Consider the following 144,179-nt stretch of genomic DNA (forward strand, 5'->3'; position numbering starts at 1 on the left):
TGTAGATTTTCTTCCAGTGACGAAAAACCCTGAAGTTTTTTTTTGAAGAAATTCTATTTAGGTATATTTTTTTATAACTTAAGTAGCATGTACCAGCAACTTCGTTCGCGTCGAATTAATCATTTGTAATGGTGATGATAAAGCAAAGCAAGAATTTCCAACATACACACACATACAACATTTTTTTTAACATACAAACTGGATAAAATTTTCTCACATTTATGTCAGCATGAGAAAAAACAATATGGCGATATTATTATATAACTTGGTAATATTTGAGGGGTAGTTTCATCTCGTTGGAATTTGAGTTTCGAAAAATCCGTTTGCCAAAAATAAGCTTTTTACGTCAAGCAGTTTAAGCAGAATCGTGGTTAAGAAATTACCCAACTTTTTGGAACACCCTGTATGATTTATTAAAAAATTTCAAAATATGTAAAAAAACAAAATAAATTACGCTTTTCCAAGCGTTTTCCTGAAAGACTAACGGTTTTTTAAATAACAAATATTGTAATATTTGAGGGGCGTTTTCACCCTCTTGGAATTTGAGAATCGAGAAACCCCTCCTTATCGAACCTCTACACCCCACAGTCAATCCGTTTGTCAAAAATCAGCTTTAATCGTCAAGCAGTTTAAGCAGAATCGTGATTACTCAATGGTCATATTTTATGAAACACCCTGTATAAATTTATAAAAAATCTTAAAATATGTAAAACAACAGAATAAAATATACGTGTTTAAGAGTTTTTCCGAAAAACTCACCGGTTTTTAAATAAAAAATATTTTAATATTTGAGGGATAGTTTCACCCCCTTAGAATTCGAGTTTCGAAAAATCCCTTCTTATCGAACCTCTACATCTTAAAGTCAATCTGTTTTCCAAAAATCAGCTTTTTACGTCAAGCGCTTTAAGCAGGATCGTGATTAATCAATGACCAGATTTTTCGAAACACCCTGTATACATTTTTAAAAAATCTTAAAATATGTAGAAAGACAAAATAAAATACACGTGTTTAAGCGTTTTTTCGGAAACTTGTCCGTTTTTTAAATAAAAAATATTGTAATATTTGAGGGGTGGTTTCACCCCCTTCGAACTGGAATTTCGAAAAATCCCTTCTTATCAAACCTCTACACACTAGAATCGACCTGTATGCCAAAATTGAGCTTCTTACGTTGAGTGGTTTGAGCAGGATCGTGATTAATCAGTGTGTCAGTCACTTAAAGGATTTTATATATTAGTATAGATTAGTTTAAATATTATATATTGGTATAGATTATGTTCAAGTAACGTCAGACATATCACAACCACATAAATTTTATCAAATAAAAAAACCTACTGATACCAAATCATAAAAATGAAAATATCTAGGAAAATCTTTAATTGAACCTTAATAATATTTTGAATAGACAAGAGTTCTCCATTAAATATGGAATCATATACTAGGTGTTCCATTTGAAACAAAAGAGTAATTTGCTCCGTGATTTGCTTAGGATCATCATTCATCATTCATTACCCATTACTCGCTGACGAGTATTTGACACGCATCAGAAGATAGTTACGCAAGGCGTTTTCTTTGATATTATCTTTCTTCTGCACTCCGGACATTCAAGAATCTCATTGCTTTTTTGCTTTTTGTTTGTCGTTGCTAACCGAGTTTACAATTCTCCTCCATTGCGTTCTGTTATGCGCTGATTCCTCCCACTGATTCTACATGCTTCTCCCCTTTGAGTTTTCATGGAAAATATCCTTGTATCTCTTGTGTTCTCAACCCGGCTTCCTCTTACCGTCTACAAGCTCACCGTAAAAAAGAGATTTAAGTAGGCGGTTTTCTTGCATCCTGCATACGTAACCAGCCCATATCTTACGATCAATTTTCTTTATTCAGTCAGTTTTCCGGATACGTTTTTCTATAACGCTGTATATCAGGTTTCGACATAAAGTAGAAAATAAAAATTCTTTGTCTCCGACTTGAGTAATAAACAAAAAATATGGAAAAAAGGGTTCTCCAAAGTGTCATTTACCCGGTTTATTGTCCACAGTTCCCGAAAAATTATATTAAACATCTGGTTTTAAGATCAAGGGGTGACGAGACGACGTTCCTCACGATTTTTATAGTTCTTCCCTTCGGCGACTGGTGTATTTTAAATGCAAATCACCCTTTCTTTATCAATTTTATTAACTTGGGCGATCGACGAGCGACTGGCAATCCCGAGGCAACGCCGAGCTCATCCTCCTCCTCCTCTGCTTCTGTCTCTGACAGACATTGTGTTCTCTCGCTGCCTTTCTATTCCGCACCGAGATTTCCTATCAGCGGCCACACTTAAAAATGAATTACAATTACCCTTAAGCACCCTTTTTCCGAATAAACTCGTGTCCCTACACAAAACACTCGCTCACTCGTCGCTTGTTTGGCGTCACGATCCTATCGATTTTGGGATGACAAGAGCAGAGAGATCGGGAGGTTTGGATGAGGATGATGTCTTCTGTTCGGATTTTTGAAGATTTTTGTTGATCGGGAACTGATAAAAGATATGCTAATTATAAACCACAACCTTGAGCTATAATTCGATAATAGAATAAAGTTTTTTCTTCTCCAAACAACATTACAAAATGTAACAATTGAAAGAAGAAATTAGGCGAATAATTCCTCTCGATTAACCCTGTATATTATGACAAATACTAAAATTTATAAAAAACTGAGTTTACGAATAAAAGGCGATATAATTATACAGGGTTGTTCACCACATACGACACGGAGTATTGTAGCTAAACGATTAGATTTTTACAAATTGTAAGTTTTGGGTTCGTTGAAGGACTATTAAATTGTGTCCCAAATAAATAAAAAATATCAAAGTTGTATTTTTTTAAATGGAACACCCTGTATGTTATTACATTTTTAGTTTCTACGATTAAAATAAAGGTAAATTTGATAAAGGTTTATTACACTTAAACCTTACCGTTTTTGAAATATTTTCAATTTTGTGAAATTGCAGTCAAAATTTTAAGGCTTCATTTCTCCAAGGGTATCAAAGTTTTTAATACTAAATATTTACTGAAGTTTATTTATTTATCAGTTATTGTGTTGCAATAATAAAAATTACACTACCTTGTACAGAGTGTCTAAAATTTTATTTTACATAATTACTAGCTTTAAACGGCAATAACTTGTAAAATTTAAATTGAACACCCTGTATATTTTATGAGAATCAGATGCACAATTTAATTGTCTATCAAATTGTATTATACCATTTTTTACCTATAGCTTCAAGTTTCCGTATAAAATGCATTTTTATGTAATTTTTAATTCATTTATCAATATACCCATGGAATACTGACATTTTAGATTATTTTTAAAGATGTACCACTGTTTAAATATTTGTTAAAGAGGACCAATTAATATGATTCCAGTATTCAAACTACATTAATTGACTGTTTGCGTTGATTAATAATAATTGCTCCAAAAACTAAAAAACTGAATTTTTATGTGTATTGGACAGTGTGGTAAAAAGTAAAAAGTAACACCTTAAAAATGATATTTCATTTTTTGACAAATGCTTATTTGTAACAACAGAGACATTCATTTTTATAACTTATTATTATATTGATTTCTGATTCAAATCCACATTTATTTAGAATAATTTATTCACGAATATAATTAAGTATGTAATTAATTAGTATTTGGGCGGAAATAATGGTGGTATATTTAATAAATGGTATACTCTTTTATGAAGATTTAAATAGTTTTCTTTTTGCATACAAATGGGCTAGTAATATTATCATTTTGCTAAAAACGATAATATTACTAGCCTGTACATTTTGTACATTTGTTGCTTTAAAAACAATCTAAAATGTCAATATTCCATGGGTATATGATAAATGAGATCTAAATTATAAGAAAATGCATTTTCTACGAAAGTTTGAAGGGAGGGGTAAAAAGTGGCATAATACAATTTGATAGACAATTAAATTATGCATCCGATTCTCCTAAAATATACAGGGCCTTCTATTTAAATTAAACAAGTTATTGCCGTTTAAAGCTAGTAATTATTTAAAATAAAATTTTAGACACTCTGTATAAGGTAGTATAATTTTTATTATTGCAATACAATAACTAATCAATAAATAAACTTCAGTAAATATTTAGTATTAAAAACTTTGAAGGGTATCAAAGTTGAATGAAGCCTTAAAATTTTTACTGCAATTTCACAAAATTGAAAATATTTCAAAAACGGTAAGGTTTAAGTGTGATAAACCTTAATAAAATTTACCTTTATTTCAATCGTAGAATCTAAAAATAGAATAATATACAGGGTGTTACAATTAAAAAAATACAACTATAGCATTTTTTACTTATTTGGGACACTCTGTATCTCGTAAAATTGTTTCTAAATTGTAGCTCTAATAGTCCTTCAACGAACCTAAAACTTAAAATTTGTAAAAATCTAATCGTTTAGCTACAATACTCCGTGTCGTATGTGGTGAACAACCCTGTATAGAGCTTGCTAAAAAATTCATAAAAATAGGTCTAAAAATAACAAAAATATAACATTTTAAATTTGATCAAAAAACTCCCTACAATATTCAAACAAATACCGTTAAACCTACAGAACCAACTTTCGTTTAATTTCAATCAAAGACTACCCTTTTTTCTTTTTTTATCAGACTATAAACGATTGTCTATATATCTTTTCAAAAGAATAAACAACGATCAAAACCCGAATTCAAACGTCATCAGCGTATCATATCTCGATATTTTTTTCATAAACCTCTGCGTGTATAACTTCTTTTATTATTACTTGCTTCCATTCATCATTAAGTGCATACGATTTATTCAAATTGAACTAAATAATAAGCGAAGGAAGAGGAAAAAAGCAGATCTGAGCATTGAGATGCGCCGATGCGTCAGTAATGTTGTTTGGACGAAGCGATAGAAATCAAAACACACACCATTGAGGTATAAACACTGATTCCGATCAGGTAATATTTCATTGTGGGGCTTTTTTCAGTTCGATGGGAAAGACAGATACGGATATGCGTGAATAGGAGAATCGGAAGGCATTGATATTTTGCTTATTTTTTTAGTACTTTATGTTAAAAGTCTACCTATAGATTTGAAGACCCATTATATACAACTTCTTTTTGTAGTTTGATCTTTAAAAGAATTTTTATATGTATGAATATAAAAAAAAATGTTAATATACAATAGCACAGATATATACAGGGTGGTCCAAATTGTATTACGGAAACTTCGGCAGCATATTCTGCATATTAAAATAAGTAAAAAAGTTCGTATAAATGTATGTCCTAAAATACTTAGTTTCGGAGATACAGGGTGTAGAAGTTTCATTTTTATTTCGATTTTTTCTAAATAATTTCTGAAGTATCATTTTGACATGAAAAAATTGATTCTGATGTCAATATGACTCCATTTATAGGGGGCGCCACCTACATGTGTTTTAACCTTTGAATAAGAAGACTAAGGAAGGAGCATATCAAAAATCTTAGGTACACCGCGATGGGCCTCAAATATGGCCGACTTAAATTCCGGTTTATCAGTGTCGTTCTAATTTTATTTAAAAAATGTAAAACTATGATGTAGGGTAGATGTGGGGTAGACTCAATAATTTGTTGTTTATTTTACGTTGTGAATAAATGTTGGTAGTTATTAAAATTGTTATAAAAATATATAATTCTAATAAAAATAGATAAGTTATAATAAGTATTTATTAACACAAACATCCGATACGCTACTGAAGCAGGTAAGTCAAATTAGCGTATCTAAATTCTTTGACATCTAATCTTTGACAGTAATAAATAAAAGCTAAAATGCAAGAAAAATATATAATTTAGTTAATTTAAGTGAATTTCATAAATGATCGGTTTACTACACGTAAGTATATTATATAGTCACTTACTAGCGAAAAGTTGTTCCATTATTTCACTCAGTTTTTGCCGAGATTTTACCGCACGCTACACAACCAACTATTTTAGAGTCTTTTTCGATAAATCGCGATAGTGTCACTGTTAATTTAAGTTCTGCCACAATTTCCATCTAGATTTACTACCTTTATTCAACTATCAGTATTAGAATAAATAACAAATAACATAAAATAAGCTCCGTAAAGACTGACAAATCCACAAAATTTCAAATCAAATTCAAATGTGTCAAATGAATCATCAAACAGAACTGTCAAGGATCCCCACCCTAGAGTAATTTTTCCGCCCACCATGCATGAATACATGGATAGCATTATGCTCCTTCCTTAGACTTCTTATTCAAAGGTTTTAACTGTTTTGAAGAATAATAACTTTTCGTCCGTACCTGTATAAAACTACTAAGTAAAAAATATACATTTCCATGACTTTTTATGGAAATAGTCAATACATGTCATTATTGACAAGAAATAAGCACACGTTGTTGAGTTATTTGACTGAAATAATAAATTTTTATTTTTTTTAAATTAATCATAAATTTTTCTGCGAAAAAATGATGATTAAACAGTTGCTGTTGAACTTTTTGCACAAAAAGATTTCAAATTTAAGATTTCAGTCTAATAACTATTTGGTCAACATGTCAATGATGACGGATATTGATAATTTCAATTCCAAATATCTCAAGAACCATACTCGTAGCGATTTTTACCAAGTGACCTTTTTTATGGTTTTATATAATACCATCCTCAAGAGTATAACAACATACAGCTGTGAAGTGTGGCCAATTAAGGAAACAACAAAACGACTGCTGGAAGCTACAGAGATGGATTTTTGGAGAGCAGCAGGCAAATCAAGACTAGAACGAATAACTAATGAACGCAGGAGACAGATTATGGAAGTTAAACATACAATAGTGGACGAGATAAAGAACAGACAACTCATTTGGTACGGGCATGTCCAAAGAATGGCATTAATAAGAATCCCAAAGCAAATTATAAACTGGAAATCTGCAGGAAGAAGAAAACCGGGTAGACCGAGAAGAAGTTGGCAGGAAGGGATTGACAAGTTTATGGAGGAAAGAGCTCTCGGAGACGGTGCATGGAGAGACAGACAGGCATGGAGAGATGGCATCGGAAGACGTAGAATGTAAACCACCAAAGCTACATACACTATTTTCTTTTGACACCATGTATATTACCCATTTTTTTTCTCTAATTATCACTTATTATTATTCTAATTATTATCATCATCACCTTGTATATTAGGTATTTTATCGTCCACCGAAAAGATTAATAATTCACGAGCGACGAAATCGCGTGTGAATTAATTTCGGGAGACGATAATGTAATTTTATCGTCGTGTATAAAACAATATTTTGTCCATAGCGAGTTACGTTTTAAAAAATATTCAGAAATTATTATTTCAAGGAATTTATTACGAGTAGAAAAAATATTGTGCTGGGTTGGCGTTGGTTTCTAGGTAATTTGACAAATAAATAAAGCTGTCTCTAGTTGTCAGTTTTGAGTCAATATTTTTTAATTCTCTTTAGTGTCGATTGCTGATTGAATTGGAGCCAGAAATGGCTCAAAACGAAATAAGTAAAATTCCAATAGATATTCAGGCTGAGGCGACAAACGCCATATCCAAACTACCTCCATTTAAATCCCGAATAACTTATGAAAAAGAATACAAACATTTTCAAAAATGGAAGCAATTAAAAAATGTGCGAGAAGAAATAAAGTTTTTAACCTATCCTCGCTGTTAAAGTATCATTTAATCTACCCTTGCGGTTAAAGTACTATTTTATCTACTATTTTTGATAGATATAAGGCAATTTTAACAGTTGCTATGCAAAAAAGTACCGTATGATCGAGAAAAAACGGCGTCAGCGTTGCCTATGAAATGAAGATCGCTGTCATTTTATATGTAAATTTATATGGGAAATGTCATCGATCGTCATTTCCCAGCCAACTGGACACCGTTCTTTTTTCGATCATACGGTATATTTTACTACATTTATATTTCATATTTAAAATAAATATCCGAGATTTTCAAACCCGGCGTAATATTTCACGAAATATTGATTTATTTATTCAAATATATATGGAAATTATTAATATAAAATAATATATAACCTAAAAACGAGAGTACTCCATCAAAAATTGCCGTATAGTTTCAATATCTCGCCCGCAATATTTATTTAAATCCGGATTTGAAAACAATTAAAACTAATATTTGGGGATTGCGGGAAATTTTTCGATAAAGCGCTAACTCTAGGGCCAATTTCAAAAATGTCCACTCTAGTCGATAGCCATAGAAAAAATGTCATTTTGCAAACAATATTGGATCGGATTTTAAAAATTTGCATTTTCGATTTAAACGGTGTTTTGATAGAGTTCAGATTGTTTAATTGCATTAGATTTAACTTTATTTAGGTTATTTAATGATAATATTTTTTATTGTCCTGTCATTTGCGCTCATGGTTTGGTTGTTGTGCTGTTCAATACCATTTTTAGTCCAACCTTTTTTCTAAAGTCGTCATTAACCGGACATCGGACTTTAACCGTAACATATACATGTGAGTAATGTTTGTATAAGTAGTGGCTGTTGGATTAAAATGTATTTAACACGTTGTTTCTGGCATCATATTGTAACTCTGTATATGTAGTTTGCAATGCCATCCTTTGTTGGAAATCTTAAAAATGGACTAAATGCATTTAGTAAGTCTGATCCTCGTATGTTTTCCTATCCTTAAGAAAACATGAAAATGTAATAGACGATCATTGTTTAAAACATCTTTTTCTTTCATTTTGATCTACAAAAAACGGAATACCGAACAACAAAAGGATATGATATACAAAATACCATGCGAATATGAGAACCATTTAGGTACTTATTACCAAACCGTTTTAAATAAAATTTCAAAAGGCATTTTGACATTTTACCCTGTTTTAATATCTTCAAATACTTCCTGTGGAAATTCTTATAATAAAAATAAACAGAGAATATCCACATCCCATTCGCCTTCGCTTGTTACGCACCCGATGAAATATTTTTCGCCACTATTTTCTCGCCACAGAGAATGACAGACTTGTGGCGAGCAGGGAAACCCCGGATTCTTCAGATGTTCCTTCCCTCCTCGCATACCTCACATATTTCTCTTCGTCCCTCTCTCTTATTCGTTCGTTTTTAATAGTTCTATCCCTCTTTCAGCTTTCGTGGCGTCCAAATTAAATTATACTATCTATGCATAGACATTAAAAGATATAGATTATTACACTAGTCCGAAAAAGTAGCAAAAGAAGCGTTCGGCATTTAACGTTTTATGTAAAACTGGCTAGGTAGTTTTACACAAATGAAAAAGGAAATTAAAGTTAAAGGATTATACTATATCCGTATTGTAGCACATTTTTAGACAAGTTCTTTATTTTTAAGATTTTGACGGTCAAACATCGACAAAATAAAGACATAATTTAAAATTCCATTACAATACAGAAATATATTGAAGTTTTGTGATTACAGTGATATATAATTTATATGGTTTTGGAACAAATTGCTAGCTCATTTATGGCAAATGCTGAAGCTCTGCAAACCTTACTCAAGCCTTAACCAAAGCACGTGTGTTAAGAATTTTGGGTGTGACTTAACACGACAGGATCGGGCTAAACCTTAAGCGGCGGCTACACGACAGCGACTTGCCTGCACGGTATAGTTTGCGCAAACTAGAAGGAACACTGTGCGGTGTCCACACGATGCAAGTAAGAGAGTACATTCATCATTATTTTTATTCTGAATTTGTGGTTCCGTTTGTGGAAATGTCAAGTGACGAATTATTGTATTTTATTGCTTATTGTTAAAGAAAAAACAGCAAAATAAACGGTATAGATCGAAGTGGAGTAAAAACTGACTTAAATATAAAACCATTTTCTTGTACGCATCATTTTTTCTGTTTCTATCGGAATAATCTTTCAATTTTATTTTATCTTCCATAGACATGGCAACGATCAATATATTTCAATAAAACTCGTCACAAACTCCTTATTGGAATAAGTACGAATATCAGACATTGATAACTAATAACACAAAACCCACAAAAGTTACAAAACTGTACCTTGAACTCGCTGATACCATCTACGACAAGTATGATATCACCGCACAAACTGGTTTGCGCAAACTAAAATCTTTAGCAGCGCGACGTTTACGCAGGCCGCGCTTGTTAGTTTGTGCGTGCTACCGTTTTACCGTCTACACACAGCGAGTTCCCGATACAAACAGGTTTGCGCAGGTAAGCTCGTGGTAAAGCTTGTACGTGTAGCCGGCCCTTTAGGCAGATTTCTGAAATGTAATATATATTTCCTTCTGCCACACACCCGCTTTACCCGACCCCTGAGAGCGACCCAAACAGTACAGCATAATAGACTCTTAACAGTTTCCATCAGTTTGTCATCAGATGTGTCGATTCCTTTTCTAATGCAGGAATATATATGGATAACATTATACTCTTTCCTTAACCTTTTTATTCAAAGGTCTCAACGAATTAAAGAGTAGACTGCACGTTTTTGCACAAGTATCTATATGAGAGATACTTTAAGAAGATAGCCATCCTGCAAGGTAATACCTAAACTATTTCTGTTAATTTTTGAATGTTGTTTGTCAAAATCGTTTAACTTCTTTCGCTTGGCGTACTTTATCTACTATTTATAGAAAATGCGAATCATAACATAGCATGTTATGATGAAAAAAAAACTATTAGATGAGCTTGATTTATGGACATATTTATTAAAACTATGCAACAAGGAAGAAGCAAATACGATAAGACGTATTTTTTCTAATACTGTATGATACTGGTCAATAGAAAATGCTTTGATAGCTACACGTGTTGTTTTACTATGTAAAATGTGCACGTGTGTGGTGTGACCTTAATTATTGTATATTTGTCTGATGATGCTCTTATTAGCGAAACACGTAAATGCGTGGAGACCGAGACTTTGAGTTTTTTTGCTTTGTCTTTTGTATTTATAAACCAGGTCTTTTTGGGCCTATTTTAAACTACAGAATAAGCATTATAGCCTTAAGAATGTAGTGTTGTAGAAACACTATACTCTAATAATAAATTAACTGTATATACTATACTCTATTTAAACATCCTAGGTATTTCATCTATGGGTTTTAATATCCATGGGTCTATTACGACGATACAGTGAGATCCAATAATAAACTTGTGACTCTGCATAGAGATATGTATATTATATCGACAGAGGAAGTCGGAGATGACAATGCGAACCTGTTAAATCTCGCAGATAGGTTTTAATTAATTTCTGCATATATATTAACCGATTTAGATTAAACTTGTAGACCGTACACACACACATGATGGAAAATTGGAATTTGCAATACTATTTGGAAATTTGAAAACATAGAAACCTACAAAAACCTATCACAATATAACTTTGAGTTTTATTTTGAATTTTATCGGCAGTTTCTTAGGACTAAGTATATTTTCAGGCAAAAAATAGTCTTTATAATATACTTATACTTTTTAAGGGGTTTGGTCCGATAGTTTTGTTGTTTTTCCTTAGTAATATGTTTATAAGCTATTTTGTTCTTCATTTAGAATAAAATATCTTTTAAAATTTATCCCAACATAAAGTATAAATACTTTATTTTAAAATTACGAACTATTTAAATTAAAAAAGGTAGATTTCTTTTGTACTTTTTTTTAATATTTTGAATTTCTTCTCGCTCTCTTTTGTTCTTATTTCTGTTAAAAAATTGCTAATTTTAATTTGTCTATCTGTCTCTTTATTGTCCGTCATATTAGCAGAAGTTATAGAGGAAGAACTATATCTTTAAGAAAAATCTGTTTTTTACCACAGGAAGAGGAATATATAGATACAAAATAAAGAGTTATTTTTTGTAAATACCACTTCGTTGAATCTAAATGTAAACAAAAACAAAACAAGACAAATTTGTTTTACTAAGTACAAAATCACTGACAAAAGCTGGTTTCTGTTTGAATTCAGTGCGGCTGAAGGAAATATATATTATATTTCAGAAATCTGCTTAAGGCTTAGCCTGATCCTGTCGTGTGTCGTGTTAAGCCACACCCAAAATTCCAAACACACGTGCTTTGATTAAGGTTTGCAAAGCTTCAGCATTTACCATAAAATAGCGAGCAATTTGTTACAAAACCATATTAATTATATATCACTGTAATCACAAAACTTCAATCTATTTCCGTATTGTAACGGAATTTTAAATTTGGGTTTATTTTCGAGAAAATTTAGTCCAAACATAAAGAATATTTTGTTGATGTTTAACCATCAAAATCTTAAAAATAAAGAAGTTGTTTAAAAATGTGCTACAATACGGATATAGTATAATTTTTTATCTTTAATTTCCTTCTTCATATGTGTAAAAATATCTAGCCAGTTTTACATAAAACTTTAAATGCCGAACGCTTATTTTGCTACTTGTTTGGACTAGTTGAATTGACTCTTAAATTAAAACTGTGTGTCCTGGCGCATTCACCATTAAGCTTTATGAAATTATTGGTTGCATATATTGTTTTAAAAATAATTTTGTCAAAAAACTGAGGATTTTAAACATCCATATAATCATCTATTGTCTGTTTATATTTAAAACATGTTTTTAAATGTTTATACCGTTTTTCTAATAGCAGTTCTATATTTGTTTTACAACTATTACCAAATGTAGAAATAAAATATTACAAATCGTCTGTAAATGCCATTTTAGGCTTGAAAGTAATCAGTACATTTGAAATACTTATTAAATAAAATATATTTGACAAACTCGCATATATTTTGATGCTTTTTTCTTTATTTTATTGAAAAGAGTGGAAAAAATCATTATATCAATCAAGGTTGGAATAAAACACAAATCAATATTTTTCAATTTTATTTAATGAGTGCTTAAAACTTTTTTTTGGTCATAAATGAAACAGCACGATCTAGAGATACACCAAATTTCTTTTTTTATTATACAGAAGAGGCACGGAAAACTTAACAATCAATACATATTTTTTTACATGATGATAATAATAATAATAATAAAGCTACACACCTAAAGGTAATATGTATTATATAAAGGATATTGTCATATGATGACATGTTTTAGGTGTAAATGTCACGTTTACAGGTAAATTTAACAATTATATTCACAATTACTTCGATTCATTTATAGTGAGTGTATTTGAAGAAGGCATATATATTTAAAAAAATAATATATAAACAAAAATAACATATATACTATATAAACAGAATATCCTAAATATGTTTTGCAGCCTTTTTGGGGGAAATAGTCAAGTTCTTGTCAGAAAAATAATATAATTATTATTAGGGTGTGTCAAAAAAATTGACCATGTTTTTTTTCACTTTATATATTATACTTACTTATATTAAAATCATAGATTATACAGATTATAAACTTTGTTTTTTCTTTGTTGTTTTTCCTGGTTCCAATTTTCGGAATCGGGCACTAATTAGGTTACTAGTTTGCGCACATAGCACGCCCACTTATGACCTCTAAAATTGTGCACAGCGCCTGACCGGCACAGTTATTGAGAGATATGGGAAAACCGAATAGCGTCATGCAGTATTTACGTGTACCTTATCATGGTTCCGATATGCGCGAGTCAATTTTTAACGCAACACCCGCTAATAACGTTACTGCCTGACGTAATTTGCGGATCAATTACACCAAGCGCTATTTCTAAATAACGTTTAAAAATTGCTAAAATGGGCATGTGCGGGTATTTGACAACCGGGGCCGGCCGGCGAGATCTTTTATTTTACGTTATGTTTGAATTGTTTTGAATTACTACTTTAGTTTTATTAGATAATTTGATATTTAAGTAGCTGGGATTAGTTTTAATTAAATAAATATGGCCCAAAATATGGATTCCACCTCTCCCAATATTAAAGAATCTATAAAGAGGCTTAGGTTTACAGCAGATGACGACTTAGCCCTTCTTAGAGAGTTTGTTGCTTGTTGCCCTAAACCCACTGGCAGACGTTGAACAATAAAGCACTTAAGCCCTTTAGTTTTAAAATACCTAGTAAACAAAACAATTTCAAAGTTAGGTTAAGTTCGCGACGCGAACAGAATTCTTTCCGATCCGATAACTATAAATGAAGAGAGTTAATACCACCTCACGTAAAGGAAATAACACCGGGCCTAATTAACGTCCATGCACGCTATTCGGTTTAGCGATATCTCTCTATTACGCTGTTTATTGTTATTTTACGCGAGTTTATTTTTGCATCGTCATAAAAAACAATTTTCGTACCACGAATTAGGGATAAGATTTTTATCTGTATACATATAGTATACCTAATCGGTGTTAAAATTAAGAGCTCATACTTGCAGAGAATTTATTTGAGGTGTCTGTGCCAACCTTATTTGCAGTGTATAAAGTGAAAAAGATAGTCGATTTTTTTTGAAGATTTCAACAGACTACATACATATTTGCTTTTGTCATTTTAATGACAGACCCAACTGTCACTGTCAAGTATCCTCCAGTTGAATAAACTACAGTTCTTTCAATCCCCATCTTGTTCTTTTGACTTTCCTGACAGTATCATTATCTGACAAGACTTGACCTTAACTGAACATAAGAAACAGTACACAAAACGCACTACGCGCGAACTAAAACCTAACCTAAAACTAACAACAGTATGTACAAAAACGTATATTGTATTATATCATCGTTTATAATTTTGTTAAAAACCCTTTGTTTTTTAACCTAAACTCTACAGAGTATTTAATACTATTTAAATATAAATAATATATTGCAACATTATAAGGTAACTCTTGTAATCGTCCATAACGAGGAAAAGTAAACGAAATAAATGATTATTTTGCCTTTTTTTACGTTATAATATAACACGAAAAGCAATGATTATCATTCTAGAAGACGCGTTTTTTTGTTTGTTCTCTTTTAGCAAAAAATTAGTATATTTCTTCTTAATAACAATAATTAATAACCTAGTTATTTTTTCTAATTATGTTTAAGTTTTTTTTATTACATATTAATTGTTTAGTAATAAATTCAGTGTTGCTCAACAACGGGTATAACAATGACTAATATTAATTTATGTTGTGTGGTTTGAAATCACGTCAATAATAGAGAAAAGATATGGTAGTTTAGATGGTGGAAAATGGCGAACTTGATGCTTTTCTTATGTTAAAGCACATGAGGAAGGGCACATTCAGGGGTCTCCAATAACATATACCACACGATATTTTTGGGTTAAATCGAAAGTAGATAAAACAAAATATTTCGTGTATACAGGGTTATTCAAGTGTACAAGTGTCTTATAGTAGAAATTTATGGAGAATTACTGTTTAGTTACTATTTTAAGTATAGTCTATAAAATGAATAACTTGACCGTTATTTTTTACCAACATGGCAAATATAAAATCCCTCTATCAAAAAAGTTACTGATATTCTTTAAATTGAGTGCCTGAACGAATCAGATAGGCAGCTCTTTTTACTTTCGTGAAATAGAAAAGGAAAGTAATAAAACAAGTGACAGGCGTTCCTCTTCTTGCAAAAATCAACTCGAAATGTCATAATTGTCAAAAGTAAAATGTCATCAGCTTTTGACATTTCTAAATATCAGACCAATGCCGTCTCTAATAGAACAGCCTCGCAGCGAGATTTATGACGTCACGCTAGTTAAATACTACGGATTAATAAATATGTTGTAGAATACATAGAAAACATAATTATTAATCGTATTTTTGGTTTATATTTTAAAAATGACATAGTTTACATGAAATATACAGAATACACAGATAATAAATACAATATATATACCTATTTATAGCAATAAATACTTTGACAAATAAACTATGAACCATACAAATGCAGCAAATGTTTTACAATATACAAATAATGAATAGGTACATAAGATAATGGGTAAAATGTAAAATATATTTTAAATTTTGGGGTTTGAAAATCGATCTAATTTAACAAAAAGCATTCAATATCTACTAATAGTGATGTATTGTTATTAATGTTCGAAAAAATATATTTGCAAATAATACAATATCATAGAAAAAAAAGCGTCATCGATGGCTATGTAATAAAGATCGCTGTCATTTTATATGTAAAATTATTCTAAAATTTTTGATTTTCTTGGGATTTAGGTTCGGGAAAAACGCTGATTAAGTTTTCATTTGGGTTTTCATTACTTTTATTTGGTTTAAAAAAAAAACGTTTCGGCTAACATTATAGCCTTCATCAGTGTTGTGTCATATGAAAAATATAGTGTCGAATATAATTCAAAAAATTACGTATAAAATATTCACACCATACACCACATAATGTTTACTGCAATTAATAAACTAATATAAACTTGTCAAAAGATGACCACATATTTTTAAAAATTATTATTCTTAACACTAAAACTATCTACATTGACTATTATTATTATTATAGAGTACGATTTCAGCCATATTGTAAAACATTTGCTGCATCTGTATGGTTCATAGTTTATTTGCCAAAGTATTTATTACTATAAATAGGTATATATATTGTATTTATTAACTGTATATTATGAATATTTCATGTAAACTATATCATTTTTAAAATACAAATCAAAAATACGAGGAATAATTATGTTTTCCATATATTCTACAACATATTTATTAATCCATAGTATCTAACTGGCATGACGTCATAAATCTCGCTCTGTGGCTGTTCTATTAGAGACGACATTGCGTCAGTATGGCCGCAAGTTGCTAACCTAATAAAATTAGCACTAGAAAAGCCCGCGGGAACTGTCAAATTCAAAGTTATTCGTTTCACAGACTATAGCTATAATCACACTATCTTTTTTAAATCCCCCTGTATATTCTTACATCTTAGTGTACGGCCACACTGAAACGCCATTAATGCGACACAAAAGCGTTTAGCATTTAAAGCTATCTACAGGGTTATTTTCTTCATTTGACACGGAGTCCTGTAGCCACACGATTAGATTTTTAAAAATTGTTAGTGATGAGATCTTTGGAGGACTACAAAGCTACAACTTGAAATTAATGAGTGTCTGAAGTAAATAAAAAAAAATATCAAAGTTGTATTTTTTTAAAACAGAACACCCTGTATATTATTACATTTTTTGTATCTACGATTAAAATAAAGGTAAATTTAATAAAGGTTTACCGCACTTTTTTTGACATATTTACAAATTTTAATTTCAATATTTCATGAGTAATTGATAAATGAGGTCTCTATTATAAGAAAATGCATTTTCTACGAAAACTTGAAGAGATAGGTAAAAACTGATATTATACAGGGTTGTTCACCACATACGACACGGAGTATTGTAGCTAAATGATGAGATCTTTACAAATTGTAAGTTTTGGGTTCGATGAAGGACTATTAGAGGTACAATTTAAAAATAATTTTACATGATACAGAGTGTCCCAAATAAGTAAAAAATATCTAAGTTGTATTTTTTTAAATGGAACACCCTGTATATTATTACATTTTTAGTTTCTACGATTAAAATAAAGGTAAATTTGATTAAGGTTAATGATACTTAAACCTTACCGTTTTTGAAATATTTTCAATTTTGTGAAATTGCAGTAAACATTTTAAGGCTTCATTTCTCCAAGGGTATCAAAGTTTTTAATACTAAATATTTACTGAAGTTTATTTATTGATCAGTTATTGTGTTGCAATAATAAAAATAATACAACCTTATACAGAGTGTCTAAAAATTTATTTTAAATAATTATTAGCTTCAAACGGCAATAACTTGTTTAATTTAAATGGAACGCCCTGTATATTTTAGGAGAATCAGATGCACAATTTAATTGTCTATCAAGTTGTGTTATGCCATTTTTTACCTGTCCCTTCAAGTTTTCGTAGAAAATGCATTTTCTTATAAATTAGACCTCATTTATCAATATACCCGTGGAATATTGCATTTGAGATTGTTTTTAAAGATGTACCAAATTTTTAAAGAGTACAGATACTAATATCGTCGATATAATTCGTTTATTTCATTAAAAAAATAAAAAAAAACTGTTTAAATATTTGTTAAAGAGGACCAATTAATATATGATTCCAGTATTCAAACTACATGAACTGACTGTTTGCGTTGATTAATAATAATTGCTCCAAATACTAAAAAACTGAATTTTATATGGGTATTAGACAGTGTGATAAAAAGTAACACCTTAAAAATGATATTTCATTTTTTAATAAATGTTTATTTATAACAACAGAGACTTTAATTGTGATAACTTATTATTATATTGATTTCTGACTCAAATCCACATTTATTTAGAATAATTTATTAACACAACACAATTAACTATGTAATTAATTAGTATATGGGCGGAAATAATGGTGTTATATTTAATTAATGGTATACTCTTTTATAAAGATTTAAATAGTTTTCTTTTTGCATACAAATGGGCTAGTAATATTATCGTTTTGCTAAAAACGATAATATTACTAGCCTGTACATTTTGTACATTTGTTGCTTTAAAAACAATCTCAAATGTCAATATTCCATGGGTATATCTATAAATGAGGTCTAAATTATAAGAAAATGCTTTTTCTACGAAAACTTGTAGGGATAGGTAAAAAATGGTATAATACAATTTGATAGACAATTAAATTGTGCTTCTGATTCTCCTAAAATATACAGGACATTCTATTTAAATTAAAGAAGTTATTGGCGTTTAAAGCTAGAAATTATTTAAAATAAATTTTTAGACACTCTGTATAAGGTAGTATTATTTTTATTATTGCAACACAATAACTGATCAATAAATAAACTTCATTAAATATTTAGTATTAAACACTCTGATACCCTTGGAGAAACCAAGCCTTAAAATTTTTACTGCAATTTCACAAAATTGAAAATATTTCAAAAACGGTAAGGTTTAAGTATAATAAACCTTAATCAAATTTACCATTATTTTAATCGTAGAAATTAAAAATGTAATAATATACAGGGTGTTCCTTTTAAAAAAATACAACTTTGATATTTTTTACTTATTTGGGATACTCTGTATCTTGTAAAATTATTTTTAAATTGTACCTCTAATAGTCCTACATCGAACCCAAAACTTGAAATTTGTAAAAATATAATCGTTTAGCTACAATACTCCGTGTCGTATGTGGTGAACAACCCTGTATAATTTGATGGACAATTAAATTGGGCATCTGACTAAAGTAAAATATACAGGGTGTTTACCCTTTTAAATCATTAGTTACCATTTAAATTAAACAAGTTATTACCGTTTAAAGCTAGTAATTATTTAATATAAATTTTAGACACTCTGTATAAGGTAGTATAATTTTTATTATTGCAACACAAAATTCAGTAAATAGAAATACTTCAGTACAATATTTGGTTTTAAAAACTTAAATATGCTTAGAGAAATGAAGCATTAAAATTATTACTGTATTTTGACAAAAACCTAAATATTTTAAAAACGGTAATGTTTACGTGTGATAAACCTTAATCAAACTTACCTTTATTTTAATCGTGGAAACTAAAAATGTAATAATATACAGGGTGTTTCATTTAAAAAAATTATAGCTTTGATATTTTTTATTTATTTGGGACACTGTATCTTATAAAATATTTTTAAATTGTAGCTTTAATAGTTTTTCAACGAACCCAAAACTTACAACTTGTAAAAATCTAATCATCTGGCTACAGTATTCGTGTCGAATGAGGTGAATAACCCTGTATGAATTTTTTTGAATGTTTCAGTAATTTTATTATCATTCCTAAAATATCGTGTAGTTTGTCATAAACCTTGATAAAAATCAGCTCTATAGGGCATTTATTTGAATTCTAGTCGCAGAAAACACGTAAATTACATTAAATCACAATAACATCTAGAAAAAAGTAAAAACAAGGTCAAAATAATTTTTAAAATAAAACATACTAAAGTGACTTTTAGTTCTTTATGTGTTTAATTTTTTTATTAATTCTCGTTAACAACCGATTTGTTTATGTCTATAAATCCCTGATTTTCCCGCAAGATAGGAACAGCAGCGAGCCTACTAATAATTGACACATCAAAATGAAATGAAAACGTAATAAGAAATAAAATAAAAACCAAACCGAGAGAACATACGCGTCACGAAAAATCACTAAGACAGGATATCCATCCCCCAATTTCAATAAAAAATATAACACAGACGAAGCTAGAGTCCTATCCTCACGCTAAATCTAACCTTAGTACGGTTTAATCCGGCGTTTTAAGTGGTTGAAACCGCACATGCGTGATAACTGAAGTTTCCCTCTGACGTTAACTTGACGTTCTTTAAAATGAAATGGGTGCCAAGTTATTTAAAGAACATGTCAAAGATCTTGTCCTGACTGAAACACGTAAAATTAATTGAAATGAAAAACAAAATTTGAACACTTTAAACAACAATGGTGAATAAATAAAAAGAAAGACCAAAAACCAATCTTATTGCATGTTTTTAGAGGACTCTGATTCGTCCGTTGCGAGTAGTGACAACATGGGGTCTACTGGCAGCACCGCTTGTTAGAAACAATGCAATATTTAAGTAATAAAGTCATTCTCAAATTTACAAGATTCTTGGTCATTATTATTATTAATTTAATAAGCTAAATAACTTTAAAAATAAAAAATAAAAATTAAGTTTTTCAAAAAGTTGTATTTTATTTTAATAAAAGTATTTATAAAATACGTATTTTATATCTAGTATTTCAAATACCTTTTTCAAAAGCATTTTGTAACTGATATCTGAAATACTTTGCTTAGAAGCATTTTGTAAATTGTATTTCAGATACTTTTTAATGAGGTATCTAGGTATAGTAGTATATCTAGCCAGGAAGTGGAAAATACTTAAAAATTAAAGTACTCGTCAAAATACCCTGCATTTTATACAGGGTGGTCAGAAGTGTATTCCTGAAACTTTGGCAGCATATTCTGGAGATAAAAATAAGTAAAAAAGTTCGTATAAACGTATGTCCTAAAATGCTTAAGTTTCGGAGATACAGGGTGTAGAAGTTTCATTTTTATTTCGATTTTTTCCCAATAATTTCTGAAGTAACGTCAATACTGGGATGAAAGTTTGTATCTGGAAGTTTTTTGACGTGAGAAATTTGATTATGGTGTCAATATGACTTATAATATGTAGAGGGCGCCACCTACATATTTTTAGCAGGTTTGAAAAGTAATAACTTTTCGTCCGTATCTGTATAAAACTATTAAGTAAAAAAATATACATTTACGTTTTTTTATGTAAGAAAGGTCTCTTGGTAAACGTTGCTACAATTAATGGTTCTCGAGATTTTGGAGTTGAAATTATCAATACCTGTCATCATTGACATAAATTAAACATGTTGACTAATTAGTTATTAGTTATTAGACTGAAATCATAAATTTTAATTGTTTTTGTGCCAAAAGCTGAACAGAAACTGTTTTATCGTCATTTATCCGAAGAAAAATTTACGATTAATTTAAAAAAAATTAAAAAGTTCGCAAATTTATCATTTCAGTTAAATAATTTTGACTATTTCCATTCTAAATATCTTGAGAACGGTTGCTCCTAGAGATTTTTATCAAGAGACATTTTTTACGTAAAAAATTACGAAATATTTTTTCACTCAGTAGTTTTATACGGGTACGACTCTTCAAAACAGTTAAAACACATGTAGGTCGAGCGCTCTACAAACAGGAGTCATATTGACATCAAAATCAAATTTCTCATGTCAAAAAACTCCCAGACATCAATTTTCATCCAAATTTTGACGTTCAGAAATTATTTGGAAAAAATCGAAATAAAAATCAGACTCCTACATCCTGTACCTTCAAAACTAAGCATTTTAAGGCATACATTTATAGGAACTCTTTTACTTATTTTATCTAAAGAATATGCTGCCGAAGTTTCCAGAAAACATTTCGGACCACCCTGTATATGCTTTTTACGTTGCGTTGGTTAGAACCCGAAGTATCAATACCATTGCACACACATTTTCAACCACTTAAAACCGCACAGACCTACCCTTTATTACATTTTAATCGCCGACCTCGATCAGCGCTTCGCCACCTCGATCTTGCTCAAACTGAGCGCCATCTCTAGTTCCTCCTCCTCCCGCTTCCGGCGCTCGCGTCGCTCCCGTTCCGCCTCCAAGCTCTCCCGCGCCGCCCACGCCATCTGCTGGTCCTCCGTCGGAAGCGCGGCCAGATCGATCGGCGCAGACGCGCGACCGCTACTGAACGATAAACTACCCGCGTCCTTCGGTAGAGGGACCGATTGGCGACCGCCCAGCTCGAAAGCGCCGAATGGATCGAATTTAGCCTCAGATCTCGACGAATAAGGCTGGAAAGTTGTGGCATTAGGGTCAAGTTTCGAGGAATTACCATTCTTATCATCGTCGTCGTCTTCGAAGGTGATGTTAAAAGGATCCTCGTAACGATAGTCCTTGAAAGGGTCATCGGAGAAATCCAGGCCTTTGGTGGGAGGGGCAGGCTTGACAGGTGGAAGGTTGGCGGTTGATCGTGTTGTTGGTGGTGGTGGCGGCGCTGGCGGGAACTGAAGATACGTTTAAAGTTATTAAGGCTGTAAAAAGGAAGCGAGAGAAAACCGGGTGTTAGTAGGTTGGATTCTGTGTCCTCCGGGGCTGCACCTAAATGATTGATTAGTTTTTCTAAAGCTAAAGAAAGAATAAAAAAATAGCGTACAGATCGTTTTACAGTTTGCAAGTTCTATCATGAAATAATTGTGTAAATAGAAATTTATATATACACCCACTAGAGAAAGGAAGTTCTTTTCTGCTAATGTTATTTGACTTTTCTGGTGATAGATTTGTTATTTAACTTTTCTGGGGATAGTGAGTACTCATGGATTTCCCATCAAAAAATTAGAATTTATTAATCTTATTTTTATTTTAATTTCACTAATTGTGATTAATAAAATTGCGTTTACCACAATAAAGGAGACTGAATTCGACAAAATATCAAGAGATAACTTTTAATTGGCATTAAACGGCCGACACAATTTTGATATCAAAAGAACTCAGTGGCGCACGTTTTTTTTTTGAAAAATATTCCAGTGATAACCCATATGTGCACGTCCATGATGAATTTATTGATACTTTTGTTGCATTAAAATATGTAGCACTTATAGTAACTTTTACTTTCAAAATTTCGTTCGAATCACTAAAAGTACTTGAAAGAAAGTTATAATAAATCGAAAGATTATTAAGATTTTAACACCCTGTAGCCACGAAACAAAGCAGAATCGGACCTATGTTGACAAGAAAAATAAAAAAATCTTATTTTTACGTGAGGAATCTCCCCACGAGAGATGGCAAATGTTTTTTGAAACACCCTATATACACACACTGGACAAGGAAAGTTCTTTTCTGTAAATTTTATTTGACTTTTCTGGTGATAGGTTTGCAGATCGTGAGTTTGAAATATAAAAAATCACTATTATTGCATGTTATAGAACTTGCAAAATATAAAACGATTATTGGCAAAAAACTGCTTGTGATACTTGCTGCTGTGACTGTCTATCATGCGAAACCAGTGGGCTAACTAAATAAAATATAAAGAAAACATTAAAATAATCATAAAAAATAAGTACATGTAAATAACGAAATTTCGGGAATGCTACAAAGGAATTTTGGAATTGTTAAAGCAGAATTTAGAGAAATATACACGTTTTTTGTAAAATTTGTTTAGTAGTATATTTATCATAAACACATTTAAAAAATATTATCAGAAATGTCGTTTAAATATTAAAAACTAAATATATTAGTGTAAAAAATCATCAAAATATCAATCAGTAATAAATAGAAATGTTTATACTTTCTTTAATGTGCTTACAAAATTACGAAAATATAAATATTTTGTTAATACTTTAATCAAAAGGTAATGGTGTAGAGAGGTGTTTTGGAACATACCTTGGGATGATCCCAGTCTGAGAACCAGGACTTGAATAAAGGACAGGACATGGAATTTGAAATGATATCCAGGAGGTAACTACGGTGCAAACACTAATAAAAATACTCATGCTGGTCTACTCCAAAGAAATAATTACAGACAGAAACTGATAATCTATTATTAACCGGATAATTTGATATTTTTACCTTCGTTCAGTGTGGATCATTTATTTATTAGACTGTATTAAAATTTTTAAATAAACTCTTTTATTTTTCGTTTAGAGGTCATCGGTTCATTCATCATAATTTTTGCGTTGTTAAAATCCACTCTGTGTCCTGTGTCCCACGAATGCTGACAAATTTTAGTTTTGCGAAAATTGCCATTTTTTAATAATCTTTATTGAATTCGAACATTTAACGGTCTAGATGTTTCACCAATATAAAATTTATCACATTCGTCACAATTTATTCTTCGAAAGCTGATTTAAGGCTCAAAATTTAAGTCTTTTTGCAAATGATTTGGTGATTTAAATCTTTATTCCGAAATAGAAAAAGATTTAAGTTTTTTTTAGAACAGACTTAAGTCATTAAAAGGATTTAAGTCTGAAAAAAGAGAAAAACAAAACTCAATTTGTGGGGTTATTTGGCAACGTTAACGTTTGACAGATGACGTGTTACATAAACGGTTCAAAATCTAAAATGACAGTACCTGGCCAACAAATTTTGTCGGTTATTTTTCACAAACTGTGCATGATCAGTATAACGTTTAGCGTTTTACGTCATTTACCAAATAGGCGACCTAAAAACTCTCTATTATGGCAACGATATGCGGTATTAACGGAGACGTTATTTTGGCAGCTATGAAAGTTAAAGTGTCATAATAAGCGTTTGTGCGCTATTAACGTTACTGCATCCCCGTATTTAGGTAGAGAAAACGCCGCGCCGCGCCGTGCGGTAATTTGACAGTTTCGGAACGTTATTTTATCAGTTGAGATACTGTATTTTGTATTTTTTATAAAAATTGAGATAACTCTTTATTGGGTTAACTTGTACTCTTTTTTAGACACACTTTCTTTTAGACACTAATTAAAACTCCTGATATATTTAATAGCTATTTTTTTTATAGAAATAAAAAAAAATTATGAATATAAACGCTCTTTTGATTGACAAAATGAGAAAACTAGGTTAAGTCTAAATTTTTAAAAATGTTGGCATAATCGTCAAAATCAATCAACGCTATATTGTGTTGCCATAACTCGTTGCCACTGTTCGACAGACACAAATGTCAAAATAACGTCAGCGCTAACAGCGGAATTGCGGCAGTATTGGACTTTGCCATATCTCTCTAGTGATCAAAACACATCACCACTCATCACTTTTTAATAGACATGTTACATACAAAATTGGTTAAATTTTATAGAAAAAAATATTTTTGTGTTTGTAGTTCTGAAAATTAACCATTTTATTTTATGTGGTTTCTGTCTCATTTGTATCTACAATTTTACTTTTTTCTTCAGATAAAAAAACGAGATTTGGTACGTTAGTATAAGACATAAATTAGGATTGGTTGACGTATTCAATTGTTTTCTGTCACTTCCTGTTTCACCGGAAATGACTACAACTTTTGATTTTTAAACGGCACCCTCGGTATTTTTTTACTTTATTCGATAGAAAATGACATTCTAAATAGAATGACATATCATATGTGAACTTTTGAAATTTTTGCTTAAACTAAAACTGAATTTTAAATTCCAATCTAAAGTGCCATGGCGGTGTTAAAAACGTTAATTTTTAATCAAGGAGCCTTGGAAAAATATATTTGATCGTTTAATATTATTCGTGTCTTGTCCTGGCCGGTTAAACGATGCCTAAATCGTATTTTTAATCATATCTCAATTTTTTCAAATGGAACGAGAGTGGCTCATTAGCGTATTTGAAAAAATCATTTTTTTACAAATAATTTGGTACCACACACATGGTATTTCGAGTCAAATTGCCGTTATGAATCGCATGTTACTATTTCAAATAAACCATATTAGAAAATGTCAAAGTTGACATATGATATGTCATTCTATTCAGTGTGTAATTTTCTATTGAATAAAGCAACAAAACACCGAGGGTACCATTTAAAAATAAAAAGTTGTAGTCATCTCCGGTGAAACAGGAAGCGACAAAAAACAACTGAATACGTCAATCAATCTTAATTTATGTCATATATTAATATAAGAAATCTCGATTTTTATTTGAAAAAATAAAAAAGTTATAGAGGTGACCCACTTTTGAGACGCACCCGGTATATGTACGAAAAATAAATTGATATAAAAATCAGAAAATCGATAATTATGTACCGTAAATTTATAAAGCTACATATTTGAATATTAAAAATTAGTAATATTATATCAAAATCAAACACTTTCTGTCTGCAATTTTACTCTAAGTACCATACAAAGAACATAATACGATTATTTAACGCCTGATCAGGCGACCAACCAATCAACATTAACTACTTTTTACCTTCGAATCGAAGTTGGCGAAGTCAGCGAATCCATCCCCACCTTCACCTCCGAACGGATCGCTACCGAACGCGTCCTGTTGCTTTTTTACAGGGGCTGGAGGCTGCGAGGGTCTCGGAGGTGCCGGTCGCGGGGGCGGCTGCTTGCTCTTTTTGGGCGGCAGCGCGGGGCTGGGACTGGAAGGCCGAGGAGGCGGCGCTCCGCCGCTGCCGGTGGTGATCTGTTCGGCGCGGGTGGGGGCGTGTAGGACCGCGAAGGGGTCGCAGCCGAACGGGTCCTTGTCCGGCTGAAGAACAAGGGTAAAATGTTTAGTTTGTTTACTGGTTACAGGTGTTACTAGATCATAAACATAAAACATATTTTGATGGATAATTTTCAAACCATTATCTTAACCAAGGACATCTAAATAAAGGGAGACAAAACAATTTACATTTTATCGCGATCACGAACCGTGTTCCGCAAAAATCGATGATGACATTTACGCGGTATGCGATAGAATAGGGTTTTAGTTCCAAATGTTATTATTGTTATTAATGTTTTTCGGGTACCTATAGAAACGTTAAACCAGAGCGTTAAACTAAATATTTGTATAGGTATATAACTTCAATTAATATACATAGATTGTGCCAGGAGTATACTTTTGAAATTAATTTTAGTTTTCTAATTAAATTTAGCGATGGGAACTATCGAATGAATTAGACTATCGAATGGTTACTGAATGAATGATTTCAACTATCGAATAGTTTTATTCGAATAAAATCATTCATTCATTTGTATACTAAAGCATATGTGACAACCTCGCCGCGACTAAATGGTTATCGTTGCGCCACGAGCCACGACTATCGAATACTTTTGATAAATGAAATTTAGTATTCGTTTGATTTTTGTATGCGTCAGAGCGTTTATTAAAATATTTAAAATACTAAAATAGTAGTTTTTTTTTAATTGACGATTGTGTGCGAAGTGGTCAAAATTTTTCCGAAAATTTGTGTGATTTTCCGTAGCCCGATCTTTCAATTATTTAATTTTATATGGTATATTATGGTTAGGTTAGATTGCATTTTTTAATGGGAAATTTTGAGAAGTAGCAATTTTTAAGAGAGATGAGATGAACTTACAATTAATTTTAAAAATACATATTTGTATTTTAAATGTTTTAATAATATGAATTAGTTGAACTTAATAATCATATTTAAGTAATGTGGTTAAGTAAAAGGTTATCGAACTCAAATTTTGGGGTGATAAAATTAAATTGAAAGTTTTACACGTGCCAATTTTAAAAAAAAGTTAACAATGTTTGTATTTTGTTTATGCTAATTCACTTACATGTAGTTTTTGCGAAGAAATATTTCATTTATTTTTAAAGTAAATACCAGTAAAAGTAAATATTATTTTAAATAGTAATATAAAGTAATAAAAAGTAGTATAAATAATTTTGATTTCTAATTTTGCATTTATATTTTCCTTCCATTACACTGCATGCTTAGAAAATTAATAAATGTTTATATTTCATGATTTTAAAATTTGTTGTTAATATAACAAATTATTTCTGTAATAATTATTATTTAATAAAACAACGTTGCCATTTAGAGACTATATTATTTTTAAATAGGATCTAATATAAATACTTTTGACTTCTATTTGTTGTTTATATTTTGCTACTACTTAAAAAAATGTTTATATTATTAAATGATTTTAAATTTTGTTGTTAATAGGTATAACAAATTTTTACTGCTATTATTATTTATAAAACCAGTCTTTGCTTAAAAACATTAAAAATCATTTTTCTACATCCAAAATAAAAAGTATTATTGCAGTGTAACAACAGAATATTAATAAAAAAATGCAAAACATATATAGATATACTATCCCTAACTAACTAATGCTAAAGAATAATATTCTTTGTTAATACCAACTAATACGAATATATGGCAACAGCGCCCTTCATAATGTATTTTCTCTGTAAATACTAGCACCTCAATAAAAAAAATAATGTGTCCTTATCTTTATTTGACTCCGCAAAAAATCAAAGATGTCGGCTTCTTTCATAGCATGGCCACCGACCGCTGTCGGGTTTCTAGGAAAGAAACCTACGTGGCCGGATGACAACTAAAATCTAGTTTATATTTTATTAAAATCGATCCTGACCAATAATAAATGAATTTGATAAATGAATGGTTTTTGCTGCCGAATTACTAGAATACAATATTTCAAGGCAGATGACGCATCTATTCGATAATTTTTATTCGAATAGTTTTCGACGAATGTTTTCTTACTAGCTATCGAATTATTCGAATGAATTGCAACTATCGAATGTTTCGATAGTATTCATTCGATAGTTCTCACTACTAATTAAATTATATTAGGGAAATTACAATGACAACTAGCGGCATCGCCGTGGATTCATCTTTACTACGAAATTGTCGAAATCTGTAGGAATTACGCTGACATTTGACGTTTTCATTTGTTTTTATTCAACTTATATTTGACAGCGCGCGGTTGTGAGTTTTCTATGGTAGTTGAAAATTTTTGTAGCTTTTGAACAACTTTTTAATAATTATTAGTGTTTATTGCAAAAAAACTATTTAAAGTAGTTTTTAACTATCTACCGATGGTTCGCCAGTGCATAGTTTGTAAAAAGGTGGACGATTCTAACCCGGAATTGATAAGTGTCATTACGTTTTTTTACCCTTAGCCATGCTTACAGTAGCGTATTTAAATACTTTTAGTTATAAGAAGATTACTACAAAAATACGTATATTTTCTTATTTGTTGGCGCTTTCGACTGTGAAATTAGAGTTACCCTCAGTTAGACCTCAGGCAAAACTAGTTATAATGGAAAATTGGTCTGAGGCAATCCCAATCAATTTTTGATAGAATTCATCAATTTTTGATAAAAAAAACATCACGCCACCGTCACGTCACTGATAGAGCCAAATGACAGAAAGACAGACGAAACTCAACCGTGTTGTCATATTTATGTACCCATCTCTTACTAACTCTCATAAAAGTGTCAAACCATGTATGATTCTAAAAAAATGAGTTTTATGAATGGAGTGTTCTGTCTACCCATCTAGATGTCTTTGATCTTAACTTAACTTAAAAAATCGCGACCTCGATTAAGTAACTAAAAGTTTAATCGGTATCGCTCTATATTTTTTCTTACCTCCGCTGCTGGTTGGGGTTTTTGTGGGTTATCAAAGGAATTAAACGGATCTGCTTGGTTGGTGGTGGCAAAAGACCCTCCAAATGGATCTGCCGAAAATCCATCCTGCAATATAGTTACTCACAATAAATATATTGCTCTCTCTCTCAAATAAGGATAATAAAGTAATTTCAGTTGAATATTAACATACAAAATACGTACGTCTATAGGTTTCGTAAAGGCCGCAGTGAAGGGATCGTTACCAGTTAAAGAGTTCTTTGGTTTGAACGGATCTGTATTAAAATAAAATGAGAAAAATCGCAATTGTATAAGTTCAAAATTAAAAATACTTACCGCTTTTGAATGGATCAGCTTCAAATCCACCATTCGATGCGCGGTGATTGAACGCATCGTCGCCAAATCCATTCTGAAAGTTCTATATCCAGATAATACAATAAATAACTTAAAAAAATCTTATATACTAAGGGTTTTTAAAGGTTAAGAAAACCTCAAAGATTAGTCTTGGGTCGAGATTTCCGTATGTAAGAGTACAATGCGTTTATAATGTACTGAACAAAGAGAGAACAGTAAAAACGTTGCCAAACGTATGAAATAAACCGTGAAACTGTGCACATTGCTAAGAGACGTGGAAGGGGATATAGCAGATTCGTCGCGGTCGACCCAACCCTGTACTTAAAATTCTAGAGAACGGAGTACATCATGCGTTCAGCTTCACGATTTAATTACGTCTCGCTATATTTTATTTGTTTATTTATTAACGGGTCGTTATAATTTTCCCTATAGCTGGTAAATTTTTAAGTGCAAGTTAGAAACACTTACACTTTTGGTAAAAATAAGTGGAATTGAGTTGGTGTTCGGCAGTGGTCGCGCTATTAGAACTCTGAATTCAAAATGAATCGATGTCTCAAAATCTATTAAAAATAATTGATTGTAGTTTTTTTCAAAAATTTTCTTAATATTTCTGCTATATTTTCTTCGTAGACAGTATGTGAAAATCTTTATAAATAAAAAAGTTACACGATTGCTGAAAATTGTGGAACATGGAAAAAACAACCTTATCGATTTTTTCTTATTTAGACATATTGCAAACGATCCGATCTTCAAAATAAAAAAAAGTTTCAATATCTAAAGTGGTTCATGAGTTACCGCGTGTTATGTGTTGTTGAATTTTTTAATTATCGCGATTATTGACGGTTTCTCGCTATAAAAAAATTGATACCCTAACGATATCCTTATAATTCCATTTCAGATGCTCAGAAACATATCTAATAATTTTATCTAGTTATCTTTTCGAAAAAAAGTCATTTAAAAATAAGCGGTTTGCGATCGCGATCTTACTTTACTTGACAGGGAAAGGCGTATTGAAGAAATGTGGCAACGCCGTAACAGCACACCGTCGCATTTCTCTCACTCCGACTTAATAAGATCCCTATGCGATTTACTTTCACACATGTAATACCGACCCAAAAGTAAGAGTTGCCAGCACGGTATGTATAGTTTTGAGAGAAAATCTTCAAAAATGTGTTCTTTGCGGCTATACTATGTTTTATACTAAGGGCTGGCAAAGGTTAGTCTTGGGTCGAGATTTCCGTATGTAAGAAGAGTACAATGCGTTTATAATGTACTGAACAAAGAGAGGACAGTAAACACGTTGCCAAACGTATGAAATAAACCGAGAAACTGTGCACATCGCTAAGAGACGTGGAAGGGGATATAGCAGATTTGTCGCATTTGACCGGTCGACCCAATCAATACCTCTGTCAGTACTTAAAGTTCTGGGGAAAGGTGTACGTCATGCGTCCAGCTTCACGATTTAATTACGTCTCGTGATACTTGATTTGTTTATTTATTAAAGAGTCGTAATTTTCCCTATAGCTTGAATTTTTTTAAGTGAAACACTAGAAACACTTGCATTTTTGGTAAAAATAAGTGGAATTGAGTGGGTGTTCGATAGTGGTCGCGCTATTAGAACTCTGAATTCAAAAATCGATATTTCGAAATCTATTAGAAATAATAGATTGTAGTTTTTTTCAAGAACTTTGTTAATATTTCTGCTGTATTTTCTTTGTAGACAGTATGTGAAAATCTTTATCAATAAAAAAATTACACAATTGCCGAAAATTGCTATGCTCTAAAAGCAAATGAATGGATTGTTTACAATTTTTGAATGGAAAAAACAACCTTATCGAATTTTTCTTATGTAAACATATTGTAAAATATCCGATCTTGAAAATAAAAAAAAAGTTTCAATATCTAAAGTGGTTCTTGAGTTATGGCCTGTTATGTCTTAAAAAATTGAGTTTTTAAATTATCGCGATTACTGACGTTTTCCCGTTATAAAAAAATGACACCCTAACGATATCCTTATAATTCCATTTCAGATGCGCAGAAACATGTCTAATGATTTTATCTAGTTATCCCTTGAAAAAAAGTCTTTTAAAAATAAGAGGTGTGCGATCGTGATTTTACTTTACTTGATAGGGAAAGGCGTATCGGCAACGCCGCAACAGCACACCGTCGCGCGTCGCGACGGTCGGTCGCACTTCTCTCAGTCTGACTTAATAAGATGTAACATGTAAATGCCGACCCAAAAGTAACAGTTGCCAGCACGGTATAGTAGAATAATACTTATAATTATTAGTCTTAGGAATAGTCTACAATATCAACTGACCTGCTTGGCTTCTCCGTTGGTCGATATCAGTTTAGAATACTCCGGGTCCCGGAATTCCGGTTTGATCCTGAGCGCCGTGTCCGGAACGTGATTGACGTCGCCGCTCTCTATACCCGTGTCGCATAGCGCTATTGCGTCGTTGATTTGCCTAGTCTGTTCTTGCAGTTGTGTGATCAGAGCCTTAGTCTATAGAAAAAAAAACAATACTAGTATTCTTTCGTTCTGAACGAACTAAAATTTTTCACTTAAACTGATTTATTGTAATCGCAAAACATTTTCCGATGTACGTCATCAATCATACCGACATTGACACTAAAGTCTATAAAGCTGACTAAATTAAATTTTGGCAAAAATGTTTAAATTTGTTGTATAATTTAAGATACCGAGCAGCTCTTCATTTTACTTTATAGAGTAAATGTACCGATTTCTTTCGAAAATCGACATCTATGAAAATATGAACCCTTCCTGGACACAAACGGTACATTGTGAGACAGGAAATTGTAGAGAGAAACAAGCCCTACAACATAGGATACAACATTTTAATGAACAGTGCTTTCCATAAAATCAATACAATGAAAAATATACGAAATAAAATAAATGTACTGATTTCTTTCGAAAATCGACATCTATGAAAATATGATGAACCCTTCCTGGACACAAACCGTACATTGTGAGACAGGAAATTGTAGAGAGAAACAAGCCCTATAACATAGGATACAACATTTTAATGAACAGTGCTTTCCATAAAATCAATAAAATGAAAAATATACGAAATAAAATAAATGTACCGATTTCTTTCGAAAATCGACATTATGAAAATATGAACCCTTCCTGGACACAAACGGTACATTGTGAGACAGGAAATTGTAGAGAGAAACAAGCCCTATATCATAGGATACAACATTTTAATGAACAGTGCTTCCCATAAAATCAATAAAATGAAAAATATACGAAATAAAATAAATGTACTGATTTCTTTCGAAAATCGACAACTATGAAAATATGAACCCTTCCTGGACACAAACGGTACATTGTGAGACAGGAAATTGTAGAGAGAAACAAGCTCTATAACATAGGATACAACATTTTAATGAACAGTGCTTTCCATAAAATCAATAAAATGAAAAATATACGAAATAAAATAAATGTACCTATTTCTTTTGAAAATCGACATCTAGGAAAATATGAACCCTTCCTGGACACAAACGGTACATTGTGAGACAGGAAATTGTAGAGAGAAACAAGCCCTACAACATAGGATACAACATTTTAATGAACAGTGCTTTCCATAAAATCAATACAATGAAAAATATACGAAATAAAATAAATGTACTGATTTCTTTCGAAAATCGACATCTATGAAAATATGAACCCTTCCTGGACACAAACCGTACATTGTGAGACAGGAAATTGTAGAGAGAAACAAGCCCTATAACATAGGATACAACATTTTAATGAACAGTGCTTTCCATAAAATCAATAAAATGAAAAATATACAAAATAAAATAAATGTACCGATTTCTTTCGAAAATCGACATCTATGAAAATATGAACCCTTCCTGGACACAAACGGTAAATTGTGAGACAGGAAATTGTAGAGAGAAACAAGCCCTATATCATAGGATACAACATTTTAATGAACAGTGCTTTCCATAAAATCAATACAATGAAAAATATACGAAATAAAATAAATGTACTGATGTCTTTCGAAAATCGACAACTATGAAAATATGTATGAACCCTTCCTGGACACAAACGGTACATTGTGAGACAGGAAATTGTAGAGAGAAACAAGCCCTATAACATAAGATACAACATTTTAATGAACAGTGCTTTCCATAAAATCAATAAAATGAAAAATATACGAAATAAAATAAATGTACCGATTTCTTTTGAAAATCGACATCTAGGAAAATATGAACCCTTCCTGGACACAAACGGTACATTGTGAGACAGGAAATTGTAGAGAGAAACAAGCCCTATAACATAGGATACAACATTTTAATGAACTGTTCTTTCCATAAAATCAATAAAATGAAAAATATACGAAATAAAATAAATGTACCTATTTCTTTTGAAAATCGACATCTAGGAAAATATGAACCCTTCCTGGACACAAACGGTACATTGTGAGACAGGAAATTGTAGAGAGAAACAAGCCCTATAACATAGGATACAACATTTTTATGAACAGTGCTTTCCATAAAATCAATAAAATGAAAAATATACGAAATAAAATAAATGTACCGATTTCTTTTGAAAATCGACATCTATGAAAATATGAACCCTTCCTGGACACAAACGGTACATTGTGAGACAGGAAATTGTAGAGAGAAACAAGCCCTATAACATAGGATACAACATTTTTATGAACAGTGCTTTCCATAAAATCAATAAAATGAAAAATATACAAAATAAAATAAATGTACCGATTTCTTTCTAAAACGTGACAATAAATGTCCTTTATTACCCTTGACTGCAGTCAGAAAAGTAAGTTTGATTGATAAGCATATTATGCCACTTTCATAGTTAGTTTTTATTAAATTCTGTGATTGTTTGTGCATTAATAGCACCCTCTTGTTATTACCACTTATGGCGTTGTAAGATTTACATCAATAAATAAATAACCTATAATAACGCTTATAATAATCTTCATAATGGACTAGTTTTGACCAATATGTAATAAGTAAGTAAAATAAAAGCTATAAAACAAATAAATCAATTAATTAATCACTAAAATATTAGTTACTAAATTAAAAATAAAACGTAAAACTCTTTAAAAAATGATATAATAAATATGTTGTTTCAAAAACGTATAGTCGTATTTATTTCTCAAGTCTTACTTGGCTTATTCTAAGCTGAGTGTCCTGTAAATTGGTAGTAATCGAGTCCAGTTTCTTCATACTCTCACTAATCTGTTGCTCTAGGCGTTCTTCTTCCTGCTTCAATCCATCCAGTTGTTCTTTTTTGCTTCTCAGTTCGTTCTCTTGAGTAGTAAGCAGTTCAGCCTGTTCGACAGCCTGAATTCTGAGCTTGTCGACCTAAATTAAAGTATTATTATAAATAAAAATGGCATATTAAGGCGGGTTTTCATCTATCAGTCTCATTGAAGCAGTATGACGACTTATTCAGGTTATTTCTAAACTCACATGCCAATTGGTTGTAATTTTGTAGTTATTTTATGTTTTCTAGATTAACAAAATATTTATAGACAAACTGAATGTACTAGCAGAAGGAAGCGTGTCAACACAAGCGTCGTTTCCCGTCTTTCGGTAACTCTGAATCATTACAAATAAAAACACTAAATCACCAGAATACACCAATATAACACATGATTAAAAACTTGTTTAAATCATCTGCTGATGATGGTTAGCGAAACGCGCGTCCAGTGCAAAAGTAAAAGTGTTTTGGTGTATTGTGGTGATTTAGTGTTTTATTTTGCTAACTCTGAATCAGTCAGACTGACCAATGAAAATCCGCCCTAGAGTATTTTACCATATTAGTTACAAAAATTTTAGCATTTTTTTATAGCAAAGTAATAAAATGATAGCTAGAAACTAACAGATTCATATTAAAAGACGACAGTATACAAGGTTTGTTATTTATTACAGAAGTATTTCCACACAAATATTTTTTTAGTTAGGGTTTGACATACCTAATCCAACATAGCATAAGTAACAATGCTTTGGAAAATCCCAATAAAAATATTTGGTCTCAAAACAATCCAAGTGACTTTGGAAACACTATACCAAAGGTAATAATATCTCAGGGTATAATAATAATACCGCAGAAATTTTTCATGCTTGTACCTAGGATTGTTTTAAACTATTATTATATTATTCCAGATATTGAGGTATACAGGGTGGCCCATCAAAAGCGTTCCGCAAGGCATAACGGGGTCAGGGTAATTTTTTTTCAGAAAATTCAAAAACACGTCAATTTTGTTTGTGAGGTTTTTGTAAAACTACAACGCACAAGTCACAGAACAGCTATCTAGCAACTACCGCACCTGATCGTTCAACCTTGTGGCAAGTGAAAAAATGCGCAAACGTCTAGAAATAATAAGAAAAAACAGCAAATTTGTCGAAGGAATTTATCCTTATTATTTACTCTGATAAATGTTTAAATAAACTTTTCAAATTTTAATCCTTCATATTTTCTCAATGACACGATCTCAATGACTCGACCAAAAACGAAGCGAGGAAATATAGAGAATAGAAAGCTCTTTTCATTGCGGCGCCACTTGACCCCCCTTCCCATTTGAAAAAAGTTGGGGGATGACACCCCCGCTTAGAGGGTTGAAGATTTTGCAATCACAGACAAAAGTGACGTGTTTTTGGATTTTTTTGACAAAAAAAATACCCCGGCCGTTATGCCTTGCGGAACGTTTTCGATGGGCCACCCTGTATATCAAAAGAACATATATAGTTTATTCCATGAAAGAATACAAGACAATTGTCTGTCATCTGGTGGTCGGATCTACCGCTTGTTATATACTGTGGTACGTTCCTTTAATACATATCTGAGTCTCTAGAAGTCTTTTAGGTTACATTTTATCAAATTAGTTACAAATATTATGAAACAATAAATGGTTTATCCCTCTTCTGATGAGGAAATTTACACAAAATATTATTTTTATAAAGAGATGCCAATGAGAACAGTGGCAATTTTAATGCAGATTTTTTTAGTATAGAGATATGCAGATATATTAGTATAACATCAATATCATAATAAATCTTCAATAATTCTAAAGTATAAATTAAGTAAGACAGTAATCAAAACATCTTAATCAAGAATCAACTGTATAAGTATTGATCTCTCTTCTATGCGGTATTCTCTGCGGAGATCTCTCTTCTATACGGTATTGCCCGATTTTGCATCAAAAATTCAAATCGCCCAAGAACAAGCTTAGGAAGAACATCTAGGACTGGATCTTTAATTCCAAATCAGTTACTCATTTTACTACAGCTGTAATAAACTCTTATTAAGCCTCGGTCTCAGAAGTAGATTATGTCGCTGGCAAAAACCACAAAAACAAACAATCATAGTTGTTAGTTTAGTAACTAAAGTCAAAATTGACAGTTGTTTGAATATAGTATGAATTATATTGGTTCTATGGGGTGTAGCCCGCGACACAATGTAGTTTTAGAACAAACCTTTCCACATTAAAATACGATTACTAGCATTATTTTTGAACTAATCTAAACAAACCAGTGAATATTTCTATGTGATTTAAAAATGACTGGAGAATCTAGAATTATATCCATATATTCCATATACAGGGTGGTTCGAACTGTATTATACCGAACTGCAGCATATTCTCCAGATAAAAATAAGTAAAAAAGTTCGTATAAATGTATGTCCTAAAATGCTTAGTTTCGGAGATACAGGGTGTAGAAGTTTCATTTTTATTTCGATTTTTCTCAAATAATTTCTGAAGTCATTTCAATATCTGGATAAAAATTGGTGTCTAAGAGTTTTTTGACATGAGAAATTTGATTTTGATGTCAATATGACTCCTAGTTGTAGAGGGCGCCACCTACATATGTTTTAACTGTTTTGAAGAGCAATAACTTTTCGTCCGTACCTGTATAAAACTACTGAGTGAAAAAATATTCATTTCCGTGATTTTTACGTAAAATATGTCTCTTGGTAAAAATCGCTACATTCTCAAGATATTTAGAATCGAAATAAACAATACATGTCATTATTGACAAAAAATTAACATATTGAGTAAATAGTTATTTGAAAGAAATTGACCACAGAATAAGTCTAATAGATATTTTATTCCAAGTTTTCAAGCAACAGAGATTGTGTTAGAAATAGATAGGTATATTTTATTGTTCCCTAGCACATAAAATTCTAATCTCTTTATCATATTAACGCATGAGAATACTTCCTACATGTGTACATATTTTTGTGTACCGTTTTTGTGCTCTCCTGTAAAATTAGGAATAATGGAGTTAGCAGTTTAACACGTTTCACCGACGATATGTTAAAGTCGGCAACGCTGTGCCGGCCAAGCTTATTCACGTGACTAAAGTTTATTTGGTATGATCTATACATTGCACTTATTATGAACAAAAAAAAATGTAAATAATTTACGAAAGTACCAACAAGATAAAGCATTATTCTCCCAAGCAAAAGTGTTAAAATGAAAAGTCAAAGCCTACCTGATTGACCTCCACCTCCAGCTCAGTGTTAAATCGATCGGAACCGAGATCATCGCTCTAACAAGAAAATAAAATAAAAGAAAAAAAAAACACAAGCACATAACAAAATAAGCTGAACTAGTTTAAAGTAAGACGGCAAGAATACTATAATTAATTAACTAAAGAAGAAGCTACTACAAGCTACTACACCGTGTCTTCCACCTGTCTAATAAGTTTTCTAGTTAGTAGTGTAATGGTGGACCTCACCTGAGCCTTGAGATCGTTCAGTCTTTTTTGTGCTTCGCCTTTTTGGTTCTCCAGTTGCTTTAGCGTGGCCGAAAGGGTGTCTAGCTCACTCTGTATATAAAAAAAGAAGTTATCAGTTGAAAAATAGTTATACAGGATGGTCCGAACTGTATTCCGAAAACTTCGGCCAGAGTATTGTACATAAAAATAAGTAAAAACGTTTGTATAAACTTATGTCCTAAAATGCTTCGTTTGGGAGATACAGGGTGTAGAAGTTTTATTTTTATTTCGATTTTTTCCTAATAATTTCTGAACTAAATTCGGTATTTTGATGAAAATGAGTATCTGGGGGTTTCTTAACATGAGAAATTTGATTTCTATGTCAATATGACTCCTACTTGTAGGGGACGCCACCTACAGCTTTTTAACTGGTTTGAAAAATAATAACTTTTCGTCCGTCCCTGTACTACAATACTGAGTGAAAAAATATACATTTGTGCTGTTTTCAACGTAAAAAATGTCTCTTGGTAAAAATCGCTGCGAGCAACCGTTCTCGAGATATTTGGATTCTTAATAATCAAAACATATGTCATCCATGACAAAAATTAAAGATTTTCACTAGAAAGATATTTAATTAAACTAATAATTTTTGAGACATTTTAGTATCATAGATGCAACTGAAGCTGTTTTAAAACCTAATTGTAAGTTTTCTAGAAATTTCGCGATTTTAAAACATTAATTAATTTAAAAACAAAAGTATGCAAGGCAAGACAACTTTAGTTAACAATAAGTTTATTTGAGCACAAATATAGTTTTTCTCGTCATTTTTACCTAAGAGGTGCCTTTTTTACCAAGAAGAGGTGAATTACTAAGAGGCGATTTTTACCAAGAGACCTTTTTTACGTAAAAAACGTAGTGAATGTTTATTTTTTAACTCTCTAGTTTTATACAGGTACGGACGAAAAGTTATTACTCTTCAAAACGGTTAAAACCTTTGAATAAGAAGACTAAGGAAGGAGCATATCAAAAATCTTAGGTACACCGCGATGGGCCTCAAATATGGCCGACTTAAATTCCGGTTTATCAGTGTCGTTCTAATTTTATTTAAAAAATGTAAAACTATGATGCAGGGTAGACGTGGGGTAGACTCAATAATTTGTTGTTTTATTTTACGTTGTGAATAAATGTTGGTAGTTATTAAAATTGTTATAAAAATATATAATTCTAATAAAAATAGATAAGTTATAATAAGTATTTATTAACACAAACATCCGATACGCTACTGAAGCAGGTAATTCAAATTAACGTATCTAAATTCTTTGACATCTAATCTTTGACAAGTAATAAATAAAAGCTAAAATGCAAGAAAAATATATAATTTAGTTAATTTAAGTGAATTTCATAAATGATCGGTTTACTACACCTATGTATATTATATAGTCACTTACTAGCGAAAAGTTGTTCCATTATTTCACTCAATTTTTGCCGAGATCTACCGCACGCTACACAACCAACTATTTTAGAGTCTTTTTCGATAAATCGCGATAGTGTCACTGTTAATTTAAGTGCTGCCACAATTTTCATCTAGATTTACTACCTTTATACAACTATCAGTAGTAGAATAAATAATAAATAACATAAAATAAGCTCCGCAAAGACTGACAAATCCACAAAATTTCAAATCAAATTCAAATGTGTCAAATGAATCGTCAAACAGAACTGTCAAGGATCCCCACCCTAGAGTGCCTTTATGGTGCTTTTTCCGCCCACCATGCATGAATACATGGATAGCATTATGCTCCTTCCTTAGTCTTCTTATTCAAAGGTTAAAACACATGTAGGTGGCGCCCTCTACAAGTAGGAGTCAAATTGACATCAAAATCAAATTTCTCATGTCAAAAAACTCCCAGACACCAATTTTCACCTAAATAATGACGTTACTTGAGAAATTATTTGGAAAAAATCGAAATAAACATGAAACTTCTACACCCTGTATCTCGGAAACTAATCATTTTAGGACATAAATTTATACGAACTTTTTTACTTATTTTTATGTGTAGAATACGCTGCCAAAGTTTCCCGAATACAGTTCGGACCATCCTGTATATGAAACTAGTTGAGATTTCTCTAAAGCTGTATTCGGCTTCTTGTTATTACCGATTCTGAACCGTCCTAGAACTCTGCAGCGCATGCGCAAACGAAATAATGTCTTCATATTTCCTTCGGTAATAAGAATCGGTAATAAGAGAATCGGTAATAAAGAATCGGTAATAAGAGAAACCCGAAGTAAGCTTATATGTAAGCTTGGTGCATTTCAGTTGATTTCAACTACGACAAGAAATATCAGAAATGATCATCGTATAGTTCACGCCGGCGCACAGTGCTTCGTCCCATGGACAAAAATCATAAAAAAAAGTTAAAATTTATTAATATCTGAATATGTAATTATATATTTATAGCAATGTTCAACCATCCTGTATATTATTTTTCATAAACAGCGTTTTTTGTTAGCAAATATTTTCACTAAAAATAAATTTTGCGATCATTATCTTATCAGTGAAAAGAATAACATTCATAGTAGTTCTGTATATTATGGAGTTAAACGGTACGTACTTAATTGAAAGCCACTATGGATATTGTTAAACAAGGAATGTACTTTAAATTTATTTCTAAACAAGTTCGTGATTGTTTAGTTTTTATTTATTTTTTAAGATGATTCTTAAATGGGTATAAAAATTTTACGTTTTCAAACTTCAAAAAGGCATTTAAAAAAACATATCAAAACATAACGTATTTATTGAATATATGTGTTGTCATATTCATACACTTTTAATTTTTGTATAGTTCACCTGCGTCTGCTTGCGACGAACTTTATTTTATAATACTTTTCAGATGGAGTAAAATTGATAAGCAATGCCGATCTGGTTAATACTTGGCTTGATCATAAGGACAAGAACTCAAAATTATTTGTATTTCAGAAAATGTGTTCTTTATTAGATATTGATGAACCTTCCAGTCAAATGAGACACCACTTGTGCCTGAAAAAGCCCACTATGTTGGAGCGAAACGTCGCATAAAAATTTTCCAACTTTCAATTATAAAACCTCATACCCAAGAAAAGGAAAAAATAATATATGGATATGGTCTATTAAAGAGGTAACTATTAATATCCGAACCCCTCATACCAGCAAGAAGAACAGTAACAACGCGAAAAATTAACTTATTAGAAAATGATGTACAGAAATATCTTATGTGAGGATACTTCATCTACCTGTGATTTGGATACTATAAATTTGGAAGATTCTGTCAGCAGTGATTCTTATGAATCAGAGTAGTTACGATCTATGCTTTTTGTTGTCCTAAAGTAAATTTATAGTATCATAAACTTAAGTTTTTTTTTAATTAAATATAACATTAATGTTTCTTTTTCATTAAAGAAAAACATATTTATCTTATATTAGGCTTATATTGTAGGAATCATGTTCTAATGTTATTTCAATTCTTTTTTTATCACAGGGATTTATTTAATACTTACACCGTTTTCATACTATAAATTATTATTTCCTTAGATGGAACACAGCTCCAACATTTTTATTATTTATAAGATTTTTTTCATAAACGTGGGACTAAGAACATCATCATTTAGTACAATGAGAGTACTCATCATTTGTGTCAAATAAACCTAGTTTGAATAAATTGCCTACTATAAAAGAGAAGTTTTTTGCATTTTTGTCCTCTAGAGCCATATGTTCGAAGCACTGTGCGGCGTCATGCGTCATGTCGATTGCTTTAAAATAACATTGAAATCGTGGTTTTGTCATAATATTTAAGTATTTTAGTTTTTTGCTAGTGCAGTTATTGAGACTATAACACTCAGGTACGAGGTTTGTGTAATGTAACGCCGTTTCGGGTAGTAAAAGTAAGTTTTCACTAAAAATTCGAATTAGGTGTCGTGTTGTGTTGTGAAAATTTCAAATGTTAATAAAATTGCCGAAAAAAAAGTAACGCGTAAAGAAGAGCGTAATTAAGGCGTTGTTAGGTGCAATAACATTCAATAACTCAACTTAACCGGATATTCAACTCTCCCGAAACTATTTTATAGCTTCATAGTTTCTCACGCCGATTTGATCAATACCAAAAATGGATTCAAGCAGTTCGACGAAACAAGTGAGTAAACAAAGTGCTCGTACATAATCAAAAAATTAAACAGATATATACTATGAGAGGATAAAACATAATTGGCAATATTAATGGTATACTTTTTTAATCAACTAGTGATTAAATGTGTTATGAACATCTTCTAAAATTATAATGTACCTTAAAAAATTTCGTTACACCGAAATAGCCCCAATTATTCCCCACTAGCAAAACCGGTGATTTAAAAAAAATATGCTCGCTACCGCAGTTGAACTCATCAAAAAAGTTTTTTTTAACTGGAATAATAAATTATAATACAAGTTAGACCTTCTGAAGATATCAAAATATTTACTTTTTATTTTTATTTTTAGAATTTTCACAAATTATACTTCTTAATACTTTTAAAATAATTAAATAATATATTTTTCGTATACTCGCTATTTAAACCCGTATATTTTTATATGCTATTTTTTACGATATTCTCCGATGGTGGCAGCACCGGCGGAGAATGCACCAAGCCTACAGATTAGATATCAAGTGTTACCTGTAGATTTTTTATTTCGCCCACTTTGATCTTGATGTCGGCTTCTTTTTGTGCTATGTCCGTTTCTAAGGCAAGTTTTTCCTTGCACAGTTCCTCGATGTCTTTGCTGATCATGTCCAGCTCCGGGTTCGAGTATCTTGTATTATTATTTTCCTGCAAGAAAAAAAAACAAACATTTCCATAAAATACCTGTAGGAATGTGTTAAACGTCAAGCAGTTTAAGCAGAATCGTGGTTAATCAATTACCCAACTTTTTAGAACACCCTGTATGATTTTTTAAAAAAATTCAAAATATGTAAAAAAAACAAATAAATTATGCGTGTCCAAGCGTTTTCCCGAAAGACTAACCGTTTTTTAAATAACAAATATTGTAATATTTGAGGGGCGTTTTCACCCTCTTGGAATTTGTGATTCGAGAAACCCCTCCTTATCGAACCTCTACATGCCACAGTCAATCCGTTTGCCAAAAATCAGCTTTAAACGTCAAGCAGTTTAAGCAGAATCGTGATTACTCAATGGTCATATTTTATGAAACACCCTGTATAAATTTATAAAAAATCTTAAAATATGCAAAACAACAATATAAAATATACGTGTTTAAGAGTTTTCCCGAAAAACTCACCGCTTTTTAAATAAAAAATACTTTAATATTTGAGGGATAGTTTCACCCCCTAAGAATTTGAGTTTCGAAAAATCCCTTCTTATCGAACCTCTACACCCTAAAGTCAATCTGTTTTCCAAAAATTAGCTTTTTACGTCAAGCGCTTTAAGCAGGATCGTGATTAATCAATGACCAGATTTTTCGAAACACCCTGTATACATTTTTAAAAAATCTTAAAATATGTAAAAAACAAAATAAAATATACGTGTTTAAGCGTTTTTTCGGAAACTTGACCGTTTTTTAAATAAAAAATATTGTAATATTTGAAGGGTGGTTTCACCCTCTTGGAACTGGAATTGCGAAAAATCCCTTCTTATCGAACCTCTACACCCTAGAATCAACCTGTATGCCAAAATTGAGCTTCTTACGTTGAGTGGTTTGAGCAGGATCGTGATTAATCACTATGTCAGTCAGTATGTCAGATTTTATATATTAGTATAGATTATGACAAAAGACATAATATGACAAAATGACAATTTTAGTTTCTTTCACATATCTTTTATTAATATTGTATTGTATAGGCACAATAGAAGCTGGAATATTTAGCAGTTCCTTGGATAAAATTAAGAAAAAAGCTAAGGAAGTATACGCTAAAAAACTGGGAAAAAGTACAGAAAAAAATACAAAAACATATTCTCAAATATTGATAAATATATTTAAGGTAAAAACCTGGATATTATGGGTCATCCAAAAAACGAATACCCTGGTTCAAACAAAAAATACAAAAATGAAAATCGAGAAAAATGGCAATTTTATTATGACTGTTTGAACAAACAGAAGCAATCTTTGGGGTCGCAAAAAACGGAGACTCCAGAGGCAATACTTGGATTTGAAGGATCCTTTATAAAGTTGGTGTTTGATATAAATGATGATACATAATAATAACAATAAATATTAAAAAGACAAGTATGACTGCAGTATTTAATAATTCAAAAATGAATTTAATATTCTTAAAAATTCACTTTGTTTTTTTTTTCAAAAACTTTTCAAATCTCCGTAGAATGGACTGCAAAATATGTTTAAGTCCTGCACAAAGTGACGACATGGAATCGGTTACATGGGAATGGGCGGATCCAGACAGAAAAGCTTTGGTTCCCATCGAATTTACCGAACATATCTTCGTTGCACCCGAAGACAAGTCACTGAGAATTTATAATTTGGATTCTAGCAGTACTGGACAGTACAGGTGCCGATTGGGACAGACAGTGACAGCACCGTATTTTTTAACTGTGGTCAATATGTCTGATTCATCGATAAGAGAAGTAAAATTTAGTGTTTCGAAGTTTGATAAAATACAATATCAATCAAAATTAGGACATAATATATTTTATATATTTTTTTAAAAAAATATCAATATACGGTAATCGCAAAACATTTTCCGATGCACGTCATCAATCATATCGATATTGACACTAAAGCCTATAAACCTGACTAAATGAAATTTTGGCCAAAAACGTTTAAATTTGTTGTATAATTTAAGATAGGTACCGAGCAGCTCTTCATTTTACTTTATAGAGCAAATGATTTTAACAGATATTTTATTTAGATTAAAGCTGCAAAAATTAGTTTAAAGCCATTTTTATTATCGCTATGTTGGTGACATTGCGCCGTGTTCAGCAATGTTGTCCTTTATTATTTGACAATTATCCTAGTGTCAGTCATTATTTTGTATAATATCGTGTTGTTGTTGAATCTTTGGGAGTAACTCTCAAACAAAAAATTGCACTTTAAGCACAAACAGTTCTTTTAAGAACTAAATTTTCGAGTTTTTGTAAAATATGCCGAAGCATTTAAACAGTCGAAGCAAAGGGCTTGTAGTTTTCCTGATAAAGTATTTTGAACGAGAACGAGATTTGCAGCGAGTAGCTGCTATCTTAAATTTAAATATCTCTACTGTGTATACAAGAACAGTTAACCTAATAGGACTGCTCGTTCAGCTAAAAGTGTCTGCCAGGTGCATGCGAAAACTCCTCGCTTTGTGACGTCATTGTAGTCCTTGTCATGGTTATTAGTCCTTATCCGGCAACCAATAATACATACACGTGCATTATTGGTTGCCGGATGCAAAACGTTCATGATTTAGTTTATTTATTTAAATACCTTATATGTGTGCAGTATAGAAAATTAACTGTATAAATCGTATTAAATACTCGGATAATGCATTTTTAAGAACAGCAGTTCCCAGCATCACCTTTTGCAGGCATTCTTTTAAGAGTACTTCCATATTTTGCTTTAAAATAATTAATAAACAATATGTCCGATTAAATGAATATCTCCGAAACTAAAGTTCCAAAAAATTCGTAATATATCTACAAATTCATTTACCCTCTAGTAGTTAAAAGCATTTTTGGTAAACTCTGTCTCTAATAGTTTCTGAAAAATAAAATTAATTTTTTTAAAAAGGCCCGATTAAATTTATATCTCCGAAACTAAAGTTCCAAAAAAATTCGTAATATATCTAGAAATTCATTTACCCACTAGTAGTTATAAAAAGCATTTTTGGTAAACTCTGTCTCTAATAGTTTCTGAAAAATAAAATTAATTTTTTTAAAAAGGCCCGATTAAATTTATATCTCCGAAACTAAAGTTCCAAAAAAATTCGTAATATATCTAGAAATTCATTTACCCACTAGTTGTTATAAAAAGCATTTTTGGTAAACTCTGTCTCTAATAGTTTCTGAAAAATAAAATTAATTTTTTTAAAAAGGTCCGATTAAATGAATATCTCCGAAACTAAAGTTCCAAAAAAAATCGTAATATATCTAGAAATTCATTTATCCACTAGTAGATATAAAAAGCATTTTTGGTAAACTCTGTCTCTAATAGTTTCTGAAAAATAAAATTAATTTTTTTAAAAAGGTCCGATTAAATGAATATCTCCGAAACTAAAGTTCCAAAAAAATTCGTAATATATCTAGAAATTCATTTACCCACTAGTAGTTATAAAAAAATAATTTTATTTTTCAGAAACTATAGAGACAGAGTTTACCAAAAATGCTTTTTATAACTACTAGTGGGTAAATGAATTTCTAGATATATTACGAATTTTTTTGGAACTTTAGTTTCGGAGATATTCATTTAATCGGACCTTTTTAAAAAAAATAATTTTATTTTTCAGAAACTATTAGGGACAGAGTTTACCAAAAATGCTTTTTATAACTACTAGGGGGTAAATGAATTTCTAGATATATTACGAATTTTTTTGGAACTTTAGTTTCGGAGATATTCATTTAATCGGACATTTTTAAAAAAATGAATTTTATTTTTCAGTAACTATTAGAGACAGAGTTTACGAAAAATGCTTTTTATAACAACTAGCGGGTAAATGAATTTGTAGATATATTACGAATTTTTTTGGAACTTTAGTTTCGGAGATATAAATTTAATCGGACCTTTTTAAAAAAATAATTTTATTTTTCAGAAACTATTAGAGACAGAGTTTACCAAAAATGATTTTTATAACTACTAGTGGGTAAATGAATTTCTAGATATATTACGAATTTTTTTGGAAATTTAGTTTCGGAGATATTCATTTAATCGGACATTTTTAAAAAAAATTAATATTAGGCACTTAGTAAGCACTTTGTCACAATCCACAACATAAAATGAACGTTTTATACAATCTATAGCTCTAAAAATTTTAGAAACACCTTTTTCACATTTAAAATTGACAAAATAATTAACTCAAAATTTCTCAGCTGTTATTTTTGTAAGTTTACCAGAGGCAACTAATAATACGCACTTTCATGACAAGAACTACAATGACGTCACAACTGTCAGCTGAAGCGCGGGAAGAGGCGAACGTACGTCTTATGAGGATGAGCAATCCTATTAGTTTACCGTTCTTGCTGTGAGTGTTAGTGACTACTGTTAATTAATTAACTACTAAAATATTAATTATTAAATTGAAAATAAAACGTAAAAATCTTTAAAAAATGATATATAATAAATATTATATTGTTTCCCAATTTTATATTCAGATTCATCTCATAAATTCATCACAATCTGGCAGCGCTGTCGCCATCGCTTACCACTCAAAATTGATCACGTGCATCGGAAATTCTTTTGCGATTACTATAGACATTTAAATAACAAAACTAATAATTTACAAGGTACACAATGTAAAAGCTCCTATAGGACCATATCCAAAAAACCCAGAAAATTTTGGGTCAAATCTAGTTCTAGACACTGAATGGGGAGAATGGTCAAGTTGTAGCAAATGTAATGGTATCGGAAAAAAGCACAAATTTGGATACTGCGAGATTTTGTTAAAGAATGCCCCAGTAGAAAACGTAATATATACCACACCTCTTTATTTAATTTATAATAAACACACTGTATACTGTGTGATACTAAATAACTCATGCTATTTAGTATCATATTCATATAATTTAATTATGTATATGAATTACTCAACAAACAAAGTGTCTAAAAATATAAAACTTTTGATGGAAAACGTTTTTAATATGAGAAATTATCCATTAATTATTTTATATGTACCTGACAATAATCATGATTGATTATTCTCTAAAGAGACTGATGACTTCATCAAAAATATACAGGGGTGTCCCAGAAATAAGTGCAAATATTTTAACTAAAGTATAGTTCAACCTCAGAAACACGCCTATGAGGTTTTTTTCGCGAAAAAAAATTTTTTGAAAAATTTTTTGGATTTTTTTTTAGTTTTTAGTTAAAAAACATAATTTCCTGATAATATGGCAACATAGGTATTAAATTAAATTTACAAGAAAGAACATTCAGAAAAGATCCAGTGGTTCTCAAAATTTTAGTAAAAATTATTTTTTTTTGAAAATTTTCAAGGCTTATTTGAAAAACGATAAAGAGAAAATATGTTTCTTTTATCGAGATATTCCTACTACAAACCCCTTAAAATATTTGCACTTATTTCTGGGACACCCTGTATATCTTTCTTCCTATAAGGTGCTAATTTAAAAATGATATTGAATACAAATTATAAAGAATGTTATCGATGGTCATTTCCAAGTCGACTTGACGCCTTTTTTTGATCATACGGTACAATTTAATGACTGACACTGACCAGTAATCGTTGTCATTTTATATGTAAAATTATACGGGGAATGTCATTGATGTTCATTTCCAAGCCAACTGGACTCCGTTTTGTAATTAAATTATTCTTCTTTTATAGACGAACAATGTCTATGAAGAACCCCAAAACCGTACAAAAAGAAACGAAAAAAACTACGAAGACTTTTTTAAAATATTCAAATTCGGCATCCCTTGCCAGAGCCACATTCTGCCGGCAAGTCTACGCAAAAATCCTCAAATTATAGACAGAAAAAACGAAATAATGAGCGGATTCTGTAACGTACCATCCTAATCAATGTCGTTTCCTGACAAACCTTTATCAAGTATATTGCAGATTAAATGCCCCAGCGAGAAAATATTCGAAATTAGAGATAAACATGGTAAAATAATCGAGACAGCTAACAATTCTGCGGGAATATATTCTTTAACTCAAGTTTTGCCCCCATTGGAACCACCGGTGGAAAGGAAAGTGCAATATGAGGAGAAAGATAGAGATATAGTACTGATTTGTCCAGGGTATTAAAGACTTTAATTTTCTAGACATGAACTAGTGACATAACAAAGGCGGTTTGTTAATGCGAGCAGAACTAAAAATTGGAAAAAATATTTTAAGTCAAGTATATATCTTTGAAAATTTAACATTCTGTAAAATATTACTCCAACGCTTGCTTCAGATATTTATGGTAATCGCAGAACAATTTCTGATGCACGTGATCAATTTTGACTGACAAGCGATGGTGACAGCGCTGCCAGATTGTGATGGATTTATGAGATGAATCTTAATTTAATAGTGACTTTGTTTTATAGCTTATTTTACTTATTACAAATTGGCAAAAACTAGTCCATTATGAAGATATTCTAAGCGTTATTATGGGTTATTTATTTATTTATTGATGTACATCTTACAACGCCATAAGTGGTAATAAGTAAGAGGGTGCTATTAATGCACTAACTAACAATCACAGAATTTAATAAAAACTAACGTAGAAATAGCTTTGAAAGTGGTATAATATGTTTATCAATCAAACTTACTTCCCTGACTGCAGTCAAGGATTATAAAAGATTTGTCACGTTCTCGTTCAAAATAACTTATCAGGGAAGCTACAAGCTCTTTGCTTCGACTGTTTAAATGCTTCGGCATATTTTCAACACACAATTTCAGGAAATGCAATACAAAAACTTGAAAATTTAGTTCTTAAAAGAACCGTTTGTGATTAAAAATACAATTTTAAAAAAAAATACTATAAAAATATGCAAAAAAACGAGAATTACTCACAAAGATTCAGCAACAACACGATATTATACAAAATAATGACTGACATTAGGATAATTGTCAAATAATAAACGACAACCTTGCTGAAAACGGCGCAATGTGGCCAACATAGCGCCAATAAAATTCGGTTTAAACTAATTTTTGCAGCTTTAACCTAAATAAAATATCTGTTACAATCATTTGCTCTATAAAGTAAAATGAAGAGCTGCTCGGTATCTTAAATTATACAACAAATTTAAACATTTTTGCCAAAATTTTATTTAGTCAAATTTATTGACTTTAGTGTCAATGTCGATATGACTGATGACGTGCATCGGAAAATGTTTTGCGATTACAATATGTCATATTTTCAGAATGTTTAGATTGACATTTCTATTTTGCATATTTAAGCATTTTTAAAATTAAAACAAATTACCTTAACTAGAGGGCTAAGCAGATCTATCATGACCAGGGTTCGGAAGTAGTTAATTAAGACGTAATTTACCTGATTAACTACGTGTAGTTTTTCTTCAAAAACTACGTCATTTCCCGTTCATTAAACTACATGAAAACTACGTTAATAAACTGTGTATTGATATTATGAATAATTTTCCTTTGTATGAGGTGTAATAGAGATAATATGATGTAAATATTATATTTTAAAAACAATGTTTATACATACCAATTAAACTTTTAGTTACGTAATCGAGGGCGTGATTTTTAAATTCATTGTTGCCAACCATGGACATATTCGGCGCCGGGCTGACTAACTGGAATTTAAATTTCCCGCTAGGGATTCAGGTGATAGCTCTGCTGTAAAGAATGTCAAGTTGCCACCTTTATTTATTTATTTCCTGACATGGTCAATTGTTTTGACACTTTAGTTTTATATTACGAGTTTTTGGTTTAAATGAATAAGGTTGTAATATTTTAAGCTTAAAAATTTTTACTAGCAGAGCATGCAGGCGAACAATGTTCTTTTTAGAACCTCTTTTAGTGCGAAGTGTACAAGATAGCTTAATAGCCGTAAAAAAATTCATCGCAACTTTAGAGTATTTTGAACGGGAAAGCGCTAGTAATGACCCTTAAGTGCTGCTAAGAGGGTTTTGTTGATGTAAATAATAACTGTTTATATATTTATAATTCATTTATTTTTGTTTCCTAAAATATTTTAATTAAAAGAAAATATGTAAAAGTGGGCAACGCTGTGCCGGTCAAGCTTAAGAATTTTAGAATTTAGAATAAGTGGGAGGGGGGTTAATCTCTGCGACCTTAGAGATCTATTGTGTCCCCCTTTCTTGAGTTATAACTCATCATACAGTCCCAGGACTTCCTACGGAGACCTGTGTCCCTCACAGTTAAGGAGCTACGACCCAGGCCGGGTAGACGAAACGGTAGCTTGTGTCGCCTGTTGGGTTTAGAGGTAGGAGGTAGGCTCCCGACCCTTGGAGGAGGTGGTAGCTTGTATGCCACTTGCGGAGGATGGTCTCACGCAAGTGCCAGCCACCTCTCCTGTAGTTCTCTTTGGGTTTGGCCCCTTGGAACTTTCATTGTTACTGTTCCCAGTGTCGCTAGGGGTTTCCACAGCTTCACCGGTGATGTTTTTTATTACTATTATTACCAGATCTCATAGTGTTCCTATGAGTCGCTAGGGACAGGGTCCACTTCTACAGAGAGCCCGCATGAAGTAAAGGGGTAAAAATACAATGGGGTGCCCCCGGTGCCCTAAGGTTGAGGCTGTCCGTAGCCCCGCCCGGTATCGTTATATGTCTTGGTGCAATTCCCTGGCCACGACACTACAGTCAGGGACAAGACGATGAGTGAGATGCTTCTTAGACCAAGCCAAGTGCTAGGGGGATTCCCCCCAGCACCTGACCAGGAGCTTCCCCACCAACGACAAGGTCTTGCATCTCCTAGGGGAAAGTCAAGCTTAATCACGTGACTAGAAGTTTATTTGGTATGAACTATAGAACATAATTGAAAGGATACCCCCCTCCACACTTTAAAATTTAAAAGTTTACTGAGCAATATTTTCATTCAAGAAATTTAAATAGTGACGCACCAATTCAATGGCAAATTGGCGACAAGAATTTGATACCGGAGATAATTTCAAAGGAGTCCAATGGGCGTATTTATATAAGTATTACAGACAGAGTTCATATCAATAAAGCTAGATTGACTGACTCAAACATTTATAGGTATGTATATGTTACAGTAAAAGTTGGAAATCAGTGATTATTAACAATTACTAGTTTTTACTAGTAATTGCTCTCATTCACTGATTTGCTAAGACTACGCCAGTAAAAGTCAACAGCTATTTTTAAAACCAACTTTTACTAGTGAATACTAACATTCCCTGGAGAAAAGCAGGGAGTTTGAAAGATTCAGTTAGCGCGATTGTCACATGTAAAATATAAGGATAAGTTGAATAATAGGCAATATAACGATAATATTAAATTGGGCTAAACATTGGCAACGTTGACAGACATCTGGCGTAAATTCGCATTGTTTTTTTTTGTGGTTATATATAATTGTTTTGTTATCGTTGTAAAAAGTGCTGTGCGGTATTTTCCCTATGGAAGAAATTTTCTGTGAAAAATTAAGGCAAACTAGGTACTCGCAAGAATGTAATAGTACTTGTTTTGCATTTTTTGCAATATAATGAAATCATAGCAAAAGTTAAGCATGCAAGAGAAAAATATATTAAGGAACATATTGACTGAACTTATTAAACGTTTTGATATGCTTGAAGTAGCGGGTTTGAAAAAACGAATAACTCCCATTGAAGAAAATTCGGGCATACTTTATTTTGTCCACGATGAAGAAGATGTAAAAAAAACGTGTACCAATAAGTAATCTTATGTTACTATGTTTTCTCTTTTAATATTTTTAAAAGGTTATGTCGTTATTTTCTATAATTTTTAATAAATATACTAAAGAAGTAAATTGTAATTTTGAGATATGTGGATCAGCTTGAATACTTAAAAGTTTTATTTGTTCTAACTTTCAACAACATTCTTTCTTATCACACTCGCCACAACAATGGAATAACTTTTACTGGCAACCTTTAGTAAATGTTACTTTCACTATAGTAAATGTTAGAAATGACTAGGAAAAGTCGACAAATCTCTTTAAAATACCAAATTCACTGGTCCAATGCGTAATTGTTAGCATTTCCTAGTGAATGTTAACAATCACTGAATTTCCGACTTTCACTGTAACATATATAAAGAAAAAAAGCAAAGGATTGGAATAATTTATATATAAATTTCCATTTTCTTGTCTTAATAAATTATTTTTCTAGTTGCTGGCAAGGAGAATTAGCTGGAACTATCAGATTAGTTGTAGAGAAAAAATTCAAACTCAACTTCAATCACACAATAATGCTGATGGGCATAGTGATCGTTACAGGCACTTTCCTCTATGTATTTATCAAAGTGATTGAACAAAATCGTCATATGAAAAACACGGAATGAGAAGTTAAGATCCACTAAAGCTTAAGAGATGATAAAATAGAATATAAATAAATACAATTTAAATTGCTTTTTTGACGCATTTTTTTATTAATCTACCATGAATATTCTTAGTAAATAGTTTTGTCAGACAAAATAGTAAGATTTTCATAATTTAAACTTTTTTCCAAAATCAATATTCCTCGGATATAATTTTAATTGTATTTTTTTAGATATGAATGATCGTATGTTTTTAAGTATAAAATACAGGGTGTTTTAAAAAAAAGGGGCATCTCTCGTGGGGAGATTCCTCACGTAAAAATAATATTTAGTTTTCATATCAACATACGTCCGATTCTGCTTTGTTTCGTAGCTACAGGGTGTTAAAGTATTAATATTTTTTCGATTTATTATAATTTTCTTCCAAGTACTTTTAGCGTTTCGAATAAAATTTTGAGGGTAAAAGTTACTATAAATGTGACATATTTTAAAGCTAAAAAAATGTCGACATATTCACCAGTGACGTGCCTATGGGTTATCACTGGAATATTTTTCTAAAAAAAACTATGTACGCCACTGACTTTTTTTCTCTTGTTAGCGAAATAGCGTAAGCAATTTAATGCCGATTAAAAGTTGTCTCTTGATATTTTCTTGATTTCGGCCTCCTTGATGAGATTGACGGAATTTTATTAATTTGCCTTGATCCAAGTCTAATAATAGCAACTTTTTTAAAAAAAAAAATTAATATCATTAACTTGCGAAAGTTTTAAATAAGTACTCATCGATTCCTCATCAAAAAATATGAAAAAAAGTTCCTATAAACATGGGTATGGAAATGCATAGTTTTAGAGTTACAGGATGTTAAAACTTTTTAAAATTAGTTTTTTTGTAATTATCTTAAACACCATTACTTTTTATTTGAAATTGTTGTAGGTAGGACTAATAGTAATAATGTTTAATAATGAATTAGGCAAAATCTATAATTTATTAGTTTTATTTTTTTTTATTAATTGTGATTAATAAAAATAGCGTTTATCTTATCAAGGAGGCCGAATTAATTATATAAAACACTGTATTTTTCTATTGCATAAATATATTATTTACTCACCGTGACTCCCTCAGTTGGTTTGGTAGATCGAAAACTTGGAGGAATCATTTCCGGTGTCAAAGAAGGCGGAGGGTCCATTCCTTTCAAACACCTCGCTACAAACCACATGGCCAGAGCGAATTGTTCATTGTTGAGTTTACCCGTTTGTTTAATGTCACATAGAGCCCTAGAAATAATGTTAATTATTAATAACATAGTTTTAATTGGGAAATTACAAATGAACAATTGCTTGAAATCTGTCCAACCTTGGCCTTCCATAAAAGAATATGAAAATTCAGGACAAGTAAACTTTGAAATCCATACAAAATCCAGACATCACCGAAAAATTCATTATGAGTTTATTTGTGCCTCAACAAGGCCTAAAAGAAGTGCTTACTCATTAAGAAGTACATATTTCATTTCCCTTTCTTAATAGATGAGAAAAACTTTGAGCATTTTTCTATTACTATACTAGGGATGGGAATTCTAGTTCCTTGAAAGGTAAGGTAAAGGAGGAACTAATCTTTTAAGAAACCAGGAACTAGTTCCTTTCGTTCCGGGGTGGGAATATTTCATTGGAACTAGTTTGTTCCCAAACTACACACCTCCAACAGGGTATTTCAAAACAAAGGCAAAAAATATTAACAAACAGACAAACATTCAACTGAAATAAAAGCTTGAAAAGATAGTACAATTTATGTTAGAATGTAATTTTATAACAAGTATGGACAGAACAATATAATAGTATTATTTCTTACTTACCATATATGAGCTAGAACTTGCTGAGGTACCCCGCTCCTCAAGAAGACATCTTTAATTTCACCACCGGAAACAAATCCATCTTTGTCCACGTCACTCTTTAGAAAAAGAGCGTCGGATTTTGCTTTTTCTTCTGGAGTTACCACCCAAGATATAGTCGGTTGTACCGATTGTACTGGCTTCGTTGGTGGAATCTGAAAAAGCATAGTGATAGACACAAAAAAACAAAAAAAAATATTTTTTTCGTTGGAGAAAAAACTTTTGTAAATTTTTTGACGCCACCCTGTATTTCCTAATTTATACTTACGATTGGTTGGACTACTGGTGGTGGGGGTACTTCCGGTTTAACGCCATCTAGAGGTCGACTAATTATGGGTGCCGTACCGAGTGGGGTGGGGATAGAATTTTCCTTAGCTGGTGGTAAAAGTTCAGCAGGCAAAGTATTGGGTATGGCGTACTTTTCTAGAGCTTTGTATACTAAATGCATGGCCTGAAAGAGATAGGAAAATCATACTTTTATATTGTTGAAACAAAACAATGCAGCGGTTTCAAGAATTCTAGCCACATATTCTATTTCTCAGACATTTTTATACTTGTTATAGTATGAGGGTCCGGCAATAGTGCGTCGGGCATCTGTAGCTCCTGTAGTACATGGAGAATTAAAAAATGAACATTTTTTGTATATGTATAGAGTATTTCAAAATTTTTAACGGTTTCGCAGATATTCGCGAGATTATTTCATATGGCTCTTTCAACGGTAAAATACGAGAGAAAAATCACTGGGTGGCTTTGATAAAAATTTACTGTGGAAAATGCCAATATGAAATATAAAACCGCGAATATCTGCGAAACCGTTAAAAATTTTGAAATACTCTAAATATAAAAATGTTTATTTTTTAATTCTCTGACTAGAAGCTACACTATTGCTGGACCCTGTATAGTATACAGATATGCACATATTGAAACATCAAAAAAGGTACTTACCACCACAAATTCGTGTCTATTTAACATACCATCCTTATCTTGGTCAGCCAAGTCCCATATTTTTCCCAATGTATCAAACGGTAATTTTGACTGCATTAAAACATTTTTTACCTATCAAAAAAATACTCTATAGTCAACCACTAGCCAATATATGCAAATATTACCTTATTTCCCGGTATCAAACCATTAAGTGGTTGCAAAGAATCAAACAATCTATCATATTTCTCCCTTTCCGTTGGTTTTATAGTCCAATCAACTGCCGATGGGGGAAGTGAGGTTATAAGAGGCGTTTGCGAAGGTCTTGGTGGAATAGTTTTTGGAATTGGAATGTCACCCTAAAAATCTCAATATATTACTCTTCCTTGCAATAATAAAAACACTATTCATACCATTTTAGGTGGTGGTACTGGTTCGTTTATATTATTCACACTTAGATCTTTGCCATTTTGAACTAGAGCCACTAATTTCAAAGCAACAAACATTCCAGCTTTGTCTAGACTACCTCTGCCACCTGGATCAGATAAATCCCATATCCGAGAAAGAATCACATCACTTAATCCAGATCTTTTTAGAAATCGGGCTGCATCCAAGCCTCCCACTGAACCAAATCCATTTGGATCGACCTAAAAGTTGTTTCTTGTTAGTCAAAGCTAGATAATTATATTTTTAATAATTTTAGTACTGTTTTAAGTACTTACCACATTATAATAGGCCTCATATACATTCATATGGTTTCCGGCAACCTAAAACATGAAAGATAAATAACATTATGTTATACTACATTACAATTTGAAAGATGTGTGAATTAACACCACTTTGGTAACAGCTAACGTATTGAATTGCTTCAAGGCGTAAGAATAACATTCTTGTTAATTCTCAGAATCGTATTCTATTTGTATGATTACATACTACATTAATTTAATATACAGCTTATTAAAGACATCAACTAAAATTGGTAAATAAAACGAATCTGTGAGGTACAGCTTCTTAAATACCAATATAATTTATTTTGGAGTAATAAATAAACGTTTCTAAACTCGAATTGGATGGAGTTTTATTCAAAAATAGCCATAAAGGAAAATTATTGATAAAAACCTTTTAAAATCTAGACCGCCCTCTCAAATGTCAAAATGTAAAATCGTATTATTGCGAATATCGAAGCACAACAACTTTGGAAATGTAAATTTTTAGATGGAGAATATCACTGGGAAACTCCACACACGTAAAACACTAATTAAATATAAATAAACAATAGATTTAATGATTATTTTTTAACCTACCTGTGTCGGAGATGGTAAGGCAGCCATCTTTTCTGTGGATTTAAACTAGTTTTCGATCATTGGTCGTCCGTCATTCGCAACATTTCGAAATCGACCAATCGCGATCGAGATCGATACGATTTTTTTGGTTGTCTTTCAAATTCAAAGAAAATTAGTAATATATTTAAAAAAATAAATTTCTTATAAATTATGCAAAACAGTATAAACTAGAACGATTTTTCTAGTCGTTTTTTTATATTTATTCTCTGAATAATCTGCCATCTATTATTGAATATATTTGAAAGAATAAAATCGATAATCAAGATGCGCTTGTTTTTAAAAAAGAAGTCTGTTTAAAAATTATTCATAATTTGACTTGATTTTTTAGGCTTAGGTTCTATAGAATTTAAATCGAACAATTAATAAATATTTAAAATTGATAAATTTATCTTTAATTAATTTGTGTATATCTGGTTGCAGAAAGACGATAATGAAAAAATTTAATGAGGTTTAGCTGCTTCTTAAGCGATGGCGCCACAGTACTGTACTTTTGCCATTTTTGCCGCAATTACTTTTTGAAAATAGAAGCGCGCATAATTTTTTTTAACTAAAAAAATTATTTCATCAATTGTTTGTTGTATAGCGTTAAGTACTACGGTTAACCTAGACGTGGCCTACTTTATTGATGCCAATTCCAGCTACAAATTCGTCCAAGATAGAGAGAACAAAAGAAAATTATTTATTTACACGATCTACTATAATTTAAAATACGACACGGCTAACATAGAATTAACTATACTTAAGTTTGGTAGAAATAGATGTCTTAAAAGCCGTTTATCTACATAATGGCGATATATTTTTTGCTCAATTAGTCTAATAATCCTCTAAATACACATATAATTTCGCAATTATACCGGTGTTTAATATGTACAAAAGTGTAATTATGTTTTTTTGTACACATTTCTGATATTGCACTCCATGTATATTTTTTGACTTAGTAGGTAATCATAAAAATTATTATGAAATGAGGTGAATTAAGAATGTTATAATAAAATAAAATTGCATTGTATGGTATAAAAATATATTATTTAATACTATTTTTTTGTACAAGAAATTTGGTAATTATAATTTAGAGTTTGGAGGGGTAGAGGCTATATTTTGCCAGTTGACTATATCTTTCCACCATGTTGGCCTTTCTGTTCCATACGGGGATGAAAATAAGGCATTTTCTAAATGATGATACACCTAAAAACATAAATGTAAAAATTTTAAGAGAGAAATTATATTATATTAAATAAAAATAAGGGTTTTAAAGCGTTTACGCGACTTTTTCCTTTTGTATTAGACAGAAGTTTTAAAGCGACATGTACAGGGTGAGTCAACGATAGAGTAAAGGTCCATTATCTCATTTGTTTCGAGGTTTACAAAAGAAATTAAATATAAATTTATAGGGAAGGTTAAGATACACATTTTAAAATTATTATAGTATATACAAGGTGCTTCAAAAAACTGTGGCGGATATAACATATGTTTTTTTAAATGCAACACTATACTTTTTATTTTATTTTTATATTCTACGTAAAATACCATAACTTTTTTATATACAATGTTATATACCTAAAATTAATAGTTTTTATACTTAATATATAAATTTGTTTAAACAAATGTTAAATTGCAGTATGGTAAAAAATTGTCAGTGATGCCATTGTTTCTGAAGTTGAAGTACCAAAACTTGATATTATGAGATGAGAGTTTTATAGACATGAAAAAAAGATATAGGTATGTAAATATATTTTAGTTAAATGCTACAGGGCGTTTAAAATATATTTATGAATTTCAACTACCTACTTAAAATTAAAAAATCTCAAAATTTTTGGTACACGTACACCCTATATTTTCATTTTTTCTGATAGATTTTACAAAACTCTTCAACTTTTATTAAGCATGTCATATACCTACTTTTAATAGTTTGCGATTTATTTCAAATTTGTTCTATTTTTACCTATAGTTTTAATACAACTACTTCTAGGTGTATTTCTACATTATGAAAAATGACACTTGGATTTTCCGTCGGGGCGAATAGCCACAGATTAGGTTAATACTAGATTCCGTAGTTGTTGACGACTACTGATATAGGAATTTTCTTCGACATACAATAAAGTTTTTTTTCTCGTAGTAATTCTGGTTTATAATTATTATTCATTTCGTAAAGCCAATATTACTACTGACGCGAAACCATCCCCATTACACACTGAAAATAATATAATATAATATAATATGAAAATGTTTTCTAGATAATCTACATCTATTCTTATAGTACTTAGCAATAAAGTACTATATAATATATAATACTGAACCAAAAAATATGTTTTCTTGGTTTGTTCGTGTATATCAGTCACACTGACTAATTCATTTTCAGAAAAAATCTATAACTATTATTTTCACCTCTATCATTTATATTTATTACAACAAATTCAACTAACATTCATTTTTTTCTTAACTTGCTTAACAGACTGAAACAGATGATAATTATAATTTTTTGTCATGGTGACTATGATATTATAGCGTAATTATTGTATTAAAGATAAGGGTAAAAATGGTAAAAAATGGAATAAATCGCGAACTATTAAAAATAGGTGTACGACATACTTAAAAAAAGTTGAAGAGCTTCGCAAAATCTACCAGAAGAAATTATAATATATAGGGTGTACCATTTAAAAAATTTGTTACTTAATTTTAAGTAGTTGAAATTCATAAATATATTTTGAACACCCTGTAGCATCTAACTAAAATATCTTGATATACGTCTTTATCTATATCTCTATAAAATTATCATACAAAATTTTAATTGTCCAACTTCAGAAACGATGGCATCACTGACAACCACACTGCAATCAATAACATTTTTTTAAACAAATTTTTAAATATTACAAAAACTACAAATTTTAGGTATATAACACTATACATAAGAAAGTTATAGAATTTTATGCAGAATCTAAAAATAAAATAAAAAATAGGGTATTGTATTAAAAAACATATGTTATACTCGCCACACTTTTTTGAAGCATCTTGTATACTCTATAATAATTTTAAAATGTGTATCTTAATCGTCCCTATAACTTTTATATATTTAATATTTTTTTTGCAAACCTCGAAACAAATGATATAATGGACTGTACTTTGTCGCAAAGTATAAATCTAATCTAAAGGTGCGTACTCACTAGAGCATTTTGCTCCGAACGAACCAAACGAGCCGAGCGCGCAGGGCCGAATTCGGCAAGTGAATACGTGTTCGCAAGCAAAATTTCACCGAACCGAGCGCGCCAAACATTTTCGCCGGCTTGTCGGTACGTGCATTTTGCTCAAAAGGGATGCGTTGTTCAGTGGGTACGGAGGTTCGTTGCGTTCATGGTGTTCATCCTATTCGGAGCATTCGCGGCTAAAAAATTTCATTGTCTTGATTTTTCTTTGCTCAAACGAAATGGAGTGGAATAGAGAAAAGTGCCTTCAGTTAATAGACAATTATGAACAATATCCAGTGCTTTATTGGAATCCAAAGGATGGATTATACTATAATAAAGTTAAGAAGTTTGATGCGTAAAGGCAGATAGATGAGATCATGGGGTGTGCTTCTGGAGAAGCAAAGAAAAAAATTGAAAGTCTTCTGGCAAGTTCCAGAAGGGAGAAGGCGAAAGAAAAAAAATCGGTGTTGGAACGGAAAAAGGTACATTTACACAAATTATAACGAATATAACAATAAAGCTTGTTTTTTTAATGGAAAGATTTGGCAAATGTCACATGATTTCTAACCTAGCTGTAAAGAAGCAATCACGTGAAAAATGTCAATTTTTTATTAAAAAAACAGGCTTTACAGCTTGTTTTTTATTTACATGGAAATTTTTCTCAATAGCCTTCCATTATGACGGTGTAAAAACAAACTTCATGCCTATAATTTTCTTTATGTTTTCTTCTTTTCCCTATCGGTAATGTTTTGTATAACGAAAAAAGCACAAGCAGCGATAATAGCATCTTCCGGGTCCATTAACACACTCGATGCAGAACGCGACCTAAAGATTCAAAGCGCGAATAAAAATTAAATACAACTGAACGTGGGAACACAGCGCACGCAACAAGCACTCAGAACATCGCGATCTTTTCCTTACTGAGTTCGTTCGTGCGCGCTCGGCTTGCTTGGTTCGTTCGGTCCAAAATGCTCTAGTGAGGACGCACCTTTACATTTAAAATTTAATTTTCAACACATACCTGTCCGTCAGATGACCCTATCACGGAATTCAACACGAAATCAGGCGCCGCAATGGCGTCCACCAACGAAACAGCGTCGTTTTTCAATCTGGAACACATTTCGGTAATCCCGTCCTGGATGAGAGATGCGGGCCGATCTCCAGCTATAAATCCGCCCTGATAGAGCACGTCGAGATATTTGTCCAGACTAAATAAACCGTAGAGTAAAAGTATCCTTTCCAGCACAGTCTTGAGCGAGGTATCTAGGCAGCTGAGGATCTTTTCTTCGAATTTCTTCAATATAAAGTGCTGGAATAAAAAATAGTAATGTTCTTTTGATTTTTTTCCATAGCAACTGTTAAAATTGCCTTATATCTATCAAAAATAGTAGATAAAATAGTACTTTAACCGCAAGGGTAGATTAAATGATACTTTAACAGCGAGTATAGGTTAAAAACTTTATTTTTTCTAGCACGTTTTTTAATTGCTTCCATTTTTGAAAATTTTTGTATTCCTTTTCATAAGTTATTCGGGATTTAAATGGAAGTATAGTTTGGATATGGCGTTTGTCGCCTCAGCCTGAATATCTGTTGGTTATTTACTTATTTCGTTTTGAGCCATTTCTGGCTTCAATTCAATCAGCAGTCGACACCATGTCGACACGAAAGAGAATTAAAAAATATTGACTCAAAACTGACAACTAAAGAGACAGCTTTATTTTGTCAAATTACATAGAAACCAACGCCAACCCAGCACAATATTTTTTCTACTCGTAGTAAATTCCTTGAAATAATAATTTTTGAATATTTTTTAAAACGTAACTCACTATGGAAAAAAATATTGTTTTATACAAGATGATAAAATTGCATTATCGTCTTGTATAGAAAATTTAACTATTTCTTTGACCTCTCGATATATATTTTTTATCTAATTTATTTTTCTTGGCTTTAGGTGAGGTAAAAAAAAGAGAAAAACGCTTTTTTTTTTAGTCTTATATTCGGAAAATACAAAAATAATTGGCACCGAATGTAACACTAAAAAAGAGAAATTCTGGAATCTATTTCCATCCAAAAAAAAGATAGTAGCGTCAAGATTCGATATTAACTAAATCTCGAGACAATAATGAAAACTTTCCTCCGACCACATCATTAATTAAAAAAATAGGGACAGTATTTTATTTTGAAAAAAAAAAAAAAATATGCGAAAATTTGTCGTTTTCTGTTTTGGCATTTCCATATCTATAGTTACCGGTACCCAAGGACTGTATATATTCTAAAGGAGTGTTCGATCGCGTCAAATCGCCGCTGTCGTAGTCGCCGTGGAATGCTACGTCACGCGCTGACCAGCGCTCCACAGTGCGGCGGATGGTTATTTTAGCGGGACAAAATCTCAAGAGCATTGTTTGGGACTTAAAATCTAAGAACGTAGGAAATGGTTTAATATATAGCAACTATATGGTTAAATTTATTTATTTATTAACAACTTAATTTATTAATAAATAAATACAAGATAATAAAACTATGATATTATTCATACATGACAAACAAAAACCGTATTGTAAACTGTTGCCAAATACATAAAATTATAATATCAAAAAACTCTTTAGCAGTTTTTTTTAATTAATTTGTAATCTTGTGACACCCTCTATAATTTATTTTAAAAAAATATATTTTATTTTGAAAATAATAGATAAGATATTTTAATTTTAATTTTAACACTCGGTAATTGTAAATTCATATATAGTAAGTATCTAAGACAATTTTTTAAACTCAGTGCCTTTTGATGGAGTTGTTTTGTTTTTATACTATCCGATTGAAATGAATCTTTTTGGGCATTCACCTGTTAAGCTTGAACTCCCTGTGACTGTGACTACTTGTGTTGGTAACTATTGGTAACTCAAAAGATCTACATCATTCAATATATCGATATTTGAAAAAAGTGAAAGTTTGATATCTGCAGAACAAAGGCACGAAGGATTTTAACAAATAATATACGTACAGTAGAAAAGTACATAACTTTGGCAATATTCAAAATAATTTGGCTTTCTAATAAAATGTATAAGCACTTGTAAATATTTTGTTTTCGTATGATCTCTGCCTTGCTGAGCAGAAAACGACCAAATTTGGTTGATAAAAATGTATCGAAATACAAAGAATATTCATGCATTTTTGTATCAATTGGAATGTCTACTATTTATTCTTATCAGTACACATTTTTTGCCTTATTTCTAACCAAACGCTTTTGTCCCGCTAAATTTATCTTCCAACGCACTGTGCGCTCGACCGTCAAATGCAAAAATACTGTCACTGTCTAAAATTTTTAGCGCCAACTTCAACTCGGTCAGTAGATGACGTAAAAAAACTGACAGTGCAGGAAGATAGGAATCGAACTATCCTTATCTCTATAGTATCCTTGACTGGTACCAGTGTTTGTTATGGCGCAAACCTTCAACAGCAAAACAAGCAACTAAGTGACAGTTTTGAATTTCTTGTTCGCTTTTTCGAATTTATATAACATAGACAGCCAGAAAGTTCTGATAATGAAGACTACTTTAATATTGGTACTTCACCAGAACTTACAGAAGCTGCAAAAAGAGCAGAAGCCAGTTTAGTTCAAACCAGGGAAATTTTAGGGGGCGATATGAAATAGCATTGAAAGTATACGAAAAACAATGTGCCGAAAGAAATGCTAAGAATAAAATACACGTTATAGAAGAAATTTTATAATCGAAATTAGGTAATTTTGAAATTAATAATAAATTATTAATTTTAGTCAAACATTACAACCCCTAATATTAAACAGGATCTATTCCACAGATATAATAGAATCGGCGACAGGGAGAGAAAAAAAATATGATTGTTGTAATTTTTTTCTGGCTAAGTGATGTCTTATTATGTATTTTAGCGACAGACTTTTCATCTGTTCTCATTATATGCGGTACTGAGTCTTTTTGCATAGAAAACTTGAATATTATTTCCCGCATCAAATTTGTTGGCTCCATTTTGTAAAAGCTCCTGTCGTTTGTCGTATGTCCGTTTTAACAAATAGCATACCAACCATTTGAAAGTATCCAAAATAACTAGAAAATAAACCAAATGACCTTTAATTTAAAAAAATGCAGGGTTGGACCCAGGGGGGTGACAGTAAACCGGAAAATTGGAAACAGTTGTGGCGCGGTTCTACCCAGGCAGAAAGCATGGCCTTCTAGCACAGAATATACACCATACAGAAGCGACAAAGAGCTTTGAATAGCATTGGTCAAATGGGAACTAATTGCGTGACGTCACGTTTGACATCCGTGCGCCAGCATTTCACACTGAAGAAAATTGTTAGATTTTAATAAAATGATGAAACAGGTTTATTAATTTTTAAAAACTAGAGGATTTAAATCAGTATTTTAATTTAGCCTAGAATTAAAAATAAATAAATAATTATGAAATATATTTTTTAGTCTTTGATTAATACTTATCTAGAAATAATTATACCTGCGGTCGTGAATTTTTTTGGTGTATAATTCTTTGACGTCAATGTTGAAAGTTAACCAGCACTGCCCTCTCATAAAAAGTTTGAAGCAAATCTTTTTTGTCGCTTCTGTATGGTGTATACCGAGGGTGCTTCTAGACTGTCTAGGCAAAAAATCTGAATATTTCGGTGAAACAGGGAAGAGACCAAAGCTTGAATAAGTCAATAAATCTAATTTATGTCATATACCTACTAACATACAAATCTGTATTTTATCTGAAAAAAATAAAAAAAGTTATAGGGTGAGCCACTTATATTAAAAATATTGTTTAGATAATGTAGGTATGTTTCTGATATTTCGGCTGAAATTTATAGAGTACAAAGATAATTTTAGATATAAAGTTCCTTGTTAACATTTTTAATAAAAGTATATATGATATTAATTAACAGGAAAATGATGAAATCGACGTTTCTGCGTGTAGTAGGTATGGGCCATATTATAATGTAAAAAATAGGTAATATATTTACATTTTATAATTTTTTATCTTTAAACCAAGCGCCTTCTACAACAACGCCACTGACTCCCAATGGGTAAATTGAGAGTTGCCTACCGGTCAAAAAGTCGTTTCAAGACTTAAATGGATTATTTAAGTCAAATTTCTTGCAAATTTGGCACTGGCGGTCCATATTTTATAGTTTTTGAACAGAAAAAGTCAATAAAATAAACACTTAAGGACTACAAGCTAAGAAAATGCGTTAATACAGCCGGGGAGATAGCGGCAACAAAGCTTTACCGCACACGTGCGACACGTACTACAAGGTAAATGAATGAATAGGCTCGAGCAATTGAAAGCAAGTTATACAATTAAAACCTGATTATTAAACTATTATTAGCCTACAATTAATTTTCTACAAGATGAACAGAAATGCGTAATTACATATTACGTAGGACACTATTATGCTGGATGAGGAATGCTATAAATCTATGTATGTAGATTATTTTAAACACGTGTACAAATGAGGTTATTAGATGTATATGTATCATATTTTTATTCTTTATTTTCATTCAAGTCTGTTTGATTTAATTTCAAAAAGTCTTATGTACTTATATTTGATGTTTTTTAAAAAATTTTTGATTCGAGGTTTTGTGTGGGTATAGTTGCCTTTCCTGCTACCAGTTATTTAGTTTTATGCCCGTGAAGCTTCAACACATTTATTTATCAACAAGTTTCTGTTTTTGAATGCACTCGTTCGCTTTTCGAATTTCTATAAAAGCCAGAATGTTGTCGGAAAGTTCTGATAATGAAGACTACTTTAATATTGGTACTCCACCAAAACTTACAGAAGCTGCAAAAGAGCAGAAGCCAGTTTACTTCCAGAGAAAAGTAGGGGCGATATGAAATAGCATTGAAAGTATACGAAAAATGGTGTGCCGAAAGAAATGCTAAGAATATTGTTTGAGTAATTTTGTTGTATTATTTACTACCAGACAGACTTTTCAAATTAACCTCGATATAAGCGGTCCTGTACAGCCCGCCATTAAAAACCGGAAACTTGAATAAATTTCATAAAATTGAAATTGTCATGCTCTATGTCATGTCAAAGCTGTCCCAGCCGTCGTATATCCGTTGAAAATTAGTTACCCAGGCAGCCACGCTGTTTCCATAATTTAACATTGACTTGACACTTCTTCTTGTATTTATTATTTTATGGTTGGACCGTGTGCACCGTCGCTCACATAGCCTACCCACTAAATTTGGTCGCGATCGGACGACATCATAACTTCTAAACTAACTGTCACAGTGGTACAGTCCAATCTATCGATAAAGCAACTTTCATTTAAATCGGCCGATTTTTTGATTTGATTCATTGATGATGGGGTTTCACAGTGCACGAAATGTCGTCAAACTATCATACAGGGTGGCCCATCGAAAACGCTCCGCAAGGCATAACGGTCAGGGTATTTTTTTTTCAGAAAATTCAAAAACACGTCAATTTTCTTTGTGAGGGGGACAACTTTTGCCCCAAAAATGATTGCTAAATGTTCAACCCTCTAAGCGGGGGTCTCATCCCCCAATATTTTTCAAATGGGAAGGGGGGTCAAGTGGTACCGCAACGAAAAGGGTTTCTATTCTCTATATTTTCCCACTTCGTTCTTGAAAATCGGTCGAGTCATTGAGAAAATATGAAGAATTGAAATTTGAAAAGTTTATTCAAACATTTATCAGAGCAAATGATAAAGATAAATTCCTTCGACCAATTTGCTGTTTTTCCTTATTATTTCTAGATGTTTACGCTTTTTTTCACTTCCCACAAGGTTGAACGATCAGGTACGGTAGTTGCTAGATAGCTGTTCTGTGACATAGCTGGATTTATAAACTCGGAAGTTGGCGTTCAGTTGAGGTTCAGTTGCAGTTGGATGTTCGCGGCAGTTGAGGTTCAATATTTTTGCATTTATAAACTGTCAGTTTCGGTTGTAGGTTAGGTTTGGAATTGTGAAAATTTCGAACGTTTTTCTTTCGATTTAAAAATACTTCTGGTATTTGTCAAAGTTCAAACACAGTAATCCACGATTACGCAAAATATAAACATCACATTAACAGAAATAATGAAACAACAATAAGGGTCATTTTCCAATGCATCGGCGTAGTGTGCTTCATGTGATCGACAGGCGCTTCTTCATTGGCTGTCGCCGAACGTCGCCAGCGGTCGCCAACTGCCCGCAACTGCCGACATAAACATTGACCATCTTTGAACTCCGCTGAACGTAAAACGAACTGCCAACTTTTCGACCAACTGACTTTATAAATGCGCGCGTTCATTTCATAGCGTTGAACATTTTGAACGGCAACTGAACCTCAACTGAACCTCAACTCCCGAGTTTATAAATCCAGCTTTATGCGTTGAAGTTCGTCTCAATATCGTTAAACTTTTTAACAATTATGGTGTACTCACTTGCAGAAAAAGTGGAAATAATCGAACTTTATTTTAAAAATAATGAATGTGGCAATAGGGTTGCGCAGATATTCAATGAACGCCATCCTGACAAACACCTTTATGGCAAAATTGTTCGCGAGTTAGTAGCAAAATTTCGCGAAACTGGATCCGTTATGAATAAAAAGAGGCAGAGGGAAAATCCTGTAGTCATGAGAAATCCTGTAGTAAATGAAGCTATGGAGGTATTCGTATTGGGCCAAGTTGCCATGGACAGTACGCTGAGTAAAAGAAAATTAGCCCATGAGACCGGCGTCAATCGTACAAGTGTCCAAAGGATATTAAAAAAACAAATACACCCGTACAAAATTCATTGGTACAAGAACTCAAAGAAGACGATTTTGATCGTCGTTTGCAATTTTGTGAATCTATGAGTGAACGAGTGGCGAATGATAATAATTTCCCATTTAATGTGTTTTTCGGATGAGTGTATTTCCTTTTTCAACGGTGTAGTTAATCGGTACAACTGTCGGTACTGGGCTGAGGACAACCCCTGGGTTTTTCACGAGGTCAAAGAAGTTTCTGTTAAAAATGAAATAAAGTAAAATGCCACGAGAAAAGAAAAATATACAAAAAGTACGAGCTGTATGCTTTTTTATATTCATCCAATTTCATACTAATAATTCCTTTTTTTATATTAGATCATAAAAAACATATTCAAAAACAAAAATTATGCCTGTATTACGTGTTCTCTTAAGTGGTAACTTCTGTAAAAGAGGGAAAAGAAACCGCGGAAAACCTCATTTAAAAAAAAACTTTTTTAATAATGAAAATTCTTTTGAATCGTAAATCCTCTTTCTTTTTCTGCCCTTTTTTTAGGTCATATATACCCCCATTTTTGTTATTTTCAACCGTTAAGGACTAATATAACACTTAACTTTCAAACAGTAATAATTTTGTTCTTATCTGATATACAGGGTGGTCCAAACTGTATTCCGGAAACTTCGGCAGCATTTTCTGCTGATAAAAATAAGTAAAAAAGTTCGTATAAACGTATGTCCTAAAATGCGTAGTTTCGGAGATACAGGGTGTAAAAATTTCATTTTTATTTTGATTTTTTCCAAATAATTTCTGAAGTAACCTCAATATTTGGATGACAATTGGTATCTAGGGGTTTTTTGACATGAGAAATTTGATTTTGATGTCAATATGACTCATACTAGTAGAGGGCGCTACCTACATGTGTTTTGACCTTTGAATAAGAAGACTAAGGAAGGAGCATATCAAAAATCTTAGGTACACCGCGATGGGCCTCAAATATGGCCGACTTAAATTCCGGTTTATCAGTGTCGTTTTAATTTTATTTAAAAAATGTAAAACTATGATGTAGGGTAGACGTGGGGTAGACTCAATAATTTGTTGTTTTATTTTACGTTGTGAATAAATGTTGGTAGTTATTAAAATTGTTATAAAAATATATAATTCTAATAAAAATAGATAAGTTATAATAAGTATTTATTAACACAAACATCCGACACGCTACTGAAGCAGGTAAGTCAAATTAACGTATCTAAATTCTTTGACATCTAATCTTTGACAAGTAATAAATAAAAGCTGAAATGCAAGAAAAATATATAATTTAGTTAATTTAAGTGAATTTCATAAATGATCGGTTTACTACACGTATGTATATTATATAGTCACTTACTAGCGAAACGTTGTTCCATTATTTCACTCAATTTTTGCCGAGATCTACCGCACGCTACACAACCGACTATTTTAGAGTCTTTTTCGATAAATCGCGATAGTGTCACTGTTAATTTAAGTTCTGCCACAATTTCCATCTAGATTTACTACCTTTATACAACTATCAGTAGTAGAATAAATAATAAATAACATAAAATAAGCTCCGTAAAGACTGACAAATCTACAAAATTTCAAATCAAATTCAAATGTGTCAAATGAATCGTCAAACAGAACTGTCAAGGATCCCCACCCTAGAGTGATTTTTCCGCCCACCATGCATGAATACATGGATAGCATTATGTTCATTCCTTAGTCTTCTTATTCAAATGTTTTGACTGTTTTGAAGCGTCATAACTTTTTGTCCGTACCTGTATAAAAGTATCGAGTGAAAAAATATACATCTCTGTGACTTTTTACGTATAAAATACCTCTTTGTAAAAATCGCTACTAGCAACCGTTCTTAAAATATTTAGAATAGTAATAGTCAATACATCAGTCAAGCCGTTTCAGAGGAGTAATTTTATATATTAGATAACTTTACCATCAAGTCTGTACAGTTCTTCAAAGTTATTTGCAGAAAACTTAAACGTATTAAGAATGTTTATAGCATCATTCAAGTAATCCCCAGAATTAACAGGAAATGCTAAGGTAGTTCCTTCAAGAATACTTGGCCATATTTTCAAGAGGAAGTTGCTCGTTTGCTGATTCAGCACCCAGTTTTCTCCTTCGTAGGTTAACGCTGCGTCTTGGTCGTTTCTAAGGTTTCCAATGCCAGCAGCTAGAAAAAATAATAATCAGTTATATTTATTAAAATACCAACATGACATTTATGCCAATAATCAATAGTGACTTATATGTTATAACACGCCAGTGGCATATAACATTTTATCCAACAGCAGAACTGTTTCATGTCGAATCTCTAAAGAATAATCGATTTAAAAGGATCTACCAGTTCTACTTTCATTGTTGCGAATTAATAAATTATCAGTTTATGTTACTATGCAATATAGATGTGCGTTTTGTTTTTTTGTAAATGAATAGCACTGACATTAAGACGTCATTTAGGTAAATCGCGATTTTTTAACGATAAAATAGTGAATTATCAACCAGCAAGTCAGATTTTAAAGAAAAATGATTCAGGAAGATCTTCCACAAGAAATTATTAACCAGGCAGACGCGGCTACAGCACAAATACTGCCAGAAAAGTCTCGAGGCGTATATGATAGGGAATTATAATAACACACTAGTTTGTTATAACTTCAAAAACTCAAGCGAGTGTTATTATTTGTTTTAAATGCATGTATACATCTGAGTAATGTCTGTATAAGTAGTGGCTGTTGGATAAAGATATTTAGAAGAGACATATTTGTGTGGACATCCTGTAAACTATTGTATGCTATTTCGAGTCAAGAGTTAATTTTTTGATGTAATTTTCATATTAAATCGGCAGTACCTTTCAAATATCCATGACCACCACATGCTTCTCTGCTTGATTGTATAGCATCTCTCATGATCCAGGTGTATAAAGGCTTTGCAGCCGATGTTATCACGTGGATTTCTATTCCCAGCATACTGATATAATCATGGATATCTCCTTGTTTTATTATTCTTACATGTTCGTTAAAGATTCCTTTAAGATACCTCGAAAATACTTTGAAAACGTATACTGAAGCCAGGTATGGTAAAAGTCGGTATTGCTGCAACAAAAATTAGTGTGTGACTTACTCAGTTCACTGTAGACAAAACTGCATGTGTATGTGCGACAGGCAGTAGTAAAATAAAAACACTAAATCATGAAAATACACCAAAACACTTTTACTTTTACACTGGACGCGCGTTTCGCTAACCATGGTAGCATCATCAGTAGATGATTATAAACTAAGAGGCTAAGGCAGTAGTACTGGATAACTAAGGCAGTAGTACTGGATAAACTGCGCAGACTGGTTTGCACAGTCAGTATTTGCTGAAGAACTGAGCGTCTGTGGTGGTCTCTAATGCCGGGTCCAGACCAAGCAGACAAAACAACGACAAGACAGAAACATTCATATTTTACGACAGAATTGCGACAAATCCAATACAGTTCTGCGACATTTTTGTCTCATTTTTGTTTTGTTTAAAAATTCGGAGAATTTTCAATGCCCCGTCTCGAGTCGGTAAAGATCAAAGTGTTCAAGTTGTCAGCGCAGTGTGGATGGCGTGTGTAGCCAACAGTAGGAAACGAGTGAAATAGTACATGATTAATAAAACATAGTCGCAACAACTAAATTTTTGACTTTGTTGTACTTTGCGGTCTGGACAATTTGTCTCAAGTTTGTCTTGTCAGAATTCCCCATTTTTTTGTTGCAAGTTTGTCTTGTTTTTGTCTCAAAATCGTGTTTACTTTTTGTCGCCTTGGTCTGGACCCGGCATTGACTTGAAAATTAAATTTTGAAAATAGTAAACAAAGAACTTAGGGAATGCAATCCCGCACCAAAATATCAAACCCGCAAACCCGCGGGATTAAAGCAATCAATCCCGCGGATCCCCAAAATTGCGGGACTGTAAACTATAGTCATACATTGGGTCCTAAACGGTACAAAAGGCATTGTACATTTTGCATAGGCCCACAATATATTGATATAGCGTGTATCTTAAACTAGCTGTATAGAAATCTGGACACCGATGTATACAGGGTGTTCAAAAAATATATTTAATATTAAATACATTTAAATTTTATTATAATTTATCTACTTATTTTATAAATAAAAATATTATTCTGATTAAAGTTTTTTTTAACTTGTGTTAGTTATCTTTTAGATACACTCTATATCAATAATTTTTTGGCATATTCAGAATGTACAAAACTTTTTGTACCATTTAGGGCCATACCTATGACTAAAAATGCATATTTTTCGAAAAAACGTCGTATTTTCCTTTAAACAAAAAAAAAATAAAAAACTGATAAACTGTTTTTTTAATTTCAATACAGATTCGTTGTACTTGGTAAAAATTTCCATTTTTTAGTAAATTTGCGGTAAAAAAGATTCTTGATCAAATTTTCACACTCTTATAAAACACCCTGTTTACCAGAATTTGCTAAATATATTTTCGAAAACCACATCAGGATCTTAATCATAATAGATTCATCTAAAACCTGGTCCAAACCGCATCTCAAAATCTTTTTTAGTTCAAGAGATATTCAACTTTAAATTTACCCTAAAATTTTGCTTGCCCCAATAATTATGTCCTGCAATTTATTTGACGAAATTGTCCACAAGTACTAGTTAAACGCTTTTCTTCATTTACGCACATACGCCAGAAAGAAATCTAACAACTAGCCTGTTTGTTTCACTTATTTTTAAAGGCCAAGTCGTAAGGGGAATACCCCGGGTTCCGAGCGTCGACGCATCGCCCCGGAACGAAGCGGTTTGATCTTAATCGAGATCGATTCGGTTACCCAATAGTAATGTGTTGATCCCGCGGATCCAGCACGGTAAATCCCGCAACTTTGATCCCGCGCAATCTCAGAGGGATCCCGCATTTGCGGGATCCAGTATTTGCGGGATTGCATTCCCTAAAAAAAGTTCTTTCAAATTATATTTCCTATATCAATACTATTCATAAATATTATTTTAAGCTTCTGATACCTGAGTTTGGTATTCCAAAATTGGAATTTCTTCGTCTTGAGGTCCAAATTGCCTCCTCACTCCAGAATACCTTACGGCTATGGTCACAGCATGTCCTCCCAACGTTTCCGAACTGATTATAACCCCCACTCTAGCTCCAGAAAGAGCCAATAAGGAAGCTGCAAATCGCTGACTAGGACTTTCAAAGGGTGTGGAGTAAGTACCTTGACTTGTAACACCACCAGTCTTGTTTACCAGGTACTTTCTTGGCACTCGGTAGTTGTTGAAAATTAGAAATCTGTGAAATGTACAATGTTGTTTGTTACTACGAAAATATTGCACCAAAATAATTAATTGTTTTAAATAATATGTTATAAATTATATCAGAACATATAATAAAAAATAGAGATCGTGGTAATGCATTAACTACTGAAGAGTAGCTAGAAATGCTTACTCCTAGTACTATAAATTATATTGTGTTTATGATACTTTTTAATATATAGTCTTTCCAACGCCTACAGGAAGATTTCAACAGACGGCATCCAAAAAACTACAGAAAATACAGTTTTCTTATGAATTAAAATGACAGGCACAACATTAACTGTCATAGATCTTCCCGTTGGACGGACTATACCACGAGTAATAGATAATAAAAACATTTTTGTGAAAGCGTTTCGAAATTGACAGTTTTTGATATTTATTTGAGATTCGAAATGACATTATTTTAAGCACTAGTATCTTCCCCTAGGAAATGCAAGACCTTGTCGTTGATGGGGAAGCTCCTGGTCAGGTGCTGGGGGGAATCCCCCTAGCACTTGGCTTGGTCTAAAAAGCATCTCACTCATTGTCTTGTCCCTGACTGTAGTGTCGTGGCCAGGGAATTGCACCAAGACATATAACGATACCGGGCGGGGCTACGGACAGCCTCAACCTTGGAGCACCGGGGGGCACCCCATTGTATTTTACCCCTTACTTCTACATGCGGGGCTCTGTAGAAGTGGACCGACTGTCCCTAGCGACTCATAGGAACACTATGAGATCTGGTAATAATAGTAATAAAAACATCACCGGTGAAGCTGTGGGGAAACCCCCTAGCGACACTGGGAACAGTAACAATGAAAGTTCCAAGGGGCCAAACCCAAAGGGAACTACAGGAGAGGTGGCTGACACTTGCGTGAGACCATCCTCCGCAAGTGGCATACAAGCTACCACCTCCTCCAAGGGTCGGGAGCCTACCTCCTACCTCTAAACGCAACAGGCGACACAAGCTACCGTTTCGTCTACCCGGCCTGGGTTGTAGCTCCTCGACTGTGAGGGACACGGGTCTCCGTAGGAAGTCCTGGGACTGTATGATGAGTTATAACTCAAGAAAGGGGGACACAATAGATCTCTAAGGTCGCAGAGATTAACCCCCCTCCCACTTATTCTAAATTCTAAGCACTAGTATCTAAAAGTGACACTTAATTAGGCACTAGTGCCTAAAAGTAAAAAATGAAACGTTAGAAACAATGAAAATATTTATTTATTATAAATCTTAAAGGTACAATTATTTAAATTATTAAAGAGGCATCCAACTTTTCGTCTCTAAGAGAAATGCAAGTTGTAGGAGTCGGAATAAGGAAATTTCTTGTACTGGCAATGCTGGTAGCTTCTGCTTCTACGTAAACGGCTTTTAATTTCATATTTGGCGTATCTTTCCGTCCCATGATTCTTTTTGCTATTTCGGTTTTCTGTTCAACTGAATTTTTAATGTAACCTTTAGCAACCGAGCTTGATCACCAACCTCCATGTTGCTTTAAAACTGTTATGTCCGCTACTGAATCTGCCAGCATAGTTGCAGAGCTGCGCAGGAAACAATGACCAGTTTATTCAATGGCGTTGGAGAGTCCAAGAAATTCCGCTATCCTTTTTGGTATATCCCCAATAGTATTGATTCCACCTGGCAGAGTACAGCATTGATTTTTTTGATACGTCAAGAAAAATCGCTGATGTGTCACATTGAGTGGTCGAAGTTTTGCGTACTTACGAAATACCTGTAAGAAATTGATACCATCTATTGGTCCCTCAGTGGTCATAAACACTCTTGGAAAATGAGTTTTTGTATTCGGAATCTTCACACTAATAAATGACTGACAATCTTTAATGGCACCTACGGTCAAAAACGTGATTTCTTGTCTCTTACATGCTCCAAATACTCCAACGATTAACACAACTTTAACTAACAGGAATTTAAATACTTTTGATTTCTTTGCCTGATATCCGGAAGCTTTTCTTTTTAAAAGTGCAATAAGGTTTGTAAATTTGCTAATACCTACGTTCCTGTTTAGGTAAATCATGGTGCGGAGCATCGAATATTTACTCCACAGAATTGACGGCTTTAAGGTAGTGGATAACTTCAGGAAATAGGCTAGCAATACCTTTTCTGTGAAATTCTCAACATGATTTTCTTTGACCCAGATTTCAAAGTTGTTGTAGGTGGTCTCGTATAAGTTTTTCGACTTCTCGGGCACTAACGTGGATAGCGCAATTTCAGCAGCTTGTTGAATATCCAAAAACTAGTCATTATCACTCATTTTTTTACAAAACTTTGTAGGAAATACGGGCGACGTTTGAACCTCACAGAATTTTGTCATTAAACAATGCATAAACATGGCATAATCAATGCCTTAGAAACCGATTACCAGAACATTTTAAAAAATGTTTAAAAATAAATAATAATAATAGCATGAAAATCTCAAATTATCCGCTTTCACGAAAAATCTTGTATGAAATTCGTTGCGAAAAGAGTGTTTTAAGCACTCGATGCATTGTCCAACTTGCTCCTCGTTGGACAATTTTGCGTCCCGTACTTAAAACATATTCATTTCGCAACTTCTTACATAAATAGCTATTTTGTATACCCGTTGTCAACTCCATTTAAACCAATTTTTTCACCCATATCTCCTACGGTAACACCGGGATATGGTAACAAGGTATCTGGATGTCTGATAGGAGCCAGGAATATATGAGGCCCGTGGTTTTTTCCGTCCACATAAAGCTGTGCAAAGAACAAAGCATGTGTTGCAGCATTTCCAAGACCTAGAAGCATATATTTCAAGTATACAAGGTGCTCCGAACTCTATTCCGGAATCTTCGACAGAATATTCTGCAGATAAAAACAAGTAAAAAAGTTCGTATAAACGTATATCTTAAAATGTTTAGTTTCGGAGATACAGGGTGTAGAAATTCCATTTTTATTTCGAGATATTTTTCAAATAATTTATGAAGTAACGTCAATATTTAGATGAAAAATGGTGTCTGGGAGTATTTTGACATGATAAATTTAAATTTGATGTCAATATGACCGCTAAGTATGGTTCCCAACCGTCCCGGTTTAACCGGGATCAACCAGGAATCAGAAAGTTTGTCCCGGCGAAAATTTTGCCTTGGCCGGGACCTCAAAAATCACATTTACATATAATATATTTTAATTTCTAATATTTAATGTTTTGTTTCAATTATTTAAAAGCTTAAAAATAATTGTCCCGGAATCGCCGATGCTCAAGTTGAGAACCCTACCGCTAAGCAATATTATGATATTTTTTTACTTACAGTGACAAGAGGAACTAACTTTAAAAAATATTTAAAGAATTTCGAAGCCATTTTGAATTGTATTCTATTTATAAAAATGAATTTTATTTATAAAAAATAAAGAAAAACTTACCGCCTCCCCAAGCTTTGGCGGCTTCAAAATCTGGAGTGTGTATGATGAATTCATCTGATTCCTTGTCGTATGTTGCTCTAGTTCTGATACCTTTGACGTTAGTGCCATGCCCGATTTCAGTGAGAATAAAACAACCACTAATCTTAAACAAAAAAGAAATAAAATAAAATAAGTCTCTTTTATGTTAAATAAAGAGTTTTTAAAAAACTGCATATTATTTCGTGTGTTATTATTACTTTGCCCTGTTCTGACTGCTTTCGAATTTCCTGTAGATCTTCGTCTCCAAAAGCTCCTAATATTCCATTAAAGACAGTCAGAGTCATTGCAAGTCTAGTTTGTGTCGATGGAGCAAAATCATAATACATGAAGAAATCTTCATCGAATCTAAAATAAAAATAAATTAAAAAATACAAATGAAATGAAAAAATTGGACTCGCGCACAAAGGGTTCCGTACCATTCATTATCTATACAACATTAGCACAATATTAGACTACTATATTATTATAAACTTTTTTTCCGATTTAGCTGAAATTTTGAATGTGCGTGTAAGTAATTTAAAAAAAAATGAAGAAACACATTACTAAAAATTGTATTAATCAATAATAAATATGTAAAAAGTAAAAATAGATATGTAAAAATATGTAAAAATCAACGTCATAGCAGCGTAAAGTCCTAACGCTTTAACCACGCGGCCATCGAGGACTTGAAAGATTCTGTGTAAAATTCTTACTTAAAAGATAATGTTTAGTGAAAGTACTTTTTTATTTATAAACATTTATTTAATTCTGTTTTTAGTATTTGTTCTTATAGCGGCAACATAGATACATTGTCTGTAAAAATTTCAACTGTCTAGCTATAACAACGGTTCATAAGATAGACCTTTGTGACAGACGGACGGACGGACAGACGGACGGACGGACGGACGGACAGCGAAATCTTAGTAATAGGGTTCCCGTTTTTACCCGTTGGGTACAGAACCCTAAAAACAATGAAAATTTTCTATAGAGGCTATAAAAGATTAGAAAATATATTTTATAGGAATGATAAATTTTAGTCTATTCAGTTATAGATTTTAATCAAAATCCAACCTGCTTGTTATATAAATAAAATAAAATTTATTGAGGTACATACAATATATCAAATAAATAAATCAAAACAAACTAAAAGGGTTTTCGTAAATTTAGAAACATATTTATTTAAAAATGTCAAAGTTGTTCATATTTTAGTTGGTTAGTGTAATACAGTAAATAAATTCAATGTTTTCAAAAAATTTAAAAAAATATCTCTATATTTTTTATTGAAAAACTCTACATTTTGCTTTGATTTTTTTCCAAGTATAATGTATGATAATGTACCTTTGTCTCACAAGAAAAAGGTTTCTCATAATTTGTATTTCTATGATAGACCTATTCTCAAAAAAAACATGGCGAGTCTTAAATAAGTGCAAATATTTTCAGGGCTGGTAGATCTCGATAAAAGAAACATATTTTTTCTTTACCGTTTTTCAGTAGTCCAAAATAACCGAGCTATTTTACAATGAAAATAGAGAACCACTGGATTTTTTCTGGGTTTTCTTTCTTGTAAATTTAATCTGGTTAAGATATTATCACAGTTTAAAGAATATAAAATATATCAGTTGACCCACTCTTCGCCCGTATCAAAATCCCTCCCGCCGCTCCCCGCCTGTCTTGTAGACTTGGGTCAGTCTACATCCGTTGCTCGACGTGTACACAGCGTTCCAAGTTTATTTTAGTTTGGTTTGGTGTGATATATCAGTTTATTTTAGTTTGGTTTTAATTACTGTTCATGATAATCATAAAATTTAGAAAAAATTGCAAAAAAATTGACAATGTTAACACAAGTTGTATGACAAGGTACTTTTATTACCTTACGATAAAATTTGGGCTTTCCGGGTAGGTAATTAAAGTAAAATGCAAACATCTATAAAGCAAAACATGCTATAATTTAAGAAATATGCAGATTATTATTATATATATATATATATATATATTAAAAAATTAACTATATATATATATATATATATATATATATATATATATATATATATATATATATATATATATATATATATATATATATATATATATATATATATATATATATATATATATATATATATATATATATATATATATATATATATATATATATATAGAAAATCTGGGATTTAGTGGGTTGCAGTCGGAAGGGTTTGACAAAGAATTAATACACTTTGTTAATTGTCGAATTGTTAGACAATTAACAAAGTGTATTAATTCTTTGTCAAACCCTTCCGACTGCAACCCCACTAAATCCCAGATTTTCTTTCTCACTAGTCAGTCGAGACTACTTTCTGCTTATATATATATATATATATATATATATATATATATATATATATATATATATATATATATATATATATATATATATATATATATATATATATATATATATATATTATATATATGTATATAATAAGAATTTATAATCGTTATATATTAACATTGATGGTAAAATATGTAAATTATTTTGTTGTAAAATTAACATGAATAAATTAGTATTATTAGATAACGTACTTAATTAAAATCCGTTTTTTATTTCACATTTCAATTCATATCGTATTTATATTTGTAAACAATGAGATATGTTATTAAATAATAATAAGAAGAAAGTAAATAAATATTGATCAATTATTAAGGACGCCTAAAATTGTTAATCAATAAAACTAGTACTGTATTTTTATTTTTCTACTTGCTGTATTAAAATTCTTTAGTATTTTTAGTTGATCCCTCGTATACGGCCAGCGTTCTGACTGATAAAATAGCACTTCCGCTGCACCCGGTAAACGTACAAATTTTTTGTCACCTCGAAGGGTCACGGGCCGCCTTTGAAGTCAAAATTACAATAGAATTCCTTAGAGTGGGTCAACTGATATATTTTATATTCTTTAAACTGTGATATTATGTTTTTTAATTAAAAATTAGAAACATTTCAAAAATCCCAAATTTTCAAAAAAATTTCGATTTATAGACTCATCAAATCGTTAGACTATTGACGATGATATAACCGAGAATCACGGTTCGTATTCCACGTAAAGTAGGCTTTGTCTAGATTATCCCCAGCAGTAAAAAGAAGACATAAATACTCACAAATAATTTGAAATTGTGTATCTGAAAATTCCCTAAAAATTTTCCGTAATTTTTAAAACAAAAAAGATAATGAACTCCATTCTATCGTTGACTCACCCTGTATATTTCTTCCGGTTAACTCCAGACGATAATGTATGTGTCCATTTATTATGTTACATACGCCAATATTAGTAATGCCATATCTCTATCTGTCGAAACGTTGCAAATTAGTTTGAAAGCCCTCGAGCTATTTAATAGTAAAGTTTGTGGGCGTATTATAAATTCAATGGCACGCTAATGAATGCAGTTTAATGAATAAATGTAGAAGTCATTGACATCTGTGTGTAACGGACCTAATATTGAATTACATGCATTCCACATCAAAATGTTTATTTGTAGTGTCTAGTACCCCTGAAATTTAGACATTGCCTTTTCTACCTTTGTTTTAAAAAAGAATTGTAGTTTTTAGGTTACATATATTTAAATAAAATTAAAAAAGATGCCTAATGAATAAGGAATACTTACATTTTTTATTTTAGGGCTTATATCTTTTCCTGTTGTCAGAAGCAACAAATAAAAAGTGGTTTAAAGTTAGAGTTCAAAATCAGATTTTTAATATAAAAGTTTTTGTTCCTGTACACGGTGTTTCAAAAAACATGTGCCATCTCTCGTGGGGAGATTCATAAAAAATAATATTTATTTTTCATATTAAAATAAGTCCGATTCTGCTTGGTTTTGTAGCTACAAGAGGTTTGCCATCATCTTTTGAAAAATTAAAGTGCCTTAGTTGGTTCTTTTATAGAAAATCCAATATATCTACAAGTCATCGTAATATAAATCAAAGAACTACTTTATTTTTCTTTGTAAAATAATAAATACTTACTTATTAAACTATTGTAGGTAAATTAAATAATAGTAAACTATTATAAATTAAAATAAAGCCAATAAAATTAATGACGATTTTGAAAATAGCTACTAACTGTCACTAGCAAATTGCATACAATTTTAATGAAAAATCGCTTTTTATTCAAAATCTGAACCAGATAGGTATAGGAAACCCTAATATAGTTTGAGAGAGCATTTAAATCTTCTTCGATTTATTCAAAAAAATACATAGTGTTGCATTTAAAATAACAAAGTTTTTATGTAAAATAAATATTGAAAATAGACCAGCAATTTTTGATACCCATGTATACATTTAAGAAAGCAATCAAATATTTTAGTAAAATTTATTTCTCTGGCTTGAAGTCAGCATACGAATTAATTCTGAAAAATAATGTACAAGGTGTTGAAAAACTTTTTTTATTATAGCATGCATATTTAAATATCTCAAAAACCAAAGCTTTTAAACATATTAAACCCTTATAATAAATGCCTTATTTTATGTCCAAGAATCCAAAAATGAAATAAAATACAGGGTGTTCCATAAGAAAAATTATAACTTTGGTATGGATCTTACTTCTGACACACCCTGTACATTCGAAAATAATTTTAAATTATGCACATTGCCTTCCCACATACACCCATAAAATATTTTGTTTCTACATCTTTCCGTTTTCGTATAATCAACCGAGCCGAATGAGGAGCGCCACCCTGTACAGGGTGGGTCAAATTCGACGCTTTTAAATGGAAACATCCTTTTCTATAGGAGATAGACGAAAACTAATATCGGTGTCTGGAGCTCAATTTTCATCAAAAATATGATGGTGAAAACCGCACAACAATATCTGTTTTTCAAAAATGTGCATTTTTAACAAATCGCTGTAACTTTTTTGCTATGGAAAATTTTATATTTCTATGAAAACATTTCCAAAGCACCTTTTTACGTAGAATTTAATGGTTTAAGTATAATTTTTTTAAAATTAATAATTTAAGAGTTATCAACAGAAAAGTTGATTTTTTATTTGGGACACCCTCTATATTTCTAATTAACTGAAAAGAATTTAAAATTACCTTTCCAAAAACTTGATATTTTGTTATAATCCCCTTCGAAGTACAGAATTTTTAAAAGTTCGCCAGTTTTAACTAGTAGGCTTTGGACCCCTAATTGATGATATGCCCGTAATGGAACTCGAAAACATATTTTTCCAGCAAGACGACGCACTGCCTCTGAACGCTGAAGTTATCAGCAAATTTTTGCAGCCAATTTCAAAAATAATTGAATAGCTAACCAAGATCCAGCCGTTGGCCGTCGAGGCCGCCTGACTTAGTGCCCATGGATCTAATCCTATGGATATATTTGCGGAAGAATAAAGGTGTTTTATTCCTCCGTATAATCTAGACAAGAATTAGAAATACTTAGCAGTTATGAGAGGATATCTTTCACCCCCACTGAGTTAATGAATTCCGCAAGAAATGTTCAAAAACTGCCCCGTCTGTCCATAACAGAAGACGGTATATTTCGAACACCTGTAGCAAAATCTCATGTCTTGGTTTGCTATTTATTTTTATTGTTATTAGATATAGTTTAAATGTGTTGATGTTGGTCAAATATATTTAAATTGTTATAAAATTCTGCATCTCTCATAGCAAATATTATTTTCGTTTTAATTGATGCTCACAGCTAGAATTTTTTGCATTACAGCCGGTGCCGTTCAAAGCCTACTTATTTAAAGCGGGCGAATTTTTATATACACTATATCTCGAAGAGGAATCGAGCAAAATATCAAGAGTGTTATATTTTTGGAAAGGCAATTTTAAATTCTTTACAAAAAATTAAAAATATACAGGGTGTCCCATATAAAAAATCAAATTTTCTGTTGATAATTCTTAAATTATTAATTTTAAAAAAATTATACTTAAACCATTAAATTCTACGTAAAAAGTTGCTTTGGAAATGTTTTCATAAAAATACAAAATTTTCCATAGCAAAAAAGTTACAGCGATTTGTTAAAAATGCATATTTTTGAAAAACACCCCGTAACTCCGAAACGGTAACAGATATCGATATGCGGTTTTCACCATCATGTTTTTGACAAAAATTGAGCTCCAGACACCGATATTAGTTTTTGTCTATCTCCTATAGAAAAGGGTGTTTCCATTTAAAAGCGTCGAATTTGACCCACCCTGTACATATAGCTTACTTTTAGTGATTAAAAAAACATTTTAATATAAAATAAAATATTTTAGATTTTATAACAAGTTTTTCAGAGGGAAAATTAAGGATATCGCATTATAGAAAAAATGTATTCTCTTTTAATGCATCTTCGTTATTATATCCAACCTATCTATCCTATTCGACATAATTTAAATAACTTGACTAAATTATTTGACCCGATTGGTCTAGACAACGAGACTATCTCCGAATATATTGAAGTTACATAGCTGCGTCTGAAGCAAAATTGTTTTCAGTTTAATAACAGTCCCTTTGAACAGCAGAAAGGGCCAGGCGGCAATCTGGATATAATCCATTATCTCCATTTTCTGGTTCAACTATTCGTAAGCAGGTCGCAGGGCGCAAAAAATGTTTCAATTATTATTCGCCAGAGATGGGTAAGATATGTGGATGATATATCGGTTGTTTTTGTTGCGAGTTATGTATCTATTCGGGGATCTTGTCACAATCCCTTCTGTAAATCTGGATTTAGTTTAGATAAAGATCTGAATAATTTAGGAGACTATGGATATTTTAAAGTAGGTATACTAAGGGCTGGCAAAGGTTAGTCTTGGGTCGAGATTTCCGTATGTAAGAAGAGTACAATGCGTTTATAATGTACTGAACAAAGAGAGGACAGTAAACACGTTGCCAAACGTATGAAATAAACCGAGAAACTGTGCCCATCGCTAAGAGACGTGGAAGGGGATATAGCAGATTTGTCGCAGTTGACCAGTTGACCCAATCAGTACCTCTATCAGTACTTAAAGTTCTAAGGAAAGGTGTAGGTCATGCGTTCAGCTTCACGATTTAATTACGTCTCGTGATACTTGATTTGTTTATTTATTAACGAGTCGTTGTAATTTTCCCTATAGCTTGATTTTTTTTAAGTGCAAGCTAGAAACACTTGCATTTTTGGTAAAAATAAGTGGAATTGAGTGGGTGTTCGATAGTGGTCGCGCTATTAGAACTCTGAATTCAAAAATCGATATCTCGAAACCTATTAGAAATAATAGATTGTAGTTTTTTCAAGAACTTTGTTAATATTTCTGCTGTATTTTCTTTGTAGACAGTATGTGAAATCTTTATCAATAAAAAAATTACACGATTGCTGAAAATTGCTATGCTCTAAAAGTAAACGGATGGATTGTTTACAATTTTTAAATGGAAAAGACAACCTTATCGAATTTTTCTTATGTAAACATATTGTAAAATATCCGATCTTGAAAATAAAAAAAAGTTTCAATATCTAAAGTGGTTCTTGAGTTATGGCCTGTTATGTGTTAAAAAGTTGAGTAACCGCGATTACTGACGTTTTCTCGTTATAAAAAAAAATGACACCCTAACGATATCCTTATAATTCCATTTCAGATGCTCAGAAACATGTCTAATGATTTTATCTAGTAATCTATTGAAAAAAAGTCCTTTAAAAATAAGCGGTTTGCGATCGTGATTTTACTTTACTTGATAGGGAAAGGCGTATCGGCAACGCCGCAACAGCACACCGTCGCGCGTCGCGTCGGTCGCATTTCTCTCACTCCGACTTAATGAGATCCCTATGCGATTTACTTCCACACATGTAAATGCCGACCCAATAGTAACAGTTGCCAGCACGGTATATTTTGTTTATACAATATTTTTTACTTCCTGTTTAAACAGATATAGCTGCCAATATGCTTATTATAAATAGAACTGTATATAGGGTAATTCAGGGTCCAGAGGATGGATGATACACTTTATGTACCTATTGCTAGCTAGTATTATACAGGGTGTTCTTTTTCTATTAGACTTGGATCAAGGCAAATTAATAAAATTGCGTTTATATCATCAAGGAGGCCGAAATCGACAAAATGTCAAGAGGCAACTTTTAATTGGCATTAAACTGCTTACACTGTTTTGGTAACGAGAGAAAAAAGTCAGTGGCGTACATGCTTTTTTAAAAAACATTCTACTGGTAACCCATATGCACGTTCCTGGTGAATATGTCGACACTTTTTTAGCTTTAAAATATGTCGCATTTATAGTAACTTTTACCATCAAAATTTCATTCGAAACGTTAAAAATACTTAGAAGGAAATAATTAAAATAAATCGAAAAAATAACAAGACTTTAACACCGTGTAGCTACGAAGCAAAGCAGAATCGGACCTATATTGATATGAAAAATAAATCTTTTACGTGAGGAATCTCCCCACGAAAGATGGCACATGTTTTTTGAAACACCCTGTATAATAATATTAACTAATTTAATAACTCGTCACGGAGTATTGTATACCCATGGAATATTGACCTTTTAGATCTTTTTTTAAAGCAACAAATGATAACCTAAACAAAATGTACAGGTGCTAAAACCGATAATATTACTAGCCCATTTGTTAACAAAAAGGAATCTATTTAAATCTTTGTAAAAGAGTATTACCGATTAAATATACCACCATTATTTCCGTCCATATACATATTAATTAATTGTGTTAGTTATAATCAATTATTTTAAATAAATGTGCATTTAAATCAGATATCAATACAATAAAAAGTTATGCATGTGAACGTCTCTGTTGTTATAAACAAGCATTGGTCAAAAAATTAAATAAAATTTATAAGGTGTTACTTTTTACCACACTGTCTAAATTATTTGGGACGCCCTGTATCTTATGTGAATAATAATTACAAATAATAGCTTTAATAGTCTTTCAACAACCCCAGCACCTACAATTTATAAAAATATAATCATTTATCTCGTGTTCAACAATTTTGCTCCTGCCGAAGCCAGATCCCATCAGATTACTTGCAGGATATGCTTTTTAATTATCTTAATTATATAAATGAAATGATAAAAAACAACAGCTCTTAACATATTTTTGGTAAATTGATAAATATTTTTTTTTTTAATTTAACCAAAAAAGTTATTATAGTGTGACCATCGGATCTGTAGCTACGGGGTATCGGCAGAGGAACGCAGTTGTAAACAAAACACGCCCAATTTCATTCATAAAATAGGCATGGGCGTACGGTGTTTTATGAAAATAATGTGTATCATAAATATAATATTCAGATTAATAATTTTTTCAAAAAACTTTATGCTGTTTGAATCGTTACTGTTGAGTTAGCATATAAACACTAAAAGCTTTTATTAAAGCTCCCTTAAATATTTTGAATCATTTTATTATTATGTGTTGTTAATATAATAGAAGAAATAATTACAGCTGGGGGTTGGAACCTTTGGTCTTACACAGCAAAATAAAACACTAAATCAGTACAATACACCAAAACACTTTTAATTTTACACTGGACGCTCGTTTCGCTAACCATGTCTGCCATCAGCAGATGATCAAGACTGAGTCTTGAGGTGTATTTATTTATATAGCTGTACTAACTATATTTTTTTCTATAATACATAATTTTAGATATAACTATTTCCAGCAAAAAAAAATCTTAAAAATAGTTAACTTTGGAAGCGCAAACAAAACATAATTTTACTCACCAGTAGATCCAATATTGCCTATTACACCAGATATGGTATCGCTCCGCCAGCAGTTTTTAAAGGTTAGGTCATTGTCTACCCATATGTTACATCCAAATAGATAATACTTGGCTATATTTTCGAATTTCGCGTATATATATTTATATCTCTCTCTGCAATATAATGGGCCGCTCCATTAATATTTATCTGTTATTTTAACATTTACGCCAAAAAAATTCATTTGATTTTAATAACCCCCTAAGCGTTTCCCTGCAAAAGGAAAATTCGATTCTTCCTGCAATTTTTGCAAAAGCTTTCTAATTGTGGGGACGAGTTTGAATTCGAGATAAAATCTATTTATCAAATTCCTGACCACTTCGAAAAAGTCGTTGAGCTTTTCGACAGCAGTCTCACGTGGTCGTTTCTTTCCAGAGAGGATATCATTTTATCGGGGTTAGTTTTCAGCCTTTTTTTTATCTTCTGTGTGAATTTTTTTATAGCCGATACGCTAACTCCGGTATAAAGAAATATCCGCTCAAGTTTACGTTTAAGCGGCAACTCAAGCGAACTCTCTGTAGCTTCTTCATCGCAAACCCTATTATGAACACAAGGAAATACACCAAATGAGATTTCATCCACGTTTATTTATATTTATTTTAGTTTAGCTAAAATATTTAGGTAAAATGTGTGCTTTTTATTTTAGCCAATATTTAATTTTAATATTCTAATTATATTATTATTATTCTACTTGCTTATATAAATTAGCTATTATTTCTCTTGTCTGGCTATGTAGCGTCTTACCCTTAACAAATTTATTCATTTTAAAACACAAATATACGATCAAACTTGATATTAATAATTAAAAACTACGAACGAAAAACATTATAACAAGATAACAAAACAATAAAACACAACTTAACTATCAAATATACGAAAAATATAGGAATAAAGTTTAGGATAACCGGTATAAAATAATGAAATAAAGTAATAATGATCAAAAAAATGACACCGCCACTGGATATTTCAATAGTATTCAATATTCCTACTCTTTTCAGAAGAGACCGTGATGTTGGGGATAAAGCAAGCGAATAGGAAAGGCGTAAAAGCCATGGCAACCGCGTGGTAACAAATCCTGTCACGTACTCTCGCCAATCATGTTCGATGAAAAGGCGGCCATGTGCGGCGATGCCGGTTTGCCAATGATATCGTTGAAAAATCTTCAACTTTCATAATAAGCAGATTATACAGAATGAAAGAAATAAGTTATTAAATGAAACATATCGAACAATATGAACTACGTTAAAATTCCTTAGTAATATACGTCAGAATATATGCTAAACACATTATATATAATAAAAATATCTTAAATTTATAGTTCATGTCTGGCAATTTTGCAATTTTATAGATAAACGTGGCAATGTCGATTTTTTTTTCTCGCATTCCTTCCGTAGCTTCAGATCCGCTGGTCAAACAGTACTGACAATATTGAAGTTTTACCTACTTATCAATGGTAGAGATACGATCTTCAAAATTTTCAAATAGATATTTTATAGTATTCTATTAAATATATACAGGGTGAGTCTTTAGTAACTGCACATATTTTCAGGGATGGAAAGAATATAAATATTTTCTTTTTAGTGTTGTTCAAATAAGTCCAAAATGACCGAGTAATTTTACTTTGAAAATTTGAAAAAGAAATATTACTTACCTCACTGTTTGGTTTGTTTTAACATTAAATTTATTAAAATATATTTACTTACAACACACCTGGATGGCCTCTAGCTATGGCCGATTGTCTATAAGTTCTGTATCGTTCCTCGTCAAAAGACAGTGCCGTAGTGGGCGGTAAAAATTCAGGGTACTGTTTAATTTTATTATGAGCATTTTTCTGAAACAAATAAAACACGACATAAAAAATAACCATGATACATAAATACTATACAGGGTGAGTCTTAAATAAGTGCAAATATTTTCAGTGCTGGTAGATCTCAATAAAAGGAAACAACATTTTCTCTTCTGTTTTTATAACCGGGATATTTTACTTTAAAAATTTCCAAAAAAAAATGATTTTTTGCTTAAACTTTGAGAACAGCTAGATCTTTTCTGGATTTTCTTTTTTGTAAATTTAATCTACTACCGATGTTGCCATGTTATTAACGAATTATGTTTTTTAACTAAAAACTAAAAACTTTTTTTTTGCAAAAAAATCTCATAATCGTGTTTCTGGGATCAAAATAAAAACCACCCCTAAAATGTTTGCACTTTTAAGACACACCTTATATAACAAACTCGTTTTTATTTTTTAACAAAAAACAACCCCGTAAAGTTTTTCGCGTCTATTTTGAAACACTCTCTAAATTTGACTAAACATTTTAGTTTTATTGAAAAAGCTGCATAAAAATTCACATTAAAAACTTGAAATGAACTTAGATCAAAAACATTTTTAGACTTTAGTCACATTGTTGAAATTTAGCATCTTTTAATCAAAAATCCAAACGTCTTGACCTGTGATCTCATTTTTGTCATTATATGTAAATAAAATGAGTAAATAAATAAAATTTTTATCTGTGTGATTGTTGGAACAATCGTACGACTACGCCTCGTCACAGTTTTTTATCTATTAAGTAATAAATATGAAAAGTACACATCATAGTACACGTTACTATTGTTTATAATATGCATCATTGCAAATAGTAATTTATAAACAGATAATATTAATATTAATTAAAAGTAATTAAACTAGATTTTACAATTATTATTGTTACTTAAATACAGGGATTTATACTTTAAATTATATAAATTACTTATTTGTTAACTCATTATTAATAAATAAATGCCAATTTCTGATAACTCAATATATAAAATACAATACATATATCGCATTTCTTCTATCATACCCTTGTATATGAATTTTTAATACCTAGACAGGACGAACAATTTGAAAATAGATGAAGAATATCTTAACTATAGTCTATAAAATGAATAACTTTGAATTTTGACCGTTATTTTTTACCAACATGGCAAATATAAAATCCCTCTATCCAAAAAGTTACTGATATTCTTTAAAATGAGTACCTGAACGAATCAGATAGGTAACTCTTTTTACTTTCGTGAAATAGAAAAGGAAAATAATAAAACAAGTGACAGTTCTTCCTCTTCTTGGAAAAATCAACGCCAAATGTCATAATTGACAAAAGTAAAATGTCATCAGCCTTTGACATTTCTAAATATCAGACCAATGCCGTCTCTAATAGAATAGCCTCGGAGAGAGATTTATGACGTCACGCTAGTTAGATACCACGGATTAATAAATATGTTGTAGAATACATGGAAAACATAATTATTCCTCGTATTTTTGGTTTGTATTTTAAAATTGATATAGTTTACATGAAATATACATAATATACAGTTAATAAATACAATATATATATATATATATATATATATATATATATATATATATATATATATATATATATATATATATATATATATATATATATATATATATATATATATATATATATATATATATATATATATATATATATATATATATATATATATATATATATATATATATATATATATATATATACCTACTTATAGTAATAAATCCTTTAAGCAAATAAACTATGAACCATACAAATGCAGCAAAGGTTTTATACTATACAAATAATGAATATACAATATAAAAGAAGATAATGCGTAAAATGTAAAATATATTTTAAATTTTGGGGTTTGAAAGTCGATCTAATTTAACAAAAAACATTCAATATCTACTAATAGTGATATATTATTATTTGCATTCACAAAAAATATTTTAATCATCATCATTTCAAAAAATATTTTCAACATAGCATCAATGTTCGAAAAATTATATTTGCAAATAATACAATATCATAGAAAAAAAGGCGTCAGCGATGACTATGATATAAAGATCGCTCTCATCAATTTCAATCTCAAATTTTTTGATTTTCTTGGGATTTAGGTTCGGAAAAAACGCTGATTAAGTTTTCATTTGGTTTTTCATTATTTTTTTTGGTTTAAAAAAAACGTTATAGCTAATGTTTATAGCCTTCATCAGTGTTGTGTCATATGAAAAAAATAGTGTCGAATATAATCCAAAAAATTACATATACGAGGAATAATTATGTTTTCCATGTATTCTACAACATAATTAATCCGTAGTATCTAACTAGCGTGACGTCATCAGGGTTCGGAAAACTACATGTTACTTTTAAAAACGACATAAACTACATTACATGTCGTTAATGTAGTTTATGTAACCTATGTATGTAACTTTCAAATATCAAAGGTTTGAGGTGAGGTTATAATAAGTTGAAGCTTTAGAAAACACATAACGTATTTAAGAAAAGGGCTTTAAATATAATCATTCACATCATAATATTCAGACCCCTCATACAAAGGAAAATTATTCATAATATCAATACATATTTTATTAACGTAGTTTTCATGTAGTTAATGAACGGAAAAAGACGTAGTTTTTGAAGAAAAACTACACGTAGTTAATCAGGTAAATTACGTCTTAATTAACTACTTCCGAACCCTGGACATCATAAATCTCGCTCCGAGGCTGTTCTATTAGAGACGGCATTGCGTCAGCATGGCCGCAAGTTGCTAACCTAATAAAACTTACACTAGAAAAGCCCGCGGGAACTGTCAAATTCAAAGTTATTCGTTTCACAGACTATATCTAGGATTCGCTGATGGTTTAGTCCAAATTGCCAATGATCTTGAAGATGTACAGGATGTCCCATTTTAGTTTGGGACAAATAATACACACACAGCTCAGGAATACACATAATACACAACCACCCTGTCCGTAACGTTCAAAATACCGCAGCAAGCAATAAGTAGTAAAGTAGCAAATTTTATTTTATAAAGGCTGTATAAACAGCTATGTGATAATTTTGATAGGATACCTCAATTCATATAACGTGCTATATGGCCGTAATATGATAGCTTTACAACCAAAAAAGGCCCATTTTTATACAACCGTTTAGTAGTATAGAAGTTCTATAAAAAGGGTATACCACTCTTATGCAACTGTTTTACACAGCGTTATATGACTATTATAAAACTAGTTTTATTGTGTATTACGTGGTCACATCTAAGAAACAGAACAATAAAAACATTTGATCATTTAGCGAGGTACAAGAGTATTTTATTTTTTACCGAAGAATATTAGGAGCAAATTATATTTTAAGAGTGCCGTAAAATGAATCTAGGGGATGTGGATTGTTAAAATGGAGACTTTACTCGACAATGAAAATGGCGGGTAGGGCCAGAAGGTATAACAAATATGTAATATAAAAATTCATTAATAGGGTTTGAAATGTAGGGACAATTTTTGTTGCGCCGAAAATTTTACTGGTAGATTATAGGTATGTATTTGGCAAAAAATTAAAGCGCTTTAATTTCGATTAAGGTTTACATATAAATTTAAACAATAAAATGCAATAAAATTTTCATAAATTCTTGTTTTTAATTTAATTAAACACTTTATTACTGTATGTCATGGGAATCTTTTCACAAAATAGTTCTCAAAAATAACATTTTACAATTTATTTTGATGTTTTTAATTTTGCTTCATATAATGGCGGCCATAGGCCATACAAAAATTCTGCCTGAAACATGGCGAATTATAATGCAACCGTTTTATTATAAATGAACCCCTTAAATAAGTCTTTGTTGTAAAATAAAACGCTATAGGATAAATATCTATCATTACGCAGAATTTCGAGGCACTATAGAACTATTTTGGACATATTGAGATTTGTGACAAATAGATGTTGCCAAATCTCATTTGATTAGTATTTAAACTAACCAACATGATCAGATTTTTTTGAATTCATGAACGCAATGCATTTCATGTGAGCCCGACGAGTGAGCGGCAACCTAAGGACTTGGAAAAACAACAATAAAACAATACAAACATTACTACAGTAAAACTTTTACTTGAACCTGGCAACAATGCTTTGAAGAAGCCAGACAACCCGAGAGATTTTGGCTTTTGAGAATCCACGGAATTCTCGGGATTATTTGCCGTAATTTCGAGGAGTTTTTTCTTACATGTTCTTTATAACTACAACTGCGTTTGTTAACTTTTTTCCAACTCTGGCCAGAATTCATAATAGCTGTGATTGATTATACTCGTCGTAGATATTACTTTTGCAACAACAACAATAACAAAATAAATAACTAGGTATACAATTTAATTTAAAATGAGGTTATATTATACATTACCAGTTTTATAATGCAGATATTACAGCGAATTTATTTTGTTACTCACAATTTTATAATAATATATAAGGCTATATAACTGGTGTTGTATACAGTACCGTAGTTTAACGCAATAAAACATTCTATCATACAACGTAATACAACTTTAATAAGACAAGTTTAAGTAACTATTATATGATCTTGTGACTACTAGTTATATGCATATTATAGAACTCTTTCATGGTGGGTATAAGAGTCTAATAAAATAATATGTTTGTTATCATATAGCATTGTCTTATTAAGTGTTATATCATACTAAAAGAAATTATCGTTTAATGCCTTATAGGATACGTTGTAAAAACCACTAGAAAATAGTTTAATATGACAACTTTTATTAAAAAACATATTGGTCGAAACCAAACGCTTAATAAAATCAAGCAGTCCTTAAGACAACGCTATTCGACTGTTATAAAATAATTCATTCCTTTTAGAATTTCTTTTTGCTACTTGGGTAGAGTCTATTCAATGAAAGAAGAAACGATTTCCACCGACGATATTCAAGGACGACATCCAAAAATTGAATTATGAAATGACAATATAATCTCCTTTGAATTAAAATAATAGGCCACAATTGAAATGATAGAGGACTTTCTTTATACATTCTATAGTTGAAAAAACTAAATGTATAACTATGAAAAATAACCCTACCAAAAAGTTGAGTTCTTCCTTTGAGTAAATAAATTCTTTCATTTTCCTCCAATCAAATGACGCTTGCTTGCGATAGTAGTCCAAAGGACCAGCCGAAAATTCACTATTAACATCACCCATTTTACACTAATTTTCATCAAACACAGACTGACACTAATCAAATATTAAATTACATTTATACAAATTTATGTTTTTCTCTCATTTTTATCAATGAACTGACGGATTGTCTACTTATCGTGCAGATAATGATTAATTTCAGCTTATAGTGTAATTTTTTGTTATCTATAAAGAAAGATAAGTGTATGTATAACCAAAAATGTACTTACCTTTGAACTGTAGACGTTATAAAAATGTAATTTTATTTTTGGTAATACGAAATAAGCACTTATTATACAAAGTGGTCCGAACTGTATTCCGGAAACTTTGGCAACATATTCTGCAGATAAAAATAAGTAAAAAAGTTCGTATAAATGTATGTCCTAAAATGCTTAGTTTCGGAGATACAGGGTGTAGATGTTTCATTTTTATTTCGATTTTTTCCAAATAATTTCTGAAGTAACGTTAATATTTTGATGAAAATTGGTGTCTGGGAGTTTATTGACATGAGAAATTTGATTTTGATGTCAATATGACTCCTACTAGTAGAGGGCGCCACCTGCATATTTTTTAACTGGTTTGAAGAGTAGTAACTTTTCGTCTGTACCTGTATAAAACTACTGAGTAAAAAAATATACATTTACGACATTTTTTACGTAAAAAGGGTCTCTTGCTAAAAACCGCTACCGAATAATGGTTCCCGAGATATTTCGAATCGAAATTATCAATACCTGTCATCATTGACATAAATTAAATATGTTGACTAAATACCGTAAGATCGAATAAAAACGGCGTCAGCAATGACTATGAAATGAAGATCGCTGTCATTTCATATGTAAATTTATATGGGAAATGTCATCGATCGTCGTTTCCAAGCCAACTGGACGCCGTTTTTATTCGATCATACGGTAGTTATTAGACCTTTTATTAGACTGAAATCATAAATTTGAAATGTTTGTGTGCCAAAAGTTCAATAGAAACTGTTTTATCATCATTTTTTCGAAGAAAAATTTAATATTAATATAACAAAATAAAAAGTTCCCAACAAATAACTATCTACTCAACATGTTTATTTTTAGTCAATAATAACATGTATTGAATATTTCCATTCTAAAAATCTTGAGAACGGTTACTTGTAGCGATTTTTACCAAGAGATATTTTTCATACATTTTTTTAATTTTCTCTAAAATGGCATGGAAATTTGGAAAAGTATAAACGCGACTAACCATTTCAAGCAAAAATTTTAATGAAGGATGCATTTTTCTCAAATCGTCAAGAAAAAAAATTCCTCTGGCAAAAACAGTCCGGGGACATACTGTATACCTATTAGTGCACCTGTAGGGTAAAATTATACGTACCTGAATTACCTTGCATATCTATGGAAATTCCAATCAATCGAAAAAAAAAACGGTGTCGATGAGTCAGTTTGAAAACGAAGATCGATGTAATTTTATATTTAAAATTAATTAAATGATGAATTTGATCAATCGTCATTTCCCAAGCCATCTAAAATGGTATGGAAATTTGGAAAAGCATAAACGGGATTAACTATTTCACAAGCAAAATTTTTAATGAAGAATGCATTTTTCTCAAAATGTCAAGAAAAAAAATTTCCTCTGTCAAAAACAATCCGGGGACATACTGTATACCTATTACTGCACCTATAAGGTAAAATTATACGTACCTGAATTACCTCGTATATCTATAAAAAATTCATTCAATCGAAAAAAAAACCGGCGTCAATGAGTCAGTTTGGAAACGAAGATCGCTGTAATTTTATTATTAAAATTAATTAAATGGTGAATTTGATCGATCGTCATTTCCCAAGCCAACTTGATGCCTTTTTTTCGATCATATGCGGTATTTCTGTAATAAAATGCTTGCTTTTTATCCTATATACAGGATGTGCCAAAATACAGTTGGTCACAAAATGGGACATTTTTATAATTTTGAGGGTTTGAAAAAAAATCATGCAGCATTTTTCAGCATACTCAATAACAAAAAAAAATATTTTGACATATAAAAATTATTTTTTTCCTTGTCTGAAGAAATTCCCGATAAACTTTGTTTCAATAACTCAAATAAAATTTCCCTTTTCTGATAAAGTTTTTGGCACACCCTGTAAATGGAAATTATAGATTATAAATGGTGAAAAAAGGGGTAAAAAAAATAAAACAAATATTTTAAACAAAAAACCTAACTATTTATTATAAACTGTATGGTAAGTATATGAAATTAAACAATTTTGTATCAAAGCAAATATCAATCTAATTTTTCTGCTACAATAATTAGTTTACTTGAAAATAAACTTTTGAAATAAACTTTTACAATAATAAATTAAAAAAAAATCGTCCACAAAATTTACAGATATTGATAAATGTTTCAATACACTTGATAGGAACATAAACCTTGGCGGTTTTTGACAAAAAAACATAAAAAAATGGCAAAAGTATTTTTTGTTGTTTTATATAAATTTCTTTTAAATAAATTTTAGACAGAACTAAACTGTGCTGCAGCGATAACATAAGCGATCATTCTAGCACACACCAACGCGTTCACGTTCACTGCCGTACCTATATGTAGTGCGCCATCTTGTAGGTATACATAAGTACAAATTAAAAATGTGAATTATGTATAACATTTTTAAATATTTACGTACAATATTTAAACTTAAACAATAAAAATGTATACATATGTACAATCCAATCCAATTGTAATTCCAATTTTGTCTCAAACTTTTTATTTTTAATTCTATTATTTTTGTAACTTCGATCGGATAAATCATATAGAACTTTGTGTATTTTTACAGCCTTAATTAGCTGCTCTGTTAACTCCATTTCTAAATTGCGACAAGAAAAAACAAACAAAATAAAGGAAAATTCCTATCAGTTGGGTTGCGATCACGCGATCAAACTCGACAAGTTGAATTTGATCGCCACCGCAGAATAGAAGGCCGTCAGGCCGTTTCGTCTCCAAAACTCGATCGCGCCAATGTGAAACGGCTCATATGTATTCTTCAGCAACTGTTGGCCGCGGCCGCGTAGAGATCGTGATCGCCGGCCGTGATCGCACCAGTGTGTGCACAGCTTTATGATGTGCAATGTGCAACCAATGTTATTTTAATTTTCCCATAGCTGAGTCAGCAAAATAAAAAAAAAAACTTACCTCAGGATCTATGAGAAGTACGTCCCATGAGTTATTATTAACTCCAATAAATGAGTATATGACGTGCGTACATAAATGCACTGGAATGTCGTTTAAACTGTAACTTCCTATTCCTGGACGGTAGATGGCCCATGTTCCCCAGTAACAGACCACTCTGGATTGGTCAGCAACTGAAACAATAATGAATTTTAAATAAAAACGAAATTTAAACATTAAAAATAATACTAGAAAGGTATAGTGAAAAGATGATGTAACATTGAAGTTGAAAGTCGTAGGAAGCAGTAACATGTAGAACGTAGAAAGTTTAGAAGAGGGGTTAATCAGCGTCTATCTTGTGTCCATCTGTTGTGCGTACCCCTTCCTTGAGTTATAACAAGTTATAACTCATCATAGTCTCACTTGGCTAAGACTATGACACCCTATAGCTAAAAAACAAAGCAGAATCGGACCTATGTTGATATAAAAAATAAATCTTATTTTTACGTGAGGAATCTCCCCACGAGAGATGGCACATGTTTTTTGAAATACCCTGTATAAAACTTAAAAATACATGAAAATTTTAAGGTGCCCGTTTTTCGTGCCAGTGAGTGTACTTACAGATCTTATACAGGGTGGCCCATCGAAAACGTTCCGCAAGGCATAACGGCTAGGGTATTATTTTTTTCAAAAAATCCAAAAACACGTCAATTTTGTTTGTGAGGGGGACAACTTTTATCCCAAAAATGATTGCGAAATCTTCAACCTTGACTTGTGCGTTGAAGTTCTTCCCAATATCGTTAAACTGAGCCACAATAGAATTTTCAAAAATACCAGCCCACACGTTCAATTTCTGAGGGTTTTGCCTGTGCACCTTGGGGTTGTCTTCAGCCCAGTACCGATAGTTGTGCCGATTAACTACACCGTTTAAAAAGAAAGTACACTCATCCAAAAAACACACATTAAATAGGAAATTATTATCATTCGCCACTCGTTCACTCATAGTTTCACAAAAATGCAAGCGACGATCAAAATCGTCTTCGTTGAGTTCTTGTACCAACTGAATTTTGTACGGGTGGAACTTGCTTTTTTAATATCCTTTGGACACTTGTACGATTCACGCCGGTCTCATTGGCTAATTTTCTTGTACTCAGCGTACTATCCATGGCAACTTGACCCAATACGAATACCTCCATAGCTTCATTTACTACAGGATTTTCCCTCTGCCTCTTTTTATTCATAACGGAACCAGTTTCGCGAAATTTTGCTACTAACTCGCGAACAATTTTACCATAAAGGTGGTTGTCAGGATGGCGTTCATTGAATATCTGCGCAACCCGATTGCCACATTCATTATTTTTAAAATAAAGTTCCATTATTTCCACTTTTTCTGCAATTGAGTATACCATAATAATTGTTAAAAAATTTAACAGAGAAGAACTTTAACGCATAAGTCACAGAACAGCTATCTAGCAATTACCGCATCTGATCTTTCAACCTTGTGCCAAGTGAAAAAATGCGTAAACATCTAGAAATAACAAGAAAAAATTCACAGTCCTTTACAAAGTTGCAACCGGGGAGGCATTGAAAATGATGAATAAAAACGTAAAAATATGATTAGTGTTAATATGAGTGTATTACATACATATGTTTAAATAACGAACTTAACAAAAAATAACAGATTTAAAGATTCACTGAAAAAGTAGTAGTGTTAACATTAAATAAAACATTATCAATAATAATTATGCGATCGCACCTATCCGTAAAACAAGCAAGCCAAAAAACCTCGAAAAAAACAAAATAACATACAAAACATAAGGTTAACATGATGACAGATCATGATCAATGACAGATAAAGAATTCTTACGGAAAGTTACACTTTACGATATAATTTTTTAACTGTTAAAGGCAAACCCCATTTAAACACAAAACTTTTTAATACCTACTACTGTATCTAAAAGTCTTTTTTTTAATTACTAAATTCTTAGCCACGCTTCTGTTTTTCTTGGCTGTTGTGCGTCACGTCACAGATTAACAGGCCCACGTTTGCACCACAAGGCGATGCTGCAGACCGGTCGTAGAAATTTATGTAATACAACTTGTAGTCAATCTACACAAATATTATCAAAAACTTTTTTTCTTTTAAAATGTGTTCAGATTTTGTAAAAAGTATAAGTCAAAATCGCAAAACTTAAATTTGATATGAGTTTCTTAGTTTTTAACTAATACAGTGGCGAATTACAAAAATTCTTTTTCAATGAAAATTAATGAGTTAAATAAAATAATTTAATAAATAAGCTAATAAATAATAATAATAGCTTTAATAAACTTTTCAAATTTCAATCCTTCATATTTTCTCAATAACTCGACCGATTTTCAAAAACGAAGCCAGAAAGTATAGAGAATAGAAAGCCCTTTTCATTGCGGTACCACTTGACTCCCCTTCCCATTTGAAAAAAGTTGGGGGATGACACCCCCCTTAGAGGGTTGAAGATTTTGCAATCATTTTTGGGACAAAAGTTGTCCCCACCACAAACAAAATTGACGTGTTTTTGAATTTTCTGAAAAAAAAAATTACCCTGGCCGTTATGCCTTGCGGAACGTTTTCGATGGGCCACCCTGTACATAAAAAATACCATAATTACAATTTAGTTTTTGTATTTTAACTTATGTATTGAAAAATTTCAAATAACAATATCTGTAATAAATTAAATGAATCAGACAATTTCAAACATTAAATCCGGTAATCCAGATAGTAGGAAAATCGTTTTTTGAGTGACCACATTTACGTCGCATGTAGGCGTTTATTAATTAGTTCCGTAATTTTAGAGCGAATTATTTTCGGAATTTTGTCCCCAAAATGAGTAAATTTAATGTAACAGGTTATACTGAAATCGCAATTACCATATTAATAGCTACAGCCTAAATAAAAATGTATTTGGCCATTAAAAAAACTAGCCCTAAAATTTTCGGATATTTTCAATTTGCAAAACGGCATTTCATTCGTCATAAAATTTCCGTAATTTGTAGGAAATTGAACGGTCTTCAAAAAAGGTCCGATATGAATTTTTATTTAATCGACTCGTTTGAGAGTTATTGAAGGTTAAAGTTCAACTTCAAATTATAGGTGATACCTTTCACAATTTTATATATATTTTATCGTGAAATAATGGCTCAAAAACATAAAATATTATATTACTCTCTAAAAAAATAGTTACGCCACTGAATTCTACGTAAAAAACTCTACTAGACTTATTTTTCATATTTTCAATAAGTTACTGGTGGGGAGATTCCTCGCCTAAAAATAAGACTTATTTTTAGAGGGTGTTAAAATCTCAATATTTATTATAATTTTCTTCCAACTACTTTTGGTGATTCGAATTCAATTTTGAGGGTAAAAGTTACTATACGTGCTACATATAGTGCTGATTAATTCATTAGGGGCGTGAATATGGGTTATCACTGGAATAATTTTCAAAAAAAAACATGTGCGTCACTGACTTTTTTCTTTTGATATCAGAATTGTGTAGTCCCTTTAATGCCAACTAAATGTTATCTCTTGATATGTTGGCGAAATCTGCCTCCTTGATGAGAAACGCAATTTTATTAATCACAATTAATAAAATTAAAATAAAAATAGTAAATTATAGATTTTACATAATTTATTATTAAATATTATTACTATTAGTTATTATTACTAGTAGTCAAACATATAGCAATTTAAAAAAAATGCATTTTTTATTTAAAATTGCTGTAGGCAAAAATGCAAAAATCTATGAATTTCCATACTCATGTTTATAGGAACTTTTTTCCTCCCTGTAGATATTTCTTAACTTCTTAACTTCAAAGTTTGTCATAGTTTGACCATGTTATCTCTATGGTTTTAGAGATCCCAGTGATGAGTCTGGAATTTGGTACACTCTATATTCATTTAATTGTACATAAATATAACATTGTAAATTAAAAAAATAAATGGCATTTAAATAAAGATGTAGATAAAAATAAAGGAAATGCTCTTCTGCAATAAGAAACTTCTGACGTAAATGATCAGCCAGAAACTGACTAGAACAAATAATGATTATGTCAAAGATAGATGAATACTTTTACATTATTAATGGACTTTTAGGACTCTTTCTTCCGCTTTTTATTCAGTGTCAATTTTAGTTTTGTAAAACTTAAGATAGATTAAACTTGAAGCCACCATAACGTAAAATATAGAAATGAGATTCTCTTATTTGAATAGGAAAATAGTATTATCACTTACAAGAAAATATTTAAAATTACACAAGTATACACGGTTTTGGACATGGGCAACTAAAAGCAATTTCTAAGATAATTTTTGGAGCTGAATCCAAATCAGCAGTCCATTTTTTAAGATTGGTTCTAGTTTTCTAAATATTCAATAAATTAATTATTTTACTATTTTTTTACCGTTAACGGTCATTTATTGAATTAAACAATATAAATCAGGAATGAATAGAAGTCTTTTATACAGAACTGAATCTTTTATACTGCTTGGGATCTGTTTCACGGATTAGGGTCCAACAGTGGACCCTAATCCTAGTGCTCAATTCTAGGGCTCAATCCTAGGGCTCAATCCTAGGGCTCTAATCCTAGACCCTAATCCTAGGGCTCATCATACCTTCGTCCCAAAATCCTTGGTATCGCCTTTCGATTTTCGCTATATCTTCGTGTAGCCGCTCTCCTTGCTCGTCGCTCGTGTTGCCCAAGTTTTGTGGAAAAAAATCAAGATGTGAATGTAGAAAATGTATCTTGAGAGACATTCGAGCTCCAATCTTGTGGTAATTTTGCAACAAATTGTCGATTACTTGCTTGTAATCCGGTGATTTATGATTACCGAGAAAGTTGTGAACAACACTTTGTAACGAAAATATTTTCGTTACATTTTTCGTTTTATATCGTTTATCCGTTTTTTTATATATTATCGATTTTTTGCGGAACCTCGATAGTGGTACACATCACTAGCGATGGTTGTTAGTTTAAATTGTTTAAATATTTTATATATTTTCTGGTTGCCTATGGGTTACCGATAATAATTTGTTTATTTTTAATGAAAACGAAGGTTTATTATTAATATTTTGTTTAGTGTTAAATAATTAAGATGCAATTGTTACACACATTTTTTTTGAAGGTATGTAGGAAATTTTATCGTATTTATTATTTTTACTATTAATTATAAATTTTATATTGACATTTGGTACTTAACGCATGTCTAAATGAGTGGGAGAATTCTATAAAGGGACTTTTTTTTTTGTTTTGCCAAGAATCACTCTCTCTCATCTCGATCTTCTTTGCTTAAACACCTAGTTTTTTTTCAAGACACCGGCACGAGGTACGACTTGGAAATGATTTATTAGTTTTATTTTTTTTAAACATTTCTTACTATCTAATATGATTTAATTATTTGATTTAATTATTTAATTAGCTTGTAACTTTAAATTCCTTTTTCTATTTTATCTTTTTATCTCACAGTTTATTTTTTTTTTCATCATCTCTTTATCTTCTTGTCTTAGTAGCACGTGTATGGTAGTTTTGTAAAAAAAAATTCTAATACCTTTAACTTTTATTTAGTACTAATTATTTTTATCTTTCTTATTTATGTACTGAGACGCAAGCTGTCGAACAGGAACCCGCAGAGGTGTTCGATTTAGCAATCTCAGGGGCCATGAACAGAATCAATCACTGAAGGAGTACTCTCAGAGACGAACCAGGAGGGACTCTGGTAAGTAAGGATTTTTTAATAATATTTATATTATACGACTTATGTCACCTTTAACGAATCCTTGCTTGCCAGAAGGCAACTCTTGTTTTATCTGGACCCTGTAGTGGTGGTGTCTATTGGCAGGCCATTCGACAGATAGATTTTTGTTTTTTGTTGTTTTTGGGTCACTCTGGGGAACGTATCTTTACCTCGTATCTGCCAAATTTACCTTACCTTATCTTTATCTTATTTAGCGGATGCATTATCTTCGTTCCTGGAGTGACATATCTTTTCTTTTAGTTTTTATCTGTCGAATTGAGCATTTATCGTTTTACGTATCTTATCTCTATCTTTCTATTTACCTTTATCTTTCTATCTAGTTTTTTAATTTATCTTTTAATATCGCATTTTAGTATTAACTTTTGTTCTAATTTAAATTTTCCTATATTTCTATTTTTTTTAATCTTACATATTTTTTTTATTCTTTTTACACGTGTCTACAAATTAAATCAAATAATTTACTGTAACAATATATTTTTTTTTTCAAGTCGTACCGAAGTGATTGTGGTGGTCTGGAATTTTCTAGAGAGAGAGAGCAAAATATTTTTCTTTTATATTTTTGTTATAATTCTATATTTATATTCTTTAAATAATTTGGACAATCTTTTCAATTATAACTTAATTTAAACTGTCATTGCCTATTTTCTTTTTTAAATTTTAATTATAATTTTTATTATAATAATTAGTAGTTGGATTTAGATATTGATTATTGTTTATTTGAATCACTAATATGTTCTTTAATCATAAGTTATTTTTATTGTACTTTCACTGGCAACCAACAGACAGTTCAATTGGTAATTTAGAACACCACCACAAAACTGGGTACTTATCAATTGTGTTGAGTAGAATACTGCTGTTTGTTATCTTCTAGGAGATACGAGAATTGACCCTCCCCATAAGTAGCTCACGCACTGAGACTGGTGGAGTCTCACAAGCTCTCCAACGTTAGCCGGACAATCACGCTACCCACCAGCGGACGAGTGCAGCGAAGAGGGTGAGGCCTTTCTCCCAACCAACCGAAGCAGAAACACTTAAGTATTCCAGTTGCATATCTAATCTCATATAATCGAGACTGTCACAACCAATTACATTGATTGTTTATAATTGTAAATTAAATATAAGTCATTAGTGAAATTTTCTATTGTCTTATTTAATTCCAAAGCATACTTCCACAAACCAGTAACTTTTAGAATTTTGTGGGTTATAACTTTGAAACGATGCCCATGCTGCTGCCTCATCAAGCGTTAAATATTTTGTAAACGTTGCGTCAGCCATTAGTTTTCAAATATCAGGTCCGACAAATATTCCTTCTTTGATTTTTGCGTATGACAGTTTTGGAAACAACTTGGTTAAGTGCTGGAAAGCCGGTTCTTCGCGATTGAAGCTTTGAATCGACTTTGCAACGTTCTCTCTGCATTTTCACATGTTCACAATACAAATCCATATGATGTTTAATGCAACGTCGTCAACTGACCGTACGTCAACTACCAGGGCCGTTATAAGAGCGCAGTGCTACTGCCATGCACGAACTCGAAAACTAGAGCCAATCTTGACAAACGGATTGAAGATCTGTGTTCAGGGCATCAAATAACGTTAAGAATCGTTCTCATCTGCTCGTGTCCAAAAGTTGACCCGAATTTGTAAACTTGTGTTATCATTCAAGTAATCTTTTTTATGTTTTTTAAATAATATTTTTAATAATGTTGTTCTTATCGAATCTATTTATTTAAGGATATAAATAGATATTATAGCTTAAGCTTTTAACAGAAGGAAAAACTCGAAATATCCCTGGATTGAAAGCTAGGTGTCTAGCCGCGACTGGTAACTAATTATCCAGTCGACAAAAATTTTATTTACATATCAATGTAACAACAATAATTCAAATTTTATGTCGTGTTGAGCCACACCTAAAATTCCAAACACACGTGCTTTGATTAAGGTTTGTAGAGCTTCAGCATTTGCCATAAAATAGCGAGCAATTTGTTACAAAACACTGTAATCACAAAACTTCAATCTATTTCCGTACTGTAACGGAATTTTAAATTATATCTTTATTTTCGAGAAAATTTAGTCCAATCATAAGGAATATTTTGATGATGTTTGATCTTCAAAATCTTAAAAATAAAGAAGTTGACTAAAATGTGCTACAATACGGATATAGTATAATCCTTTATCTTTAATTTCCTTCCTATCCATTTGTGTAAAAATACCTAGCCAGTTTTATTTATTTTGCTACTTTTTTGGACTAGTGAAATTAACTCTTAAGTCCAAAATCAAATTTCATTTAAATTAATTAACAAAAATGAAATCCTATACGATGCAGACTGAAATGTAATAACGTACCTTATAAAATTTAAACGAATTTCGCTGTTTATTTGTATTACATCTAAAAGCCACTCGAAGTTAACTCTATGGGTAACGATGCATAATATAACAGAAACTTTGTCTTTGCCCAGAGCGGAAGTTAATTAATTTTAAGGAGATAGGGCAAATGGTGTATCATCTATGACACAGCTTAACGCGATCCAGGCTTTGATACACACAACACACTCGCGCAAACATTTTGATTAATAATTATATTAAACCCCCAGGCTGTGTCTTATTTTATAATGCTCAACTTTCGATGCACGCTTTATTTTCCTATGTGTTTTGTCCAAACCGCTGATATAGTGCTGAATATGTGTTTTAGTGTAGAATTTAGAATGTTTAGGAGGGGAGTTTATCACCGCGACCTTATAGATCTATTGTGTGTTCCCCTTTCTTGAGTTATAACGAGTTGTAACTCATCATACAGTCTCAGGGCTTTAATAAAAGCCAGTATCTGAGACGGCTCCACAGAAGCCATCAGCTCTACGTCCACGATATCAGCCGTGCCAAAGTTCATGGCACGAATGGTCTTAAGGTGCATTCAGTGATAAGGTGTTCTGGTGTTTCCCCATTTTCCCCACAGAATCTGCATTCGCCGTTGTTTCTCAGCTTCAGCCTACTGAGGTGTTCGTTGAGGAGACAGTGTCCTGTTAGAAACCCCGTTACAATCCGAAGATTGTTTTTACTGAAATCAAGGAAAACCTTTGATTTTTCTCGGTCGTAAGTTCTGAGGAAATTGTTCGAGTGTCTTAGACCGGGGGTTGAAGGACATCCATTCTAGGTTACAGATGGAGTCTTCCAGATTCTTCAGATTCGCTTTCAGTTGGTTCCAGCTTGGAAAACAGAACGGTTCTGGTCCAGTTAGTGGAATGTTCGCTCCTTTTCTAGCTAGATCATTTGCTTTTTCTTGCCTTCTAGGGATCGGCAATTTCTTGTCTTGTCTTGAAATATTTTCAAGAAATAAAAAAAATCTTGTCTTGACCATTTCTTGAGAGTTGATTTCTTGTCTTGATTCAAGAAATCTTAAAATTTCTTGATATCTTGACAAAAGGGGAACCCCCGTTTAAAATTCTTTTATTAAAGGGCATCCCCCTGTTTAAAAGTCGCGGTGAGATTGGTTAATGTGATGTTTATGTTTTATGCGTAAAATCGAGGGTCAGGTTTCAAAAAATTCAAAAACTTTGGGCCCATTATACTACAGTAGACAAAATCATCAGATTTACATAATTTTGTTAATTATTATTATTGTTATCTAACAAAATGAGTGACTGTGATGGTTCGTTGAGCAGCAAATCAGACCCATTCGTAATTGAATCTGGTTCAGAATACCTACCACCTCAGACACCTGGACTTGCCTGGACGTAGAAGTTTAATTAGTGACTTTGGCAGTATAGTGACGGTGATAATACTACTACAGATAAAAACAGTCAAAACAACAATGATAAAAGCTACTCTACTTCAGTGGCGTACATTAAAATGTATTATTTTTTTTTATTTTAAAAGTTTTACATTAATTCAAAAAGTCTGTATGCCACTGAAGTAGACCCGCTTTGCAAAGCTTTTTTTTATTCTAATATCGTAGGCCATAACATATCCAAAAAATTATAAAAAAAAAAATTAAAATTTAAAAATTTATTAGGCATTAAAAAGATTCCAATTTAATTTGGCCCTCAGTATGCCAACTTCGGACATCCGACTTTGGACGTACTTATGTCAACTTTGAACATTGGACATCCGACAAACTGCCGCTACGTACAAATATTTTTTGCTTAATAATTTTTTTATCCAACAATTTAATGGATATTCGTATAATATACAAATACCTAAGTAAGTGAGTATTTCTTTTTTATTTTATATTTTCAAGAAATTTCAAGATTTTCTTGATTTCTTGTCAAGAAATCTTGATCTTGAGAAGTAATTTCTTGTCTTGTCTTGAAAATCAAAAATCATTTCTTGTCTTGATCTTGTCTTGAAATCAAGACAAGATCAAGAAGTTGTCAAGAAAATGACGACCCCTATTGCCTTCTATCCCTTGGATAGTTACCAAGGGATAACTAATAAATTAAAATTAATTTAATAAATAAATAAATAACTCTTGAAAATAAAGTTTTGTTGTGTATTTTTATTATTTTTTTAGTTAATATTTGTAGATAGGGCACCTTTATACAGGGTGGTCCGAAGTGTATTCCGGAAATTTCGACAGCATATTCTGCAGATAAAAATAAGTAAAAAAGTTCGTATAAATGTATGTCCTAAAATGTTTAGTTTCGGAGATACAGGGTGTGGAAATTTCATTTTTATTTCGTCTTTTCAAAATAATTTCTCAAGTAACGTCAATATTTGGACGAACCTTGGGGTCTTGGAGTTTTTTGACATGAGAAATTTGATTTTGATGTCAATATGTCTCCTATTTGTAAGGGGCGCCACCTACATGTATTTTAACTGTTTTGAAGAGTAATAACTTTTCGTCCGTACCTGTATAAAATTACTTAGTGATAAAATATTAATTTCCGTGACTTTTTACTTAAAAAATATCACATAGTAAAAATTGCTACGAGCAACCATTTTCAAGGTATTTAGAATAGGGAATAGTCAATACATATTATTGACAAAAAATAAACACGTTGAGTAGATAGTTAATTGACTGAAATAATAAATTTGGGAACTTTTTATTTTTTTAAATTAACCATAAATTTTTCTTTGAAAAAATGACGATAAAACAGTTTCTGTGAACTTTTGGCACAAAAACATTTCAAATTTGTGATTTCAGTCTAATAACTATTTAGTCAACATGTTTAATTTATGTCAATAACAGGCATTGATAATTTCGGTTCCAAATATCTCGAGAACCATTACTCGTAGCGATTTTTTGCAAGAGACGCAAAAAATATTGTAAATATATATTTTTTTACTCAGTTGTTTTATACACCAACACATGTAGGTGGCGCCCTCTACAAATAGAAGTCATACTGACATCAAAATCAAGTTTCTAATATCAAGAAACTCACAGACACCAATTTTCATCCAAATATTGATCTTACTTCAAAAATTATTTGGAAATAATTGAAATAAAAATTAAACTTCTACACAACGGGGCATATACGGAACAATGATCAATTGATAAACATGCAGCGAGAATGGCCATCCCTTTTAACAATGTTTGCCGAAGCTACAAGCACTCGAAAGGAGGGGAAACGCTCCAACATCTCCTATACCGCTCTCCGGCTTTGAATAAGAACCGCAATCGTTTCCCTGGTGACTGCAGCCTTGTAGTTGCCGGGAAGAGCATGATGGAAGTTACCCGTTAACTCAATGCCACCGAATGGTTATCAACAGTTAATAATCCACGGTTTATTACATAATAAACGGTTTATTACGTGCGGAAATGTGTTGGTACACGGACGGATCCAAAAACGAAAAAGGATCTAGCGCAGGAATTTACTGCAGCAGTCCAAAGACTGAGATCTACCACAGTCTTGGAAAAAATACCACGATTTTCCAAGCTGAGCTATATGCTATTGAAACCTGTGTGCAACTGCTGGTAGAACAGCAATACACCGGGAAAACAATATGCATATTTTCGGATAGTCAAGCCGCGCTGAAAGCACTTGAGGCAACGAAAAGCACGTCTATGACGATTGTTCATTGTAAGAAACTACTCAATATACTGGGAGATAGGAACAAAGTGTCGCTAATATGCATACCGAGACATGTCGGCCTAGAGGGAAATGAACGTGCTGATTCCCTCGCCAAAATTGGTGCAGGTTCGCCATTCGTGGGCCCAGAACCGACACTTAGCGTTCCTAAAAATCTCGCAAGAGACAGGCTCTGTGAATGGGTTAGGGGTGCGACGTTCCGGGACTGGAATGACAGTCCCGGAATGGAACATGCCAAGAAAATCCTAGCAGGGCCATCCAAACATAGAACAGGAGAACTCCTAAAGGCCGGTAGGAATGGAGCGCGTACGCTCACTGCAGTGTACACGGGCCACTGCCGGCTGAGATCTCACCTACAGAGGGTGGGACTGGTGGAAGACGCCGAATGCCGACTCTGTATGGAAGATGACGAAACAATGGAACACGTTATGTGTACCTGCCCCGCTGGGGGCAGGACCAGGTTTGAGATGTTTGGCAAGCCCATGCTAGACCTATCAGACATAGGAGACATATCGCCCTCAGACATAACGGCCTATGTTAAAAGGCTGGGTCTTGAGGGTGAACTTTGACGCTCTTGTATATTAGAGCTTGTAGAAACTGAGCCACAATAGGCCCTCGCGGCCGGAGGGGAGGGTCCCATGGGACCCACCTTAGTTCAATACAATACAATAATAATCCAACTATACCATCTCTAGGGATTGGGTCTAAAAATGAGTGGTATCAAAACGGTAATTTTGCTAATTGGAGTTCGAAAAGCGGTTGCATTTGCCACTTTAACCTTACTTCAACCAACCAACCTTTGGCTTATTATTATCTACAGAATAAGATGCCGAAGTTTCCGGAATATAGTTCGGACCATCCTGTATATTATTTCCTTATAATTCCTAAAGTAATGCGAGATAAAGACTTTTTGCTTCTTGTATTTAGTTGGAAAATACTAATAATTTTAGTGCCACTTGTATCTCAATTTAAGGCTTTTTTGATGTTTTAATCAATCACTAAATGAAAGAAATGAAACAATTTCTTACTTGGTATATTATTAAACTTTGCGATTATTGTCTTAAATCATATCACACATTTTTATAAGATACTTTTTCTTCAGCGAATAACTGAAGAAGAGAATTTTCAAAAGGGCTCTAAATAAATAAAACTTTATTATTAAGTTTACCTCTTTCTTTATAGATATCTCAATTTTACTACAGTAAATAAAAAATAAGGTTTAGGAAAATAAATATAGTATAACTCTGATATTTTTTATACCTCTTCCTGAAAGACCTACAGTAAAACCAGAAACTTCAGTATATCTTTTAGAAGGTCTTTACGAGTAACAATAAAGTCCGAATTCACTTTCGCAAGCTCTATTCACAGTTTCGTCCCGTCAATCAGTCTCAGTTACGATAAAAAACATATAGTGTTGCCTTATATTTCAAGGGACATATTCACATATTATATTCCATACGACTGACCAAAAGACTGACGTGTGTGAATATACCTTTAAGCTCCTAATAAAGAATTGTAGGCACATAATTTTCGTTTTTAAAAGCTTCTTTTCATAACAATGATATATAAGTACGTGTGCATATACGTTTACTCTACGTCTATTACCTTGCGACACAAAGGAAACCTTTTTATTTATTTATTTATCTGTGGTACGTGGCTGGCATGAAAAATTTGCATCTTTTATTATGTTCTTCGGTGTGCAAATCGAAATGGATTCCATGCCCAAATTGGATTCCTACCCGATACTCACTCGGGCGTTGCGATATTTTAATTAGTTTATTCTACACAGAATGACAATAAGGAATGAAATCACAATAGTAAAGATATTATAAAGGTGATTAACTGGTAATTTTTGTCAATGGGTTATTGTATTATACGAAAACAAATACTGTTTTTTTTAGATTAAGTGGATTAACTTTTTATTGTGCCGAAATACTGTTATACTGAGTGACAACAAAATTCTTGCACAAGCTAACATTTTAATCGAATATTATTAAATAATATAGTTTATTTACAACCACATAATATGTAATACTGACACTACCGATTTTTAAAAAATTTGAAAGTGTCAAATTATCTACATTTCTTCCCTCTTCCCCATTTCCCTCACTCGGTTTTTCTTAATTCTTGTCTTATTTAATTAACCAAAATATTCTTGTAATATCTTTATTAAATACTTATCTAACATCAACAAAAATAAACAAGAAGATTAACAATAATAAATTGAAGATTTTAATACATTTATTTGTTGAATGTAAAAAGGCTAGACTTCTTTGGCTTAAAACCTACATTCTGGCGTTTTAAAAAAGCGACGAGTTTGTGATATTTTGATATGTCAGTCTTTTCTCTTAATTCTAGCATTGTTCGTATCATGCTGTACGTAGCCCAAAGAGTAGATGGCTTTTTCTGCCTTGCCATGTCGCTAAAATATGCCATCAAGACTGTCTCCCAAGGACATACATTTATACGAATTTTTTTACTTATTTTTATCTGTAAAATATGCTGCCAAATTGTCACGAATACAATTCGCACCACCCTGTATATCGGTAGTTATCAATAACCATTACTTATGGAATTTGCTGTCAATGATAGGTATCGATATATCAATAATTTGAAAGTCACCTCTTAATATTTGGTATATCGATAACTATCGATAGTTATCGATAAATTTGAAAAGAAATCCCATCTCTAGACAGCACACGATTAATTCTATCATTTTTAACTTTAAACAAGTAATCGAAATAAATAGAGAGTCGATTTTTATTTGATTTTTGAGTGTTCACCACCAACGCAACTTTTTTAAAATCAAAAATTAATTTTGTGTTTATTTTTTTATTAATTTTTATTAATTAATAATCATTTCATTATACTGTCAAGAAAATCAAAGTGACTATAAAAATACAGCGTTTTAACTTTCTGCCTAAATTAGAAAGTTAAAAATGCGTTATATTTTTACAAATTTCATGATTTCTGAAAGTTTTCGTATTATATCTATATTTACAAAGCTTTTTCAGAAACTTTTTATGCATATAAAGGCACCCCCTGGTTGTAAATCCGCTTTTCGTGAAAGCTTTACGTTAGCCAAAATCGCGTTCAGTATTTTCGAGTGTTGCTTTCTCCAGGTGAAGTGCTCAACTTAACGGAGCACTTTGAATGGATTGACACCCTGAGGAGCTTTTCTACATGTTCCGCCATCCATTAAACTCCCGCTCTCAAGTTTCAAAGTTTATTTCATTTCTATAGACTAAAAAAATAAAGTTTCAGTGATAAGTAGTACACAGGGTGTTTTAAAAAACAGTAGCAGTAGAAAATATCTTTTGAAAAGAGAATGATTTTATGCAGTGAACAGGAAAGGAAGCATTTTGAACATTTGATTTTTTCATCTAGCTAATTTTTGTCACATAATTACACGTTTATAAATAGTTTTAATTCTGTATAAATTCAAAAATGTTTTAATGTGCATTTTTTTTTATTGCCGATGGATATTGTACTCTACATTCTTTAATTTTTAACTAATATCAAATAATAAAGATCTACTGACGCAAAATCGTAAAAATAAAAATATCTAAGAAAATCTATGTCTAAAAGGTAGACAACCTTAATAGTTTTTTGAAGATATATCAATTGTCCATTAAATATCGGAATAATATACTGGGTGTTTCGTTTAAAATAACGGAGTAACTTGCTTTTAAATATAACCAATGTTCAATATTAATTTTGTCTCACCCTGTATGGCTTTTCGGGTCAAACTTTAATTTGATTTAAAGCAAAATAGTTATTTTAACTACATACTAGGCTATATCTGTAAAATTCCAGTTTAGGTAGCTTTTATTGAAATTTAAAAATTGTTCTTCATTTTTAGAAAATGTTAAATATGTCGAAAACCTTGCATTTTAGTCATATACTTCTCTAATGAAACTCACCTTTATTTTCCTTCTAGAATCCGAAAATCAATTAATATATAGGGTGTTCCATTACAAAAAAACACAACTTTGATGTGTAACTTTTTTGGGGGACACCCTGTAGAACTCTCTATATTTTTTGAAGATGCTTGCAGTTAACCTACATATGCTCCCAAAATTTAATTTTGATATAATGTTCTCTTTGGAGCCTCCGCGTCGTGTGAGACGCGCCACCCTGTATATGCTCGCGATATTTAATTTCAATAGAAACTACCGTTCTCCTTGGAGCCTCCTCGTTGTAAGAGAGGCGCCTCCCTGTATAAAATTATTCTTAAAAGTTACTTAAATTTTATCAAAAAAATTATTTCTAAAAACTCAAAATAACTAACTCATTTAAGTTAACAATATGAAAATGCTAGTCACAAATTCGGAATGTTAATTAAAATTAATTTAAAATATCGGCGGTGGCCTCCTCATAATTGTTTTAGGACGTGTTTAAAATTTCAGCCCGCACCAGCGCCAGCGCACGATTTTTCTCTATCTCAGATTTTTCATCTAGAAAAATATTTAATAACTTTCAGGGAAAGCTACAGAGCACGGTTTTTACATTATTCATGGTTTCACGCCTCCTATGATAAATTGTACGAAATTCTTTGATGCAAGCATTGTAAAGTAACTTATTTCGAAACGTACAAGAAAAATGATTTTGTGTAAACACGTGCAGGGTTGTAGACATCCTGGAAATATACAAGAAATAATGTTAATCTGTAAAGTGCTTATACAGGGTGGCGCCCCTCATACGCCGCGGAGGCTCCAAGGAGAACGACAGTTTGTATTGAAATGCAATTTTGTGAGCATATGTAGGTTAATTCAGAGCACTTTTTAAAAATATAGGGAGTTTTATAGGGTGTTTCCAAAAAAAGTTACATATCAAAGTTGTGTTTTTTTGTAATGAACCACTTTATACATTAATTGATTCTGGGAGAAAAATAAAGGTGAGTTTTATAAGAGAAGTGTATGACTAAAATGTGAGGTTTTTGACATATTTAACATTTTCTGGAAATAAAGATCAATTTTTAAATTACAATAAAATCTCACTAAATTGGAATTTAACCGGTATAGCCTAATAAATAAAGTATGTTACTCTATATAAATATATATATATATATATATATATATATATATATATATATATATATATATATATATATATATATATATATATATATATATATATATATATATATATATATATATATATATATATATATTTTATTTTATACATTAATTTTTTATATATATATATATATATATATATATATATATATATATATATATATATATATATATATATATATATATATATATATATATATATATTATTTTTATTTATTTAATTTTTTCTTGGCTTTAGGTCAGGTAAAAATGAGAAAACGGTTTTTTTTATATTAAATATTTCATGACGTTTCGACCTGGTAGGGTCTTTATCAAAATTTATTACTTGAACGTAGATTGTTTACTTATTACAACTTTATCATTTTCATTCTGAAATCTTAGCGAAGAAAATATATCCAAATTGGTTTCCACACACATAACACAAACATATCAATAAAGTCGTCACAATTTTTGCAAAGAGACATACACATTTAATGGATTTTACAACACTGTAAAGTGTTGTAAACAGACAACAGAGACAATTCCACGTCTTTTAAAATGAAAAAATCCTTTTGAAAAGACATCATTTTATGTAGTTAACAGGAAAGGAAGCATTTTGAGCATTTGATTTCATCTAGCTAATTTTTGTCACATAATTATAGGTTTATATCTAGTTTTAATTCTGTAATAATTAAAATATGTTTTAAACGTATATCTTTTTATTACCGTTGAGTATTTTACTACATTCTTTAATTTTTGTTAAATTAACAAAAGGTATATCACAGCCACCCTATAGATTTTTTCAAATAATAAAGATCTACTGACGCAAAATCATAAAAATTAAAATATCTAGGAAAATCTTTGTCTGAGGGGTAGGCAACCTAACTTATATTTTGAAGATATATAAATTCCCCATTGAACACCGGAATAATATGCTGGCTGTTCCATTTAAAATAAAGGAGTAACTTGCTTTTAAAAGTGGCTAATGTTCCATATTAATATAGTAAAATTTTAATTGGAACTGAAATATTTTACTTTTAAACTGTTACCATTGAATTCTGAATATATTTTCATCTTTTTTGTAACGGGACGGATTTGCAAATATCTAAAAGCTTGCATGATAGCATTTCCAGATTTTCGATATTGTTGTAGTTGCCACGATACATTTCATATTCCAAAAATCCCTAAATACAGAAATCAATAACGGACAAATCTGGGGATTAGGGAGGCCATCGTATGGGGTCCATTGTCCCAATTCATTGATTTGGGAAATAGGCATTTAGCAAAATTCTAATATTTTCAAAGTTGTGAAAGGAAGCCCCATCTTTCTGAAAGTATATTTAGCGTAAATTAGCTAAAGGAATATCTGAAAGTTCCGGTACGATAGCTTCCAAGATTTAGAAATAGCGGTAGAGAGTTAAGTATCCCTAATATATTATAAAGGATGTATTAGTGGCTCCCAAAATAAAACAAAAGACAGATAGCAGTGTACTTTTAATATTCCCTTATTTTCTTTTATTATCAATCATGGCCTACTAATAAAAATTATATTTTAATGAAAACTTTTAAATATTGCAGTAAATAGTAAAAATAAATATAGGGTGATATATATTTTTGAGAAGCTTATGGCAAGCTAGATCATGTTATTTATAAATATACATATAGTGTGTTCCATTTAAAAAACATAACTTTAGTTCATATCTTTAAAAATATTCATTTCGTAGAATAACATACTACGCCACTGTATTCTACGTAAAAAGTTCTACAATAAACAGTTTTCACTTTCTCGATACCTTTAAAATTAACAGAGATACAGGGGGTGTCCCAAATAGCAAAATTTTTAAAAAGACCTTGTAGATCAGAAACGAAAAGGAATATAAACATTTTGTTTACGGCATCTTCCTTTTGACAAAAAAGTGGGATAAGTTTGTGCAAACCGCACCCTCCTATCTTCACTAATAACGGAGATACCGTATGATTTCAACCAAAATGGGACACATCGTGTACATTACTGGTCGAGGTAATCATGATACAAAACATATCTTTTTGAACTGGATTATGATGTTTTACCAATTTTTTTAATATGTCTATAAGAAAGAAAACATTACTTTTAATTTATCTGATTACCAATCCTTTTTTAATTTCATTTTATTTTTTAATAACATCTAACGTGTTAAAAACTTTAACATTCATTTAGCGGCAAACTTTCCAACTTTTTATAAAAAGTGTCACGAACAAGCAAAAATGTCACATTGCTGATTTTTTTCCAACTGAAGCAAGAAAAGCTTTTTAATTCCGATGTAAAATACCGAACAGAACTTTCCTCAACTTTTAAGTTGCCAACTCATTAAATGAAAAAAGAATAACCTTATCAAAAATTTTCCAGAAACAAAGATTGGAAGCGGAAAATTAACAGAAAATTAGTTTCAGAGGTTCTTTAATTTTTAATAAGAGGGGGAGATACTATTTTGTATAAGATTTTTTTTTTAAATTTAACTTGTTTTGTTCTAGAGAGCTGTCTTGTCGACATTTAAATAGATTTTACGTATTTTGGATTGTTGGCGTATAGGACACAATATCCATTGATATGTCCATGTAGAGAATCTTGGACACAATCTTGGGGAGTTCGTATTTTTAAGTTTCTAGACCTATTTGGTGTTGAGATTTGTGATTTTCTTTGTTGTTTCTTGATTTTGATGTCATTGAGAGATTGATTATTTGTCACTAGACGAAATGAAACCTTATTTTTGATAGAAAGTTTTCCTTTAATCCAAAAATACCAACGTTTTATTTTTATATCGAATCCAAAAAAAAGAAAATGTAACCGATCCAGCGATATTTGTTGACGATATAACTTAGATGTGGCCCGAAAAAAATGAATTGTATAAATATTTATTATTTATTTTACCAGTATATTGGAAGAGGAGTGCCAAAAGCCAAACGGCAGTTGATATCCATTTCATATTGAGGGCTGAAAAAGAAAATATAGATTAGATTTGAAGAAATATACCTAGTTTTGGTAAATAAATAAAAAGATACAGTATCACAGATCAAGTACGCATTAGATATGTGAGATTTTTTATTTTGAATACATTAATAAATAATTTTTAATTAACAGTTAAATTTTGTTAGGCCCTGTATATTCGATCATAAACAACACAAAAGTCATGCTTAAACAAACAATTCTATAAGTAGGCTATGAAATATACATTATGACATTTATTATTGTGCAAAGTATACAGGATGGACAAACCTTTTATTTACGCAAGCTATTCATACTTTACATCACTTAAGTGTATGTTTTACAAAAAAAAAAACAATATTTCTTTAGAAGCCAACTAAAATTTAACTAAACATATGATGATTAGACAAATATTTGACTGAAAAACGTACCTAGTACCACCGGTTACTCAGGCTGCTAGTGAAATCATATCGGAGATGGGAAACAGCTCAATCAAAAAACGTGAAACAGACGGTAAGACACAAAGAGGGGTATTATAACCTTTGTTGTGGCTAATTGTTCCGATCCTGACTTCTCTGACAAAAAATTAGGAAAAAGGCATATACAGAGGACGTGGTGATACTGAAGACTCATGGAATCTGCTATGAAGAACCTAACGGAATGGGCATCAACCCAGACAAAACCGAACTCATTCTTTTTACAGTGCGATGACGAGGATTCTTACTAGACTCAAAGCTTTCCTGGAAACGCAACACGGAAGAAAGGATAATAAAGGGAACTAATCCATTCCATGCATGTAAGAAAATGTTTGGTAAAAGATGGACCAATCATTACATATGGAGCACTAGGATGGTGGGAAGCGGTACTTAAAGGGACTAATAGAAAAATCCTCATAAAAGTACCACAATTAGCAGTTCTAGGTACAACTGGAGCAAGGAACAACACAGTGCAGGCTGCGCTAGAAGCAATTCTGGACTTGCAATCAATCGACTGGCTAGTAAAGATCTGGCTGCTGAGGGCGCCCTAAGATTAAAGGAATCCACATAATCTGGGGAACCAGATCAACTACGGTTACTTGAGAATATTGCCAATGATAGGAAAAATCATGGAAAACTTTCTTTAAAGGCATTTTCTATAAATAAACTTATGTTAAACTGATTTCTGATAAATAAACTATAGTCCGTCTAGAAAGTATCCGGAAAAAAGTAAGCAAAATTACAATTATCGATATATATTTTTAGGACTTGAGTTAAAAAGATTATAACAAATTATTAATTTTATTTACTTATACAACCTCCATTTAACTCCAAACACTTAACTAAACGTCCAGGTACACCCGAAACTAGGTCCACACCAAAATGTTCAGTGGCGGTAGTCAAGGCCTGTAAAACTGAGCGAATCAAATTTTGTTTATTTCGTGGAGCTGCTCGTTCCACTTCAATCTTCATTAGTCCCCATATATTTTCAATGGGACTAAGGTCTGGTGAAGCTGCTGGCCATGGAATTATTGCCAAATGGTGTTCTTGCATTCAAGCTTGAGTAGAGACAGACGTATGGCATCTTGCATTATCCTGCTGAAAACACCACCCCTCTGGATATAAAACATGAGCCGTTTCAAGAAGAAAACCATTTAAAATATCACAATATTTTGCACTATTAATAGTTCCATCAACTATACACAGAGGTGTAGCACCACGCTGAGATATTGCTCCCCAAACCAATATTTTAGAGGGAAATTTTGAAACTTGAACGGTAACATTTTCTTTTGATACGATTTTCAGGTGGTTTCCACCAAGCTGGAAACAACTTTCGTCAGAAATAAAAACATTATTAAAATTATCTTCTTGAAAACGTTGACAAAAACCCATTCTTCGCTGTCTTTGTAGAGGTGTTATTGCAGGGATTTTTTTGGCTTCCTTGATATGTAACCTTGTCTTTTCAGTGACATGCGGACGCTTTCTGGACACACCTTTAATTTTCGCTGACTTACAAATCTGCTAACCAATTTGCGAAACCCTAGGCGCGGATTCTGTTGTCCTAATGCCACTAAAGCGTTCAAATTGTTTTCGCGAATCTTACGCGGTCTTCCTGAAACTGGTCCATGCTTCATATCTATGCCATTTTTTATCCTCTTTATTGTCTCATATACTGCACTTTTTCCGAGTTCAGTCAATTGAACTAATTTTTAACGTTTCGAACACCTTTTCTATACAAATATTCCACCATTTCTCTTTTTTTTTACTTGTGACATTATTTCTCAAATCTTGAGCCGGTTTAAAATCAACAATATTTGATAGATGATGTTGCCATGCGATTTTGGTCATAGCCTACTATCGGCACAACCTACGTGATGGATTACTATTGTCTTAGAATGTTACAGAGAAAAAAATACATTAAAATTAGGAAAAATATACAATTCCGGATACTTTCTAGACGGACCATATATACCTATAATAAGCTTTTCTCATCATTATTTCTCATACAAAGATCACTGAGAGGTCGTTTGAATTATATGATATATTTATATGCATATAAAATTTAAAAACCTCTTTATATATACAATTTCCGGATTTATTTTGAAATAAGAAAAAACATTAAAAACGATTTCCCAGAATAATAAAAACGAATAAAGACTTTTTACTAAAGCCAAAAAAGTTCTTTATGAATCCTTATCCATTCAAACATTACTTTTCCGCTACAAAACACAAAAAGAGATAAAAAGAACGGTATGTCGCTTTGAAAATGTAACAATATAATATATCAGAAATGTTTGTCAACATGTCAGACTGTAACTCGTGTATTTGAGATCTTTGAACCATATAAGGCGAGTGTTATAAGTTAAAAGTGGGTCAAATAGTAATATGTTTTGAAGTCGAAGCGTTAAAGTTTCAGAAAAACTCACAAAAGGAGAATTTAAGAAGTTCTGTGATGGAAATACGAACAACTGAAACGTTCAGTTAAAGATATTCAAAATAAGTAAGTGTGGTAATAGAGTAGACTTTATATGGACTTATTTTGTATTTACACTACTTATATATTATACACTAGCGTGTACCAGCGACTTCGTTCGCGTCGAATTAATCATTTGTAATGGTGATGATAAAGCAAAGCAAGAATTCCCATTAACACACAAACTGGATAAAAAAAAAAATTACATTACATAGGAATTTTCCACGTTTTGCAAATAGTTCTTTTCTCTTGATTTTGTTCTCTTGCAGCCATGATAATTACATATTCTTATACAGAATTTAACGCTCTACAAAGAAGGTACACACTCGGTAAATTCCTAAATTCTTCAACTTTTTTGACAAAATTATGAATATTTTTGAAAAACTTAGTCTATTACTGTAAAAATATACAATTCTGATGGTGTTAAGGTGGGGAATTAAGAAATCTTCAAGTCTAATGTAGTTTAAACTATTTAAGCTGATTTATTTTTTTTTAAATAATGTTTATTAAAATAAATCAGCTATACTTAAATGATAGGAATAACTTTTGAAGGAGTAGGTTTATCGAAAAATTGTAAGAGACCTTTTCTGTAGAGCGTTCAATACTGTACAAAAATATATGATTATCATGGCTGCGAGAGAACAAGATCGAGAAAAAAAAATATTTGCAGAAAGTGGCAAATTCTCATGTAATTTAAATGAGAAATGAATCGTCTTTGGGGCAAGGTTTATTGTGAATATTAGGGGTTACAATGGTCTGTTATTTTTTTTAGACAATAAGCTAAAAATCTAGAGGGCGTCGTTAGAGAAATAATCAACTTGGTAAATAACGGACACCCTACTCACCCAGTATAATTTCTATGATTCACCGGTAATTTTTAATAGTAATATTAACCGCATAAAATTATTCAATTACCTACCGTTCAATAAAAATCGCTGCCGATCGATAAATTAGATCGATCAAATCGATCTCACTGTCACTGCAACGGAACTCGCGTTTACACTCTCAATCGAACACTCAGTGTCATCCACCGGCCCGCTCCCTGTTTATTTATACCACGATGGGTCGTTGGACGTCTTTGTGTCATCGACCACAAGAACAAGGCGCATCATAGGAATCGGGTGTCATGATTGAGGCGCCCAAGAAATCCTTTCTTTTGCCGATGAAATGTAGTAGAGCTGGGAACTTTAGTTCACTTAAAGGTACGCGCACACTGACCAGCGCCGCACCCGTCGCACGCGTCTCACGAATCGCACTTTTTTTTCTTGTCGCTCATCGCATTATTCGCTCTTTTGTTTCTTCTTGCCCCTACAATACCTGTATTTGCCAATCGAATTTCTCACCAATCGCTTCCGGAGTTCTGTCTGCAGTGATAAGCGTCTTTTTTAATATTTCTCGACAATGAATGACGACGAACAAGAAATAATTATGAGCTCCTTGCTAATAAAGGAAGAAGAAATCACGAGAAAGAATCGAAAGTTCACAATATTTGCAAACATTTTACCTTTCAGAGGGAAATTCCACACATGGTGCCCCGTGGCGTAGAGGTACAGCTCTCGTCTACCAATCCAAAGGTTGTAACGTTTTCAGTTCGTTACATGTCTTGTATATGATATATGATGTCTGGCTTACATTTCATCACCGGATTCCGTATCGCTCAGGCCTGACAATTTACTTGACGCGCCTGGCGTAATTTTTACGTTCTCTTGTCAACAACCCTGTTATCGTTTCACTGCTTCTGTGGAGCGCTGTCAAGATCGTTTCAAGGCGCCTCTCCGCGCTTAACGTTACTTTGGGTTTGGCCATCTCAATAGTCCCGACGAGAGAAATTGTAATTATTTAAATCTTGCTGTATAATTTGAATCAGCTGCTATTTCAAAGCAACAGGTAAAGATGAGATATTATCTTTATTAGATTCGTTATTATTATTGAATATTTTTAGGGTAGAGTTTTGGATTGACCCACCTTAACTCGTATTTGTATTTTGCTGGCACATTGGTGTTCTTTTGCTTTTGTCCTCCAGAATGTTACATGGAAGAAATACTGAGCCCTCGGAAGTAATTCGAGGTAGGTTTATTTTGCTTATTAGACCTTGTTTGGTTTTAAACAAGAGTTTCGTATTTTTAAGGTCCAAGGTTATTGTCCAAGTTACGGACTGTATCCTATGGATGGATGCCCTATGTACGGATGTCCTGTGGACGAGTGTCCCATGTAGGGTTTATCTTATATATAGAGGATGGGTGTACGTGGATGTAGATTGAGGCCCATGCTGCTTCTTTCCCATTTCTAAGCCTAGTCAATAGTTACGGCTGTATTGATTCATGGTGTCCTCATTCTGGCCCCTTTTGTTGTATTGGCCAACAGGATAGCCGAGAGACAGTCCAGAGATGCGATCGCACCTCACGCTGTTACTGTTTTGGTGTGTTTAGACTTGAGCACGCACGCACTGATCCTCCGCGAATGCTCAAGTGTAAACGGCTGTGCGTGCACGCTCACTCTGAATCTGTCTGTGCTCAAAGGGATTTTATGTGTGCGCGAACGTTCAGTTTGCACCGGCAATTTGTTTTGTCGTTCGTTCGTGCGTGCGTGTGTGATTTTTTTTCGTTTTCTTTATTAAAATTATGGAGTGGATCAATGAATCTTCGTTATTATTAATTGAAGGATATGAAAAGTTGCCTATATTATGGGATGTTAAACATTCTTTGTATTATTAAAAAATAAAAAAAAAACGCATGGCAAGACCTTGTAAATAAAATTAATATTGAACATGTCGATATTAATGAAATTGCTATTCTAAAATTTGTATCTTTTGTTCGTAATTTTTGGTGTTATTAAATTTTGTAAATATTCAAAGTCGGGCCTGGTCATTCTTGTAAAGTTTTTAAACTGATCATAGCCCTCCTCAGACACTAAGTTGTTGCAGTAATTATATCGATTTCTAAAAATTTGGGTTTGCCACCAGCGACGATGTTTTCGATTTTTCTCCTTTTTAATAATTAAGCTGTGCATAACAATGACTGCAGCCTGGACTATTTCTTGGTCGTCCATTATTTTCGCCAACACAACTCTGCTGTGCGCGCACAAGTGGATCACTTCATTCGTCGAAAAATACGTTTTTAATTTGAACTGAGCCGCGAGCGCGAACGAATGCCGTGCGCGCACGCTCAGCTCGTGCGTGCTCAAGTCTAAACGCACCATTTGAAGCATGATTGCATAAAAAACAGCTAAGTGTAGATGTAAGTTCTAGTTTTCAGTCTTAACATAATAATGTACATTTTAAATAATATTGTACAGACTATGTTTAGTGGTTAGATCGTTAAGAACATTTATGTCGATTTAGTAGTTACAATATGATTTAGATCTTAGGTTTCATTACATTGCGTCTTGTAATTGGGTTTACCATCAGAATACATCATGAATGAATATAGTCACTAGTTTTAAGTAATAAACAACTGTATTTTCTTTCTCTGTTCATGCCTGGCGCCCAATATTTGTATTTTTGATTTATTATTATTGATTAGTTTTCTTTCCAGTGAAATACCTTATCTACAACTGCTCTCCGATGAAAAGCTGCCGTTCGCAGTGGTAGTTGTTTAAAAAACGCTATAAGGTTGTGGGTTCGAATCCCACACCCGACATTTCATCAGCCGACTATTTTTAATAAAATAAAAATAGTTTGGGTACCTAGGTAGACTCAGCCTTAAATGAGTACTTGGGATTCACAATCCTGAGGTAATAATAGGCGGTTGAAGCGTAATGCTAGCCACATTACCTTCCTTGTATACCGAACGGCTCTAGTATGGCAAGCCTACTCCCAAGGCGTTAAACGCTATATACGGGAGCTATTATTATATTATTCCACAAATTATTATCATATTTAATTGAGGACGAACTAAAAATTTTTCAATATTTCAAAATGAGCCATGAAAAATTTGCGAACAATATAACGAGACGTGTAAATGTGTATGTTAAAAACATATAGGTAAGTTTTATTGCAGATAAAAAAAAATAAAATCAAATCAGAGTTTACAAATCACAAATTAATTGGAACAAATAATACGAAAATTTTACGAAAAATGCATTTTTCCTCACTTCAAGCTTTCCGTTATTGTCTAAAAATTCAGAATGTCTATTTGGTTTTATAAGATATTTCTTAATTTTAGGGACCTAAAGTGAAATATTCCCATAAAATATTCAAAGAACAAACTAAAAATCAAAAACAGTATCCACGACAATTTTCTGTGGTAATTACGCCGGCTGTGGGAACAGACAAGGCCGAATCCATAGTAGTCGCTTTGTATTGTATCTTGGATCTGCCGACTGAATAGATTCCCGTGAACTAGTCTTTTAATTAGTTCCTCTCAGTCCTTTTGGTCCGGGACAGGTGGCACTCTCCATTCCCGCCCAACATTGGGCTACGATCACGCTGGCCGATCCGTACGTAAACTAGTCTTTTATTTAGTTCCTCTAGTTCCTCTAGGTCCGAATCCGATAATATACCGCGTCGCATATTATTATATATGGGTCACAGTTTGACGTTTTATGGTTGTCACAGTCACAACCTGGAACTAGTTCCTTTCAATCCAGGGTGGGAATAGCTCATTGAAACTAGTTCGTTCACGAACTACACACCTCTACATACGAGATTCCATCTTTTGAACTAGTTCGGTTGTGAACTACACAGCTCTACTTTCTTCTGCCGATGAAGAGCAGCAGCACGAGCCTGAGCTGACGCCCACAAATCGGAAGGGAAGTAGTCAATTATGCTGGTCGCGGATGAGGTCGTACCTTGAAGGATTCAAAAATAAAAATATAAACATTAGAGCTGCATGTTTGGGTTTGACAAATAGTACTATTGACGTACTTCATAAGGGAGGGCGTATTTATCGCGATGATAAGAAACATCTGCGTTATATTTTTTTTAATTTTTGTGTAAATAATTACTAATAGTTCTAGAATTTGTAAGAATGTGCATAATAAATTTTAATATTTAACCGTTAAAAATTCTGAAATACTTTACATATAAAAAATGTTAATTTTTTAATTCTCCGTCCAACAAAAAAATACATACAGGGTGTTCCATTTAAATAAAAACAAAGAAACATTATTTTATACCCAGTAGAAGTAAACATATTTTCTTGAAATACATTCTTAGTACATACTTTAAGTTAAACAAAATTCGTATATTTTTTATTATAAGAGCTATAAAGGCCCGACGCATTGTTGCAGGACCCTGTATATGTGGGGTTAAGACAAATCAATATATAGTTGATATCAAATAAACTTTAAGTCACGTGATTAAGCTTGACATATTCTTTTAATCAAAATATTTTAGGAAACAAAAATAAATTAATTATAAATATTATATAAAGAGTTATCAACAAAATTCACCTTCGTAACAGGACATAAAGAGCCATTACTATTACTACTGCTCTTTCCCGTTTAAAATAGTCTATTAAGGTTGCATTGAGTTTTTTACGTACACTTCGCACTAAAAGAGGTTCTAAAGAGAATAATGTTTGACTGCAATGTCTGCTAGTAAACATTTTTAAATTTAAAGTATCACACCATTATTTATTTAAACCAAAAACCCGCAATAAAAAACTAAAGTGTCAAAACGAATAACAATTTCAGGAAATAAATAAATAAATGTGGCAACTTGACATTTTTTACAGCAGAGCTACCACCTGAATCCCCAGCGGGAAATTTAAATTCCAGTTAGTCAGCCAGGCGCCGAATATATCCATGGTTGGCAACAATGAATTTAAAAATCGCGCCCTCGATTATGTAACTGAAAGTTTAATTGATATCTGACTGACCAATCGTCTGCCTTTCTTTTTTGTATAAGTAATTTTTGCGAAATAAATTAAAGTTTTAGTTCGGGAAACAATATACCTAAAGTAGAGAAAATAGAAATATAATAAATAGATATAGTCTGTGAAACGAATAACTTTGAATTTGAGAGTTCCCGCGGGCTTTTCTAGTGCTAATTTTATTAGGTTAGCAACTTGCGGCCATGCTGACGCAATGCCGTCTCTAATAGAACAGCCTCGGAGCGAGATTTATGACGTCACGCTAGATAAAACTACTGAGTAAAAAATATACATTTACGACATTTTACGTAAAAGGGTCTCTTGCTAAAAACCGCTACCGAATAATGGTTCCCGAGATATTTCGAATCGAAATTATCAATACCTGTCATCATTGACATAAATTAAATATGTTGACTAAATACCGTAAGATCGAATAAAAACGGCGTCAGCAATGGCTATGAAATAAAGATCGCTGTCATTTCATATGTAAATTTATATGGGAAATGTCATCGATCGTCGTTTCCAAGCAAACTGGACGCCGTTTTTATTCGATCATACGGTAGTTATTAGACCTTTAATTAGACTGAAATCATAAATTTGAAATGTTTGTGTGTCAAAAGTTCAATAGAAACTGTTTTATCATCATTTTTTCGAAGAAAAATTTAATATTAATATAAAAAAATAAAAAGTTCCCAAATTTATGATTTCAGTCAAATAACTATCTACTCAACATGTTTATTTTTAGTCAATAATAACATGTATTGACTATTTCCATTCTAAAAATCTTGAGAACGGTTACTTGTAGCGATTTTTACCAAGAGATATTTTTCATACATTTTTTTAATTTTCTCTAAAATGGTATGGAAATTTGGAAAAGTATAAACGCGACTAACCATTTCAGAACAAGCAAAATTTTTAATGAAGGATGCGTTTTTCTTAAATCGTCAAGAAAAAAAATTTCCTCTGGCAAAAACAGCCCGGGGACATACTGTATACCTATTAGTGCACCTGTAGGGTAAAATTATACGTATCTGAATTACCTCGTATATCTATAAAAATGTCATTCAATCGAAAAAAAAACGGCGTCAATGAGTCAGTTTGGAAACGAAGATCGCTGTCATTTTATTATTAAAATTAATTAAATGGTGAATTTGATCGATCGTCATTTCCCAAGCCAACTTGATGCCTTTTTTTCGATCATATGCGGTATTTCTGTAATAAAATGCTTGCTTTTTTAAACCTGGGACCACTGTATTAGATTGCCCTATATACAGGATGTGCCAAAATACAGTTGGCCACAAAATGGGACATTTTTATAATTTTGAGGGTTTGAAAAAAAATCATGCAGCAATTTTCGGCATACTCAATAACAAAAAAAAAATATTTTGACATATAAAAATTATTTCTTTTCTTATCTGAAGAAATTCCCGATAAACTTTGTTTCAATAACTCAAATAAAATTTCCCTTTTCTGATAAAGTTTTTGGCACACCCTGTAAATGAAAATTATAGATTATAAATGGTGAAAAAAGGGGTGAAAAAAATAAAACAAATATTTTAAACAAAAAACCTAACTATTTATTATTGTATGGTAAGTAGTAGTGGGAACTATCGAATGAATACTATCGAAACATTCGATAGTTGCAATTCATTCGAATAATTCGATAGCTAGTAAAAAAACATTCGTTGAAAACTATTCGAATAAAAATTATCGAATAGATTCATGCCATCTGCCTTGAAATATTGTATTCTAGTAATTCGACAGCAAAAACCATTCATTTATAAAATTCATTCATTTATCAAACTCATTTATTCGTCAGGATCGATTATAATAAAATATCAATTGGATTTTAGTTGTCGCCCGGCGACGTAGGTTTCTTTCCGAGAAACCCGATAGCGGTCGGTGGCAATGATATGAAAGAAGCCGGCATCTTTGATTTTTTGCGGAGTCATATAAAGATAACGACACATTTTTTTTATTGAGGTGCTAGTATTTACACAGAAAATACATTATGAAGGGCGCTGTTGCCATATATTGGTATTAGTTGATATTAGCAAAGAATATTATTGTTTGGCTTTAATTAGTTAGCGATAGTATGTATAAATATTTTGCATTTTTTTATTAATATTCTGTTGTTAGGTTAAGTTAGGTTAGATAATAAAATATTTTGGATGTAGGAAAATGATTTTTAATGTTTTTAAGCAAAGACTGGTTTAATAAAAATAATAATAACAGTAATAATTTGTTATACCTATAACAACAAAATTTAAAATAATTTAATATAAACATTTTTTTACGTAGTAGCAAAATATAAACAACAAATTAGATGTCAAAATTATTTATAATAGATCCTATTTAAAAATAATATAGTCTTTAAATTTTTTGTGGCAACGTTGGTTTATTAAATAATAATAATTACAGAACTAATTTGTTGTATTAACAACAAACTTTAAAATCATGAAATATAAACATTTATTAATTTTCTAAGCATGCAGTGTAATGGATGGAAAATATAAATAAGAAATTAGAAATCAAAATTATTTATATTAGGTACTGTATATTACTATTTAAAAATAATATTTACTTTTACTGGCATTTACATTAAAAAATAAATGAAATATTTCTTCGCAAAAAACTACATGTAAGAGAATTAGCATAAACAAAAAACAAACATTGCTAACTTTTTTTTTAAATTGGCACGTGTAAAACTTTCAATTTAATTTTCTCACCCCATAGTTTGAGTTCGAGAACCCCATTTACTTAACCACATTTCTTAAATATGATTATTAAGTTCAACTAATTCGTATTATTAAAACATCTAAAATACAAATATGTATTTTTAAAATTAATTCCAAGTTCATCTCATCTCTCTTAAAAATTGCTACTTCTCAAAATTTCCCATTAAAAAATAGACCATATATACCATATAAAATAAAATAATTGAAAGATCGGGCTACGGAAAATCACACAAATTTTCGGAAAAATTTTGACACCTGCACACTGTGTGCGTGTGCATTCAATTAAAAAAAAACTACTATTTTAGTATTTTAAATATTTTAATAAACGCCAAAATAGCACAGTATTTATAAGGTGAAGTTATAAAAATTTGGAAGAACTAATAATGCACTGACACACACAAAAATCAAACGAATACTAAATTTCATTTATCAAAAGCATTCGATAGTCGTGGCTCAACGATAACCATTTAGTCGCACGGCGAGGTTGTCACATATGCTTTAGTATACAAATGAATGAATGATTTTATTCGAATAAAACCATTCGATAGTTGAAATCATTCATTCAGTAACCATTCGATAGTCTAATTCATTCGATAGTTCCCATCGCTAATGGTAAGTATATGAAATTGAACAATTTTGTATCAAAGCAAATATCAATCTAATTTTTCTGCTACAATAATTAGTTTACTTGAAAATAAACTCTTGAAATAAACTTTTACAATAATAAATTGAAAAAAAATCGTCCACAAAATTTACAGATATTGATAAATGTTTCAATACACTTGATAGGAACATAAACCTTGGCGGTTTTTGACAAAAAAACATAAAAAAAATGGCAAAAGTATTTTTTGTTGTTTTATATAAATTTCTTTTAAATAAATTTTAGACAGAACTAAACTACATATTTACAAAAAAAATATTTTCCAGTCAATTTACAATTTACATAGATAAATTTCGGAACTATACATAGTTATTCCAGTGAAATAATACACGATATTGGTGATAGTTGGCTGTTATTTTAATTAAAAAATAGGTTCCGCCGAAATCGTGTATTCTTTCACAGGAAAGACTATATCAATATGTTTTTTAAATGGCTTGAAATCCAACGATGAATGCATGATGGCTTCTCCGAATAATTGTGATGAATTCTAAATAAAATTTTATCCAATATTAGTCTTAGTATGCTCAAAATCTCAAAAACTATTTTGATAAAAATTAAGGAAGAGACGCATATTATATTCTTGTAACGAGAATAGTTGGAAAACTGTATTGGGTAGAAAACTAAATACATATATACAGAGACTCTTAGGAAAAAATACATGGTTCTAAAAATTTCAAAAAATATATTGTTTTAAATGTATTTTCAGAGTAAAATAATTCAGTAACTACTTTGAATTTAAGACTCACTGTGCATTTATTTAAGAGACTCACCCTGTATATATTTTCATTCAAAAAAATTGTTACTAACCTTTTAAAATGAAACAAAGTTCGATGGTAACAAAACTTGGTAACTGAAAGACTGCAACATGATGGACAGCAACACACAGGCGTCTAGATGATGAACTGCAAACTCACTGGTGACTACGACACGATGGGGGAACAAGGCAACTCGATTGATCGGTATCTTCATACAGCAAGGAAAATGGCGAATTCCTAAAATGAAAACAAATACATATTAGCAAATTATTGGTACAAATAGAATAACTTCCATACAAAAGCTAACAAAAGGATAGTTGTGTGTTCTGATGATGAATACAGTGGATCCGTGGTATTGACAGTGAATCCAGGTGGCTCTTTGACTGACAATTAGTGTTTTAACACAGCCATGGCATTCTAGATTGAAATTTAAAATACGATTTTTTTAAGTCAGACTGTCAAAAGTTGACATATATGATATGTCATTCAATTCAGAGTGTTATTTTCTATCGAATAAATTAAAAAAATTCCGAGGGTGATGCCATTTAAAATTCAAAAGTTGAAGTTATTTCCGGTGAAACAAGAAGTGACCAAAAAGAACTGAATAAGGCAATTAATCCTAAATTATGTCAATTACTAACATACCAAATATCGGTTATTTATCTGAAAAAATAAAAAAAGTGATGGAGGTGAGTCACTTTTAGACTCACCCGGTATGGTGTGAATAAGTTTACTTATTTTTATTTGTTGTCCTGTTATTATTTTAATAGTATGAACTGTCATAAAAAATAATTATATCATGATGAATACTCTGAATTTTTTAAATATCATTTAACGCTACAGTAACCTTAACTATTTTTGAAGTCAAATTTTACATTTTCCTACATAATTACAATGTCCAAAATCATAATTTTTAATTAGAACCGGTTAAAATTGTTGTTTGGAACTGCCTTTCTTGTTTATCATTTCTGCAAAACAAATTTTATTCAAGTTAATTAATGTTGTAACACTGGTATCAACATCATTAACGCATACCTTATTACTAGACATAATAACATAAAATAAAACGGAAGAAACGGTAAAATATTTTGAAGCGTAAAGCACATTTTATGTTTAACAAAAGAACTTATTCTTTCGTATAAAATTAATTTTTCTTTAAATTCGATTCCTATCTTCCTGTACTGTCAGTATTTTTTACGTTTTCTAGGGACCGAGTTGAAGTTCGCCCTAAAGATTTTAGACAGTGACAGTTATTTTTGCGTTTAACCCTTGGTTTAACGGACAAGCGCAGAGTGCGGCGGAAGATAAATCTAGCGGGACAAAACCGTTTGGTTAGAAATAAGCCAAAAATGTGTACTGATAAGCATAAATAGTAGACATTCCAATTGATATAAACATGCATGAAACGCTTGCCCAGCAGTTAAAAGACCATACCATAACTTGGTATACTGATGCTTCCAAAACCAATACGGGAACAGGGATCGGAGTGGTTGGGCCGAGAGCTAATTACTCCGAACCAATGGGCACTTACCCTAGTATCCTACAGGCAGAAATCTACGCTATCGAGAGATGCGTACAACTTATCTTAGATAGGAACTATCGGAAACAAGAAATAGCCATCTTATCTGATAGTCAAGCAGCGTTAAAGGCGATCAACTCAGTATCAATCAATTCGAAATTGGTCAAAGAATGCATAGAGAAGCTGAATAAATTAGGCAAAGAAAACAAAGTCCTCCTACACTGGGTGCCTGCTCACCAAGGGATAGAAGGCAATGAAAAAGCAAATAATCTAGCTAGGAAAGGAGCGAACACTCCACTAACTGGACCAGAACCGTTCTGCTTTCCAAGTGGGAACCAACTCAAGGCGGAACTCAAGAACTTGGAAGATTCCATCCGCAACCTGGAATGGAAATCTTGTAATGGTCTAAGACACTCGAAGAAGTTTCTGAGGGCTTATGATCAAGAAAAATCACAGACCTTCCTGGGTCTGAGTAAGAACAATCTTCGGATTGTCAGGGGTTTTTAACAGGACACTGTCTCCTCAATGAACACCTCAGTAGATTGAAACTAAGAAGAAACGGCGAATGCAGATTCTGTGGGGAAGATGGTGAAACACCAGTACACCTCATCACTGAGTGCGCCGAGACGACAACCATTCGTGCCATGAATTTTGGTACGACTGATATTGGAGATGGAGAACTACCCTCTATAAAACCGTCCCAGATACTGGCTTTTGTCAAAGCCCTGGGACTGTATGATGAGGTATGATTCAAGAAAGGGGGACACAATGGATCTGTAGGGTCGAAGTGATTAACCCCCCTCCCACTCATTCTAAATTCTAAATTCTAACATGCATGAATTATTTTTTGGTCGTATATATTCTTTGTATTTCGATACATTTTTATCAACCAACCATATAATATCGCTCCTGAGATTTTGTCCCGCTAGAATAACCATCCGCCGCACTGTGGAGCGCTGGTCCCTGCGTGACGTAAGCATCCACGGTGACTACGATAGCGGCGATTTGACGCGATCGAACAGACCTTTTTAGAATATACAGGGTGTCATTGAAATGGTGTAAAAAATCAGGGGGTGATAGTATTCCTAAAAATAGTAAAAAAAGTTCTTCTAAGTATAGAGCGGAAAATGCATATTAAGGGAGTTAGGGGCACTGAAAGGGTGAATTTAAAAAACGGTTGTTTTGAAATTGCAGGTTAAAAAAACGAGATAAAATTTCGAAAAAAAAATGCTCTGTCATAAAAATTTTGACCCTAAATTAAATGGTAATACTGAAAAATTATTTGGAAAAGCGGAAAGGGTAGTTTTTGCAAGGGTAGGGGGTTGTTTTGTGAATAACTTTTTTGAGGTTATTTTTTTTGCAATGTGTGTTCATTTTTTGAAAACTAAATACTTTTTCCTAATAAAAAGGTACTCTTCTTGCACATCGCCCAGAGCGATGGTTTTCGAGAAAATTGAAGGCAAAGAGTTTGCTCTGATGGGTTGCTAACTGGTTAATCAACATAAACTTATGAAAGTTAAGGCGGTTCAAAAGTAAGCAAGTAGTTATCAAATAATTAATTAAAAAATCAAAATTTCATGATTTTTAAAACATCTTATTGCTTTAAAAAACGAAATAATCCACTAGATTTCTACTTCTGAGGCCACTTGAAAGCTTTGGTTTACTCAGTGCCGATTAATACTGAAGAGCAACTACGGCAACGCATTATTGACTGTTCCAATCAAATTTGGTCAACACCAAGAATATTCCACAAGATACGCAGATCTTGGAGCACATGTCTGCATTGAAATGAATGGTGGTCACTTTGAACATTTACTATGAATGAATTAAGGAAGGCATTATTTTAATAAGGAATTTTGATAATTGGTTTATTTCATTTTTAAAGCAATAAGATGTTTCAAAAATCATGAAATTTTTATTTTCCAATTAATTATTTGATAACTACTTGGTTACTTTTGAACCGCCATAACTTTCATAAGTTTATGTTGATTAACTCTTTAGCAACCCATCAGAGCCTCAGAAGTAGAAATCTAGTGGATTATTTCGTTTTTTAAAGCAATAAGATGTTTTAAAAATCATGAAATTTTGATTTTTCAATTAATTATTTGACAACTACTTGGTTACTTTTGAACCGCCATAACTTTCATAAGTTTATGTTGATTAACCAGTTAGCAACCCATCAGAGCAAACTCTTTGCCTTCAATTTTCTCGAAAACCATCGCTCTGGGCGATGTACAACAAGAGTACCTTTTTTGTACATTCAAATTTCATATACCTATGTAAGACAATATACAATATATAAACTTACATCAAAATGATCTTCACAACAATAAATCGTAAAAATAGAGGATAATTTAACGTTTTTCTTTTCATCTCTTCTCATGGCCTTGGACCATTTTTTTCTGTTTTCGCTCATCCATTACTATTTATAAATATCACTAATTACTAATTATGTATTAATTAACACAAATAACTAAAATTTTGACACGGATTCAACAGCGTTTAAAAGTAAACTGTGTAAAATAAACACACGTCTGGCTCCACTCAACCAGAAGAACGGCGGGTGATGTCACAGCGGAAGGCGCGGTAGAGAGCGTTTGCCCGGCCATTTAAATTAACAATATTTAATTATTTTATATTAGAGGCATTTCTTAACCGATATCAACGATTTTTTTTTTGTTCAATTTGTAATTATATGAACTATTTTTTAAAACCATTATTTAAAAACATGCATTTCCTCATTGCTGGAAATCGTTTCAAGGTCGTTACGCCATTTCTAGGATAGTGTAGATGCACCCTGACTCTGACGATGATTTACCATTACCATTAATAAAATTAATATAATTAATATTTGTTTGTTGTTAGTTTTAGAATATCTGTTTATTTTTTTGAATTTCCGTTTATTTTTTAGAATTTCCGTTTATTTCTTAGAATACCTGATTATTTTTTAGAAGTTCTGTTTATTTTTTTAGAATTTCTGTATACTTTTTATATATTTTTGTTTTAATGTTGTTCCTATTATGTGCAAAGCAACAATAATTAAGTTGAAATAAAAATATTTGCTTGCGCTCTTGATTTTGCTTGATACTAAACGAAGTTTTACATAAAAAATAAAAACAAAAATAAATATCAAAACTTGATATATATCGGATATATATCGGATATACAGGGTGTTTCAAAACAAATGCGAAAAACTTTAGGGGGTGATTCCTTGTTCAAAATAAAGGGTAGTTTGCTTTATAAACGTTGGGTCAAAAGTCAACCATTAGGGAGATATCGCGGTACAAAGATGGCGGAAAAATAATGTTTTTATTTTTTATCTTGAAAACGAAAAGAGATAGACTAATGAAATTTTATGGAAGCATTACTGTTATGAAAACACACTTTCAGGTAATTTTTTTACTTTTTTTAAAATGAGTGGAAGGGGTTGAAATAAACTACCCCTATCATTCTTGTTAACGAAATTTAAAGAAAAATCTTATCAAACACATGCAAATGCCTTAATTTGGATAGTTTAGTTTGTTTAGAAACTTTTTTACCTCTTGTGTTTTTTTGATAAAACTCACCGATTGGAAATTAAAAAATAAAATGTAAAGCATTACATGTCAGGACAAAAAACATTTTCTGATAAAGAATTTAGTGGGCTGCTGTAATTTTTTTGGGAAAAAATCTAGTCGGCCGCTGTTACTTTTTAGGATGTTCCTAATATTATTTTATTTAACATTACTCTACTGCAATACGTTATTATCTAGATGATTATTATTATCGTAATTATCACTAGATTCTTAATCTAAAAATGTTTTTTGTCCTGACATGTAATGCTTTACATTTTATTTTTTAATTTCAAATCGGTGAGTTTTATCAAAAAAATACAAGAGATAAAAAAGTTTCTAAACAAACTAAACTAGCCAAATTAATTTTTTTGCCTGTGTTTGATAAGATTTTTCTTTAAATTTCGTTAACAAGAATGATAGGGGTAGTTTATTTCAACCCCTTCCACTCATTCTAAAAAAGTGAAAAAATTACCAGAAAGTGTGTTTTCATAACAGTAATGCTTCCATAAAATTTTATTAGTCTATCTCTTTTCGTTTTCAAGATAAAAAATAAAAACATTATTTTTCCGCCATCTTTGTACCGCAATATCTCCCTAATGGTTGACTTTTGACCCAACGTTTATGAAGCAAACTACCCTTTATTTTGAACAAGGAATCACCCCCTGAAGTTTTTCGCATTTGTTTTGAAACACCCTGTATATCTGATATTTGATAGTTATATAAATATCATGATATTTGCCAACCCTGATATTAAGGGAGTTAGGGGCACTGAAAAGGTGAATTTAAAAAACGGTTCTTTTGAAATTGTAGGCTTAAAAAACGAGATAAAATTTCGAAAAAAAATGCTCTGCCATAAATTTTGACCCTAAATCAAATGGTGATACTGAAAAATTATTTGGAAAAGCGGAAAGGGTAGTTTTTGCAAGGGTAGGGTTTTTTTTTGTGAATAACTTTTTTGAGGTTATGGTTTTTGCAACGTGGGTTCATTTTTTGAAAACTACATACTTTTTCCTACAAAAAAATTCTCTTGTTGCACATCGTCCAGAGTGATGGTTTTCGAGAAAATTGAAGGCAAAGAGTTTGCTCTGATGGCTTGCTAACTCAACATAAACTTATGAAAGTTATGGCGGTTCAAAAGTAACCAAGTAGTTAATTGGAAAATAAAAATTTCATGATTTTTAAAACATCTTATTGCTTTAAAAACGAAATAAACCAATTAACAAAATTCCTTATTAAAATAATGCATTCCTTAATTCATTTATAGTAAATGTTTAAAGTGACCACCGTTCATTTCAATGCAGACATCTGCTCTTCTTCTCCAAGATCTGGGTACCCTGTGGAATATCCTTGGTGTTTGTCCGAATTTGATTGGAACAGTCAATAATGCGTTGCCGTAGTTGCTCTTCAGTATTAATCGGCACTGAGTAAACCAAACTTTCAAAGTGGCCCCAGAAGTAAAAAACTTGTGGATTATTTCGTTTTTAAAGCAATAAGATATCTTAAAAATCATAAAATTTTGATTGTTCAATTAATTATTTGATAACTACTTGGTTACTTTTGAACCGCCTTAACTTTGATAAGTTTATGTTGATAGCAACCCATCAGAGCAAACTGCCTTCAATTTTCTCGAAAACCATCACTCTGGGCGATGTATAACAAGAGTACCTTTTTTATAGGAAAAAGTATGTAGTTTTCAAAAAATGAACCCACGTTGCAAAAAAAATAAAATCAAAAAAGTTATTCACGAAATAATCCCCTACCCTTGCAAAAACTACCCTTTTCGCTTTTCCAAATAATTTTTCAGTACCATCATTTAATTTAGGGTCAAAATTTATGACAGAGCATTTTTTTTCGAAATTTTATCTCGTTTTTTAAGTCTGCAATTTCAAAACAACCGTTTTTTAAATTCACCCTTTCAGTGCCCCTAACTCCCTTAATATGCATTTTCCGAGTACTATCACCCCCAGATTTTTTTACACCATTTCAATGACACCCTGTATACAGTCCTAGCTTGGTACCCACTAATTAAGAGACCTAGAAGAAGACCAAACTTGAGATGGAACTGGAATCGACGCATCAGCGCATGGTGGACCTGGAACTATAGTCAAGCAATGTCAACCAACATCGTAACAAGACCTTTATTTTTTTATATTTATATTTTCTGTTTGCAATACACTCTATTTCTGATAATGTCCTAGTCATTCTAATTTAGTTTTATTTGGAATTCAATTAATTTCAACTTAATGAACTTGTTTACGCAACAAAATTAAGTTGTTTCAAAAGAAATGTAATTGGTCTAGTTTACTTTCAGCTACCTTTATAAATGGGTGGAAAAAAGTTACAAAATTTAGCTTGCAAAAAATACTTTACAAGAATCATCTATTTTTAGCTGTAGGTAATTTTATGTTTTACCTGGGCAATTTTATTGTTATTAACTCCAACACAACTCCTTCAGCCAGTCCTCGTTGTTTATTACTTTTAAGCAATTAATTTTGGTTTTATGTTTTGAAATAACATAATTAATTTTTGAAAATGTAGCTATTAAATTGAAAAATAAATATATACTGCCTGTTAGAACAAAATAAAATATACAGGGTTGTTCACCACATACGACACGGAGTATTGTAACTAAACGACTAGATTTTTACAAATTGTAAGTTTTGGGTTCGTTGAAGGACTATTAGAGCTACAATTTAAAAATATTTTTACAAGATACAGAGTGTCCCAAATAAATAAAAAATATCAAAGTTGTATTTTTTTAAATGGAACACCCTGTATATTATTACATTTTCAGTTTCTACGATTAAAATAAAGGTAAATTTGATTAAGGTTTATTACACTTAAACCTTACCGTTTTTGAAATATTTTCAATTTTGTGAAATTGCAGTATAAATTTTAAGGCTTCATTTCTCCGAGGGTATCAAAGTTTTTAATACTAAATATTTACTGAAGTTTATTTATTGATCAGTTATTGTGTTGCAATAATAAAAACTTTACTACCTTATACAGAGTGTCTAAAAATTTATTTTAAATAATTACTAGCTTTAAACGGCAATAACTTGTTTAATTTAAATGGAACACCCTGTATATTTTATAAGAATCAGATGCACAATTTAATTGTCTATCAAATTGTATTATACCATTTTTTACCTATCTCTTCAAGTTTCCGTAGAAAATGTATTTTCTTGTTACTTAGAACTCATTTATCAATATACCCATGGAATACTGACATTTTAGATTATTTTTAAAGATGTACCAAATTTTTAAAGAGTACAGATACTAATATTGTCGATATAGTTCGTTTATTTCATTAAACAATAAAAAAAAAAACTGTATGAATATTTGTAAAAGAGGACCAATTAATATGATTCCAGTATTCAAACTACATTAATTGACTGTTTGCGTTGATTAATAATAATTGCTCCAAATACTAAAAAACTGAATTATGTATGTCTATTAGACAGTGTGGTAAAAAGTAACACCTTAAAAATGATATTTAATTTTTTGACAAATGCTTATTTATAACAACAGAGACGTTCATTTCGTAACTTATTAATATATTGATTTCTGATTCAAATCCACATTTATTTAGAATAATTTATTAACGAACACAATTAAGTATGTAGTTAATTAGTATTTGGGCGGAAATACTGGTGGTATATTTAATTAATGGTGTACTCTTTTATAAAGATTTAAATAGTTTTCTTTTTGCATACAAATGGGCTAGTAATATTATCGTTTTACTAAAAACGATAGTATTACAAGCCTGTACATTTTGTACATTTGTTGTTTTAAAAACAATCTAAAATGTCAATATTCCATGGGTATATTGATAAATGAGGTCTAAATTATATGAAAATGCATTTTCTACGAAAACTTGAAGGAATAGGTAAGAAGTGGTATAAAATTATTTGATAGACAATTAAATTGTGCATCTGATTCTCATAAAATATACAGGGTGTTCCATTTAAATTAAACAAGTTATTGCCATTTAAAGCTAGTAATTATTTAAAATAAATTTTTAGACACTCTGTATAAGGTAGTAAAGTTCTTATTATTGCAACACAATAACTGATCAATAAATAAACTTCAGTAAATATTTATTATTAAAAACTTCGATACCCTCGGAGAAATGAAGCCTTAAAATTTATACTGCAATTTCACAAAATTGAAAATATTTCAAAAACGGTAAGGTTTAAGTGTAATAAACCTTAATCAAATTTACCTTTATTTTAATCGTAGAAACTGAAAATGTAATAATATATAGGGTGTTCCGTTTAAAAAAATACAACTTAGATATTTTTTATTTATTTGGGACACTCTGTATCTTGTAAAAATATTTTTAAATTGTAGCTCTAATAGTCCTTCATCGAACTCAAAACTTACAATTTGTAAAAATCTAATCGTTTAGCTACAATACTCCGTGTCGTATGTGGTGAACAACCCTGTATAGAAATATATTATTAAAACCAAAATAGACAATTATTATTGTTAATACAAGTTTGAAAATGTGTGCAGCAAAGAGCCATCCAAATGTGATAAACGACGGACATTCTAACCACAGCTTATTTAGTATCAGTTGGTTCATATTCTTTCGTTTTTGAGTATACTGCGTTATAGGCTTGGTGTATTATCCGCCGGTGCTGCCACCATGGAGATATAGCGAGTATACGAAAAAATTATTATTTAATGATTCAAAAATTATTAGGAATTAAAATTTGTGAAAATTCTATATATTTGATATCTTCAGAAGGTCTAACTTGTATTATAATATTATTCAAGCTAATAAAACTATTAGTATTTTAATAAAGCACGCTTTTAGATGTTTCAAAAAACTTTTAATAAGAGTAACTTTAACTCAACATATATGTTTCGGCTTGTTAGGCCTTTTTCAAGAGTTTTTTAAGAACTAATCGTCTAACTACACTGTAACTATATATATATATATTTACTATGGGGGTGGGTTCAGAGAGTTTACAATAGGGGTAATAAAAAATGTGTTTAGAAATCCTTGTTGGTCGTTAACGACCAACAAGGATTAAGGAGTTTACAATAGGGGTAATAAAAAATGTGTTTAGAAATCAAACCACCCCCATAGTAAATATATATATATAGTTACAGTGTAGTTAGACGATTAGTTCTTAAAAAACTCTTGAAAAAGGCCTAACAAGCCGAAACATATATGTTGAGTTAAAGTTACTCTTATTAAAAGTTTTTTGAAACATCTAAAAGCGTGCTTTATTAAAATACTAATATTTCAACGATGTTTCACAAGGAACCAACCACAGCTTCAGTACAATTTACTAATAAAACTTTTTAAATGAGTTCAACTACGCTAGCTAGCATAGTTTTATGCACCTATTTTGCTAGTGGAGACATAAATGGGGCCATTTTGGTTATAACGAATTTTTTTATAGGTACATAATTATAATTTTAGAAAATGTTCATAAAAAATTTAGTGCTAGTTGATTAAAACAAGTATACCATTAATATTGCAAATTATAAATACCTTTCTATTGTTTATTTGTTTTTTGACCAATTTTGTTAAGATTAGACAAATTAAATAATGACACATTAAGACAAATTAAATAAAAAATGAACTAAGATAATCGAGTATCTTGTCTAGCTTAGAATTTTGTAGGAAATTGGTGCTTTCATATGCAAAATTACTGATTAAATCTTAAAGTTATTTTAAAAAAGTCCATGGAAGGTATTAACATATTTTTGGACGCTTTATGTTCTTTTATTTGTTTTCTTTTGTCCGTCAACACCCTAAAAAATAAATTAAAATAAATTAATGCCTTTTTTGTATTTTTCAATAGAAGGAGAATCAATAGTGCATCTAGTCTCAAGGTACAACATATCGGAGACTTTCTATTTTTAACAAATAAAATAACATTTTTTACTAAACAAGAGTACATGGTAAGCAGAGTTCCATGTAAATGATCATAAGTCGACTAGCTGACTAATACATAGGCTGTGATCATTAAATTATATTTATCTGAAATCTACTATTTGCCTTAATTTCGGAAGACGATAATGCAATTTTATCGTCGTGTATAAAACAATATTTTTTTCCATAGAGAATTACGTTTTAAAAATATTCAGAAATTATTATTTCAAGGAATTTATTACGAATAGAAAAAATCTTGTCCCTGACTGTAGTGTCGTGGCCAGGGAATTGCACCAAGACATATAACGATACCGGGCGGGGCTACGGACAGCCTCAACCTTGGGGCACCCCATTGTATTTTACCCCTTACTTCTATATGGGGGGCTCTGTAGAAGTGGATCGACTGTCCCTAGCGACTCATAGGAACACTATGAGATCTGATAATAATAGTAATAAAAACATCACCGGTGAAGCTGTGGGGAAACCCCCTAGCGACACTAGGAACAGTAACAGGGGCCATCCTGCGTGAGACCATCCTCCGCAAGTGGCATACAAGCTACCACCTCCTCCAAGGGTCGGGAGCCTACCTCCTACCTCTAAACCCAACAGGCGACACAAGCTACCGTTTCGCCTACCCGGCCTGGGTCGTAGCTCCTCGACTGTGAGGGACACGGGTCTCCGTAGGAAGTCCTAGGACTGTATGATGAGTTATAACTCAAGAAAGGGGGACACGATAGATCTCTAAGGTCGCAGAGATTAACCCCCTCCCACTTATTCTAATTCTAATTCTATGGCAAATGCTCTGCAAACTTTAATCAAGCCTTAATAAAAGCAAGTGCTTTTGGAATTTTAGGTGTGGCATAACACAACAGGATCGGGCAAAGCCTTAGGCAGATTTCTAAAATATAATATATATTTCCTTCTGTCAAACACTTGCTTTACCCAACCCCTGAGAGCGACCCGAATAGTACAACGTAATAGACTCTTAAGTATAGAATGCAATTCTTCCTTAAACCGAACTTTCTGACGACTCGTGTACAGTTCATACCAAATAAACTTTTAGTCACGTAGTCACGTGATTAAGCTTGACCAGCACAGCATTGCCCACTTTTACATATTTTCTTTTAATCAAAATATTTTATGAAACAAAAATGAATCTACATATAATAAAATGCTAATGTTTATCTGTGTCGTCTCTACTGAAGTAACGACTTACTCCAGAAAGTTGCTTTTTTTACTAAAAGATAGCTAATTGGCTCTTCTAAAAACTGTTGTCGCCGGATTTTTTGTTTTTCATTTAATTAAAAAAAATAAAAAGCATTTTTTTTCCTGATGTCGAAGCGGATGCGCCAGGCTTCAACTAGTAAATTATAAATATATAAACAGTTATTATTTACATCAACAAAACTTCTTAAGAACACTTAAGGGACATAAAGGGCCATTACTACCGCTTTCCCGTTCTATAATATATCCTAATAAAGTTGCGATGAGTTTTTTACGGCTATTAAGATGTCTTGTACACTTCGCACTAAAAGAGGTTCTAAAAAGAACAATGTTTGACTGCAAGGTCTGCTAGTAAACATTTTTAAGCTTAAAGTATCACAACATTATTTACTTAAACCAAAAACTCCTAATACAAAACTTAAAAACAAAAGTGTCAAAACGAATGACAATGCCATCAGGAAATAAATATTAATTAATTATAATGCAGCAACTTGACATTTTTTACAGCAGAGCTACCACCTGAATCCCCAGTTAGTCAGCACGGCGCTGAATATGTTCATGGTTGGCAACAATGATTTTAAAAATCGCGCCCTCGATTATGTAACTAAAAGTTTAATTGATATCAAATATACATGAAAATCTCTATTGGTGCCAAAATCACAGGAACTATTAGTAGACATCCTGCTGCATAAGACTAAGCGAGCTTTAAATAACTATATTTTCGTCAATTACAGTGCCGAAAATACAAGTGAATATTTAGGTGTATTTATGAGAAACAATAAAACAATTAGTCATAGGTTCGGCTAATAGCTTCAAACCAAAACCAAACTTTGCCAAAACAGTAAAATTGTGCTTTCCGAGAAAGTCACGGCTCATTTGTGATAATTTGAACGAACATTTAGTCGAAAATAGTCTGGCGCGAAGTAACTAACTGGATAGACACGCGTCTGACAAGGAAAAACCATAAGTAAACATGTCTTCCGGCTCTTGTTCTTTTTTTCGTACTAGTTATGCTTTTATTACATTGTACCTTAAAATAAAAGGGTTAAGAAAGGAATATAATGCTATCCAGGTAGCTTTAATTTATTGAATTGATTGTAGCTTTCACTGATGTACCGGAATTTAACTCGGCTATATTAATCCTCCATTGTCTTCCGCATAAGTTTGTTGATATATATTTTTCTTAATATTTTTATTCAAAGTATATACCTTATATTAATAATTTAGTTTTAATATTAACGTTATACATTTCCCGTTAATATTCAAACATAGAAAACACGTAGAGTTCCTTGGCTTTATCTAAGCTTGTTCGGAACACACGCAACCTAGAAAAATATACAGTAGGAGCGCACATAGATAGGCACACACATGGCGTCGAGAAAAAATAACTGGTACGCGCACGGCGCACAACACCGGACGGGGAAAATTCAAATAAACTCGGAGGAAGTGTCCCGAGCCGGAAGCCATGTTTACTTGTGGCTTTTCCGCGTCAGACGCGTGTCTATGATGTTTTAGTTATCTAACGCCAGACTCATTTTGCCTCTAATTATGTTTGGAATTTGACGCAGAAGTGAAGCTTGATTATTTGGAACACTGAGATATTCAGTTTTAATATTTCTTGTCAACATTATATCAAAATAAGATATCTTTCAAAGTTAAATTTAATTAATAAATAATACTTAGTATACAAGGTGTCAAAAAATAGTGTATCTAGTGTATTTTTGGTGGATGATTCTACAGATAAAAATAAAATGAAAAGTGCTCTAAGATGCTTCCCCGATTTTATCGTCGTGTATAAAACAATATTTTTTTTTTCATAGCGAGTTACGTTTTAAAAATATTCAGAAATTATTATTTCAAGGAATTTATTACGAAT

At 31.7% G+C, this 144,179-nt stretch overlaps 2 protein-coding genes and 1 long non-coding RNA gene across 10 annotated transcripts; all 3 read right to left on the reverse strand.

Moving 5' to 3' along the window:
• Positions 1-21,681: 21,681 nt before the first annotated feature.
• Positions 21,682-57,855, reverse strand: LOC115887949 (epidermal growth factor receptor substrate 15-like 1). 8 transcript variants are annotated; one of them, XM_030907500.1, is made up of 19 exons: positions 57,826-57,855; positions 57,244-57,288; positions 56,935-57,168; positions 56,710-56,880; positions 56,546-56,656; positions 55,869-56,051; positions 55,565-55,755; positions 54,824-54,989; positions 43,284-43,436; positions 38,624-38,713; positions 38,378-38,434; positions 35,048-35,245; positions 32,205-32,390; positions 29,867-29,948; positions 29,735-29,805; positions 29,534-29,638; positions 26,369-26,653; positions 23,876-23,968; positions 21,682-22,500 (listed from the first exon to the last, which is right to left on the reverse strand). In XM_030907500.1, exons 1-19 carry the CDS (start codon positions 57,850-57,852, stop codon positions 22,000-22,002), a joined length of 2,949 nt encoding a protein of 982 aa, XP_030763360.1. In that variant the 5' UTR covers positions 57,853-57,855; the 3' UTR covers positions 21,682-21,999. The 8 variants fall into 8 exon arrangements, with proteins under 8 accessions (XP_030763360.1, XP_030763361.1, XP_030763362.1 ...); XM_030907501.1 differs by having other exon boundaries at positions 29,867-29,939; positions 57,826-57,852; XM_030907505.1 differs by having other exon boundaries at positions 22,273-22,500; positions 23,876-23,954; positions 57,826-57,852.
• Positions 57,856-58,875: 1,020 nt separating this feature from the next.
• On the reverse strand, positions 58,876-94,324 carry LOC115887948 (peroxisomal acyl-coenzyme A oxidase 3-like). Its single transcript, XM_030907499.1, has 11 exons — positions 94,136-94,324; positions 88,942-89,069; positions 77,733-77,880; positions 77,497-77,638; positions 76,694-76,871; positions 73,815-74,091; positions 71,642-71,885; positions 70,730-70,966; positions 64,976-65,125; positions 62,068-62,360; positions 58,876-59,049 (listed from the first exon to the last, which is right to left on the reverse strand). Exons 1-11 carry the CDS (start codon positions 94,253-94,255, stop codon positions 58,927-58,929), a joined length of 2,040 nt encoding a protein of 679 aa, XP_030763359.1. The 5' UTR covers positions 94,256-94,324; the 3' UTR covers positions 58,876-58,926.
• A 3,077-nt stretch (positions 94,325-97,401) lies between these two features.
• Positions 97,402-121,199, reverse strand: LOC115887943. The gene is made up of 3 exons (XR_004051175.1): positions 121,066-121,199; positions 117,144-117,206; positions 97,402-97,567 (listed from the first exon to the last, which is right to left on the reverse strand). It is a non-coding gene; the product is annotated as an uncharacterized LOC115887943 (long non-coding RNA).
• Between the last annotated feature and the right edge of the window lie 22,980 nt (positions 121,200-144,179).

This window comes from Sitophilus oryzae, unplaced genomic scaffold (assembly GCF_002938485.1).
Source record: "Sitophilus oryzae breed Bouriz unplaced genomic scaffold, Soryzae_2.0 scaffold_682_pilon_pilon, whole genome shotgun sequence".
In the NCBI taxonomy this organism is placed as follows: Eukaryota; Metazoa; Arthropoda; class Insecta; order Coleoptera; family Curculionidae; genus Sitophilus; species Sitophilus oryzae.

Excerpts from the sequence above, each read along its gene's own strand:
- LOC115887948 (XM_030907499.1), bottom strand. The coding sequence starts at position 94,255 with ATGGGTGATGTTAATAGTGAATTTTCGGCTGGTCCTTTGGACTACTAT. Across the intron at positions 76,872-77,496 it reads CGCCAAAGCTTGGGGAGGCG|GTCTTGGAAATGCTGCAACA; the intron begins GTAAGTTTTTCT and ends ATATGCTTCTAG. Across the intron at positions 62,361-64,975 it reads AAGACTCAGTACCGCATATA|TCCAGCACTTTATATTGAAG; the intron begins ATGAGAACAGAT and ends ACTATTTTTTAT.
- LOC115887949 (XM_030907500.1), bottom strand. The coding sequence starts at position 57,852 with ATGGCTGCCTTACCATCTCCGACACAG. Across the intron at positions 54,990-55,564 it reads CAAGTTCTAGCTCATATATG|GGCTCTATGTGACATTAAAC; the intron begins GTAAGTAAGAAA and ends CATTATTTCTAG. Across the intron at positions 38,435-38,623 it reads TGAACGATCTCAAGGCTCAG|AGCGATGATCTCGGTTCCGA; the intron begins GTGAGGTCCACC and ends TTTTCTTGTTAG.